A 143450-nucleotide genomic window follows, 5' to 3' on the forward strand; every position below is an offset into this window, starting at 1 on the left:
TGAATGGACATTATTTCGATCGTACAGCTAGCTAACTAACACTTTTAAAGGGTTTCACCCTGACAAAAAGCTATGAAGCTTATAGTCAGGAAAAATAAAAATGAAGATTTGAGGAAAATGTATCAAAGGTTTAAAAAAATATTAGATAATTATTTTTGAATTGCCTGTGATGTCATATGCGAGCTGCTTCCCGTGTATCTTGAATTGAAAACAAAATCAATGAAATATCATTTTCTCAACAAATTGAAAAATGGGTTTTATTAATTGTATTTTCATGATCTTTTAAAAATTCATCGTTCTATTGATATATTATTCCTTTTCAATGGCAATCCCATATACCTCTTGATACAATAATTTCTTCACTAATAAAATGTGCACGTTAACTTTTATTAATCTTTATTTTTATCATTTTTCTTTGATTTATTTTTTTGTTATTTATTCATTCATTCTGTCAAGAAAAACAAAACAAACGAAGCCCTATAGGCCCCGGCCCTAGGCCTGCATCTCGTGTTAACTTCATTCGCTACATTTTGCGTTTCATAGACATAGGAACAGATGGATGGATGATGGATCGATGGAACTTTAACTCGTAAAACAGGCAAAAAACGATTCAGGAATGGATGAGGCATCATTGGAAGCGACAATAGATGCATACAAGACACAGGTATTAATTTCTCATCGCAACTTTTTCATAAGAAAACACAAAATTCCCCTTGCATTCTGAAGTTAGTGAGACAGAGAATAGGTCTGGCGCGGTTGGACTTGGACTTGGAGATAGTCAGCGAAAGCAAATCGCCCCGGCCCCGCTGCACAGTGGGCCAGAATGAGTTGAAAGTGCGCCAAAATTATATTCCGTGTTAGATTTTTACTTTAACATGTTGAGTATGGGTAATTTTGGGCGTAGAATCGACTGAACATAATTTAAAGCCGATATGACGTCACCTTGATACCAAATTTTGATTGGCTACTTAAAACCTATCTGTGAAAAGACAAATTACGCTTAACAATGTGTAGTATATAAACTTTGTGTTATGTACTAGTTTAATATTGACCAGAGTGAATGTTGGTTTATGCTTCACGCATGCCTAAAAAGTGTGTATGAGATGCCGAAAATAATTTTATGGCATCAAAATGATCATTAATTAGATTTATATAAAAAAAAACTTTAAAATCTGAAAAATATTAACCGTGCTTTTATCAATCTGTGTTGACTTGTGTAAAACGCAGAGTATATAACACCACGAATGTATTACTATGAGGAGGGTTTTTGGCTGAAATTATTCTACAAGTAAGTTTTATCTCTGGAAGAGTTGTGGGTATAGCCCTCATTTGCGTTAGCAACCTTTATTTTATTTATATTATGCCCGGAATTTATGTCATTTTCATGGAATGGAAGGGGAGTCGTCCTCGCCGTGCAAAACCGAACGGCAATGTACACCCATACGGTGCGCTACGATGACTGCGCGGTATAAAAATGACCGTTTTTTAGCAGGTTTTGGGGGTGTTGTGTCAAGTAAAATCGGCTCTAACATGAAAACGGGCAAAAACGGGCAGCTAAATTTGGTATCGACTTAAAGCTTAGACATCGGAAAAATGATGCTTATAGAATTTAGACGGAAATCCACGGAAATCCAAACGTTTCTTATGTAAATGCAAAAAAACATGGATTTTCAGCCTATTTCGAGGAATAATCATCCTATAAACCTCCTGAAAGGTGTTTTTTATCTACTTTGAACCCTTTCACACGAAAAAAGAATATATCAGGATTATGTGGGAGCCATTTCAGATTCCTACAAGAAAAACCTTCTGTGAAATGGCCTGTTTTTCAACTAGGTTGTCATATAAGCGACATTTCGCAAAATGTCACATTTTACGATTTGAGGTAGGAAATTAACAACCTTTATGCAAATTCCAGAATGAAATATTTTGCTGAAGTATTCTTCAAAGTGTTATCTTTCAGCTGGGCATGACAAAAATTTAAAATCTGAAATTGCCCAAAATGACTTTTGGCGCACTTTTGTTTCGCCCCGGCCCACTGTGCGCTGGTGTCCCGGGAATTAAAGTGGAGGTCTGGTGGAATCAGGGACAACTCGGACCACGGGACAACTCGGACCGTGGGCCGAGTTGTCCCACCCGTTTCGTGATTTTTTTTCCACAAATTTGCGTCTATTTTTCCGTCATTTCGAAATTTCTTGTAAAGATTTTCTAGAGATATGGTCTGATGTAGACAGCTGGCAGCCGTCTGTTTCGAGGAGTTTTTAAACTTTTTTTTTTTAAATTTCTCCTCGTACACAGACGGCTCGCTAGCGTGTAACCCAGAGAGCTCCCGCCCGCGTAGCGGGCGGGAGCCCAGAAGCTTACCGTGTATTTTACCATTGTCACCGGACTAGGGTGATTTATGGTCTAAATATTTCTCCAAATGAATTGTGAAAACGGAAAGTATACAATTACCACGATTATATGGATGAAGGTCTAACGAGTGGCAGATTCCTGACATCTGGGCACAGTCTGGAACCTCAAAAAAACGAAAAGTTCTCTCCTTCTACCCAGTCTCGATCGGCCATTTTGTTACGATTTTTAACAAAAATGGCCGATCGAGACGGGGTAGAAGGAGAGAACTTTTCGTTTTTTTGAGGTTCCAGACTGTGCCCAGATGTCAGGAATCTGCCACTCGTTAGACCTTCATCCATATAATCATGGTAATTGTATACTTTCTGTTTTCACAATTCATTTGGAGAAATATTTAGACCATAAATCACCCTAGTCCGGTGACAATGGTAAAATACACGGTAAGCTTCTGGGCTCCCGCCCGCACAGCGGGCGGGAGCTCTCTGGGTTAGCTAGCGTGCAGCCACCATTAGGGGACTTGCAATGCAAAATCCCCCCGTCGGGGCTCTTCAATTTTTGTCTTTAATGAATAAAAATTTTGAAAATTAACGCGACCAAAATGCAAATTAATATTCCCTCTTGGCATTAATTGCCAAAAAACGGAGAAAAATCAAGTAAAAAGGAACAAAAACAGTGACTTACCTCGGCTGTCGCGCAAATTCACTTCCCCGTTTTATCCGATCTTAAGTACATAACATATTGCCATTGAGTCCCCTGTACAGATCGCGCTAGAACTTCGGTCTCTGTATTTGGTGAGTGAAGCCAACGGAGTTCAGCTGAACAACCAACATAACAGAGACCGAAGCTTTTGGTCTAGGTCTGATGGTGATGTTCTTCACTTTCTGTTACTTTTTTTTCGCTGAAATAAATAAAAAAGTGTAATTTTAGGCGTTTTTCGACAGCTCGCGATTCCCATAGGCGCGCGTGTATTAACTGTGTAGGTGCTCGGCTCGGCCCCGCTCAACAACTGACTTGATTTTGTGATCATTTCTCCTCAAGTTACCACTTTTATCGCAGAAGATGGACTTTCTTGTATTCCATTAACTCCATTTTCTCATCAAAAGGATAAAATTTGAGTATTTGCACGATTTTCTTAAAGTTTATCACCTTTTCTCTCTGGTCGTAAGAAGCGAACAACAGATGAACGGTCCGCTGCTCTTCATCGCAATTCTACGTAGCTCGGCCGCTAGACCAAAAGCTTCAGTCTCTGTATTTTGGTTGTTCCGCTGAACTGCGTTGGCTCCACTCACCATACATAGACTGAAGCGGAGGGGGCCCCTACCTACAGCCAACGTATAGTGAACTAGCGTTTTATAGATCGCGATTTAAAACTTTTTTTACCGTAAGTAACGGTGTATTAACCGCACCTTTTTCTTGGCGGGATATAAGCAAAAGTCGGGGGTGCGGTTTATCCACGGTGACAGGTCTGAGCCCGCCCGCGTAACCCCTCCCGAACATGTAAGAAGTCTGCCAGTTCACAACACATCGAGTGGCCGGGCGTAGCCGCCCAGGGCAATGTCGTTTAGAGGGGTATGAGCCGCGGATAATGGGAAGCGATTATTACGATCTTAATCAAATAGTGTCCATAACAAATGCACCCACCTTCATGACACTAATTTTGACTTTATTCTCGATTCAAAGCAGCGAAGTTCCCTGGCTAAGTTCAAAGAGACGCCAAGCATTCTCGGTAATAATTGTCACAGCTGAGCAAGTGCCGAGAGCTAGCTTGCGTTGTATTGTGGTTTTAGTGCGACTTAAGCTGGCGCTATTCATTTTAACCCCTCAAAGTCCCGTTTCGCGCCAGCTTATTTTTTCTTTCCTGTTTGCTTTTCATAAGATACCATGTACACCGTGCACCACGTATGAGAGAGACGGCACGAAGCCGTAAAACAACTGGAAAAAATGCCAATTTCTTTCTTTCTTGCTAACATTTGTAGATGAATTGATCAAGAACAGCAGATTTCCGCAAACCAGTAATCTCTTTGAATACTTTGAAATCTTGAGCTTAGTTTTTGTTTCTTCATACCTCAAATATGCATGTAAATGTGAGAAGGATTTTTTTTTTTTTTTTTTTTTTTTTTTTTTTTTTTTTTTTAGTCCAAAGTTGGGGGTGCGGTTAATACACGGGTGCGGTTAATACACCGTTACTTACGGTAGGCAAAATTGACATTTTCATGGTTTCCATTATCAGTGTAATATAGATAACTTAAGCTAATTGCATACCTTGGGCCGGAGTTATTGAAAAAAATCCTCTGGATGATTGAGAAATCTGTCATCTAAGACATTTTCACCTGACCTGACGGTTTTTCTTGCAAGTTGCCATCTTGAATGACGTCATTATCGTTATTAACTTTTTCATGTCTCGATTTATCGCGATTATAACTAGTATCGTTTATCTTCGTGTAGTGTATCGTATCGTATTAGATCAATTAGATTTAGGAGGTGCCGTGGCCGAGTGGTCTAAGGCGCCTGGCTATACATGAAAAAGTCCGGGGTACGATCCCCGGCCGCGGCACCTATGCCCGTCAGCAAAGCATTTAATCTTCAATGCTCTTTTATCCTGCTTTCAAATAAATGTAAATGCTATATGCATTATTGTAACTAGGTGTGCACTTGTTTAAAAAAAAAAAAAAAAAAAAAAAAAAAAAAAAAAAAAGATTGATTGACGATATGATTTACTACACACAACAAAATAATGCACCTGGTTTCTTAATGGCAATAGATTTTGAAAAAGCGTTTGATTTGGTCTCGCACATCTTTTTGCAAAACGTTTTACGTTCTTTTGGCTTCGGGTCCTCATTTTGCAGCTGGATCAAAACATTATACAAAAATGCCCTGAGTTGCGTATTTAATGGGGGTATATCGACAGGATACTTTAGTGTTGAAAGAGGTGTGAGACATGGGGATCCCCTCTCTCCTTATTTGTTTATACTTTGTATCGAGGTCCTTTCTAATACCATTCGTAAAGATAAATCCATCCACGGAATCAGCTTTGGTAATGTAGAAGTCAAACAAGCGCTCTATGCGGATGATATGACACTTTTTGTGAGGGACTCCCAATCTATTGATAGAATCGGAAAAATATTTGGAGATTTTGCTAAGATTTCAGGCTTAAAAATGAATAAAGAAAACACATTTATATTAGCGTTGGGTCCTCTTTCTACAAAAGATATTAAAGTTCCATTTGGTAAATTAGTTGAAACTATCAAAATATTAGGAATAACTTTATCATTAGATGTAGAAATTCAGGAAAATGTTAATTACAAATAGATTCTAAGTAAAATAAAAAAAATTATTTATATGGTGGAAGCAAAGAGACTTTCTGAAAATGGGTTTAGATGGAAATGAAATAGATAAAGTTTATAAAGTTTTTGAAAATATTCCAGCAACATGGAAACACCTATTGAAGAAAAAAGACAATTGTGAAGACACTGGTCTAAATCTAGAATTTATATTTAATGGTAAGATTAACAGTTTACCAAACGTGACATCTAATAAAATATACAAGGCACTTTTAAGTATTAAATTGGAAAAATCGTATGCGTTTGATAATATAAGACATATAATTTATCCGAAAAAGATATATGTGCTATATTTTCAAGACCCAGAAAATGTACTCTAAGCAGTAGGCTTAGAGAGTTTCAATTTAAAATGCTTTATGAGTTAATATACACGAAGAAATATTTACATTTATTCAAAATTTTCTCAGATAGTGAATGTTCATTTTGTGGGAATACTGAAGAAACTTACGAGCATCTGTTTTTCTCATGTGAAAAGACGAGAGACTTATGGATAGATTGCGGTAACTTATTCAATATGTATGAAATAAAAAATGCCAGGTGGGTGGATATACACATTGGTGTTAAGCATGCTAATATAGGGAAGGAACAAATAATTAATCACATTATTCTTTTAATAAAATATCTGATCTTTGTTTACAGCAGGACTAAAAAGACCACCAAGTCCCAACGAAATTAGAGAGAAGATATTAGAAAATGAACGTGAAGAGAAAATTTTAGCAGTAACAAGGGGTAAATTATCAAACCATATAAGGAAATGGGAACATTTCCTTACAAGAGTATAGAGGCGACAGAGCTCACGAGATTATGTTCGTTCATTATGGTGTTTTCTTATTTCAGACGGAACGCGGCATCATATGCAAGGGTGTACGAAAAATGTTTGAGGGTGTGAAGTGTGGGGGTTTGTGAAGGGAAGGGGGGGGGGGGGCAAGGAGGGGGCAGGTGCAACGCATATACTTTTATAAGTTTTTTCTCTGATATTTGTTTGTTAAACTCATCTGGTAGTGGTACGATGCAGTCTGAGAATATTATTTCATGATGTGCATTATGTATACTAGTTTAAGAAATTTATTTGAATTATTATTTACAATTGTTACTTTGTTAACTGCATTGTATGAAATTTGATTTGAGAGAAAAACAATAAAACATCTTTAAAAAAAAGTATATTGCCATGTAGGTGTGCTGATTGCTGGTGGTAATTTTATTTGATTCATTAATTCATTTTAGTAATTATGTCTGACTACTGGTGTTGTAATTGTGACCGTAATTTGACTAATCATCCTAATAAAAGAAGAACTTTGAATGCAAAAATGGATCACCGTGATTACACCACTGCTGACGCTGTCGAATCATTAGGAATTAAAGTGACACCCGATCAAAAATAATAAATCCAAATTAAAGAAAATTAGTAGAATCAATGTTTACTTGGGGAGGAAGGTGAAGGTGACCAGCTATGCTTCGCCATTTCTTCGAAAGAAACGAAGACGACTGACAAGCCCACAAGCACAGACACCCCTTCAAAAAAAAGATGTGACGACACAAACACAGCCAGAAAAACGGCGGGTAAGTTTCTCTTTAAATCACACATTTCGAGACTTGATTGTCCATAGACACATTAAACTACATTTTACCGAGCCCAAAATGAAGAGATAAGACAATAATCTGTCAAATGATAAAAATAGAAAATCAAATTAACCACAAGAAAAAAAAATCAACTTGACCAGTTGGACCAGTAACTTGGAAATTGGAGTATTGGTTTATCGGTCTGGTAATACTGTTCTAGTTACAAATAATACTGCTCCAGTCATTGGTATTGAATAGGCCTATAGTAACTGGGATTTTAAACTGGTCTTAATTATACTGGAGTCTGTTACTGATGTTTTGGCTTAGTGGTTGGTATCCGACTGAGTGAACTCAATTGGTCTTACTGGTAGTCCCTATTGGTCTTATCGGCTGTTCATTTGGTCTTCCTGGCGTAACAGGCGCCGGGGGGGGGGGGGGAGCTGCCCCGGCCCTGGCGGATTTCACCGAGAAAAGGGCGAAAAGAGAAAAAGGTAAAATGAAGAAAAGAAAACGAGGAAAGAGGCCGGGGTGGGAGGAATGGGAAAGGTGAAAAAGCAAAGGAAAATGACAACAATAAAGAAAGAAAGAATTAGAACATGCGAGAAAGTATAGGCCTTAACATGTCTTTAGCAGGAGACTCAGTGGTATGGACAAGAATGGTGGACAATGAGAGAAATCGACAAAAAGAGATACGAAATGAAGGTATATAGAGACAAAGGTTGAATTTGAAAATCAGAATATGAAGAAAAGGAACAAGAAAAAAGTCAATAACACGACAAAGCTGCCGCGGATTGAAAAAAACGAAGGGAAAGAAAGTGTATGAAAGTGAGGTAAAACACGTGCTCAACAGTGGCGTAACTACGGGGGGGCATGGGGGGCACGTGCCCCCCCCCCCCCCCCATCGGCTGGCCAAAAAAAAGAAGGGGGAAAAGTAGAAAAAGAAGGAGAAAAAAAGGAGAGGCGTAGTAGAGGAAGAAGAAACTAGTGCATATTCTATTATATTAAGTTATATATATATATATATATATATATATATATTATATTATAATATATTATATTACATAAATATTTTTTTCATAACTCTAATTATGAAACATATTTTGCTAAGGGCCTATGACATTGTGTTCATAATTCCTGGTGCTCGTAATTTCTGTTTGATGAAATATATAATCATGTTGTACTAAAAAATTCTGTTTTCAAGTCAATATACACCATGTATTTCCTTGCACTTCGAGTTATTGTTTTATGTAGTGACATGCTTCTCACTCATGACTACTTAAAAGAAACTGCCCCTTTTTTAAAGTCTGAATATAAAATATTCCCAGTTAGTGCTTACGTTCGCATCAATGGACTGGTGAGATATGTCTGCTCTTCATGAATTCCTGAAACAGTCCTTAAAATTTTCCCTTTACTGGTCTGAAAACTCTATCAGAAATTTTCAGCTCGCGCTTCGCGCTCGCATAATTTAGTAAGTGAAATACGTATGGCCTTAGTGAATTTTTACAAACAAGCCTAAGAATGCCCCTCTTCAGGTCTGAATTTCAAAAATCTCAGCTCGCGCTTCGCGCTCGCATTATTTAATCAGTGAGATACATATCTGTTTAATGAAACAGTCCTTAAAATGCTTCTATTACGTCAGTACCTGGCAATTGAGCGCGCTTCGCCAGCCCAGTAAATGACTCAAAATTTTTGCTGGTGCCCCCCCCCCCAATGCCGTGACCCACGGTACGCCACTGGTACTCGACATCATCAGAGAATGACTGGAACTGGTCATGACCAATTGGGAATTCAATTTCAAACAAGAAATTTTATCAACCCGACCAGTTTACTATAACATTTATCTGAAAAATATTATTCTTTTATCTCTTAACCATAGTGATAATATATATAATGAAAATAATGACAATGATGATGATGATGATAATAATGAAATAATAATAATCATAATAACGATGATAATGAAATATTACTACTACAAATATTAATACTTACAACGATAATATTTAAAAACCACAATGATTTTAGCGATAATGATAATTATATAATAATAGTAAATAATAGTGATGATAATTTTATCTTTAAAAACCAGCAAGCGCTACGCGCTCGCGTTATATGATTACCGAGGTAGAGTGTACGTATCCTTTTCATGAATTCAAATAAGGAGCAGATCGTATAATATCGAAAGCAATATCGATATCACATTCGTGATTGTTGACGCCCTCTCCGTTCGTTTGTAAATATTTCATAGTTTGGCTGCCATATTGACCTTTTTTATCGTGTTCAACCCAATTAAACATCGGTAAAGTATAATTTTTCATGCCTTTTCATCTATATCGTTTAAAGTATTTTGTTAACAAAATATCCAGTTTTAAAAGTTTGTTGGTTATACATCCTTAGATTGTAAATTCGATGTGTAAAATTACATCAAACTTTGGACTGTGAATTGACAAAAGGGTGGGAATGAGAACACATGCGAGCCCACACGTATACCCTACCGTCGGTTAATGGGGATTATAGTAAAATGTCAGAAATTGTTGAATAAATCCCCAGAAACGACGGTTATTCCTGTCTACTCGGCCGCCTAAACTGGCGGGGTGGGATTCAGCCCGAATCCCTAATGGAAGTGGGCGTGCACAGTCAAAGAGCTGAGCTTGACTGAGACTGAGTGAGAGAGTGAACTACAGCTTGAAGCTTGGCAGTGTCGTATAGGCTCTGCCTTTTTTTGTGTAAATAGATATATATATATTTTTTATTTTTCTATATTGATTTTCCCTGGTGTAGAGCTTTAAGATTGTAATAATTTAATATGCTTTAATTTCTTTGACTGAGTGTGACTGTGGTGTGGATGTTTGAGTCGCACAAAAAATACTTTTACGTGAGTGGGGGCTCGGGGCGATTTCACTCCTGCCCCCGAAATGTGAAAAAATATTCGTGTTGTAAATGTGTTGGCATGCCGGGCTGAGGGTAGCCATCAATAAAAAAAATATATTTTGTGGGCTTGATTTTTTAATCAAATTGATTAATTTTAGGCCTATTTATTTGTTTTACATTTTATTTTTATTTTTATATTGAGTTTCTCTGGTGTAGAGAGCTGAGTTTTAAGTTGCAATAATCAATATGCTTCAATTTCTTTGACTTTGAGTGTGACTGTGGTGTGGATGAATGAGTCGCACAAAAAATACTTTTACGTGGGTGGGGGCTCGGGACGGTTCACTCCTGCCCCCGAAATGTGAAAAATATTTGCGGTGTAGCTGTGTTGGCATGCCGGGCTGAGGGTAACCATCAATAATTTTTTTTTTTGGGGGGGGGGCTTAATTTTTAATCAAATTGATTATTTTTAGGCCTATTAATTTTTTTTTTACATTTTATTTTATATTTTTTATATTGAGTTTCCCTGGTGTAGAGAGCTGATTTTTGGAGATGACGAGAGGGACGAGTAGGTGAGGGATGGTGATAGGGTTGAGGATCTTTGATGAGAGGGGTGCATGGAGATGGTGAGAGGGACGAGGATGTGGATGATCATGGGAGGAAATCCCAGGGGGGACGTGTCCCCCTACCAAAAATAGTAAGGGGGACACAATATCAAATGTCCACCCTACTATTTTTCTTCTTGAATAATGGAGAACAAATACATCATTCACAATCGAAATAATAAATGTATTTAGGACTATATTCCTATACAAAATGCCCTCCGGCCCTGTAGGGAAATTTTGGATCCGCCCTTGATTATATTTCAAATGGGAATAAGACCGAGTGGCCCTAAAACTTGATTGAAAAAAATATTCACAACTGCAGGGCAAGGCTTCAGTCTCCAAGCTCACGACTGTGCAAGTACATCCACTTCCATTGGCAATTCCGGCTGAATTCCACCCTGGCAGCCTGACATCCACCCTTACCAAGAAATTAAATTAAAGAAAGTAAATCAGGGAAAAACAAGGAATGGCACAATGAATTACATCAATTTATTTTAAATCCTGTAAAAAGTAAAAATAAGTAATAATTAATTTAATTAAAAATTAAGCCCCCAAATAAAACATTTTTTTATTGATGGCTACCCTCAGCCTGGCATGCCCACACAGATACACCTAGAACATTTTCACATTTCGGGGGCAGGAGTGAAAATGCTCCGAGCCCCACATAAGTATTTTTTCAGTGACTCAAATTTCCACACCACAAAGTCAAAGAAATTGAAGCAGGAGCATACGCAGGATTTTTTAAAAGGGAGGGGGTTCAAGCTGAATGAAATGTTGATCAACAAAAGAAAAAAAAAGTTCTTTACCACCAATTTTAGGTCGTTTCCTCCCAAAATATTGACAAGCAAACAAACAAACCCCCCCCCCCAAAAAAAAAAAAATTAGGGGGGCCGGGGAATGGGTATAAATTTTTTTTTAGGGTGATTGAACGCCTGTAACCACCCCCTGCATACGCCACCAAATTGAAGCATAATTATTGCAACTTAAATCTCAGCTCTACACCAGCGAAACTCTGTATAAAAAAAAGGATATAAAAAATAGACCTAAAAATAATTAATTTAATAAAAAATTAAGCCCCCAAATGAAAATTTTTTATTGATGGCTACCCTCATCCCAGCATGCCCACACAGCTACACCACGAATATTTTTTCACATTTCGGGGGCAGGAGTGAAATCACCCCGAGCCCCCACCCACGTTAAAGTATATTTTGTGCGACTCAAACATCCATACCACAGTCACACTCAGTGTCAAAGAAATTGAAGCATATTAATTATTGCAACTTAAACTCAATATAAAAAAATTTAAAAAAAATTAAAAGAAAAATATAAAGGCCTAAAAGTAATCAATTTGATTAAAAATTAAGCCCCCCCCCCAAAAAAAAAAATGTTATGGCTACCCTCAGCCCGGCATGCCAACACAGCTACACCACGAATATTTTTTCACATTTCGGGGGCAGGAGTGAAATCGCCCCGAGCCCCCACCCACGTTAAAGTATATTTTGTGCGACTCAAACATCCATACCACAGTCACACTCAGAGTCAAAGAAATTAAAGCATATTAATTATTGTAACTTAAACTCAATATAAAAAAACAAAAATAAAATGTAAAAAAAATAAATAGGCCTAAAATTAATCAATTTGATTAAAAAATTAAGCCCCCAAAATATATTTTTTTTATTGATGGCTACCCTCAGCCCGGCATGCCAACACATTTACAACACGAATATTTTTTCACATTTCGGGGGCAGGAGTGAAATCGCCCCGAGCCCCCACTCACGTAAAAGTATTTTTTGTGCGACTCAAACATTCACACCACAGTCACACTCAGTCAAAGAAATTAAAGCATATTAAATTATTACAATCTTAAAGCTCTACACCAGGGAAAATCAATATAGAAAAATAAAAAATATATATATATCTATTTACACAAAAAAAGGCAGAGCCTATACGACACTGCCAAGCTTCAAGCTGTAGTTCACTCTCTCACTCAGTCTCAGTCAAGCTCAGCTCTTTGACTGTGCACGCCCACTTCCATTGGGGATTCGGGCTGAATCCCACCCCGCCAGTTTAGGCGGCCGAGCTACGTAGAATTGCGATGAAGAGCAGCGGACCGTTCATCGGTTGTTCGCTTCTTACGACCAGAGAGAAAAGGTGAAAAACTTTAAGAAAATCGTGCAAATACTCAAATTTTATCCTTTTGATGAGAAAATGGAGTTAATGGAATACAAGAAAGTCCATCTTCTGCGATAAAAGTGGTAACTTGAGGAGAAATGATCACAAAATCAAGTCAGTTGTTGAGCGGGGCCGAGCCGAGCACCTACACAGTTAATACACGCGCGCCTATGGGAATCGCGAGCTGTCGAAAAATGCCTAAAATTACACTTTTTTATTTATTTCAGCGAAAAAAAAGTAATAGAAAGTGAAGAACATTACCATCAGACCATATCTCTAGAAAATCTTTACAAGAATTTTCGAAATGACGGAAAAATAGACGCAAATTTGTGAGAAAAAAAATATCGTAATGGGTGGGACAACTCGGCCCGCGGTCCGAGATGTCCCGTGGTCCGAGTTGTCCCGACCCCGTCTGGTGGCGGTGTAACCCAGGGAGCCCAGGAGCTTACCGTGTATTTGACCATAGTCACCGGACTTGGGTGATTTATGGTCTAAATATTTCTCCAAATGAATTGTGAAACAGAAAGTATACAAATTACAATTATTACCACGATTATATGGATGAAGGTCTAACGAGTGGCAGTTTCCTGACATCTGGGCATGCTGGGCACAGACTGGAACCTCAAAAAAACGAAAAGTTCTCTCCTTCTACCACTAGTACCATGTCTACCCCCGTTTCGATCGGCCATTTTTGTTAAAAATCGTAACAAAATGGCCGATCGAGACTGGGGTAGAGGAGAGAACTTTTCGTTTTTTTGAGGTTCCAGTCTGTGCCCAGATGTCAGGAAACTGCCACTCGTTAGACCTTCATCTAATGTTGTAAATCGGATCAAAAATCAGATCGAAAATCGGATCGGCAGTTAAGCTTCTAAAATCGAAATCGAATCGAAAATCGAATCGGCGATGTTTAAAAACAAAGGAATACATCAAAATGTTGTTCGCGGTCGCGCGCATCTTCCTGACAAAGTCACAAAGACGAATGCATTGGAATGAAAGTCGCCAACATGCGCGATCGTTTGGAACATGTTTTAAAGCCAGGGGTTTTGAGGTGTTAATTGCTTTAAAATAAACCGAGTGATTTTTATTAGAAAGATAAACGAAAGACGCATCTTCCGAGCAAAGGCGCAAAGGAAAATAAAATGAAAATATTTCTCATAGATCACAGGTTAATGAACGATCGGCGGGACATCTTTTAGAAGTATTTTTAGGTGCTAGCGATTTAGAATTATTGGAATGATCTCTCACGACGCATCATCTTAAAGTCGCAAGTGCAATTAAAATGAAGTAGAAGACGCAAGCACGCACGATGATTTGAAATATGTTATTAAAATGTTTTGGGTAGCTAGCGTTTTCAAATCAATTTGAAGTTCACGGCGGGGTCCGCTATCACCACGAGGTTGAAGAGAAGATGTCTATCATCATAAACGATGTAAGAGAGTAACGCAATAAGCTCCGTCAATAGTACAGTCTTTAAAAGTTTATGGCGGGGTCCGCTATCACCACGAGGTTGAAGAGAAGATTTATATCATTATAAAGGGGGTAAGAGAGTAGCGCAGTGAGCTCCGTCGGTAATACGACCCTTCAAAGTTCACGGCGGCATCCGCTATCACCACGAGGTTGAAAATAAAATGTATATCATCATAAACGATGTAAGAGAGTAACGCAATAAGCTCCGTCAATAGTACAGTCTTTAAAAGTTTATGGCGGGGTCCGCTATCACCACGAGGTTGAAAATAAAATGAATATCATCATAAACGATGTAAGAGAGCAACGCAATAAGCTCCGTCAATAGTACAGTCTTTAAAAGTTTATGGCGGGGTCCGCTATCACCACGAGGTTGAAGAGAAGATTTATATCATTATAAAGGGGGTAAGAGAGTAGCGCAGTGAGCTCCGTCGGTAATACGACCTTTCAAAGTTCACGGCGGCATCCGCTATCACCACGAGGTTGAAAATAAAATGTATATCATCATAAACGATGTAAGAGAGTAACGCAATAAGCTCCGTCAATAGTACAGTCTTTAAAAGTTTATGGCGGGGTCCGCTATCACCACGAGGTTGAAAATAAAATGAATATCATCATAAACGATGTAAGAGAGCAACGCAATAAGCTCCGTCAATAGTACAGTCTTTAAAAGTTTATGGCGGGGTCCGCTATCACCACGAGGTTGAAGAGAAGATTTATATCATTATAAAGGGGGTAAGAGAGTAGCGCAGTGAGCTCCGTCGATAATACGACCTTTCAAAGTTCACGGCGGCATCCGCTATCACCACGAGGTTGAAAATAAAATGAATATCATCATAAACGATGTAAGAGAGCAACGCAATAAGCTCCGTCAATAGTACAGTCTTTAAAAGTTTATGGCGGGGTCCGCTATCACCACGAGGTTGAAGAGAAGATTTATATCATTATAAACGATGTAAGAGAGTAACGCAATGAGCTCCGTCAGTAGCACGATCTTTAAAAGTTCACGGCGGGGTCCGCTATCACCACGAGGTTGAAAATAAAATGTATATCATCATAAACGATGTAAGAGAGTAACGCAATAAGCGCCGTCAATAGTACAGTCTTTAAAAGTTTATGGCGGGGTCCGCTATCACCACGAGTTTGAAGAGAAGATTTATATCATTATAAAGGGGGTAAGAGAGTAGCGCAGTGAGCTCCGTTGGTAATACGACCTTTCAAAGTTCACGGCGGCATCCACTTTCACCACGAGGTTGAAAATAAAATGTATATACATTGTAATCATAAACGATGTAAGAGAGTAACGCAGTGAGCTCCGTCGGTAATACGACCTTTCAAAGTTCACGGTGGCATCCGCTATCACCATGAGTTGGAAGAGAAGATATCTATCCTCTTAAACATCGCCATAGATAATACCGCGTCTTTCTCCCTGAATAATGCGACCTCTAAATAGCTAGCACCTCAAAAACAATCTTGAAATATGTTCTGAGCGATCACGCACTGTAACCAGATCTACGCCGATTTTTTATTTTCGATTTTTTCCTTCAAGGGGCATGATCGAAGATCGGCAAGTGATTGCCGATTGTGGTGAAATCGAATGGAATCGGTTGCCGATTGCAAAATCGGTTACAAGCTTACCTTCATCCATATAATCGTGGTAATTGTATACTTTCTGTTTTCACAATTCATTTGGAGAAATATTTAGACCATAAATCACCCTAGTCCGGTGACTATGGTCAAATACACGGTAAGCTCCTGGGCTCCTGCCCGCACAGCGGAAGAGGAAGATTGCATGAATAATAAGAAAGTTATGAGCATTTGAATATTGAGATCACTAATGCCATGTAGTTCCTCCCATTGGCAATGCGACCAAGATCTGTGATGTCACACACGTACAACTCCCTCATTACTTTAGTACTTATTTCACTTATATTCTCACTTTTATAGAGTCTATCACAAGATGAGGTGTTCTCTTTATGAGAGGACAAGTACAGAGGTTTCACAACATTATATCATTGATGAATCGTTTGTCATATGATTAGAATGAGCAAAAAGAGATGTTTTGGGGTATATTTTCAGTGTCCAAAAGGGGAGAGTTGTTCATCTGTGACATCATAGATCTTGGTCGCATTGCCAATGGGAGGATCTCCATAGCATTAGTGATCTCGACATTCAAATGCTCATAACTCTTCTGTTGCTAGTCCTATTTTACTCAAACTTTTGTTGATCTTATTCTTTGATTTTTCTGCTTTCACAAAAGCTAACTTGCTCCAAGAGTTTCATTCTCCTTTAATCCCAAACAATAAACCTTTCATTCCTCAGTCATTAGATGAGAGAAAACAGGTGTGCTTGTAGATTGCATGGCAATGAAGTTGGAAGAAAAGATTGACAGTTCACTAAAAGTTTGATGAACTTCAGAGTTAAAGGACTTTTCTGAAGAATATCATAAAATAAATGATGAAAGTTGAAGAAGTCTAAAAATGAGCTACTACATATTTATCTGTTTAAATACTTATGTACGTATGTTTATCTATCTATATCTTCTATCAATCTATCCACCTATCTTTTATCTATCCACCCACCCATCTCTCTTTAAATCTATCTATCTAGAATCTATTATATCTTATATCTATCTGTTCAAATATGTATGTTTGTCTGTCTATCGTTTTATCTTTCAATCTAATATCTATCTATTTATCTGTTTAGTATGTTATTCTTCATGTATCTGTCTATCTTTCTATCTGTTTATAAATATATTGATCTATTTTCTATAGACCTGTCTACCTATCTATCTATCCATCAATCTATCTATTTATCTGTCTGTCTCTGTGTGTATGTATATCTGTCTCTGAATGTATGTGTATATCAAATATAATATCATAATCACTGACCGTTATCATCATCATATTTCTCATCAATCATTATGATCATAATTTGTATCATCAATCATCTATCTATTTATCTAATGTCTATCTGATTCAATATGTCTGTTTATCTGTTTATCTAATACCTATTTATCTGTTTATATCTCTAAAATATATCTGTCTGTCTATCTCCACCTATCATTTATCTCTCCATCCATCCATCTATCTACATGTATCTTATATTTATCTGTTTAAATATGTATGTCTATCTGTCTCTTCATCTGTTTAATTAAGTATGTCTGTTAATCTACCTCTCTTTGATAGACCACCTAATCGTCCACATGACAAATTAAAATCTAGTTACTTTTTGTCTCACCTGCAAAGCAGAGTGAGACTACATGTATAGCCGCTTTTCCGACGGCGGCGGCGGCGTCAACACTAAATCTTAACCGAAGGTTAAGTTTTTGAAATCATAGCATAACTTAGAAAGTATAATGTCTTAGTTTATGAAACTTGGCCATAAAAAGGTTACCGGTAATCAACTATTACTGAACATACTGCCTGAGTTTCAGGTCACATGACCAAGGTCAGAGGTCATTTAGGGTCAATGAACTTTGGCCAAGTTGGGGTATCTGTTGAATTACCATCATAACTTTGAAAGTGTATAGATCTGATTCCTGAAACTTGGACATAAGAGTAATCAAGTATCACTGAACATTCTGTGCGAGTTTCAGGTCACATCATCAAGGTCAAAGGTCAATGAACTTTGGCCAAGTTGGGGGTATTTGTTGAATTACCATCATAACTTTGAAAGTTTATTGGTCTAGTTCATAAAACTTGGATATATGAGTAATCAAGTATCACTGAACATCCTGTGCAAATTTCAGGTCACATGACCAAGGTCAATGAACTTTGGCCATGTTGGGGGTATCTGTTGAATTACCATCATAACTTTGAAAGGTTATGGATCTGATTCATGAAAACTTGGACATAAGAGCAATCAAGTATCACTGAACATCCTGTGCGAGTTTCAGGTCACATGACCAAGGTCAATGGACTTTGGCTATGTTGGGGGTATTTGTTGAATAGCCACCATAACTCTGAAAGTGTATGGATCTAGTTCATAAAACTTGGACAAAAGAGTAATCATGTATCACTGAACATCTCATGCCAGTTTCAGGTAACATGACTTAAGTCAAAGGTCATTTAAGGTCATTGAGCTTTGGCCATTTATTTGAGGTAATTATTAGATTGCTGTCATAACTTTCAAAGGTTATAGATATAGACAAATGAATACCCTCTAGCGATTATTTCAATCCGCAATAATGAACCTATTTAGTATTAGTGTTATAGATATAGTGTATAAAATGTGGATATAGGGGTAATCGAGTTTCACTGACAAGTCTTAGGTCGCATGATCAAGGTCAAATGTCATTTATTGTCGATGAATGTAGTATGGTATCATTATATGAATGGTGTTTTATGTGAATAGTTATTTTATAGTAGTTTTCAAAGTCGGCACTGCTGCTATAATGAATTGTGCGATGCAGGTGAGACCGCCAGAGGCGCTCCACTTTTTATATAATATCAATCTTTCTATTATGATTTATATTTTATATATCTATCCTATCTAACTGTCTATCTATCTATCTAAAAAGCTGGCAGTTGACACAACTAAAAGGTGGCAGTTGACACAACTAAAAGGTGCCACATATCAGGATTGATATTTTTTGTAAGAAAGTATAGAGTAGAGTTTTAGCTTTCTCTTGATATAATATTATCTGTGTCCAAAACATAAAAATAGGAAGAAAATTCTGTTTGAGGCACCTTCTCAGGCCTGAAATTCACTTATTTATCAAAATATTTTATTCAAAAGAACTTACATGTACCAATGTAAAAGTGTAACATTTACTCTTTCCTACATGTATGAAAACATTCAATTTTACTTGAGGAGAAAGTGGTTAGATTCTTTGAGAAACAAAGTCTCACAATTCAGAAGATTTTGCAGGGATATGAATTCAGCCATGAGAGGACTTGGATAAATCTTGCTCATTGAGTATAGGGACCTGCAGACTGACTAAGCCTTCTATATTAAGAGCTTCTTTTAGCTTTAGATCTAGACTAGTACTCAACTAGTCACTAGTACTAAGTGACTAGGTAGGACAACAACAGCTTAATTTGTCATAAAAATACATCAAAATAATCTTCAACACCTTACTAAAATGAAACTTATAACTTCTGAAAAAGTAGCAAAATAGATCATGTCATGTGCCTAAAAATACCTAGACGAAATCGGACCTCAGCTGTATGTCACACGCACGTATCATACTCATCTCTTGTGTAAATGTTGCCTCGCGCTAGCGAAAATTCATAATGCAAGCCTATATCTTTGGCTTCAGTATGCATTGTGTGCTGCACTGCGCTGGCTTTTCATGGCCACACAGGTAAACTTTAACAATTCACATTTCGAAAACGATCAATAAATTTGGATGTTATTTATCAAACGTTGAACCCCTAAAATGAGGAAAGAATGTGGCAAAACTTGTAATGAGCTTTCAAAATCAACAGATTTGAGCTCATTTTGACCGGATTACGTTGGATTTCGATGCTTAATTTGGTATCAAAATCGGGCTGAAATCCAGCCAGTTACGATGCCGCTGCATCCACCACACGGGTGCAATCACGGAGGGGGGAATAGAGGATTCTTCCGCCCTGCCATACTGCATCATGGAAGTGATATCGGCAGCAACGCAGAATGGGGCCAACGCACACATATTACATAGCTCTCTCTCTTAAAGCTGATCCCTCCACTATTTTGGAGATTCCTGGAGTCCTAGGAAAAACAGATTCAGTGTGTGTAATCATACAAGTTTAGGGGCATTATCACAGTGGCATACATCGTTGAGAAAGAAGAGGGGTAATAGAAGTAGGCTATTGTGTATTACCTTTGGTAAACAGTAGTGAATTGGTTTAAGGGTAGCCTGGGTATATTGGTGTGGGTAGGCGTTGCCTGGAATCTAGCTCCTTTGCAATTCATAATATTGCATACATGTATGTCCTTCTTTATCATGTGTGCATAAAAACTGAATGTGCTGGTAATAAGTTGCCCCCCCCCCCTGAGTGGCCTTATAATTATTGTTTTCCACCTAAAATTGACTTGCCGTTGATGGCAAAGTTTCTCACAAAGCCCCCTGAAATGATGAAGTAGTTTAGTGAAATGTAAGATCACCTTTTCTTTTTTCTGTCTTTCTGATGTCCAGCTGAAGCAAATAGAAAGTGTCTTGGAAAGTGGACGCAGTGAGGGTGTGGATGCTCTCCGTCAACTCCAGCAAGATTTGAAGGATATCATTGAGCTAACACAAGGTGAATGATTGAGTTGAATCCTCCACTCCAAACAACAAAAATGTAATTGGGTTTTCAGTGTAAAGAGTCAAAATACAAGGGTAGGGGGTCAACATGAAATATCACTATTTTCTATATATATAATAACAGTATAGGTAATTACAGGTGGATTAGTCCCCGGACTTTGAAACAGAGGGTCGTGGGATCGAATCCCAGCCATGGCGTAATTTCCTTCAGCAAGAAACTGATCCACAATGTGCTGCACTCAACCCAGGTGAGGTAAATGGGTACCGGTAGGAAGTAATTCCTTAAGAAGCTGTGTGCGCTCTGAACGCCTAGCTTAGCCGGGTAATATAGGAGCGCCTTGAGCACCTAACAAGGTGGATATGTGCGCAATATAAATACCCTATATTATTATTATTATTATATTATTATACTATCCATCATAAATTCAGAGTCAGATATAGTCCACAATTTATGCTTTTTAGGATTTACAAGTAATGTGCCTGCCCTCATTATAAGCCCCAATACTCTCGGATCTTGGCTCTATTTAAATTTCTGACTTACGAGGCCTTTATTGTGACAGAGGTTCACAATTATGCAAGTCTTGAATTGAAATGTTTCAGTTTGCAATTAAGCTTATTTGTTTTGGGATATGTGAGAATTGTGATATTTTTTAAATGATCAACATTTCACATTTTGCGGTTGTCTGATGCGCTTCAGGAAATTTTATTTGTAGCCTGAATCTTGTTATGACATGTTGTACAGCTTTGTACAAAGTGTGTTATACCTAGTTGGTGTGAGTTTATAAAATTATGTATTTTATCAACACAACTGTTTGTCAAAAAATGAGAACATGCTTTGGGGTTTCCTGTTCATTTTGCATTTATAAATAAAGTTAAAGGGGAATCCAACTCAAATAAAGTCTTGTTTTTGAGGAAAAAGAAAAATCAGTCAACTTAATAGGTGAAAGTTTGAACAAAATCTGACAAACATTAAGAAAGTTATGAATTTTTTAAAGTTGTAAATATTGGTAATCACTATACCCGTGAAGACTTTAAATTGGCCGCATATGTGATGTCATTGTGATGTAAGGCAAGGACTACTCTTCCATGGACTTCAATACATAAAATGGCTAAAATGTCATTTCTATTTTAGAAGTTTTTCTTCACATTATATTTTTCTTTCATGAGGACATAAAACAAACTTCCTGTGTTATATTTGAATTACTGCCCTAGGGGAATGGTTACTTAGGAGCAACCACAAATCCCTGATAATTAAGTACATGGCACATGGGAAAGTTGTCCTTGCCCCTTGTCATAATTTACTTACCCATTTGCCAATTTGAAATCTACCTAATCATAGGGATATCAATTTCAAAGCAGCCATAACTTTGTTATCGCTTGTCAGATTTCTTTCACTCTTTCACCATTCTGTTTTAGTTTTTTTTCTCCTATCCTACACAACATTTTATGACCAAGGCTGGATTCCCCTTAAATCTATCTCCTGTTAAAATAATACCTAAATTATTTCAATCTAGGATAATCACATTTTAAAATTTTTTCCCTAGGGAGTCTCCTTTCTCTGAGGAAGAGCAATCTATTGAGTTATGTTGATGACATCACAGGCCCTCCACAAGCTGAGGAACAGACAAACAATGAGGCTAAAGATGCCGGTCCACTTGACATGGATGAAGAGTTTGCAGCTTTTCAGGTTAAATATTGTTTGAAGAAAATTATTCTAATTTTTTAAATTTTCCTAGAATCAAATATACTATGAACAGGTACATCTTAGATGAGTTTACTTGGTTCAGCATAAAACACACAAAAATGATACACAAGGTTTGCTGGGCCGAGGGTTATTTTTCCTTAGGATTTTTTGTTTTGTTTTTGTCAAGGGAAATATTTTTCCTTAGGATATTTTTTTTTGTTTTTGTTAAGGGAAATAGCCTATTTAAAGGACATATGAGCCAGCAGCTTTAATAGCCCCACCTCAAGTCTTCAACTATTCATATTTGGCCAGGTTTATTACCCATAATTCAGCATTCTGAGCAGTGCAGTAGTGTAGACCAACTTGAATAATGATAATTTACTACCTAATACATTCATACCACAATAGTTATTTTACCAAGTCGTGAAGCAGGTACCTGTCCTCAATAACAATAGTTATCTCAAAAGGTATATATCAAGACTAACCATTGTAACACACAGCCAATGAGAGATAATACTCAGCATTGCTCAGTTCGCTCCCCCTTTAAAGTAAATTTCAACAAGCCCCCAGGATTTTCCAAGTGAGATCAATACAAAGCATATTTGTTAATGAACAGAAGCAGGGAGAAAAAAACTGATGAACCAAAGATATGTGTTCTAATTCAACTAAAAGGGATGCCCAAAGCCTGATTTGCTTGTGAGTGTGCACTTCCACTGTTAGTAAGGTTTATGGTAATGAACATTAGAATTATTGTCCTGTGGATATGGTGTGGAATAGAAATCTTGTGTAAATTCAATTTAAGCATTATATATGTAACATGCAGTCTATAAACTCTATATTATGTAGTACTTCACATTCCTGAAAGTAATTTCCTTTTTCAATCTAGGCAGAAATTGCAGCAACAAGTACCTCATCGTCCAGTTTACCCGTCAGAACTAAGCAGACACCATACGAAGACGATGATGATGAGGGTGGGAATCAGGATATGAATGAGTATGAAGATATCTCGGGAACCACGTGCAGCATTCTGTACAAACCAGACTGGGGTGCGTACCAGAGACACAATGCTGTGGTTCTCTCCGTAGAGCCATCTTCCCCTGGTGATGATGAGGTACATGTATTATTTCAATCGGTTACAGGGTGCTACATAACTTTTTAGAAGCACTTGCCCAGTCGGGCAAGTGAATTTCTAAATAGTTGGGAAATACTTGCCCGAAAATACATTTCACTTGCCCGAAAAAAATCCTTCAAAATAATGTTTTACCGCTTCAAAAAAAATTACTACGATTTTATATACCATTGCCCTCTTTTTAACGTGAACTATTATTGTACCTTGTAATATTTTTTTTCAAAGTTATTTTACCTCCTATGACTGAAATTGGTGTCAATACACCATTTGATTAATTTTCTCTCTCATATATTTTCATGTGCTTTTGTATATATGACCGTGACACAAAATAAAAAAGGAATCACTGAAAATAAGAAATTACTAAAGAAAAAAGGAAAGGAAGGAAGGAAGCAAGGAAGGAAGAAAGAAAGAAAGAAAGAAAGAGGGAAGATGAATGAATGGGTGAAGGAAAGGATGAAGGAGAGAAAGAAAAAAGGAAAGAAAAGAGATGGAGAAGAAAGAAAGAAAGGAAAGAAAAAAGGTTTCCTTCATTCTTTGAAATTAATGAAGAAAAAGGGAAAGAAAAGAAAGGAAGGGAAAATGCATTAATGGGTGAAAGAAAGAATGGAAAGAAATAAAAAAAAAATGGGGAAAAGAAAGTAAAAGGGAAGAAAGAATGAAGAAAAAAGATTTCCTGCATTTTTTTTAAGAAAGAAAGAAAAGAAAACAAAGAAAGAAAGGGGAAAAACAGGAAGGAAGGAAGGAAGGAAATAGCAAAAAAGGAAAGAAAGAATAAGGAAAAAGAGAAGAAAAGAAGAAAATAAAGAATGAAAGAAAGACAGGATGAAACTTTAGTGGAAGGAAAGAATGAAGTGAAGAGAGAATAAAAAAGAAGAAAATAATGGAAGAAGGAAAAGAAAGAAAGAACAAACAGAAAAAGGAGAGGAAGGGAGAAGGAAGCAAAGAAAAATTAGAGGAAGAAAAAATGAAGAAAGAAGGAGTACATGTAAGAAAACAAAGGAAACAAATAAAAATGAACACAGAGAGAGAGAAAAAAAAAGATCAGGAAAGCAAGCTAGGAAAATTTGAAGATAGATGGAACAAAAAAGGCAAGCGGGAAAGATAGAAGGATAGAAAAAAAAGAAAGAAAGGAAGGTAGCAATTAAGTAAGGATTAAGGAAGGAAGACAAAGAAAGAAAGAGGAAGAAAGCTCAAATTTGAAACAAAACAAAAAATGCAATCATTTAACAAAAATCTTGCTATTTGTTTAAAATATATTTTCAAAATTGTTGGAAAAATTAACGTTTTAGAAATAAATAAAATTTCACAGAGAAACATTGACAAACTTAAAAATCAAATGAATCATCGCGGCATCGTGGACTTGCACGCATCTTTCTTCCCACTACACCGATCACAACACTCAAAACAACGGCTGAAACTAGTTATGAAAACTCAATAACTTGCTCCTCCGATCACATCACCAAATCAGTAATCTGAGAATCCATATAAGTATAACAATTTCCCGCCGTTTTTAGGATTATTTTGTTGGAATAACTATTTTTCATGTGAGCTTGTTCACTTTGATTCGAAGTTTGATCGGGGATAGTACCGATGTGCACAGCAGCATGGAGATCCATGCATGCCTGCCACACAGGCTGGAGGCTGGGCGCACCAGCCACATGTATGTATGCTGACTCTGTGTGTGTGTGTTTTTGTGTGTAGATCCCAAAAAATGTCGCAAACTGGCTTGCAATTTGAATTGAGGGAAGTTGTTAACTTTGTTTTGTCTCTTTCTCTTCTGTATTTTTGAGTGTGAAGTATGGGGAAACTTTGTAAAATGTAATTTCACAGTGAGAATTTTGCTTGCCCGATTCGGGCAAGTAGTTTTTGTCTTTACTTCAAAACACTTGCCCGACTCTAACTTTTACTTGCCCCGGGCAATCGGGCAAGCGCTTATGTCGCACCCTGGGTTATTTTGTACCGTGACTGATTCTTTTCCCAAAATAGTATGCATTATAGCCTTGAATATTTCAAAGGACAGAGTAAAATAATAAAACATCTAAACTGGGCTTCCTAGTACAAGGGGATGCAATCAATGTTAATAAAATCGATTGTATCTTTTGCATTTCAGGGCCCCATCGCATAAAGGTTGCCACTATGGTAACTTTGCCATCCAACTACCATGGTAACGCTGATCAACAGCCAATCAAAATCAATGATTCCATGGTAGATATCATTGCATAACAAAGTTACCATAATTGTAATGTTTATGTAACAGGGCCCTGGGCTCTTTATCTGTAATGATACATTGTTTGTAACATATATTTTTATGTCACCTATTCAATGCAGATATTGGAATTGAAAATTGTGTATATTGCCACCTCTGCCGATGAGCACCACATCAGGCTGTCGACAAAAGAAAATTAAAAGAAATTTCAATTTTTACATGCTCCAGAATCTCATCAAGTTACAGTTGCGACATACTCTTGTTGAAATAAACTGTAAGTCTTTGCCATTCTTTCCAGATCAAGTTGCGTGTTCTGTTCTGCAACCCTACAAACGCCTCGATGAAACCCTGTCCGTACTACTTCAAAGGAGAGTGTCGTTTCTCAGAAGAGGATTGCAAGTACGTTGAATGAAGAATCTATTGCTTTACTTTAGATTTTTTATTTACACTTATGTTTGCTATGATTAATCCTTTTCAGAAATTCAAAATGTTCAAATGTTCAAATTCATTTTCTCGACCTTCTAGTAGCGGTTCCATGACATTTGCTCCTGCGACAATTGCCCCGCTGTAAATTCCACTCCCTAATCGAATGACCAACTTGAACCCTGGATTTAACACAATACCCTACCATAACATAAAACCCTATTTCAACCCCAACCCTAATAAAGCCCAGAAGAATGTCTCGTCACCTCAGTACCCTTGCGTCCTTGCTCAGTTTCTCGTACATTTTGGTTTAGAATGCATGTCTATCCCTCACTGTGACAACAAGTATTTTAGATATAATGGTGATGAATTACATTTCTTTGTTTGAAAGGTGAATTTTAGTGTGTCAAGTTGGGATGGGTGTTTGCCATTCTTGTTCATATCGTGTTTTATTTGTTTTCCTGAATATAGGTTTTCTCATGGTTATATTGTCAATGCATCTGAACTTCAAGCATTCCAAGAAATAGATCTCAGGTAGGTATCTCCTAGAACTCATCTTTGTTTTAAATTCTGTCACTCTCCTCCCTTTCATTTGCTTCTCGTCCTTCTGAGATTTCTTTTCCAATCTCATTCTCTCTCTTCTGTCTTCAATTTCTTCCTTTTTATGTTTCCCATGGCATGTCTTCTCCCATCTCATCTCTTCATCATTGACCACTGAGGTTGCCATCTTAATCTCTTGCGTCTTCTTTTTTTTCACTGCGTTTGGGTCATCAATTCTCCACTTTTTTGTTCATAATTGTTTCTCTTTACATGTCGTTAATAAATCTAACCCCAATCAAATTTGTATCTTTCCTTTCAGCCAGCTGTCAATAGAGGGCAGGTGTCTTGCCAAGTACAGTGATGATATTTGGTATCCCGCCAGTATCACTGACATTGACAAGGACACCAAAAATGTCACTGTTTGCTTTGAATCCTATGGAGACTCAATCACAGTCGGGGCTGAAAATGTGTTACCAATTGGTAAGTTAATACATTTGAATACTAAGTTAATACATTTGAATACTAAGTTAATACATTTGAATACTTAATCCACCTAAAGTAAATGCGTTGAGGTTTTACAACATCGAAGTTTATGCCTTTATGCAGTTGATCGCTCCTTTCATGTAGGAAGGCCCAGATCATATTTTAGTGTCTCGAGACACATCTCGTCTCGAGACAGTGTTTCGTCTCGGTCTTGTTGGAAATGTCTCAAATTTGTAGGCCGAGACACGGAAAACAGCTCAGTTTTTGGACAAGTTATTCCTAGATTCTCACTGCTTTCCAACCGATCTATAACATGAAGTATGCATATCTTTCGTGATTTAAACTCAAGATTTTAGTTACAAATAGGTGTAGAAAGAGAAAAGATTTAGAGTTGGGTACCTTGAGATACAGTCTGTAGATTTATCACTTTTTATGAACAAATGCAGTAGAATGTGTGCTGCTTTTGTGTCACCGTCCTCTCAGATTTTTATCAGAATTGACGGCGCAGACTGAGCTGGTTCGTTGGCTACGAGCAGCTGTGTGTGTTAAGGGGAGCTGGGCCTGGGGTGGCTGCCTACCCGTGGCCCTTACCCCCTATTTCAGTCTTCTCACCCCCTTACAATGGGGCACCCCCTTCCCCCAACCCAGCCTTTCCCGGTATGATTACGAAGATGAATATGATGAAGAATGTGATGATGGTGATTATGATGATGATTGATGATTGGAAGTTTAAATCAGTGGTGATTTAAATCCTGATTTAAAAAAAAATTATTTGAATAAAAACAAGACAAGACAGAGACTTGTTTTCAGAATCACTTGTTGATTTATGCAAATGAAGTGCTTTCATAAATAATAGAACGCAGCTGCGGCATTGTGTAGAAATAACTAGCGTCTCGTATACTGTCTCAGCCAGTATTGTCTAAGTCTTGTCTCGGTTTTGAAGGTAATTGTCTCGGTCTTGTCTCGGCTGATTCTGAAAACAAATGTCTCTGTCTCTTCTCGGCTGAAACTGTCTTGGACCCAACACTGGCCCAGATATGTGTTAGATGTCAGTTCTTTGTTAGGCATGCTTGAAGCAATCTCCAGCTAAAGACATTAGCATGACTGAAATCTTTAAAAAGAGAGGTATCTTCCCGTCTTAGTCAGGATTCATATTGGTAGGATTTTACAGGAAATAGAAAGAAACAAATTGATATTTCTTTGTCAGTGGTAAAAGTTTTCTTTCTTTTTTTGTCAGCAGTAAGAGTTAAAGAAAGCCAGATCATTTTGCATTTTTCTTCATGTAAAAATTGATAATTTTATAAAACATGTACTCAGGATATTTTTCATATTAGCAAAATGAAGAATTTCATATGAATTGTAATAGTCATTGAATATCCATTTATTGATTGATATATTCTATTGATTTCTGTCCGGGCAGAAGTCTATTCATATCACGAGAAGCTTCATGAAAGTTTTGAAGATTGATTAAATTTAATATAAGATTTATGTCATGTGATGTGATTGATAATTATTGGAACTTTTCACTGGCAAAGCTTCTGAAGTCTATGATTATATGAAGGAAAATCTAGAAGTTATGCTTGAGAACATTAGCAAAAGTAATATCAGAAACGAATATAAAGTTTGTATACTTACCAGATATGCACTCCCCTCACTTCGGTATATGCTTACTGTTCATGACATTAATGCCACACATCTTAAATCGCTCGATGTAATATTAGATAAGTATCTTAAATTATGGTTCGGAATACCTCATCGCGGTGCAAATATAGCTGTGGTACACGATCCTGATGGACTGAACATACCTACCATTTCCGACCTCTACCGAATATGCCATTGCCTGGCTTATAGCAGATCCAGGATGAAAGGTGATGAGATCGTCAACCACGCCCTCGACCGCAGACTAGAGAGGGAAAGTGAATGGTCAAGGCAAATGTCCTTCACGGTAGATGCACATGAAACTCACCTTAAAGTATCGGACTCGTTGAATTGGAACCAGGCAAAGACTCATATAAAAAAATCAATTAGAGAAGACTGTAGAGAAAAGTGGATAAAGTTGATCGAACCACTTCTGGTACAGGGAGAATTCATGAAGATAGTTCATATGGAAAATACCGATGTGACATGGAAATCGATTATCTATAATGTACCACAGGGTGTTATGAAATTTATGGTTAATGCAGCAATTGATAGTCTCCCTACAAATAAAAATCTGTACCGTTGGGGGAAAAGAATCTCAGACAAATGTAATCTTTGTAACTCTACTGGTACTTTACACCATGTTCTCAACAATTGCGAAAAGATGCTCGACCGATATACCTGGCGCCATAACAACATAATACACATCATACTAAAAAACATAAAACCCACCACAAGCAATACCAACAGAGTTTATGCAGACATCGAAGGGGAAAGTATCAACGGGGGCACCGTACCACCACACATAATACCAACCCAACAAAAACCTGATATTTGCTACATTGACAACAATAATAAAACCATCACCATCATCGAACTTACTGTACCATTCGAAACAAATATTGAAAACGCACATCAACGTAAACAAGACAGATACGCAGGACTCGTACACGACATCACGGCAACAGGTTGGAAGAGCAATCTCATATGCATCGAAATTGGTTCACGTGGTCTAATAACCCCCCAAAATAAATATAGAATGAAAGAAATACTCAATCTCAGTACCCACTCAGAAAGATATCCTGATTTTAGGGACCAAATAGTCAAGACTGTTCTTTTAAATTCTTACGTAATATTTCAAGGCAGGCGTGAGCCAACATGGCAGATTGACCAATACATGAAAGTATAATAGAATTTTTTTTATAAGTTAAAGTTAAATATATATCTACTGTTCCTTAATTTGCCAATCTGATTATATTAACGCATATTTAAATCTGTCATTCAATCCAACATACCATCATGTTCGTATACAAGTTACGGTAGTATTGTTCCATTTTCTACCCCCCCCCTCCCCTTACTTCTACCCAAACCCAGTCTCTCTCTCTCTTTCCCTCCCTCTCTATCTCCCTCCCCTCCCGATTTCTCTTTATGCTACCTCCCCAGTGCCACGTGTTTGAATCTTTATTGTTACGACCATTTGGATCTACATCCACATATTTTTGCCATTTCATGACAATGTTGTATACTGTACTGATCAGTAAATTATGTATTATTTCGATCTCTCTTCTCCTTCCCTTTACCGCTTTTTCTTCTATTTCTTCCACTCCCTCCCCTTCTCCCCCTCTCTCTTCCTCGATCCCATCTATCTAATGCCTTTTTTTGTTTCTTTCTCTCACTCTTCCCCTCTCTTACTTCTTTTCCCCTCTATTTTTCCATATCTCTCACTATCTCTCTATCTTACTGTGTACCATGTGAATGCATTCATCGTTGTTGAATTTATTTGTATTGTATTTTAGATATTTAATGTTATAATCGTTATATTACTGTATCAAACAGTAATAATAATGTATTATGATCGTAATGTATAATGTACTCTGATTTATGTATCATGTAATGATGTAAATTTAACCTGCCGGCCAACCTGATAGGTTGCCGGGCCTGGTTTTTGTTATGCTTGATCTTTAATAAAGACATGATGTACTACTTAGTCCAAATGCTGAAAACAGAAACAAACAGAAAAGGGAGAAATAGAGGTTATTTCAGCAGTACATGCATATGAAAACGTTAATACATGTAGTATTGTGACTTATCATAATTCTTACATAATATACATGTTAGATTGCCCATCAGCACAATTACTAGCGGTAAATTGCCTATTCGTCTACTGCCAACTCATACACTTACTACATGGTCTAATTTCATGTAATCTCATGCCATTCCGTCCAACATTTCCTCTAACAATCATTTGGTCCATTAACCATTTGGTCCAATCACCACTTCGTCTAATCACCATTTCGTCTCATAATCAGTTGGTCTAATATCGATTTCATTTTCATTCATTTTGTACAATTTAACTCAAATTAGACCAAATGGTATATGGACTTAATGGCCATTGGACCAACTGGTTATTAGACGGAATGGGCAATTGAACAAATTGGCAGTACACGATTTGGAAATAAACCATAGTAGTGGTAATGGTTTGATTCTGAACAAGAAGAACAATGGTTAAGCTCTTGTCTTCTAATGCATGTTTATAGGATCGCAGACAACTTACGATGAGGAGGAGGAAGAGGAAGACGACAACCAGAGCATGGACAGCGATGGCGACATGCCATCAACATCAGCGAGTATGAGTCGTCTTGGGGACAATGAGGAGGAGGAGGAGGATGCGGTACCAGACATTCTGTGGAAACCTTCGGGTCCATCTTGTAAGCTTGGAGAATGGGAGACGCATACCAGGGGCATTGCATCAAAGCTCATGGCTATGATGGGCTATGAGATAGGGTAAGTACAGTGGCGTATCTAGGGGAGCAATGGGGGGAGGGCACTTGCCTAATGGTGCACTAAGTAAACAAAAAAGAAAATTGCAAATTTAATCTAAACAACCAAAGAAGTAGTCACCGCCAATACTCGACAGAAGCTTGATTTGATCATATGTCGCCAGTGATAGATATGTTGGAGAGGGATGGTGTAGTTTTGCACTTGCTCCGCCCTAATTTCCTAGATAAGATTTACATTGCATGTGAATTTACCAAAGATGAAAACCTCAAAACTTTGTCAATTATCCAAAGGAAATGTTGATTTTTTTTTGTTTTAATGTAATACAGTTTGCTAAGCAGCTCCTAAATGTATAAAATCAAAAAAGAAATAGATAAATTCAAAATCAAAACTGATCTTTGAACCCTTTTTATACCTATGCAATGGTACATGTAGCTTTCGAAAAGTATTTAAAAGGGTGTTTTTTTACTCTTCATTGTTTTCCCTTTCTTTTGATACACAGGAAAGGTCTTGGCAAGAATGGAGAAGGGAGAACAGAACCAGTTGAAGCTGTGATTGTACCTGCAGGTAATTGTATTTTCAACTAAGAATGTTCTTACCAATTTGTCAAATCAAAATTTCTTTTAATGAAAATTTAAGGGTTTCAGTTAGGTTTTGAAGGGTTTAACCTTTATTAAACTGGGGGGGGGGGTCAATTTGACCCCCCCTCGACAAATTTCGTCACTACGCCGTCGCGCCAAATTTTTTTACCGCACCGCTCGCTGACTTTTTACTCTCAAGTCTTGCGCATCTTTTGAGACCAAATTTACGACGCCCGGGTACGTGGTTCCGAAATTACGCAACATTTTGCAAGTGAATGTCAGACCCGAAATTGCTCAAAAACGTGATTCTGTGTACAAAGTCAATGCAAATTGTGTTTTTTAACCAAAAATCATAAATGTATGATTATTTTCACTTTTGTTGGTTTTAATGGATTTATTTTATGCTTTTTATGATCGCAAAAGGGTCCCTGAAAAAGTTCATCGGAAAAAACAATAAAAAACAAAGGTTTGAAAAAACAAAGAAATACATAAGAATTTAAAAAACAATAAAATACATAAGAAATTAATCATATTTTTGCAATTTTTTTGTAGATATTTGTTAGAAATGTAATAATTGATACTCCCACCAAAAATTAGCATTCTTCTAGCTAGATAAATTGAGTTAAAGGCAAAAACATACACAAAAACCCAAATTTAGGGCAAATTTCATACGCTTATTTGCATAATTAATTAATAAAAAAATATGAACAATTAATATTTTGAAAATTTTTCTATACAGTCTTGTAGTTTACATCCGGCTCTACGCGTGTGCAAATTTTCGCGGCTATCACGCCATTAGCAGCCAAATACCCCCCCCCCCCCCCCCCCCCCCCGTATATACAGGTCCGAAATAGCCCAGTTAAGATAGGGTTACAGGCAGTATCATTTTTCGATGAGGACGAAAGGGAGGCATTATCATTATATGAAAAAAAATTAAAAATGGTAAACCTAATATTGGATAAAGTTGAAAAGGTGATGTACTTTTAAATGATGGTTAAGTATGAACTATCATAATTTTGTAAATTGTGAAACAAAAAATATAATCGTCATATAGCTTGAATGCTAAGCTATGTATATACCAATAATACCATTGTTTTGTGAAATGCATTGAAAGAAATTATACCCAAACCTAAAATTTGATTGATTCTATATTTGTTTTCTCTCTCTAAGGAAAGTCCTTGGACACTTGCATGAAATTGAGAGAGATGAAGAAACTTGGGATTGTGGGTAAAAAGAAGAAGAAGAGAGGCAAAGGAAAGAATAACAAGAAGAAAAATGGTGGCGGTAACAGCAAGTTGACCAAGTTAAAAAAGCCCAAAGATGTCTTTGAGTTTATCAATACACATCTCGGTGCAAAGAAAAGTAAGTAATCTTTTCATACACTAGTGTAAATGCTTTGCAATGGGCATATTATGTTGATAGATGAAGATTAATATAAGTTTTGGTATTGTTTCATAAAGCTGACTGAAGGTCATGTTTAGGTGCCAACGCACTCATGTTATTTACATTCAATTTCAATTTATTTGCTCATAAAAATCCATACAAAAACACTGCATATACAAAGTATCGTATTCACAAAATAGAAAAACAACAACAACAAATAGAAATAAACATTAGATTGAATATGAGAGGGACAGCAAGAAAGGAACAAGCCTTGTGATTAGCTGACCCTATAACATAATAATTGTAAAAACAAAATCACTAAACTACAACGTAAAGGGGGGGTGCCTATATTGCCTGAATGAAACTTATACAAACAACCTTGATGAATAACTACTTAAAATAAATTGCCTTGATTTTGACTTTAAAACATTTAATGAAATTGATTGCTTGATATCTACAGAATCAGAATTCCAGAGTTGTGGTCCATGAAATAAAATTGAGTTTTTAAAAGATGAGAGTCTTGGGTTAGGTAGATGAAAACTTCTTTGCATTTCTTGTGTTGTATCCATTTACCATATAGAAAATCACAATCAGATGGTAATTTTTACATTTTTGTACATGTTTATTGAAAAAAGTTGATCATGGCTCCTGGGTGATCTGATTGAAATACCACACGAAACTGGGAATTACATGCAATTTTAGTCACGCATAAGAAACGCACTTGTAAAACACCCCCATGGGCATTGATTTAAAATGTAAAAAAAAATGCTTCAAAGTAATTTTGATAGGTTAATTATAATGCAACTACAATAAGAGTTTGTTGGGATTTTTTTTTTTGGGGGGTTATACTTTGAATGTTAGGGAATTTTAATTGCATTATTTTTGCATTGGACCTTTTTAACCGTACTATTCTTATGAAACAATATGAAAAGAAGTTGGTACTCACAACATTTGTTTTCACATTTCCTGCAACAAGTATATCTTTCAACAAGTATATACTTTTCAAGTATATCTATTCATGTTCACTTGATTTTGGTGTATTCACAGAACACATCATGCTCGTATCATTATTTTAATTTTTTGAGATGATACAAATGCCATATGTAAATATATCGCCTTTGATTTTATGAGATCCTTTGTTGAAATTACCAAACCTTCATCTTACATGCATTTACATTTCTTCTTGACCTTTTGACCTTTGCAGTAAAGGTCAACGAACTGTTAGCAGACAATACAGTACTGGTGAAGACCAATCGGGTGCACAGAGAAGAGAGTCAAGGAGAGAGGAAAGCTAATACAAGACAATTGAATGTCCAGGTAAGTTTGGGTTTTCAGTTTGTGTGGTAAGAGATAGGCAGTCAGTATCAAAACAAACGTTGGTCCAAATCTTAGCATCCTTATTCGTAGATTCAATAAATTACAGATTTGCCATGGTTTGCCAGACTGCTTCATGAAAAGTAAGTGTAAGCTGATGAAAATTTATACTTAGACTTGCAATTGATTGTATTTTTGTCTCACCTGCATAGCAGTGTGAGACTATAGGCGTCGCTTTTCCGACGGCGGCGGCATCAACACCAAATCTTAACCTAAGGTTAAGTTTTTGAAATGACAGCATAACTTAGAAAATATATGAACCTAGTTCATGAAACTTGGCCATAAGGTTAATCAAGTATTACTGAACATCCTGCCTGAGTTTCATGTCACATGACCAAGGTCAAAGGTCATTTAGGGTAAATGAACTTAGACCATGTTTGGGGAATCAACATCAAAATCTTAACCTAAGGTTAAGTTTTTGAAATGTCATCAGAAAATATATGGACCTAGTTCATGAAACTTGGACATAAGGTTAATCAAGTATCACTGAACATCCTGCATGAGTTTCACGTCACATGACCAATGTCAAAGGTCATTTAGGGTCAATGAACTTTGGCCGAATTGGGGGTATCTGTTCAATTACCATCATAACTTTGAAAGTTTATGGATCTGATTCATGAAACTTGGACATAAGAGTAATCAAGTATCACTGAACATCCTGTGCAAGTTTCAGGTCACATGATTAAGGTCAAAGGTCATTTAGGGTCAATGAACTTTGGCCAAATTGGGGGTATTTGTTGAATTACCATCATAACTTTGAAAGTATATTGGTCTAGTTCATTAAACTTGGACATAAGAGTAATCAAGTATCACTGAACATCCTGTGTGCATTTCAGGTCACATGACCAAGGTCAAAGGTCAATGAACTTTGGCCGAATTGGGGGTATCTGTTGAATTACCATCATAACTTTGAAAGGTTATGGATCTGATTCATGAAACTTGGACATACATGTAAGAGTAATCAAGTATCACTGAACATCCTGTGCGAGTTTCAGGTCACATGATCAAGCTCAAAGGTCATGTAAGGTCAATGAACTTTGGCCATGTTGGGGGTATTTGTTGAATTACCATCATATCTCTGTAAGTGTATTGGTCTAGTTCATAAAACATGGACATAAGAGTAACCAAGTATCACTGAACATCTTGTGCGAGTTATAGTAGTTTTCAAAGTCAGCACTGCTGCTATATTGAATCGCGTGATGCAGGTGAGACCGCCAGAGGCATTCCACTTGTTCTTTCTTGTTCTTCATAATTATGGTTTGTTTATAATTTGTTTTGTTTGATCAAATTTTTTGTAAGTTACGAGTGACTTTATAAACAATTAATGGGCCACCAGTCGTTTGTAAAGTTGCTTGTAACTTACAAACAGCGTATGAAACACCCACCAGATCAATCACAACTCTTTGTGAGGTGGGGCCCATAACTGTGTTCACACTGTGGCACTTCATATGCCAGTCATTTGTAATTTTTTATTCATTTATTTAAAACGGTTTAATTCAACAAGTGTGTCTATAGCGGCTGAAAAGCCGAATTGCATTACCCTTTACAATTATTTACATAAAAATTCAATCAATATCAAACAAAAAACAACTCAATTTACACAAATTCTACATCATAAATACACTTATAATATCACGATATAAATTAAATGATAAATTGATACTGATAGTACATGCATTTGTTGTAAAATGTTGTTTAAAAAAATTCTAACAGATTAATTATAAATTCACATCTGAATGGCAAGATTCGTTTTTTCTTTCCCGTGCCTTTTGTGATTCCCCCTAGATATTTGGTATTAGACATATTGACTACCGCTTCTCTCCTTTGCTTCCTGTGTGTTTTTGCTTCATATAGCTTCTAAAAACGCAAGAAGAAACAAGAGCGACAGAGAAGAGACTCACCCAGCTTAGACAGTCATTAGTGAGAAATCAAAGGTATTTAGAAATAGTTTAATTAAGATGATCATCTTTTTTATGTTTTGTCACCTTCTCTTTGATTGATCTTAAAGGTTAATTTGACCCTAACAATGATTTTTGTCTCGCCCACCAGAGGTGAAGGCGAGACTTAGGGATCCAAATGTCGTCCGTCGTCCGTCCGTCACAAACCTGTAATGACACATAACTCCACAACCGTAAGTCGCTTTTCAACCAAACTTGGATGGTAGATGGACTTGGGAGACCTGCGTGTTATGCTGCAGTCTGAGGTCACATGGTAAGGTCAAAGGTCATTTTCAGGTCAACGTTAATTGGATGGTAGATAGACTTGGGGGACGTGCATCTTATGCTGCAGTCAGAGGTCACATGGTTAGGTCAAAGGTCATTTCAGGTCAACGTTAAAGTTTACATGCAAGACTCTCTTATGACACCTAACTCCGCAACAGTAAGTCACTTTTCAACCAAAATTGGATGGTAGATAGACTTGGGGGACGTGCATTTTATGCTGCAGTCAGAGGTCACATGGTTAGGTCAAAGGTCATTTCAGGTCAACGTTAAAGTTTACATGCAAGACTCTCTTATGACACCTAACTCCACAACCCTAAGTCGCTTTTTAGCCAAACTTGGATGGTAGATGGACTTGGGGGACCTGCATTTTATGCTGCAGTCTGAGGTCACATGGTAAGGTCAAAGGTCATTTTCAGGTCAACGTTAAAGTTTACATGCAAGACTCTCTTATGACACCTAACTCCGCAACCGTAAGTCGCTTTTCAACCAAACTTCGATGGTAGATGGACTTGCGGTACCTGCATGTTATGCTGCAGTCTGAGGTCACATGGTAAGGTCAAATGTCATTTTCAGGTCAACGTTAAAGTGTACATGCAAGACTCTCTTATGACACCTAACTCCGCAACCGTGAGTCGCTTTTCAACCAAACTTGGATGGTAGATGGACTTGGGGGATCTGCATGTTATGCTGCAGTTGGAGGTCACATGGTAAGGTCAAAGGTCATTTTCAGGTAAACGTTAAAGTTTACCTGCAAGACTCTCTTATGATGCCTAACTCCGCAACCGTAAGTCGCATTTCCACCAAACTTGGATGGTAGATGGACTTGGGGGACCTGCATGTTATGCTGCAGTCGGAGGTCACATGGTAAGGTCAAAGGTCGTTTTCAGGTCAATGTTAAAGTTTACATGCAAGACTCTCTTATGACACCTAACTCCGCAACAGTAAGTCACTTTTCAACCAAACTTGGATGGTAGATAGACTTGGGGGACGTGCATGATATGCTGCAGTCAGAGGTCACATGGTTAGGTCAAAGGTCATTTCAGGTCAACATTAAAGTTTACATGCAAGACTCTCTTATGACACCTAACTCCACAAGCGTAAGTCACTTTTCAATCAAACTTGGATGGTAGATGGACTTGGGGGACCTGCATGTTATGCTGCAGTTGGAGGTCACATGGTTAGGTCAAAGGTCATTTTGAGGTCAACGTTAAAGTTTACATGCAAGACTCTCTTATGACACCTAAGTCCGCAACCGTAAGTTACTTTTCAACAAAACTTGGATGGTAGATGTACTTAGGCGACCTGCATGTTATGGTGTCACATGGTAAGGTCAAAGGTCATTTTCAGGTCAAAATTTACGTGCAAGGCTTCTTATGACAAGTGTTATTCCATCCCAGTCATTTCACAATGAAGTTTCGATATAATTCTCTTCCGTGCCCTCGCAAATCACGATATTTCTGGTTATTTTCATAAGTGGGCGAGACACAAAATTGCTTTTGCCTTGTGTATAAATAAGAGATGAAAAATTTGAGTAAAATATTGGTGAAGGTTTGATGAACATCAGTCTAAAAATAACGGAGGTACAAATTTTGGAAATTTGTATTTTGTGACTTCACGAATGAGCAGTTTTTCTATTAAAAAAAAGGGAATTAATTTTGTGTGTGGGAGATACATCTCTTTGTATGAAAAAAAATAAATTTCTCTTTAATATAATGTTCCATTGAAACAATTGGATTTATGGAATTTATTACATGATATATGGGGGAACTGCTCACATATGACGTCACATGTTTAATAAAATAATTAACAATAATATTTTCTGTTTAATGGCCTCATCTTGCCAACGAAAGGAACCATCCTTATCATAATCTCTTATCACCACATTCCCATGGATCTGCAATCATTTTCACCTTCTATTTCTTTGTATGTTCAGGGATAAGACATTTTTTAATGTTTTATTTCTTTGTATGTTCAGGGATAAGACATTTCTTTCTGTTTATTTCTTTGTTCAAGGATAAGAATTTGTTTATGTTTTAATATTTCATTGTATGATCAGGGATAAGACATCATGTGCGGCTATACAGCTCAAGATCCAAAGAGCGGAGGACTATCTTGCCACCTTGAAATCATCGCAAAGAAAACTAGAAAGACAGAAAACTAGCCGGGATGATCACAAAAAGTTAACAATATTTTGACCAATGCTTCGATGCTGGACAACAATGTACTGCCATCCCCTTTCTAGTGTTTGACTTGAGGAATTTCATCGATCTTGCCACCTTGAAATCATCGCAAAGAAAACTAGAAAGGCAGAAAACCAGCCGGGATGATCACAAAAAGTTAACAATATTTTGACCCATGCATCACTACTGGACAACAATATACCCCTTTCTAGTCTGTTTGACTTGAGGAATTTCATTCATTCGCCTGACCATCAGTGCAGCATGCGTAATGCACATAGAGATGTTGTGGATCAGTGGATATTTCCATGGGCTTTGAACTATAAGGTCAGAGGTTCAAATCTCAGCTTCCTAGTGCAAGACATTAATCTGGATTTACTACTATCCTCCATGGTGCTGTAGGAGTACCCGAAATGATGCAAAACTCATTGTACTTTGCCCAGGATTGTGAGTGCCTCACTTTACAGCTGGCCTGGAATGATTGGTGTACTCACAAAGACTGTTTGAATCTGATGACCGGAATAGATGCACCTTGTATGGATAGGCTATTTATAAGTAAATGGATCATTATTATTGCTATTATGATAAACTTAGCAACTAGGAAACTTACAGCTCTCTGGTCCTCTCTCCGAAGGACTTGATTATTTTCAATATTAAATTATGAGATCATGCTATTTTATATTTGTCTTTACTGAAAATGTTATTTGTTGATGTATTGCATCTTCTTGTTTAACTAGTCATTCATCAATCCAAATAATTATATTTTCATTTATTCATCCGTCCAACCATCCGTCAATCCAGCCTATCATCAGCCATCCATCCTTCAATCCATTCATCCACAATTCATCTTTCTATCCATACATCCATTTATCCTTCCATCCATCCACCTATCCATCTTTATACCATCCATCCAATCATCCATCTTTATACTTTAAATCGTTTTAAACAACTTCCAAGAATGTTCTGTAATCTGATTGGTCCAAATCAGATCACATGATATTTAGCGTATTGCACTATTGCATCAAAAATGCACTATCATGCACTCTTACGTCATACCAAATGTACTATCCTGCACTCTGACGTCAGAGTGCAGGATAGTCCGAGGTCTGGAATTATCTAGAATTTAGATCAAATATAGCATTCGGGGCAACTCAGTAACATGGGGGAGGGGGGGTTGTATTAAACAAACAATGCACGCATTCTTGTGCATAGAGAACCTGAATAATGAACTCTGCTTGATTCGCCAAATGGATATATCGCACTCGGTGCGGTATATCCATTGGATCTTCTCTCACATCGTTCATTATTTGGCCCTGCATGCACGCGCTTACGTGCATTATTTGTATACTATCCGTCCATTTCATATACATTTTAGAAGTGTCTTGTAGACCTATGTAGCATGTGAAGAAAGAGGGTAAAGCAAGTTTAGTGTGGTGTGAGAAAAGTAGAAATTGGATCCACGGGGGATGAAGAGGGTGACACGCTAGTCAAAGATATTTTGTGTGTAAAGATGCTCGAAAAAAATTGGAAGGATGGTAGATCAGGAGGTAAAGTGTGCTGGGGTCGGATGGAATTGGATAAGGAGTTGCTCATACCAGAAAGACAGGATAAGTGTGGGTGATGGATGAGATGTACATAGCTTTGATGGTAGGGCAATGCTGGGTGGATAAAGTTTAGGGAATGTGAATAGCTGTAACACAGGTGAAATTTATTTCAAGATGGAAGGAATGGTATATTAGACTTGTGTGAGATGCTAGATCAGGACAAGACGTGGTATTTGAGAGAAAACACGGTAGGGAATTTAAGAGATAGTACAGTGAGAGTGAAAGCAATGTGTGGTGAAATTTGATAGGAAGTAGATAAATGACTTTATGCAGATGTTCAGTTTAGAAGATGCATTGGACAATTGGAGGAAAGTTGGTATGTGCATGTGCGGAGGTAAGAAGGCTGGCATGCTTTTAATAAGGGTGGCTTTTGACTTTGTGATTGTTGTTTCAGGGAGGAGGGGACGGCCAAAGAAGATATGGAAGAAGTGCAAGAGAAGAGGAGGTTTGGTATGAGGGAATATTTTAAGAAGGGCTTTTGAGTTTGTGATGGTTGCTTTGAAAAGATAAAGTTCAAAAGAAGAGGAGGGTTGCTATGAGAGGATGCACCTGATCCATCAAGTCCCTCCTCACCTCCCCCTGTCTCATATCAGGTTAAGTATAACTGAAAGTCAAATAACTGCCCAATTCAAAACAATCTTTAGACCAAATTATGCAAACATTATGTTCCTCTTCTGATTCTAATTTCTATTTTTTCTGAAATCAAACAGATTTCTGGGGGCACCAAGAAATTAGACTCAGAAAAAATTACCTGTACTCACCAAAGTTTTCAGTTTCAAAAACTTATAAAAAAGGTAACAACTGGCAGAACTTCTTTTTCATTTATATTCAATTGGCTTGAATTTACAAGCTGTTGCAATTTATTTAAATACAAGTATCCAAAGTAAGGCATATTGCCTAAACTTTTACATTCTTTATTGTTAACTTGCAGCAGCAAAATGAACTAATTTATATCCTGGAAGTGGTACAAAAGAATTAAGGCTTGCCAAAATATATTGGCAAGATATAACCTTTCTGCATCTAATATCAATTTTCTGATTTTTTTTTGCAACTATATCCTGCAGCAACAGTCATTTCTCCCTTCCGAATGGTATTTCTTAGATTGTAAGTTAAATCTTACCAAAAATACATTTTCATACAGGTGAGCAAAGCAACCTTATTATTGCTACATCAATCTATACATACCCCTTGTGACCTATAACCATTCAAACTTAATATCCCATAATTCTGTTCAGTTTTAAACTAATGAAAATTCAATAAGATTACGAAGGCTAACAATTTACCAAATTACTTTCAATAACATGGATCAGAAAAATAAATCTATTAGATATTTCAAGAGTACCTTCAAAATTTAAATCAAATACAAGTATCTGCAAATGAGATGTAATAATTACATCAAAATTGCCCTTTGAGCAATATATCAGATTTATACTCAGAAATGTTGCTGCAAGTAAATCAGCAATAAATGCAATCATACAAGCACAGTGCGATAATATACTTGAGATGCTAATTTCATAAGGGCACAAACATTGCCCAGCATAAACTAAAAAGGCATTTCATGTATCGTAAAAACAAGCAATGAGGTTCAAATGAAATTACTTGAAAATTAAAAAGAGATTGATAAGAAGAATTGTGACATCACAATAATGTATGCATTGAGCCCTATTAATGCTTCCCCCTGTTTGTTTTTAGTTTCCATTGACACTCTTTATTTTTTAAGTGTTTTGCCCTAGGATACAAAGAGGAAGTATTATTACCCCGGCTTTAGCCCAAGCTACCATTTATTCAGCAGCGCTCAGAGCAATGAAATAATAATTCAATAATTAATCATGCTTACTTATATAGTGCGTAATACTTCTTTATAAGAGTTAAGTTTCTCTGCAAAAAATGTAGCATAATTACCCTGGCTTTAGCAGAGCTACTGTTACACGCTCAGTGTTTCAATGAATGAATTCCTGCCAGGTACCCATTTACATGCACCTCACCTGGGTTTCGTGCAACAATGTGGATCAATTTCTTTCCGAAGAAAATAACGCCATGGGTGGGATTTGAACTCCCTACTCTCTCTTTTACAGTCCTGATAGTAATCCACTGGGCCACAATGCTCCATTTATCCGTCTGGGGACCGACCTTTAACGTCACATTCAGAAAGATGAGCCCCAGGACTAGGCTCATATCATGGAATTCTGACTCAGTTTGTAATTTCCACAGCATTTTTGTGGCAAAGGTTACAGGCACATGCCACAACAAAAAATCCTTAGCTTGCTTTTCCCTTGCACATAATTCAGTAACAACAAACAGCATTCGATTTTGCATTGAAATTGACCTACCCATGAAGATCAGGGCCCCGTCTTACAAAGAGTTGCGACTGATCCGATCAACCACAACTATGGAAAGCCAGCAACATCAACCTCTAAAATGCATATTTGTTCAAAATATTTTCCAGATATGATGTAGATTTATACATTCATTGTTTTCTTGAAAATTCAGTGTGCTTCTTTCTATTTACAAAGGATATTGTGCAAATTTCCTGTAGTAGAAATTATGACATTGATGGATTTCCATATAGCTGAATGAGGTTGATTGGATCAATCGAAACTATTTGTAAGACGGGGCCCATATCTCTTGTGATACAATATGTTAAGTTGATAAACTATTACACTTGTATACTTTTGTTACTGAAATGTGTCCCAAATAAAATGAAATCAATTAAAATCAAATCAAGAAGAATAGTGTTATAACAAAAATAAACTAAATTAAATTTGATTGAATTGATACGAATACATGGTTTTATATGCCATTTTACATGCATACCACATGTTATTATCCAACCCATACTTTCCAACTTCATAATAAACATCTTATTAATAAAGGTTAACATTTTCACAAAGTTGCCCTTTTGCTTGCAAGATTATAATAAGATTATTCAATAAAAAAAACTGATACCCTTTGTTCTCATTACATGTATACCCTTCACTGTTATATGTATTAGGGTTGTATTAAAGATATTAAATATATGTTTGTATTTATAAATTTTCATGCATAATCTTATACTTTGCAACTTTATTGTAAAAAGTAAGGACGAAAATTGATACTTTGTAAAATATAAAATAAGTCAAGACGATGTATACTGTAAAGTGTATGATGCATATTGAAAAGGGCTAAAGTAGTTAATAAAAATAAATGTTTCATTGACCAGGTCTTTCCTTCTCCAATCTAACTACTGATCACCGTCTAGATGACTCGGCTGGCAATTGAACCCACATCATCTCCTTCATGAGGCGGGCACTCAACACAAAGCCATCATTCCAGTCAATAATAATAACAATAAACACACAAATGCAGAACTTTAGTTCTCACATTAAATTGAGAAAAAAGGGCTACTTCGTGAAACTGAAAACGGTGTAAGAAAAGATCACGTTCCATTCTTAACAATTTCTTAATCTACATGTAAATTAGAAGTACGGTATAGCGAGGATATTAATATAATTTATTTATACTATTTACAGGAATGTTCCAATTTACAGTGAGTTTTAAGATGATTATTGTCCATACATGTGAAATAAAAAGTAATCAAAATCACCACCAGAAGTATAGTGCAAGGGAAACAAGGAATATGATGACTAAGATGGCAGCTATTTTGGCATTCCTTGATCTGAGGTTGAGTGCTTTGGCATCTTGTCTGTATTTCTTGGATATCGTAGAAAGATTGCTAGCCTTGTTGTCCAGCTCTGTAGGAAAAAGTCAAATTATTCTCTCATTACAAACATAATCTCACTCATAACACTGACTCAAATTGAAAATAATACTTTGTGTTTTAATTCAATGCTACGAATTTCGTTATGTCTAGTTTTCACTGTATGAGGTACAATTTTGTTAATTGCACTGAATATAAATCTCTTTTCTACAACCTTCCGTGACTGTGACTCCATTGTTGCCTTTTCATCATCTCTTCTCTTCAGGACCCCCTCCCTCCCTCCTCCCCCCAACCTCACTCTCTCGTGCATGCATGCTAACTTCCTCTGTTGTTAATAATAGGACAGGCAAGTTTTCACGAAGCAGAAAAAGGGAGTGTGGGAGGACACATAATTTTTTGAAATGCACATATTGGGGCAATATCAATTAAGACAAATAGTTTATTAAAAGTAAAACAAGTAATAATAATAAAAGAAAACAAACGTGTACCAATGAATAATTCATATATCAGTAAGCTAAGGAATCTGGCATTTCATAGTATTTAGCATGTTTGGAAAGGTCAAATGCATCATGTATACAATATACAATAATTTGTTTTGAACATTTCAAAAGAGCATGGAATTTGTGGTTGTGAATTTGTGTGTGTTCACAACCACAAATATAAGTACCCCATGACTTCTGACCTCTACTCTCTATACTGACCTTCGAGACCAACGCCCCTCTTCATGACATCATCAATATTCTGTACCATGATCTTCTGTACATCTTGTAGTTCTGTGTTGATATTTGCAAGGTTCCGTCTAGTCCGTGTATCCGTGTATGACTTCTTTGTCTTCTGTATAAACGTGTCTGCAGATCAAACAACAACAAAAATTGGAAATGCAGGGCTTAAAGATAAATGACAGTAGTTGCAGTAAACAATTATTCCATGAGAAAGTCTATAAAACAAAGGTAAATTGTCACTAGATCACCATAGATTTGGTTAACATAAACTAAACTTTGTGAAATCAATGTAAGCTGAAAAAAAATCACATTGAAGACCTCAAACACAGATAAATCAGGCAGGACAGTATATCATTATTGATCAGAAAAAAGGCACGACATATGGCTCAAATGCCATGTTTATTTTGCTTATTTTTCAGTAACCACACAATTTCTTCCAAATCCTTTGACATATATTTCTTATTCATATACAGAGACACTTTTATGGTTATTGTATTATCACAAATGACATTCATCTCTAAATCAAAGACCATCAAGGCTGTGCTTGGGATGGCCTTTACCATAGTACAGAAGATTTTGCTTTCTGTTGTGTAATTCTTAATGAACAAGCCTGTTGATTGGCCCCAATGTCCCTATAATGGGCTTACGAGATTTTTTGTGCCAAGTATATTTTTCTTAATTGTGCAGTAATATGAAAGTGTGGCCTTGACCTAAGACATTGAAATTCAAGGCCTGAAAAGGGAGTGTAGATTTTTTAAATACTAGGCTTTGTAACACACACAGATTAGCGATCAATTGCTAAATGGACTGACCAATCGAGATCAATGTTACACGCACATTTAGTTCAAAATACCAACCAGGAACCAATCAGTAGTGTTCTTTCATATTTGCTATTCATCGCTAAGCTTTGTGTTACGGGGTCGAGATAATGTCTATTTCCAAAGAAAAGGTGGTGCTAACATACAGTAGTCATTACTATATTGACTCACATAATTGGCAACTCAAGATTCAAATTGTGGACTTCCAATAAAGTTCACCATTCTATTTTTTCATTTTCAAATACCAGGGGCCCATAACACAAAGCTTAGCAATGATTGTAGAACATTTTTCTATGACTGATTCCATCGACTACAATGTACAATCAATCGTAAAAATCAAGCGTACGATTAATCGCTAACCTTTGTGTTACGGGACCCAGGTGTCTATCCCTGTGAAAAGGTAATGCTAGAGTCTGTAGTCATTACTATATTGACTCACATAATCAGCAATTCTAGACAAAGTTCACCATTCCATTTTTCTATGTTTTTCACACAGATCAATCCATTACCACTGTTAAAATCCACTTCAATCCTGCTACTTACCAAATTCAATGAATGAGTAAGGTCTGGTAATTGTGGCTACTCTCTTGCCGTGCTGTGAATAAAACTCCTGATGAAGCTCTTCTAAATAGTTGAATGCAAGCTTCTTGGAGAAAGATTTCTCACAGAGAGTCAAGTAGCAGATCCCAGTCTGGATCAAATAGCTTTTAAAGAAAATTATTATGTTTTTTTAATTACCAGTATGGTTAAATTTGCAATTATTCAAATTATAAATGTCAAGGTTCATGCACATAGCACTATAAGGATGTGTGATATGCTTCTGGTAAATAGGAAAATTATGAAAATATGTACATGTAATCAAAGGAGAAGCCCCCCCCCCCCCCCCCCCCCGACGTCCATTTGCCAACTGTCTAGCAGAGAAATTAAGAATAGCATAGTAAAGGATTTTTTTTTCAAAGTTGTGATGTCTCATGCAAGCACCTTTTCTGCTTCCCCCATCACTAAATCACCTACAGTGGAGTTCAAAACTTAGTGAACCCCACCAAATAATGAACATATTTAAAGTGTTCAAGTTCTGCCATGTTTTAGATATTTAATTGTGAAGTCAGGTGATAAAATATTACAGTAAATAAAGTTTGCTTGTCTGGGCTTGCTGGACAATGTAGTGTTATCTACATTCATCACTCAGCATGACGGAGTGCATTTTGTGGTGGGGTTCAATAAATTTTTAGCACAACTGTAAAATCACAATATTTCAATGGTTCATGATACTTTAAATTGAATTACAAATTTGAAAAACAATCCAAATGTTATTCTTTAATGAATTTTCATCAAATCTTGGTTTATCATCATTATGCTTCTCCTTTTTTTCTGCTCATACCCACCTAATCCACCCCCCCCCCCTTAAAAAAAAAGAAAGTAATATGTCAGGGCGGACTTTGTCTAAATTCTTGGTTTCTTCCTTTTGGCAATGGAAGGTAGAATTATTTTCTTGTATTTTTTAGAATGATGATTAGATGATTACACTTACTGGAAGAACATGGGTCCTGATTCAATGGTAAACCTTGTTGGGGATGACTCATTGAGCTTGAGATTTCTGAAAAGCATCTTGGCTTGGGTTTGGTACTCCTGCAAACTCCGGCCTGCCTGTATTGAGGTCAAAGGAACATTTCAAATGAAACTACATGCAACAATCACTTTTCACATCTTGCAGATTTCCTACTATGTAGGCCTACTATTGTTCAACTTCAATGCCTCGAAGATGAAGACGCTTAAAAATATTAGTTTTACTCATTAATGTGAGGTTGTTACACAAATTGGCTCATTGGAATTCATAGCCCCCCCCCTCCCCCCATCTTCACAACCAGAGCAAAAAGTTAAATTGACAAATGGAAAATTAGTTCAAAGCTGTGTCATCAATTTAAGCATGCACGAAAATCTTTCAGTTTCAATGTGATAGAAATTAAGAAAATAAAATTCTGAAAAGCAACAAAAAGAATGATCCAGTTTCTCAGTGTACCAATAATCACAACAAAGTTATTTTTTTCAAACAAAGCCCTATAAGTGGAGCTATGCTCAAACACAATACTCAGCAGACAAGTGGTGAAAATCCGTGTTCAATGGTTGTGTTTAAATAGTGAATTTGTACTCTTATCTGGTTTGTCAATTTCACTTTTGGGTCTAGCCAGGGTCTTTAATGTTTTTTTCAATTTCTTTCTTCCTCTCTTTATTTTTAGGTGGTCTGTCGATGACAGATCACCTCTTGATTTCGCCAAAATTTTCTTTCTTTATTTATTTCTTTATTTATTTTTATTTCTTCCGTACACTTTTTTGTACACACGTTCACTCGAAATCGACATGGTCAATTTCCTTCAAATTTCTGTCAGTCATCAAGCCCTATGATTTCAAGCTAAATCAACTTTTTCAAGGTCATTATGTCATCGTGACGTCATCCAGGCGCCATTTTGTAACAAGTGGAACGCCTCTGGCAGTCTCGCCTGCATTACGCAATTTAACATAGCAGCAGTGCTAACTTTGAAAACTACTATAAAATAATCATTCACAAAAACACCATTCATATAATGATATAATACCACGTTCATTGACCATAGATGACATTTGAACGGTGACTTAAGACTTGTCAACTACACCCATGTCCACATTTCATTCATTCTCTATCCATAAACTTTCAAAGTTATGATGGCACTTCAACAATTACCCCAACATGGCCTAAGTTTATTGACCTTAACTGACCTTTGACTTGGTTTTGTGACCTGAAACTCACAGGGGATGTTCAGTGAAGCTTGATTACTCTTATATCCCAAGTTTTATGAACTACATGTAGATCCATAAACTTTCAGAGTTAGGATGGTAATTCAACAAATACCCCCAACACGGCCAAAGTTCATTGACCTTTAATGACCTTTGACCATGGTCATGTGACCTGAAACTCGTACAGGATGTTCAGTGATACTTGATTACTCTTATGTCCAAGTTTTATGAACTAGATCCATAAACTTTCAGAGTCAGGATGGTAATTTAACATATACGCCCAACACGGCCAAAGTTCATTGACCTTAAATGACCATTGACCATGGTCATGTGACCTGAAACTCACACAGGATATTCAGTGGTACTTGATTAACCTAATGTCCAAGTTTCATGAACTAAATCCATAAATTTTCAAAGTTATGATGGTATTCAACAAATATCCCCAACTTGGTCAAAGTTCATTGACCCTAAATGACCTTTGACCTTGGTCATGTGACCTGAAACTCAGGCAGGATGTTCACTAATACTTGATTAACCTTATGTCCAAGTTTCATGGACTAGATCCATAAATTTTCAAAGTTATGATAGTAATTCAACAAATGCCCCCAACTTGACCAAAGTTCATTGACCCTAAATGACCTTTGACCTTGGTCACGTGACCTGAAACTCGAGCAGGATGTTCACTAATACTTGATTAACCTTATGCCCAAGTTTCATGAACTAGGTCCATATACTTTTTAAGTTATGATGTCATTTCAAAAACTTAACCTTCAGTTAAGATTTTGAAAATAATTTTCCCAACATGGTCTAAGTTCATTGACCCTAAATGACCTTTGACCTTGGTCATGTGACCTGAAACTCAGGCAGGATGTTCAGTAATACTTGATTAACCTTATGTCCAAGTTTCATGAACTAGGTCCATATACTTTCTAAGTTATGATGTCATTTCAAAAACTTAACCTTAGGTTAAGATTTGATGTTGACGCCGCCGCCGCCGTCGCCGTCGGAAAAGCGGCGCCTATAGTCTCGCTCTGCTATGCAGGCGAGACAAAAATCAGGTCATTATCATATCTCGATAACGAGTCATCAAAAATCAACTATATTTGGTATACATCAACTTCAGGTCAACGGTCAACTAAAAATTTCATCAAATTCCGCGCGCGCACCTCGACGCGCACGTACGCGCGCATTAAAATTTTAAAATGCTCAAATTCGTTCCAAATTAATTTTCCATACGTTTCAGGCCATTTTAAGCATTTTGCAAAAAAACGCGCGCACGCACATGCGCACGCGTTTTCGCGCATAATTGCATCTTCCAACATAGAATCGCCAAATTTTTTTATATCAATGCACCGATAATATAATTCTGAACAATTTGATACCTTGATCAACCTTCTACGACAAGTAATAACGAAATTATCACCCGTTAAACTTTGCAGCACGTGTGCGCGCGAGCTCTCACTACAGGCCATATATGGGCAAAAACATGTCTATTGAAAATTCACTGTAGCTCTTTAAATAGTCCGTTGACCCCAATTTTTTTTTTCATATATCGATAGAGTATGAGTTGTAGATTTGATTTCATGTCACCATTGTCCCTCAATTTGATCATGACGTCATCAAAATTGCGCCTAAACTGAAAATTTCATTTTTTCAAAAATGACGTCATCAAATTTATGCAAATTTGATCATAACTCCGTGAATATTGATCATTTTTCGCCCAGATTTCGATATGTTGTAGTTTAGAATGTACTCTTTCTCGTCAGTTACCATGAATTTTCATTTTGAAAAACGCATCATGGTGTAAAATTACGATGAAAAGAGGCATGTCATTTTTCCTCATTTTGCGTGTAATCTCTATGGGACATGACTTTTTCTCAAAACTAGATTCAACATTCCTCTATTTCGTGAGCTATATCTCCATTTTCTTTTATCAGTTATCTCTGAGCTTTGAATATGTTGTAGCTGAGATTCTCAGCTTTCGGAAGTGTGCCCTCCATTTTTTTATCAGATGCCGGGATCATGCCCGTTTTTCGCTTGCAAAATTGGATTTGCAATTCTCAAATTTGCTTACGTGTAATCTCTATGGGAACGTGTAATCTCTATGGGGAATATCGTGGCTCAATGGATAACGCACTTGACTTGCGTTCTCGGGGCGCAGGTTCGAGTCCTGGGGTGAACAACATGATTTTTTTTTTCTTTTTACCACCTCGTACATGATCCTTTTTGGTATTTAAAAGGTATGAAAGTTAAAATTTAGCAAGATTAAACAGATTATAATTACTTTTTTCATATCACATGTATTTTCATATATCAAAGAGACCCTTTTCACAGTGCTTTATCATCTCCCGTCTTTCACAAGTATTCCATCCATAATGAACATTCCGTTGTCATCATGAAGATCATATTGATCTGCTTGAACATGGTAGTAGTGATCATGATGGCGAGAATAAGGACAGACCACCTAATTCGTCCGCATGACGAATTAAAATCTAGTTTTTTATTGTTTCTTTCTCCCTCGTCTTCCATCCTTTCTCCCTTTCCTTAATTTCTTTATCATTCTAGTTTTCCTTCTTTCTGTTTCATTCTTATTCTTTCTTTTCTTCCTTTTTTCTTCCTTCCTTTCTGTATCCACTGATCAATTGTGTTCAAGCCAAGTCAAGATTCCATTATTTCTACCCCCTCTTCCCCATAGATTCAACAAAGAAATAGATTCAACAAAGAAATTATTCTGTTTTGGGGGAAAAAAAAGAAATCAAATTTACAAGGTAGGCAGGACAACAAGAATTTCAAAATGTGTTTGTTGTCGAGAGAATGATATCAAAATATTCCTTAATATCTAATTTATCATGTGAAACCACTTAAAACTTACGTAAAATTCATTTAAACTGTAAAAAAAAGGAAATTCATAGCACCAACATGGTCCGAAAAAGCCATAGACATCGCGGTACCTTTTTAATACACTGTACGTACTATCGATAGTTAAAACGATCACGATGTGCTCGCTAAATGCGCGCGCCCATCGGCGTCTGCTAGCCGTCATCTGCTGTGACTCTCCAATAGCCCCGCATGTGCAATTTTTTGTAAGATCGTCCCATATGCTGTTTTTCATGTTAGTACATACATGCGTGCACGTTATTTGCGGACGCAGATCATGTACGCATCTCCGTCGTCTGCTACGGCTCTCTTTATCAGTCCCAAGTGTGAAATATGTGTACATGGTGTATGTTCATTTGGTCTACATGCAGTTTGCCCACTTGTCATTTAGTCTAATTGCCATTTGGTCTACACTACACTTGGTCTAATTCTCATTTAGCGAAATGTCCAGTTGGTCTAATTTCATCATAACCTACATAATTACAAATACAATTTTTTTACTTTGTCAAATACCGGTACATAAAATTGGCTTTATATCATGCAGTTCCACAGTGTGAAATATGTATATATTCGTTTGGTCTACATGCAGTTTGCCCACTTCTCATTTAGTCTAATGCCAAATGGGCTAAACCCATTTGGTCTACACTTGGTCTAATCCTCATTTTGCGAAATGTCCAGTTGGTCTAATTTTTTTAAATTGCCATTTGGTCTACACTTTGTGTAATTTACATTTGGTCTACACTACACTTGATCTAATTTTGAGTCCAGTCCAGGGTCTAATTTCAACATGACCTACATCATTATGATGTTATACTTTGTGAATTTTTTTTTCTTTATATAATTTCATTTCACCTTATAGTCTTAGCATTGGTTTCAAATAAATAATACTTGAACAGTGGCAAAGTCATGATAATGGAGCCAAAAGTTTTGAAAGGTGTATCAGGTAAAGTTATAAAGTTGTAAGCAGGAGAAGCAAACAACAAAAAATGTTGAAGCGGGGGGGGGGGGGTGTTCATTAATTTCCTTTTATTTTCCAATGCCAGATCAATCTTTGTTTTTGCTTGTCATTTTTTTAAAATGATATGTTCTGTTCACTCTACAATTTTTACTAATGATCTTTTTTTTTTGGCTTATCGTTTTTTTCAGACACATTCGCACCCGAACCGACTCTACAATTAAGGGAAGAGAAGGAATTATTGAACCTCTTGAGAGAATATACTGGTCAAGGGCTGTAATAGTATACAGGGGCACTTCCTGAGAGAAAGTTAATTTTATTTTAATTATGTGTTTTCAGGATATCTAATAGTACTATTGAAATGGCGGTGAAAATTATTGCCCCTGCTGATGAGATTTTTCAGCTGCACCCCTCCTTTATTTTAGTGAATAAGGTGTGGCACTGCCCTATATGATTCATTTTGAATTTTAATGGGCTCCAAAATGCAGTAATTTATAAATTATAGCATAATCTTATTTCGATAAAGCCTTTGACATAAACAAAGCATATTTAAAACAGATTTAGTTATTGCATATCAGAATGTTATGTTTGCCTGATGTTTTCTCAATAACTCTAAGCTGTTATTAATGAATTCTTTCTAGAAACAAAAATAAGCAATTTATTCAAACATGTCAGTTTCATTTTGTAGACATATGCATTGAATTTACCAATTCAGTATAAGGTACGTATGCCATCTTTCACATATGTTGATTTTTATCACTGGTGGATCTGGGGGAGGGCACATCTGGCTCACCCCCCCCCCCCTTAGAGAGCCTCAGTCGAGATTTGTAATGAAAATATGCCATTTTCACCAAAGTATGCCCCCCCCCCCCCCGGAAAGCAAGGTCCTTTTTTTGCTTGACAAATTTTCATCATGAAAATGTGCCCCCCCCCCCAGGATAAATCCTGGATCCACCCCTGGTTTTTATTAAGTTTACATGTATTTTCATTTTGAAAAAAAAGGTTTCCTAGAGATTTGTAAACAGCATGATTTACACTGAGCGTGTCATACACTTCTGTGCAGAAGAATATTATCTTGAGAAATTTGGTTATTAAATTATGGAAAATATCTTTTGCAAATGAAATTACTTGATTGCAATTATTTCTTACATTGTATTGTCATTTTACTTGATAGAAATTCATTATTTTTTATAACCATGACAGTGTTCTAATTTCATATTTGCTAAATTGTAATAATTCTTTTGATCTTCCTTCATCTTCATGAAAGTATGAATTCTAGTCATCTGCTTCAAAGTCTGCCCAATACAATGGTTACAAAGGGCCTAAGCATCACTTGTCATTTTTTAATAAGTAGTTAAGTCAGTAGTCAAGTAAGGGGTCAGACAGTTTGGCTGTATTATATTTGTTTAATTATCTTACTAGTGTCAATTTACTAAACTTTTGCTGTTTGTGATTGAACCCCCAAATTGCTCGATAGTACCATTATGTTGGACAGACGTTAATATTGACTAGAGGACTATTATTACTTTCCAAACCAACCTGAAGATAATATGATACTTCACGTAGTACAGGGGTATATTGTCTCCCTTCCATTGTTGTGATGTATGGGCTGGGTAATATCATCTAACTTGTCCTGGAATAATCATTCTCTGCAACAAGTTCCACTTCAGCGACTCTCAGTTGAACATCATCATTCCTGGCATTGGCGGCGGAAGCCAAAAATTTTAGGGGGGAACCGCCAAAACTTTTTGACAAAAAAAAAAAAAAAAATAGTGACCAAAAATCTTAGGGGGGGGGGGACACAGGAAACAAAAGTGAAAATTGACAAGCCAAAAAAAAAAAAAAAAAAAAGGTTATCAACAAAAAATTGAGGGGGGGGGGGTCGTCCCCTCCCCACCTAAAATTTAGTGGGATACGTCCCCCCCCCCCCACTTCCACCGCCTATGATTCCAGGTGCTTGGAGATCTTCGAAAGGCATGCTATAACATCCACTTAAGTTCCAGTTCCTTTCATGTTTTTTCCTCATCTTAGTGAGCATCTCCAAGTGTTCATATTTTTAGTGTCCTTTTTTAGATTTACCAAACTCAGTTTTATTACCTGATAAATGAAATTACAAAATTCTATCCCAAAAATTGAACACTTTGATCAAGTTTGGTTACTTAAACTTAATGTTAAATAAACTGAAAATATGTAATAAAAGGCAAAATAATAATAATGATGAAAAAAATACCGGTAATAAAAACAAAAGTTACTCAAATTCACTCAAAACCATACACTTATCTACTCTCCTCAAAAATCAGTTCTCACTTTTAGGTATTGATCATTCATTCAGTCAATGAAATAATAAAAAGAGACAGGAGATCCTCATCAAAATAAACACAAACAGTGTCTCACACACACACTACACATTAATAGTAAAATCAGTTTGTATCTTTCGTGGGATTTGTTTTTATGTAAATCTGGATTCTTCTTGGTAGTAGGGCCTTAGGTCGCTCTGACTTGAACTTAAAACTTCCAATCTCAAGAAGGCAAGATATATCTCGGGAGATAGTCATCATCAAGATGTTTAGGAGTTCAACCTGGTGGTGAGGTTATTCATGATGGCATCTGGTATTCTGGCAGAAAGAATCAGAAATATAAAATGCATAAATACAATTGTTTATTTTTTTCAATACAAATTAAATTACCTGAGTCATTCAAGATAGTGGGTATTTTTTTTTAGGGGGGGGTGATGGCATGACAAGTTTTTAGTCAAAATTATTTTTATCTTCATTTATCTTTTTTTTCCCACTTTGTATTACCATTTATTCAAAAATTGCAATAAACATATCAATAAATGAGTTTTTAATCTACCGGTAGTTGGCAAAAGTAAAGCCAGTATTGGCAGTAAAACACTGACACCACGGCACTGACACTGACAGTGAATGTTCATTTTCCAGTGCATGCACATCACTGCCCCATCATCTTCACTCGTTTTCAGAAAATATTTAGTTATTTCTCAAATATGACCATGATTATCTTATTCATGTCATTACTCTGGTGTTTATTCATGATTTTAAATTCAGGAAATCATTCAGCAAACGAAGAAAACAAAGCATTTCTTGACTGTGATTCCGTGTGATTCAAGTTCAATTTCATTTCTGTGTGTATCACATGTACGCACGTACGTGACGTAATCTTAATCTCTATTATGATGTAAATTTATCATCCCGCGCGCGATTAAAATGGCTCGAAATTCGACCAAATTCAAGGACAGCTCAGCTTGCAAACCTCACTGAGAAGGGCTTCCCCAGCCCTTGCGATTCCCCGCGCTGCAATTTCACTGCAATACACAGAAAGGAAATCAACTCAAGTTTCACAATCAACGGAAAATCCGGAACCCTTCGAGACCCATTTTACAAGAAATACAACTAAATAAGGTAAGAATTGAAAGCAACTCAAGACATTTTCGACTTACCGACACTTTCATGTTTATTTTCGGAAGATTTCATGGAATTTGGGGCACGAAAATGGTATCGGTAGCTCGCGAAAGTCCTGTGCAATACGATGACATATTTTTCATCGCACGGGAGGACAATCACAAAGAGAAAATATCATACACATCCGCGCTAACAGGGGCTTAATTTTGACGATATCGCATCGCTATGCGATTGCAATGATTGACATGCGAACGAAGCTTGCGTACAAATTTTGAGCACTTCCGCGACAGCGCCATCTAGTGACTACGGCCGTGCCTATACAAGGCATGGCAACAAATAGTCAAAACTGACTAGTTTGCATATTCAAAATAACATTAACACCCCCCCCCCCTCACACACACACAGACACAAACAAAAGAGGGGGAGACTGACGGACACTGCACTGGCTCGTTTTGACTTACCGGTACTTTTATTATTATTTTTTTTTACTTATGCAATTTGTTTGGTTTTCTTTCTCTAATGAGTATTCTAGATAAACTTACTTGTTCATCCTCCTGCATCGAGGCTGCTAAGGGCAGCCCGTCAGCGACACGGGCTATCATCGTCATCAAAACCATCTTGAGAAATTGTTTATGATGAAAAAGAGAAAGGAATGGATGGATGGACTGGTCAACAAGACAACTGCAAGTGCAACTGTTCCTCAGGTTTGCCTACAGCAAAATCAATACGTGGAGCTAGTGATGCTGAACTAGGTTATACAGAGATCTTCTAAGCTCTCAGCACGTCGATTCCCGATGAGCGTGGATAGCTCTTCTCTTACTGCTTCGTTAAAACCTTGAGAAATGTGTCGAATATAGCAAGATAACCAAATGGTATACCTGAAATTCAATTGAAATCGAAATTCCAGGGTGGTATAGGATCTAAAAAGAGATTCATACGTGTACCACAAAATTAGCCTTATCTCAAAACGCACAGCAGAAACTTTGAAGATGAATTATCAATTTCGAATGCATAAATTGCATTTCTCAAAGATTTAATTTAGAGAACGCAACTATTTTGGAAGATCTTCAATTAAAAAATAAATAATACAATCATAGACGAAGTAAAACACTTATAACGTGCAGTTTTATTGAATTTTATAATACTATGACGTCTGGTATTGACCATGAAATCCGAAGAGGAAAAAGGTAAGAGAGAGTGGTAATGAATAAAATATCAATTTAAGAATCGTATTTCCAAGTATTAAAAATAAAATACGGGTCAATGATTTTTTTTATTTTTATCAAAAAAAATAGTTTAAAAATAATATTTTTAGACTTTTAAGTTTCAAATTAAAAAGAATTGAATTTATTTAATATATTTGAACCCCAAACATATTGTTGAAATTCTTTAATTGCAAAATAAACGAACAGTCAACTTTGTAGTGGCTATCTTCAACTACTTTGACCGACGAACTTCGAACGTGAGGAGCTTTCTTATATTTCGTATTACGTATTTCCCCCCTATTGATTGATAATGTACGTATTAAAATGAATATTTCACTGTTTTTTTATGTTAAATTTTCATTTTTATTCAATCAATTGAATAATGTCAAGTATATAATAAGTCTTGCCGTGGATGTGTGGTGTACCTGACTCAGCTCTGAATTGCGTAATGTATGTCCCACGTATTTAAAATTGCGTGGTAAAAAAGTTCAATTGAAGAAGGTGAAAATGGCAGAATGCATCTGATCTGGCAGGGCCGGGGCGGTATCACTCACACTAATACGTAACCCAGAGAGCTCCCGCCCGCGCAGCGGGCGGGAGCCCAGAAGCTTACCGTGTATTTTACCATTGTCACCGGACTAGGGTGATTTATGGTCTAAATATTTCTCAAAATGAATTGTGAAAACAGAAAGTATACAATCAATTACCACGATTATATGGATGAAGGTCTAACGAGTGGCAGTTTCCTGACATCTGGGCACAGACTGGAACCTCAAATAAACGAAAAGTTCTCTCCTCTACCCCAGTCTCGATCGGCCATTTTGTTACAATTTTTAACAAAAATGGCCGATCGAAACGGGGGTAGAAGGAGAGAACTTTTCGTTTTTTTGAGGTTCCAGTCTGTGCCCAGATGTCAGGAAACTGCCACTCGTTAGACCTTCATCCATATAATCGTGGTAATTGTATACTTTCTGTTTTCACAATTCATTTTGAGAAATATTTAGACCATAAATCACCCTAGTCCGGTGACAATGGTAAAATACACGGTAAGCTTCTGGGCTCCCGCCCGCTGCGCGGGCGGGAGCTCTCTGGGTTAACTAATACGAGGTTCGTATATATTATACGAACCTCGTACACCGGACCGTGTTTGACCGTAGATTTCGAACTAGTCGGCAAACATTGCTTCATTGCTGAAGTAATATTTGCCGAAACTCCTTCTCGCTACGCACCGGGGCTCTTTCCGGTAAGTAGCAATACATAACAAAATTATACATATGATATTTAACTCATTTCATTTAAAAAGAGCAAATTTCGCTTACCTCGGCCTAGCAAGTGACTTCGTTTGTCTCTTCTACGGAAATACAAGGAAGCCCGTTGGTGGCGCTAATAAATTTCACAACCTTGATTCAGCTCCTCGGTAATTTTATAACTGTGTCTAAATTCTTTGAATGCGCAATTCTTATGATTAATTTACTAATTATGGGCACCAATAAATAAAATAGGGTAACGCGCCCGGTATTCGGTCACCTCCCAGAATTCGGTCAGACAGCTGTTTCAACAGCTGTTGAAAAAAAAAAAATAATGCATGAGCCAGAAAACTTTGGCATATCATGCAAGAAACCAGCACTTCCAGCCCACCTCAAAAAAAATGTCGATTAAGACAAGCACACAGCCAAAAACTAACCTTAAAATTGACCGCGTCGGGGGGGTTTTGTTTACTTCCGGGTTTCTTAGCTATTGAGTTAAGCGGACGCAGCCTCATGTAAACTCTTGTGACGTCATGACTTCGTGTGTAGGTGTAGTGAATTTGGTACGAGTGTGAAGGGGAAGACTTGTGTGTTCACCCAGTCGCAGCGAATATGCAACTAGCAGTGAAACTGATGAGTAGCGAGGGCTTATACATTGCCCCTATAGTGAGAGGGCGCTCGACCAGAATTCGGTCGCGCAACATTGAGTGTTTTGCCGGTGTGTTTGTAAGGAGGGAAGAGCGTGCAGATACGTTGCTCCTCGCAAGTGAAACACTTCTCTTAATCCATTTTTTGTTCTGTTAGGCCTAAATAAGTTTAGAATATATCTAAAATTATTTTTCATGAATAAAAATCTTAAATCAAAGATGTTTATTGCCTATGAAAATGCAATTTGAGCAGGTGAATGACGATGGTGACGAAGTTGGTAAATTTGACCAAGGCTCATTTTGATTGCCTTTGCGTGATTGAGTTGAAGTCTACATCTTTCTCAAATGATAGGGCAAATGATATGCCTACGTTAGGCCTAAATAAGTTAAGAATATACCTACAATTATTTTTATTAATAAAAATCTTAAAACAAAGATGTTTATTGCCTGTGAAAATGCAATATGAGCGGGTGAATGACGATGGTGACGAAGTTGGCGAATTTGACCAGGGCTCATTTTGATATTGCCTTTAACGTGATTGAGATTAATTCTTAGTGATTTCCTTTTTGGCCTCAATAGTTAAACTGTGTTATTTTTTTAATGTTATCATAGTTATTTTCAATATTATTATTAATTTGAATAATACATCCGGTTCCAGGGATGATGGACCCCCCAAGAAAAAAAAATTAAAAAGGCTCTTCCACGAGTGTTATTTTAAAAGACGTCATTGCTAGATCAAAGGCTGGAAAATTGCCCCTCAATTTTGCCTGTCCCTCACATATCAGAGGTCTGCAGCTAATTTTTTTGGTCGTTTTAATTTAAAACAAGGGGCCTTTTAATATTGTCATCATTGCTAATAACATCAATCGAAAGTGGATGACAATGTTGACGAATTCGGTTAGAATTATCAGTTACTGTTGTGAATTCAATTGGAATTCAGTTGCCCGAGTTAGGCCTAAAGTGATTTATAGAATTAATAAAATGTTCCTTTCGTCTAATATTAATTTTAAATTCTTTGAGTTCATACTTTCAATGACTTTTCAAACAGATATCAAATCTTTACTAACAGTATATCAAACAGCAGGTTGACAACTCAGTATTGGATGGTAGACAAGATGTCAAAAAGGAGGGCGTCTGAGGTATATGGGATACCTAAATCAACGCATAGGGATAAAGTAGGTCTACATATTTTTATTTACTTAACCATACTCTGAACTTAAACTATTATATCAATCGGTAATTTCCATCATGCTGTGTAATTCAAATGTTCTAAAAAATTTTCCTTACCAGTTTCTCCACAGATCGATGGGAAGACACCAGTAAAATCGCGGCATGGTTCCAGCCCTTACCTGTCCGTTTCTATAAAAGCAAATTTGGCGGCATGGGAACAGCGGATGGCAAAATTCGGGGTGAAGAGACTAGAGTTTCAGCAGATGATTCAAAATTAATTGTCGGTCTCGTCGTTATTTTGTCTTTCTTTCCCTTTTAATTTTTCTCGTTCATTTTTGGGGGATTTAAAGGACCATTGATGTAGTAAAGGAAATGACAATAGCGAGGGCAGTAGTTTTGTGTTTTAATATGGAACCAGTAAATGATGATATTGAAGGAAGTTGCAATAAAACAATGAGCATAATTATGAAAAGGATAGTGTAAGAATGATAGATTAAGGCCATTATGATGAAATTAATTTATGTACATTATCTTCATTCAAATTATTTCATCAAGAAGGCGTACCACACTTGTATTCAAGAAAGATTTAGCATTGAGTGAATTAAAGATAGTCTTCAATGACCTCTTATATCACTATGTTCCCTAAAACTTTGTTTGATTTATCAAAGGAATGATATGAAATCCTTATTTCCTCTTCGTTTTCCCTATATCGGAGGCCGACGTAGATCTTATAAGTATCATTGAGCCATTAATTTTATTGTAAAAAATAAACTAATATAAAATCCAAGAAATTACAAAGAAAATATATATTCTACGCAGTTGTTAGCCCTGGTACTAATTATTTTGCAGTACAAGAATTATTTTTACATTCTATTGTTTGTATTCATATCATTCTTAATTTTATATCAATTTTATGTATTGTACGTAGTCGTAGATGGCCAAACAGTAAATTTTGTTACAAAGTATTTGATTTATTGATTTCTTTCCATTTATGAAAGACAAGAGTATGAAACTTATTTGCCATTTGTATTAATTCTACATTCACCTTGCCATTCATTTCATAGACTGAAAAAAAATAAACAACATCTTGACTGCAAAGACGTGAAGTTTCAATAACATGTTGCCCATTTGACTCTTTGTCTGTAATGAAATTGACTGAAACGATGATGCTGCGCCATTTTCTGGTTGATTCCGTTTTGGATTGTTGTATTAAAAATTCTGAGTGATTGAAAATTTATATAATCTTAACGAGAGGGGATTGATATGGTCAGCAGAGCAGAGGATTAATATTCATTGGGGACCTCTATTGTTGCATCCACCCCCTAAAAAATACAAAAGATAATCCTCTTCTCCGATGCCCATAGTTTGAATGAGCTAGTGTTGATCTACTATTTGACATAGGTCGTGTGGCTGATTATCTTTTGGTGATTGACTGGAGCGACTAAAAACAAAAACCAAATTATTTGATAGATTTTCATGAATGACTATCAGGACTATCGGGATGGCAGATTAAAAATATGATTTTAGAAAATTATGAACATTAAGTAAAATCTCCAAAATAATAAATTCTACTCAGTAGCGGATCCAGGGATGAGCCCCCTTAATTTGACACTTTTATCATGTAAAAAGAAACGGGAATTACGGGTACACGGACCTTGCTCCCCGCTTGGATTCCCCACTGTACTGAATTACCAAATAAGCAACAAAAAAAAAAATAATAATAATAATAATAAACAGACCAAAATGATTAAAGACTCCCTCAAACAAAAACAGAACAACCCCAAACAAGCGAGCATGCATCTGAAAATGAAAACGGCAAACGGGTATGAAACCATGCAAGTTGGAATGTTACCAAAACAAAACACAAAAACAACATAAACATAACATCGAAAAGCAAAACAAGTGATTGAAAGTAGGAAATCGAAATTCATAAACAAAATATAAGAACACAAAACCCCCAAACAAACGAGCATGCATCCGGGGCATGCATAGGAATATGAAAACGGCAAACAGGTAAGAAACCATGCAAGTTGGGATTATGTAAATACCAAAACAAAACAGAAAAAAAATAACATGAAATGTAACGTCGCAAAGCAAAACAAGTGATTGAAAGTAGGAAATTATAAATCATAAACAAAGTAAAATAATACAAAAGGAGTTTTGCCTGTAAAAGAGGGAAGAAAAAATACAAAAGTTAATTATTAAACATGTATTTTCATAGAATGAATAATGAAACATATATATTCAGTTTACGCCATCACATGGCGAAATTTCAAACAATACCGTTCAGTCTCAATTCTTCCACCTGTTCTGTTATTTCTAGTGGACTAATTAGGTTTTATTGTTGCTTTTATTAAAAAATAAACACTAGAAATGTATAATTAAGATGTTGAGATCACATAAAAGGAATAAAAAACAGTAAGCATAAGATAAATTCGAATAGTTAACATCAGATAAATCGCGCGTTTTCGCGCGACCGAATTCTGGGCGGCGTGACCGAATACTGGGCGGAAAACACCACCTCGGTCTATCGGCAATATTTTCTTCAACAATATTCAATATTCTAAATGAGTTCAATAATCTGAAAGAGGACAATTTTTTCTTTCTCCTGGTCGGTGGATTTACAAATAAATGAGGTAGGTATTTATTTTACCGGCGATTTCCCCTTAAGTGACCGAATACCGGGCGCGTTACCCTACCTTCAAAAACATAATTCAGGATTACTATTGGCGATGATAACACTTTTGTTGCAATTAATTTAAAACGATGACTAATATAATTTTTTTTTTTTTAAATACACATGCCTGGAACGAAACCAGCAGTACAAGCAGTATTAACGAACGTCACGGTATACCAAAGTCTATACAATGAAAAGATTGGACACTTCACGGACTTCGCGTAATGCCTTGCGTCGATTTGCGTGTAGAATAGTGTAGGTTCCTAATCTTTCCCTTGTCGTGTCTTTGATATGAATATAAATCGCGCGCCCTCTTTAGGCGAAAATTTATATCTACGCTGACCAAATTTTATCTCCGTGAAATCTTCACTAAAGATCAAGAAAATATACATATTTTTAAGAAAAAACTTCAAGGAGAAGTCACGGAAGGATCTAAATGATTCGGTAAGTGTCATAGCAGAATGTGAAATACCAGATTATTGGTGATATTTTATGTGGGCAAAAGCCCACTATCTTTTTGACTTGTCGTGTGTGTCGCGTGCATATGACTGATATTCCTTCGCACGCGAGATGATATGAACCCATGGGTGGGGCTGTATATAGATCTAACGTTAGTCTAAAAGTGTCGAGATAAGACATTATTCAAGATGCATCAGGATATATCCTGGACAATGTCTTATCTCGACATTTTATATTTTCTCACAGAGAATGGACATGATTGATGGAGATATTAAATAATAGGGATTAATAATATTAAATTGGTATTCTCGAGGAGGTAACTTTTTTTTCAAAAGTAAATTGATTATTTATTATTGTCATGAACTGTACCTACCAATCATACTCATAGCCTATTAGTATTAGCTATCACAGCCGCTTTGAGTTTAAGACATTATCCGTCCCCGTGTTAAATTGGTGAGATCAATATTAATTTCTACAAACACTCAAACTTTTTTGAAATAAAAATAGATAAAATTTACATCGTGTACTTTGAGGTCCATAATAATCCATTTTACAGAGGCGACCTTGTCACTCGTACATCCCCGAAAAAGTCGCCACCTTGAAAATATCGAGTTTCGCGAGATCTGACTTGCAGGTTTTATTTTCTCATATCATTGCTATTCAATGAAACATCAATTTTCTTTCTTTTCGAGTTCGAAAAAGTATTTTGATGCTGAAAATACAATACGGGTGAGCAAAATTGTGTTTTAAATGTGATTTTTTGTTTGCATAATTCATGAATATTATCAATTATTGTTCGGTCTTTATCTTTTTTTCTCAGGCGGCATTTTCTTGACGCCGATGTATGAATTGAAGGTTTTTTCTTCGGGCGATGGTCATTTTCTGACTTTACAAATGTGTCACATATCGCCCTCAAAGCTTAAACACAAGGCGATGTCGGACTAATGAGTCATAATTTTTTTAGAGTTTGAGCGAGGATGAGCTGGCATTAATATTGACCCTTTTTTTTTTTTTAAATATAAATAACACTACATACCTTAATTTAATAAATAACAATTGTCGCATTCAACTTCTGCTGTGACATGAAATGAATGGGTAGACCGGATCGAGCTCTGTGTGTCTCTAGGTGCAGTGGTCACTGGTAGAACATGTATAAGAGCTGGAGAATCTGCACGTGGCATGTGTGTGTGCATGGTGTGCATGTATACAATTGCAAGTCATGTGCAATCATCAACTTTGAAGCCAAAGGAGACAAAGGGGGTTGTTGTTGTTATGTTCTTGTTATTTTGAATAGGCAAACTACTGTAGTCAGTTTTGACTATTGTTGCCTTGTAAATTTGCTTTCCTTTTTTTTTTTTTAACAGAATAATTTCTTTGTTGAATCTATATCAGTTAGAAAAATAAAGGAAAGAGAGAAAAGAAAAGTTCTTAGGAAATCATGCAAGACCACCTCTCCTGCCCTGTACAGCACGTTATCCTGACAAGCCCGCTCGAGGTGCATTTCGAGGGCGTCTCAGGAGTACAAAAAATTGTATGTTAGCCCCCTGTTCAAATATTTGTTTTACAGCAAATGGATAATATCAGGGATGGAATGGGTATGTCTCTTTTCAAATATAGAATCTTGACACCAGGGGCGGATCCAGGATTTTTCAAAAATTTGACAAGCAAAAAAAAAGAAAAGGGTTTTCAACCAAAAATGAAGTAGGCATTTCGTCCACAAAAAATTTGACAGGCAAAAAAAAAAGTCCTCACTTTCAAAAGGGGGGAAGGCACACTTGTGTTTTAACGGCATTTTTAAATTACAAATTTCAATTGTGCTTCTCAAAGGGGGGCATGGGCATGCTGCGATTTTCCTGTGCACAGTGGCATATAATGCACCCATGGGTGGATAATTCCTAGGCCTAACTTATAGTCTAATGTACATGAATGTAATGATAAATTAAACTTAGTTTAAATTAAAGAGCTAGGCGACTAGGAGTAACGCACCCAGAATTCAGTATATGCCCTCATTTGACATGGATAGAAGTTGAAAATAAACATTGCAATAAAAAATAGACATATATATTAAATGAACATTGATGCAAATTTCATTTTGCAGTTTTGGAAAAGAGATTTTATAACAAAAAATATTGCAGAAAAGCTAAACATTTCAAATTTCAGGCAGGTTACTCTAACTTCACCTGCCCAGGATTCTGGTACTTTTGTCATGTTAAGGCTTAAGCTTTAATTTTTTGTGCAAGATTTTTGGTTTTAAAAAAAATTTCACAAAATTATTTCATAAAATCTTGAAATGTATCACCATGTAAAATGAAAAAACAGAGTTTGACTCACCAATGTAGAAAAGGGCAAGTATATCTATATTCTTCTTCATCTTTCCCTTCAGTTTTCAACTCAGCAGATTGCAATTTTTTATTGCAATCTGCTGTTTAGTCAGCTTTGCGCACATAAAATCCTTTGGCATGCGATAATTGGCATGAACTTACCGCCCTCTTGTGTGGAAAAGAAGTGAGCGACTTTGCTAGACTCTTCCTCACCGAAGTTATAGTGTTTTCTCTCTCTTATTGCGTGCAATAATACCTGTAACACCAACATCATAATCAATTGAATTCAATATTCAAATAATGATGGAATTAACCTAATGATGAATTAATTTTTATGATTATTCCATTGTTTATATTTTAAATGAAATGTAAAGTCCTTTAAAATTTCTGTTTAATGATTGATACGGTCATTCAAGATCATAATAATAATAGCTGGATTTATAAAGCACTTTTTGCCTGAGGATACAAAGCGCTGCTAAGCCTGCTATTATTACCCCGGCTTTAGCTCGAGCTACCATCACCGGCGCTCAGTGCATTCAAGGAAATAATCCTGCCGGGTACCCATTCACCTCACCTGGTTCGAGTGCAGCACAGTGTGGATAAATTTCTTGCTGAAGGAAAACACGCCATGGCTAGGATTCGAACCCACGACCCTCTGATTGAAAGGCAAGAGTCAGAACCACTAGACCATGACGCGCCCACGATGCAAGTCTACATTGAATAATTTGTATTTCTTTTAAATCATAATATTATCAGTGAACCGTAGGTCTAGGAAGCCGATCCAAGATGTCTGAGGAGGATGGAGGACCTGCCTTGAAGAAACCAAGGGTCCACTATGGTTCCCTGGAGGAGCATCTCAAGAAACCTGATGCCTCTGATGCTATCAACATGGGTCTCGAGGCAGGCAATATTAACCTCTCCAGTGGTGAGTTATGACTGTACGCAGAATACATTCACTTGCAGTGAGCTTGGCTTAGATTGAAGAAGTGGGAGAAACATATGAAAAAAAGTTCCTATTGATCAAATTGACCTAAAGCCTGGGTTTTTGTCTCACCTGCATAGCAGAGTGAGACTATAGGCGCCGCTTTTCCGACGGCGGCGGCGACGGCGGCGGCGGCGTCAACACCAAATCTTAACCTGAGGTTAAGTTTTTGAAATGACAGCATAACTTAGAAAGTATATGGACCTAGTTCATGAAACTTGGCCATAAGGTTAATCAAGTATTACTGAACATCCTGCCTGAGTTTCATGTCACATGACCAAGGTCAAAGGTCATTTAGGGTCAATGAACTTAGACCATGTTGGGGGAATCAACATCAAAATCTTAACCTAAGGTTAAGTTTTTGAAATGTCATCATAACTTAGAAAATATATGGACCTAGTTCATGAAACTTATACATAATGTTAATCAAGTATCACTGAACATCCTGCATGAGTTTCACATCACATGACTAAGGTCAAAGGTCATTTAGGGTCAATGAACTTTGGCCGAATTGGGGTATTTGTTGAATTACAGCCATAAATTTGAAAGTGTGTTGGTCTAGTTCATAAAACTTGGACATAAGGTTAATCAAGTATCACTGAACATCCTGTGCAAGTTTCAGGTCACATGATCAAGGTCAAAGGTCATTTAGGGTCAATGAACTTTGGCCAAATTGGGGTATTTGTTGAATTACAGCCATAAATTTGAAAGTGTGTTGGTCTAGTTCATAAAACTTGGACATAATAGTAATCAAGTATCACTGAACATCCTGTGCGAGTTTCAGGTCACATGATCAAGGTCAAAGGTCATGTAAGGTCAAAGAACTTTGGCCACGTTGGGGGTATTTGTTGAATTGCCATCATATCTCTATAAGTGTATTGGTCTAGTTCATAAAACGTGGAAATAAGAGTAACCAAGTATCACTGAACATCTTGTGCGAGTTATAGTAGTTTTCAAAATCAGCACTGCTGCTATATTGAATCGCGTGATGCAGGTGAGACGGCCAGAGGCATTCCACTTGTTAAACATTTCATTTTATCTTGAACAAATAGCAATGCATTATTGATAATATGATAGCAATCAAACTGTCTTGTTGTTTTTATTTGCAGGTGAAACATTTGATATGGAAGAACACATCAGTGAAAGAAGAAAAGAATTATTGGCAGAATTTGAAAGAAGGAGAAAGGTTTGTGTATTCTACTTTATGTTATTCAAATTTTAACTAATTATATTAATATTCTAAAATGTAGGAACTGCTTTTTTCAAACTGTACCTGCATTCCCAAAATGTATTTCTTCAGACTTTTACATTTTGCGGTGGGTGGTCACTTAGAAGTTTGTTTCTTTTGTAAAGAGATTTTTTTAAATCTTGATTTATTCTGATTTCATTCTTCAATTCAGGCAAGACAAATCACAGTTTCAACAGATGATTCTGAAGTAAAGGCACAACTGAGGAAATATGGAGAACCTATTTGTAAGTAACTTTTATCTGAATAATAACTTGTGTGAGTAAACTTGATATGCTTATGCTTTACTTTGTTTGGAGTACAACTATTGTATATGAATTTGATTTTGAGATTATGATGTTAATCGAATTGCTGTTTGCAAATATTTTGAATGATATTTTGGAACTTCTATGGCCTCTGAATAATACATGTGCCATGATGTATATTTTGAACAAAAAAGTTGCATTCTTTGTTACAGGACAAGTCCACCCCAACAAAAAGTTGATTTGAATAAAAAGCGAAAAATCCAACAATCATAACACTGAAAATTTCATCAAAATTGGATGTTAAATATTTTAAAGTTTCGCTTAATTTCACATAACAGTTGTATATGCACATCCTGGTAGGTATGCAAATGGGGAGACTGATGATGTCACCCACTCACTATTTCTTTTGTATTTTATTATATAAAATATATAAAATATTCGAGTTTATAAAACAAAATAAAAAAACTTTAAAATGTCATGACTTTCTTATTTTACATCCGATTTTAGTTATATTTTCAGCGTTAAGCTAGTTTGATTTTTCTCTATTTATTCAAATCAACATTTTTCTGGGGTGGACTTGACCTTAAAGAAGTGCTCCTAATTGTAAAACAATTTCATTTCTTAATGAGATGTATTTATTTGCATGTGTGGGCTTGTGTATTTTTATTAGGTATATTTGGGGAAGGCCCGGCTGAGAGACGAGAGAGGCTTCGTCATCTCCTTGCTGCTCTCGGGGAGATGGCCGACCAAGACAAACAAGCCAAGAAAGCCAGCAAAGAGAAGGCCAAAGCTGATCAAGCGGTAAGAAGTGTGAGGTTTTGTTTAATTTAAATGGGATTCAATGCCTTTCAAATTTGAAACTCTTGGGCTAAATTCTTGGCTTTGTATTGGCATGGCATTCATCTGAGGCCTTTGGATTATGTTTCATATCACACTTGTTGTGGAACTTTGAAAATATGTACAATGTTACAATGTCCTCAATGATCTCTCTATTATTTTACTTTGCATTGTCAGTCTCATGCTTTTGTTTTTTCCTTATTGATTCAAATCCGCTTGATCCTAGGGTGGACTTGACCTTTAAAAATCTTCAGTTAAGTCTTTTTCCCACTTTGAATTAACACATTCGAAGTATAAGAAATATGAGCTTTATCATTCATACATTTTGTGGCATCTCTCTCAATCTTATCTAGACAATTCCATGTGGTTTTTTATGACCAACCTATTCCAATACTGATGTGCTCTTTTTTAATCTTATATTGTATGTATGATATTTAATCTTTAATTGCTCAAGTTTAATTAAGTGTTCATGCGATTGTATGATAGATGTTATGTTTTATTGGAATTAAATAAGAGAATCAACTTGAATTGAACTACATTAAAGGTCAAGTCCACCCCAGAAAATTGTTGATTTGAATCGATAGAGAAAAATCAAAGAAACATAACGCTACAAATTTCGTCGAAATCACATGTAAAATAAGAAAGTTATTACATTTTTAAGTTTCGCTTATTTTTCACAAAACAGTTCAATGCGCAACTCAGCGATATGCAAATGAGAGAGTCGATGATGTCCATCACTCACTATTTCTTTTGTTTTTTATTGTTTGAATAATTAATACAATATTTCAAATTTTACAGATTTTGCAATAAGGACCAACTTAACTTAACCATAAACTGTTAAAATAATGGTAATTGCACATGTTCAGGGAGAAATAAAACTTTGTTGCACTTGGCAAGGAGGAGAAAATTAGAATATTTCATATAATAAAATACAAAAGAAATATTGAGTGGGTGACGTCATCAGTCTGCCAATTTGCACACCGACCAGGGTGTGCATATAACTGTTTTGTGAAATTAAGCGAAACTTTAAAATGTCATAACTTTCTTATTTTACATCCGATTTTGATGAAATTTTCAGTTTTTTGCTTGTTGGATTTTTCTCCCTTTTTTCAAATCAATTTTTTTTTGGGGTGGACTTGTCCTTTAACTGTAAATAATTTTTCATTTTTATAGGAAAAGCAAACTACGTGGTATCATGAGGGTCCTGCGAGTCTGAAAAATGCCAGACTGTGGATTGCTGAGTATTCTTTACCAAGGTGAATAAACTTCATTTGTCTTCATTTGAATAATATTCTCAAATATTATTCCAGGGTTCCCAGCCCATCAGGGAAATCAGGGAAAATTGTTTTACTTTTTTCCAGTCTGGAAAAAATCAGGGAATTTGATAAAAGAAAATCAGGGGAAAATGCCTCAAATGAGAGAAAACTCAGGGAATGTTTATCAGCCCAAAAGTTGAAAGCACGGTTGTCAGTCAGACTCGGTTATATTTTTGTTTGCATATCAAAACAATATCCATTGAATGACTGGTTATGGTGGTACTAATTAGTTTTACACTATTGTTTTTATAATGAAAATACATGTAATTCACTGCAACAACTTAGAAAACATGCGAAACTGGGAATTGGTTCAAATAATTATCAGGGAATTTTAAAACTTCATCAGGGAAAAATCAGGCAATTTTGTTTTCTTGAAAAGCTGGGAACCCTACTTATATATATACACAGCACATGTATATTTACAAAGTAACACTGTGTTTCATATGCGTTCTATCTCACTACCATTATCTAAGATGCATAAACTTAATTTGATCACTGGAGGGTTTTATTTATTAATGATATTATTTGTTTGTTTTTTCTGGAAAGTCATGGAAAATGATTAATCCAAGAATTTTCTAGTGATGGAAAATTTCTGCTTGGAACAGCCATGCTTCTATGGTACCCGAGCATTTTTTTTTCTCTTTATGAAATAAAAGTCATAATTATCAGTGTATTTGCCTATTCAGTGCCTAAAACTTACTTTGTCAGCAGTCTATAATAATTCTACCACAATGCAGCATTTTTTATCTAGGAAATAGCAGGGTTATTACCTGCTCTTCTATTCAAAGAATAATTCACGTCAAAGATACTACAAGGGGAAGATCGGACACTTTGGCGATTTTTTTGAAACGCTTGATAAATCTTAATGGGGAAGGGCACCCACTAGCGCTAAGTAAGCAAACCTTCACACATCAGTGCGCTGCTGTGTATAAAACATATGGGGGAAAATGAGAGGGGATTTCGGAGAGGGCACAAGGGCGGCGCATGAGAATAATTCTGTCTTTTATTACCCAGAAACCTCTGAAATATATTCATCTCTAATTTAAGGGAAAACAATTTCTCTCACATGTTTTGTACACAACCATATCGCGATATGCAAAGGTAAAAAGAGGTTACTTACTCAACGCTGTAGGGCGCTCTTCCCGAGCGTTTCATTGAGCGGTCTATGTACTGTCCGATCTTCCCCTTTTAGAAGTATATTTGTTCATGTCAGATCCCCATTTACCTAAATACCTGGCTTAAATGCAGCAATTTTATTCAGAGAATTTTAAAGACAAGTGAGTTAATGAACCCCTGTCTATATTGTTTTCGTTTTAAAAAATAAGGTTTACCATTTTAAATTGGTTTGAGGTCCTTCTCACTGTATATAATTATCCCCATGGTTGCAATCAAACAAATTGTAAGTTTTTTTTTTTATGATATTTACCATACTTCTCATAAATATCTTTTCAGAATTTATGCATTATTGAAGTTTTGTATTCCTTGAAATTGTTTTGTATTTGAAGCATAATGTTCATGATTGTTGGTTGTTTTTCATGATCTGTTATCATGCCGATGTATTTCACATTTAAGGGGTACAAATTTCTATTTGATGGACAATAAATAAATATATGTACTGAAAAAAAAATCATGTTTTTATTCCTCTGGGACAGAGCTGATAAGAGGTTACAGGAAGCAGCAGAAACCATGAGGATTCCGGAATCTCAGTCAAACGCAAGGAGACAAGAATTACACAGAAAAGCCAGAGTAAGTACTACAAAATGATTCTAAATAACATATTTCTGTTTTCCTTTGAACTTCCTCAGAATATGAATTTTCTGTTACTGTTGAAGACTCTTCCAGAACTTGGCAGAGTAGCTTTCCGCCACATATCAACGCCGAGCTTGTATAAAACCAATCACATCGGAAACTTTTAGAATTTAATTATTAAAAGTTAATTAAGCATAGTGGCTGACCTTGTAGATGACATTAATTACTGTCAGGTAGTCTACTCTCAGGCCTTTGTGAGGGGGGGGGGGGTTAAAGTAGAGATAATGGCTAAGCAGCAATTCAAACCCATAATCTCAAATCATGAATCAATGCTCTAACCACTAGACCACATGACCTTTTAATGATCCATTGTGCATTTTTTTTTGTATTGAAGTGGATTCACATGTGCTGTGTATAATACTTTCTCGTCATCTAATATATATTTTCATTTCCTTTTAATGATGTTTTCTTTGTCTTGATAGAGTCTAACAGCAATAGGTAGTCAGGTTGGAGACCAAAGGCCTATCTCTTATTGTCGGTTCAGCCCTGACTCCAGATTACTTGCCACAGCTTCATGGTAAGTTTTCTGTTCTTTTTTTTTGTTTTTTTACTTAGCTCTCTCTCTTTTCCTTTATTCCCTCTTTTTATTATTCATTTCATGTTATGCTTTCGCTCTTAAAGCAATGATTAAATATTTTACAAATTGGCTCCACTGTGCCATGTCAATAACAATCAAAATTTCTGGATGTAAATTTCCACAGAAAGCATTAACGTTGTCATCAGGATTGATGGGGGTGGGGGTTAAAGTGATGTATAGACCCCCCCCCCTGATATGATGTAGATATAACAAGTATATAGCAAAAATGAAATGAAAACAAAATCAAGGTAAATAGCATTTCTTTACTCGGTATAGACCTGCTTTCTCCCGTACACAGTGCTTTCTTTTGTGTCGACAGGTCTGGTAGATATCAGTCACAGAATTTATAGAAATATAATGTCTATTTCTTCTTGGTCATTTGTAGGAGTGGTCTGATCAAGCTGTGGACTTCACCAGACTTCAATCTGTTCAAGACACTGAGAGGCCACAATGCCCATGTGGGCTGTGTGGTGTTCCACCCTCAAGCTACCCTCTCGCTCTCCCCCAACGCCTGCTGCATGGCTTCTTGCTCGGCAGACGGTGCGGTCAAACTCTGGAACTTTGAAAGGTAGTTTCATCAAATGAATACATACAGATTATTAAATGTAATTTGAAGATGTGATGATCATTGGTGGTGGTGATAGTGCTGCTGCTGCTGAAGGAAATGATGGAGATTAGTATGATGATGAAGAAGAGGAAGAGGAGGAGAACGATGATGATGTTGGTGATGGAGATGACGATGATGAGGATGATGATGAGGATGATGATGATTATGATGATGATGAGATGATGAGGGTGATGGTGATGATGATGGTGATGATGATCATCATGATGATGATGATGATGATAGTGATGAAAATGATGATGGTGAGGAGGGGGAGGATGACGGTGATAGTTGATTTTGATATTAGGATGATAATCATATTTTTGTCAAGATTCATTTTCAGATTTTGAAATTATGCATTGATAAAATCATCATAATTTCACACACAGAGTATTTTGTATTTAATCTAAAAAATCATTTGATTGGTTCCATTGATGACAGTGTAGGTAATAACCAACTGTTGATTCTTTTCTTGAAACACAGTGATGAACCCATTGCAAACATAGAAGGTCATGAAGCAAGGGTGAGCAAAATAGAGTACCACCCATCAGGAAGATTCCTTGGTACTGCTTGGTAAGATCAGAATTACTCTGCCTCCTCTTATATTTATTAAGCAATAATGATCCATAATACCTTTTTCTGTTTTACAATGGAATACACGTACGTTAATCTTATCTAATAGAGGATCTAATAATTTGAAAGAACAAAACTTTCCCAGGGTCATGGAAAACTTTTCCAGGGGCTGGGGATAAACTCCTTCCTCATCTCTCATGCTTTCTTTTCTTTCTCTCCCACCCCATCCCTCCTTTCTTTCCCTTCTCTATCTCTCTGACTAAAACAAATCATAAGCTTCATAATGATATACTATTTCGAAATGTATCAACTTAGTTGAATATTGAAGGATTTGAGAGACAGATTCAGAATCAAAGAACGTTGTTCAGGTTCACTGGAGCATGAGATGTACCATCCATAGAAACTCTCAGGACCGGCAGTCCAACATCTGCTCTCAGCAAAGACTCGATGCAAATTAAATTATTGTAATTCTTGTTTATTTGAGCTTCATTTATTCATGTTTTAACCACAGATGGGGAAGGGTTATTTTTTTATATAAGCTAATTTTCTTAATTTAGGGTTTTAACATTTACTATTTGGCTTATTAAGAGTTTGGAGCTTGATGGTCACAGGTCATGTATCAAGGGCCTCCTCCCATTCCCCTTGAATAATTGCCTCAGTGACCTGTACTGTGTATACAGAGTCTTTTATATCTTGTTGTTTCTACCAACCAACTTGTGCAATTCCGCTTCTCTTCTCCAGCTTTGACTCCTCCTGGAGACTGTGGGATCTTGAGGTACAGGAGGAGATTCTCCACCAGGAGGGCCACAGTAAAGCAGTCTACTCCATCGACTTTCAGAAGGATGGTGCTGTATGTGCAACAGGGTATGTATCACAGCTTAGGACTTGGTGTCTCATAACGATTGATGATGATGATGAGGAGCAGGAGGAGGATGAGGATGATGATGAAAATCGCTGGATTTGTGCCAGGGGATACTAACACAACTATTATTACCCCGTTTTTGGCTACCACTTTATCAGTGGTACTCTCAAGTTCTGGAACTTTGAATGGTAGTTTCTTCTATTGAATACAGACTATTAAGCAATGGTCATTTGTGGTGGTGATAATGGTGGTGATTGGTATGATGATGATGATGATGATAATGATGTTAATGATGGTGATGGTCGTGATGATGATGATGACAATGATGGTGATAGGGATGATGATGATGATGGTGACGATGATGATGGTGATGGTGATGGTGATGATGATGATGATGATGATGATGATGATGATGATGATGATGATGGTGATGGTCGTGATGATGACGATGATGATGGTGATGATGATGACGATGATGATGGTGATGGTAATGATGGTGATGGTGACGATGATGATGGTGATGATGATGATGGTGATGATGAAGATGATATGTTTATAAACTTCAACTATTTATTGAAACAGACGGGTTTGATACATGAAGGGTATGGGATCTGAGGACACAACATTTGTAATGTGTGTATCTAACCATTTTCTTTTTAGTGGAATGGATGCCTTTGGTAGGTTATGGGACCTGAGGACAGGACGATGTATCATGTTCTTGGAGGGTCATCTCAAGTCAGTACTAGCGGTCAACTTCTCACCAAACTGGTAAGTGACCATCGCAATATTCCACAACATGGCCACGAAGGATTTTTCTTTCATTATAGCTACTTGGTGTAGAAATTAGGCCTGACTTGAAATGGATATTTCAATATTCGGATACCCGACACTGAAAACCGGACGGCGTACAGGTATCCGAAATTTTACCCTGAAATATAAAAAATAATATCCATTTGCACTTATTTGAGTTATATTTAAGATTTTCAGTTATATTTGAGTTTTGAACCTATCCGATGATGGCGAGAGTCAGCGTGCGCTAATTAAAATATTTCTGAAAACCACGAAATTACGAGAAGCTGAATATTTTGGGTTGAATCTGTTTTGCAATCCGATTTGACTAATGTGAGTTAGCGTGAGGCTACGGCTACAAATGTAGATCGTATGACTGTGTAAGCTATTAGTAAATGACTATTATATGAGTTATACAAGTCGGGCCTAGTTACGATCCCATTTAATGGTTGCGAGAGTATGTGTGTTTATTTTTAAGTTCCGATCGGATGAAATAAGATGCAATGAATTTGACCGCGAGGCGAGTGTAAGTGTGAGTCTACTATTACTAAAAGTCTAAAACCAGACAGGCCTACATCATTCAGCTCACGCACGTGCTGTCCTGTCTGGACGTGTCTGGAGTGAATCGTCCGATATATATTTGGTCACATTACACTCGCTACACCTTCAAATGGGATCGTACTTGGAATATTTTCATTTTCATGTCCGGTTTCTCCCCATTCCCCAAATTATAGCCAAGCTTCTCATTTCTCAACTTCTGAAACATAATCACACTTCTAACAAAGATTCAAGACAAGATTTAATCACAGTAACAGTAACTAATCACTTACATTCATCACCAGTAAGTTTTACTGCAAAACACGTCGATTCACAACCGACCACATACTCGGCGGGCACACATCATAAACCTTTCTGGCACGATACCGCCTTTGAAGTATTGTTGTTTACGTGATGATGGATATCAAAATTTATAGTGGATATGCCATTTAAACTGAAATAAAAGAAAATGTGTGTTTTGTAATTTATATATTAAATAATTTGTCAACAACAAGAGAGGAGATAATACTTCTCTGGGGACTTATTTAAAGCCGATAGGAATTAAATCTAATGAGTGCCACGCGAGCATCCCAATGGGTATAATTCTTTTCAAACAACTATCCTAAAAGAAAGTTTCTATAGTCAGATAATGCCTGACGCTGGAGAGAAACCAGTTATATACACAAATTCAATACATATACGAGCATCTTTATTTATAAACATACCTATAATTAGAAATTTAGGTGATAAGAAGAATATCAGGCATACTGCTAGCGAGCAATATTTCTACCAGAATAAAATATGAAGTTTTGATCCTGATATAAGTTTCTACGAACAAGTTATCAAAATATAAACATACGTGAACAATTTAAAATTTGCAATAACACAAATACAATTGACATCTAGATAATGGACAGTTTCATTCTAATTAATCATTTCTTGAACTGTCATTAATCATTATTAATGACAGTTCAAGAAAGAAAAGGGATGATTCATTATTTCGGATTTGATAAATAAATCAAAAGAAACAAAATAAAACAGCCAATCAACATGTATTTGACGTTTACATGATTTCAAAATTATCTTCATTCTTCATTCATATCGAAAGTTGATGTGAGAAAAAAGTACTGAAAATGAATATGTCGTTACGCATTTCAATTTAAATAAATTACAAAAAACAACATGACACATGCAGCCAACATTCATTCGACGTTTTCATAGTTTCAAAAATAATCATCTTCATTTGTAACAAAAGTTGCCGTGAGAAAAAGTAGAATTCATTTTGTATATGATGAATAAATCACAAAAACAACATGACACACGCAATCAACATTTATTCGACGTTTTCAACTTTTCATAGTTTCAAAAATAATAATCTTCATTTGTAACCAAAGTTGCTGTGAGAAAAAGTAGAATTCATTTTGCATTTGATGAATAAATTACAAGAAACAACATGACACACGCAATCAACATTCATTCGACGTTTTCAACTTTTCATAGTTTCAAAAATAATCATCTTCATTGGTAACCAAAGTTGCTGTGAGAAAAAGTAGAATTCATTTTGCATTTGATGAATAAATAACAAGAAACAACATGACACACCCGAGTAACCCGATCAACATTTATTTGACGCTTAAATGGTTTCAAATTATCTTCATTCTTCACTCGCATTGAAAGTCGAGGTAAGAAAATATACGATGAGTTACGCATTTGAAATCATCAAAACATAAGACGGGAAAGAAAAACGATCTTAAGCGACACCATAGTAAAATCGCCATTGTTGTCAGAATGGAACTTTACTCCATTCACGGACGGTCATGCTCCAAAACTTATATAAGGTCATGTTTCAAAACTGATATAAAAACGATGGTTTTCGGCGGGAATATATTACCGAAGAAGATTAATTGATATTGGTGATTATATTGGCGACTAAAACTTATAAATTTTATTGGTGAGTCTTACTAAATTTAATGAGTTTTTGTGACAGGAAAGTGGTGAATCAGTGTCCACGGATACCCGAACCCGAAAAATGAAAACCGTTATCCGTCCATGCGGGCGGAAACCGTTCGGATATCCGTTTGGTGGCAGCACTAGTAGAAATATAAGCATATCGACTGGTCTTATTGTATACTACCAATTTTCTCAAGTCATTATGATATTGTGTACTTATCTTCTTTTTGATGTTCTATTAATTATCATCATTACAGACCAGTCCTGTTTACATGTAGCTTGGTCGGGGAGGGAGACCCTCAGGTCACAGTTATCAAGTTAGCTTTTGTCAAACCAGGCAGCTAAGCTATATGTTCCTACCCACAGTTCTGTTTTTATTAATATATTGTTAAATCATTATTGTATATATATTGTAATTGCCGAATTGATAATAAATAAATAAATAGATAAATAAAGCAAAGTAGGATTGGACTATGTGGCAATTCAACTGATTTTATCCATCTTGGACATTATGCCATGGGTGGTATTTATAACCATGGTTTATAGTTAATCCTGGTTTAAATTAGACCACAAGTTTATGGAGTGCCAGGTGTCAACCCATTAACCAATTAAATTTTATTCTTATCCTGATGCAAAAAAAATGCAATGTTAGAAAATTAATAATTCATGAAATGGGAAGAATAGGAATATCAAAAAAGAACTTAAAGGTCAAGTCCACCCCAGGAAAATGCTGACTTGAATAAATAGAGAAAAATCAAACTAGCATAGTGCTGAAAATTTCATAAAAATCGGATGTAAAATAAGAAAGTTATGACATTTTAAAGTTTTGCTTATTTTTCACAAAACAGTGATATGCACTACTAGGTGAGTCAGTCGATGATGTCCATCACTCACTATTTCTTTTGTGTTTATTGTTTGCATTATACAATATTTCATTTTTTATAGATTTGACAATAAGGACCAACTTGACTGAACCATATAGTATTAAACAATGCTAATTCCACATGTTCAGGGAGGAATTAATCGTTGTATCACTTGAAAATGAGGAGAAAATTAGAATATTTAATGTAATAAAATACAAAAGAAATAGTGAGTGTATGACGTCTTAGTCTCCTCATTTGCATACCAGCCAGGATGTGCATATAACTGTTTTGTGAAATTAAGCGAAACTTTGAAATGTCATAACTTTCTTACATCCGATTTTGGATGAAATTTTCAATGTTATGCTTGTTGGATTTTTATCTTTTTATCCAAATCAATTTTTTGTTGGGGTGGACTTGTCCTTTAATAATTTAATTGCTGTATTATAATTGCCATGGATATGGAACAAGTATTATGAGCCCAGCATTCCATAGAAGTGTTGTTTAACCCTAAAAAGACTGGGGGGGGGGGCTGATTCAGCCCCCCCTCAACAATTTTCGCGATAAATTCGCCGCGCAAATTTTTTTGACCGCGTCACTCGCTGACTGTTTACTCTCAAGTCTCATGCAACTTTTGAGACCAAAATTGCAACCCTAGGGTATGTGGTTCCGAAATTAGGCAACATTTCATAAGTGCATGCAGATCCAAAATTGCTCAAAAATTTGAATTTGTGTACAAATCCAATGCAAATAGTTTTTTTTGCCAAAATTCATAAATGTACATTATTTTTCATTTTACTGATTAAAATCAATTAATTTCAATTCTGGTCAATATAAGGTCCCGACAATTTCCATTAAAAAATAAAAAAAAATAAAAGTAAAAAAAACTTTGTATTCGTGTAATTGCACAAGATTGGGTTTGGTATTACCAGAAAATAAAAATTGTCAATTAGTTCTCAGATGACAAGACCTGGTTCTTCGTAACACAAATTTGGGGAAAATCACATTTTTGTTTTCATGACTACAGAATCCAAGTGGTATCCTGTCAAAATTTCAGCTCTCTGTTTTGTAACGTAAAGCCACTGCACCTAGTGAAAGAGCAAACTCTCTAAAGTATTATAGCACTAAGCAGCCATTTTTTGTCATCTCATTCACCTGTGGAATGTTTTTCATTCTTTACAAAGTATTTTTTGCTTCAGCAGTAATATCATTTTCTCAGATATTCTCAGTAGATATATTTTATGGAATGACATTTAATGAGAGCTAATGACAGTTAACTTCAAATATTAGTTAAGTTTGTAGAGTCACACAGTTTTAGAGAATCACACAATGCGTATTTGGTAGTTGTTTTTGTGGTGAGTGGTCATTGGTCACAAATATGATCTATCTATCTATATATCTTATATTCTTTCAGCTATCAGCTTGCTACTGGTAGCGAAGATAACACAGCTAAGATTTGGGACATGAGACAGAGGAAAGTACTTTACACCATTCCAGCTCATCAAAATATCATAACAGGACTCAAATTCCAAGGTAATTTAGGAATCACTTTAAGTGAACTGAATCTACTAGAAAGCTGTTTTTTTATGTGTGTCTGTAGAATTATTGAATGTGTATACATTTTCATAATTACAATAGATATCCCGATGAAGTGCTGATATGGCCAGATGCTGAAGTTATGTAGAAGTTCATGTAGTTTTTGCTGCCACATTTCCATAGTACATGTGAATTCAGCATCAAGAATATATAAAATAGTGGCCTAAGAAAATTTAGGTACTGTGAGAAACATTTTCTTTTTCCAAATTCAATTCAGACTGGCAGATAACTTTGTATGTTATTTTGAAACTATTTTTCAGGAACTTCTGGGGATTATCTCATCACCTGTTCATATGATGGCACAGCAAAGGTAAGATTGTACACTGAATCTTGTAATAGATCACTTGTGTATATTGGCACACAACTTGATAAATTTTGATCATGTGCTAAAGGTACTTTTATCCATCAATCATCCCCCAAATAAGTTTGCTGTCATTGTCAAAGCTATCTTGTTTGTTTAGTAGATTGATGGGAGGCGAAGGGGGCATTTGGTCGGTGTGCCGCATTAGGGGAACAAATGGTATAGACAGACAGAGCATTTTCAGGGTTTTATTTTGGAAGGAATGTAATGTTAGTGCTTGCCCCAGCACAATGTTTTCTCAGATAATAACAACAATAGTGATAGCTGGATTTTTAAAGCGCTTTTTGCCAGAGGATACAAACCCCAACTTATATTACCCGCTGTAGTTTGAGCTACCACTTCATCAGCGGCGCTCGGTGCATTCAAGGAAGCAATCCTGCCGGGTACCCATTTACCTCACCTGGGTCAAGTGCAGCAGTGTGATCAATTTCTTGCTGAAGGAAATTATGCCATGGCCGAGATTTGAAACCACGTCCCTCTTTTTAAGTCCAGAAACTAATCCATTGGACCATAACTCTCTACAGATATGTCACTGAGTTCTAAAGGATATTTCAGGGACAATTTTGATATGCCTCTTGACTTTCTTGGGATGCTTGTACATTCATATTGAAAAACACTTTATTGTTCTCCAACTTCTCCCATATTCACAGGTTTGGGCACATCCAGGATGGTCGCCTCTCAACACTCTGGCAGGGCATGATGGGAAGGTCATGTCCGTTGACCTGTCACCTAATGAGAAATACATTGCCACATCGTCGTTTGACAGGACATTCAAGTTGTGGGCTCCCGAGTGAATGAAATAAAGTGGGATTTTTCTTTTCTTATTTCTACTTTCACACTGGACACTGGAGACAAATTTATATAAAAACATGCTCACAAGGACCCAAAAGGTGAAAAATTTTCCCTTTCTTCAAATCATGGATATTTGATGTGGTCCTTTTTTGTAACGGAGAGGTTTTGAGACACTTGTCAAATACGATTACTCCTTCGCACTGGAAATTTACGTAAATATTAATCGCTCACTACAATTAAGACAAAGACCAGGAGCCTGTTTCATAAAGGACTGTTGTAACTTTGCCATTATTGGCAACTACATATACCATGGTAACAGGGCTCATCAGCCATTCAGAATCAAGGTTACCATGGTAGTTGCCATAATGGCAAAGTTACATCAGTTGTAAGCCCTTTATGAAACGGGCCCCAGGGCTGAATTATGAAATTGTCTCATCTCCTATTTATGTTTTAATTGCCTTAGCAACTACAAGTAAATTTACAATAATTTGATGGCTGTTGTATTTCAATGTTGAGTGCAACTTTTATTGGTCAACAAGAAGTATTTATTGCTGGATTTCGGAAGAACATCCTGTTTTACAAGAGGAGACATTCCAAAGATATTACAAAGATAGATTTGCAGATTTTTTACCAATTTAATGATCGCATTAAAGATGAATTGTTTTGGAGATGCCCCAGGAAGAATCTCCATGTTATGTCGGCATAGAAGCGTAAAAATCATAAGCGTCAAGGGGGCAAAAGAAATTAAGCCTACAGTCAATAATGCGCTACATGTTTTTTTTACAGGAGAGGCACTTCTCTATTGGTAGATCGGTTCATGTAGAATAAGTGTTTGGTGGACAAAATGTTATCTTGCGGAGATCACAGAAAATACAAGACAAGACAATTTGCAGAATACCACCCCAAAAGTCTGTTTAAATGACGACATCAACGTCAAAGCTAAAATATGCTTGTTTCAGATGTCTGCTGTGGCCAAAATTCAGGCAGTAAGACTTTAAAAAAACTTTGTTGAAATTCATGTGGACTTCAAAAGTTCCCAAAACAGAATGTTGAATTCCATCCTCATGTAGATCCATGCTTATTATATTCTCTCAAGAATACAATTTCTTGTATTCTTATCTTGACCTGTTTTTAGACAAACTCATCTCTCTCAAACCAAGTCAAAACAGGAAGATACAATAATCCTAAGCATTCAGTAAAATGTAAATTTTATTCTCTTTTGTACAAAGATGTGATTTTTTTACATAATAAAAGAAAGAGCTAGTGCTTCGTAGAGTACTGGTGAGATTCAAAACCTAGTCTCCTCTGTGTATTTGTAATTTACCATCGTGAGAAATACTCCAAACATTAAACTGTGTCGTTGGTGTCAGTGAGGTATTATAAACATGGATGGAATGAAGTAATAAGGTGGATGAAATTTACAACTGCAATTAACACAAAGCACAGGGAATCCTGTATAGAGTCTGCCCAATGGAGACAAGAAAAGTGGATTTTATGAACAAGTCAAGGGGATTTCACAATCGCTTGTGCGATTCTTTGCGATGATTTGATCACAATATTTGTTGCACAGAATCGCAACGGCTGTAAGCAGTCGCAACCAACGTTCTCGCTACTACGCCTCACGGTTGGCGGGCGCCGACAACCCTGAAAATTTTCAGGGCAAATCCGCCAACCGTGAACTTCCCCGACAACCGTGGCCGACAACTGTAAAACAGGCCTAGATCTACACAAAAACTGAATACTATATTTAAAAAAACAATCTGCTTTTCAGATTCTAAAAATAAACTTGTCGATTATTTCGCCCACGATTTCTTCCCGGGATTTCTTTGACTCACTCACTACTACGCTATATATGATACGACCTCGACTCGAGGCCCAAATGCAACATGCCAATCTCTTTTGTGGGAAGCGCGAAGATGTTTACCTCGCATTTGCGTATCGCATTGCTCACATTATTTACGTCTTTAAAATGGTAGTAAACAGGTGAGGGGAGAGGGGTATCGTGGGTTACTGGGTTGGGCAATGTAATTTAGATGTTACGAATTTCAGTTGATATTGTCACTTATTTTGTCAAAAATAATATCAAAATTCGATCGAAATTTAATTTAATCTCGTCTAAAGTCGGAACAATCTTTGGATTTTGTAAGGGCGTGACGCGGCGCAAGCTCAAAGGGCTACGCATGCGGTCCGTAGATGCATAGTCTGAGTCGGTCATTGACATAAGAAACAACACGCATTCACAAAATTAAACGCACTTTCTAAGGATGTAGCGATCTAAACATTGGAAATTATGGAGTTAATTTATCGATGTGAATAAATCTATAAACTGTAAGTATAAAATGAGATTGACTTCGAATCATTTCCTATTTGACCTTTTTAAGTTATCAGTAATTGCCTTTCTGCTTCAATCGCAATTCGCGCAACCGTTACGGCTGTGTGGCCGGAGAAGCATTAAATAGACATAAAATGTGGTGCATTTAGCAGTAATCTAAGCTCGTCGATATGGATATTTTCGATAGCTACCGCGCTTCGCGTGGGAGGGGGGGACACCCCCCTCCCGAACCCTCCCCCCACGCACCGAGGCCGCTGCGCGGCTTGCGTCGCTTCGCGCCGCCAAGCGTCAGAGTGAACCTGGCGAGAACGTTGGTCGCACCACCAATTGTGAAAGGGGCTTAACACATGTTTCTATAGGAAAAAACTAGTTAACGAAAACTAAGCTTTTTGTCTCTATAGACAGGTGGTCCCAAAAAGGTGGTAAAGGTTTAACTTTAATTATCCATATAAGAAACATGGAATAAAAGTAGATATAACAACATTTCAACAATTGAAGCTTTCCATCGTTATAAATCTTGAGACTTGTATAACCATCTACATATATAGTAATTATCAATATCACTTCACAATGGGATAATGACCCTTTTTTCACTAGCTACAATAAATCTTATTTATAAAAATACATGTATAACACTTTCAAACTGAAATTCACTTATCATTCAATTATGCTCTTCATGACTAGGGCAAATCTGGAAAGAACAATAAAATAAATAATTTCACATGCAAAATAAATTCACAAAATAATATGTGAGTTAGACTACTGGGGATGTATTCTGAATGTGTTGATAATTCTAATGAATAATGAAATTCCATTTTTTTTATTACCATGTTTATTTACCACTCATTGATCACATGATTGAAAACATACCATCTCTTTGATCAAATATCAAAAGATAAATACTTTGGTAACAAATATAAATTAATAAGTAGAAATGCTGGACGAGTGATAAAAGCAATGCACATGCTATTGTTACTTGTAAAAGCTAGCTGGAAGTAAAATTTGGCGGAAACATTTGTTCAAGTATGTTCTAGGTTTCTATTTATCAAAATATTTGATTAGTTGCTTCTAAAATTAGGTGCAAAGAGTGAGATAACATAGTGCAGAGATTTTTTTGTTCAGCTAAAACTGATAAGCATTAGTTGCACAACTGCAGAGTGATTATTCAGAATGGTAAATTTGATCAAACATGCCATTTTGTAATTATTACGCTAGGTCTAGGCAATTTCTTGCACAAAAACATGTGATAATAGCCAGAGTATAAATGTATCAACAAAACACAATGTGTAACATCACTTGAGGCTCAAGATGCTATATAAGTACATCTAATTACTCCAGAATATGCCATACATGCATAAAACATGAGCTTCTTGTGAATTTATTAGCAAATATTACCAGAAGCAAAACCTCAAACAACTGAGGCTCTACAATTGCATACATTCTTGAAAATTCTTCAAAACATCCCGTTTTATTGGTGTTCTCCCATCTGCCCGACCTCTTAGAAATCATTAGAAATCAGCAGGAATATACAACGCTTTACATCCTCCATTCGTGCATTAAAGTTATTTTTTCAAAAAGGGAAATCCTAACCTTTCGTAAATAATGTCAGATGTTATCACAAAAGGTTGGGTTATACTGCATGATGACTCATTTACCTGATCGGTCGAGTGAGCCAAATATTAATCATACTGAACCTTTAAAGGCCACTAGATATTTTCGAGTTTTCGGGTAGGATACTTTCTTATTGTTCAACTTTCATGACTAATCTTCAAGAACTAAATATTCAAATTTCAGTATTCATAAATTACATATAAATTCCAAACACATTTCAATCAACACACATTAATATTTCAAATTGAAATGAATGAAACCATAAAAGATATGAAATAAATTAAAGAATATATACAACCATATCCAAATATTGAAAAAATGTATCAACGTTACCTTGTACATGTATGCATTAAAGAAATACATTGAGGTGGCTTGAACAGTATCATACTGACTCAAAGCAAATAACTATCAAAGTAATTCAGAATTGGAGAAATAAAAAATGCAGTTAAAACAAGATATGAACACAGAATAATCAACTTTAAAGAGTGCTTCCTGACTATTGTAATCAATACAACGAGCAAGTTAATTTTAGGTCCATAAGGAAAACAATACAACCAATCAATCCACATTGAATCAAGAACATAATGTGGGTTATTGTTGACAACTTTCATTACCCTTAACAGCTTAGGAGCTGCTCTTTCAAACTCTATTCTCCTAATTCTCGTGATCTTCGTTCAATCACTGACACATGCAGACTTTGCATTTCCTTGTCAAAACTCTACTCTGCCGAAAAACGTTTTGCTGTAGCAGCTGCCAAGACTTGGAATGCTATCCCTCTTTCAATAAGAAATGCTTCCAGTGTTTTTGGCTTAAAATCTTCCCTTAAGACATACCTTTTTCCTCAATAATTAATTTCCCTTTTTATCTTGAATATTGTAGTTGTTAAATTATTATTCATACATTGTACGCGCTATGGTACTTTTTGTTTTTAGCGCCTCTAAATATCCATTATTATTATTATTATGTAAGTCATTGTGGCAAACACATGGGCCTGTTTTCTGAAGTCGGGTTTAACTTAGACCATGGTCTAACTCTGCTGAAATTATGGGAAGCCAAATGTTTCAAAATTTTGTTTATAGTGAATGCTTCTCATGCTTACTGTGCTCTTTACTAATTCTTTAATGGTGAAGACAACTGTCCTACTTATCCTTCCCAGGCAGTTAATAATGTTTTGGGAGTCAAATTAGCTGATACATTGAACCTCTACTGTTAAAGATTTATGTAACAAATGGCTTTTCATAGTTAAACCACAATTTAAAACCAGAGTTTAAATTAAAGAATAGGGGCCATGGGATCTGAGATCGGCAGTCATATTCGGTCCAAGATTGTTCCCATGTCAGACAGAGGTTTTTGCACAGATGGTGTCCACAAACTTCTTTAGAGAATAATGACAATTCATGAACACAGGATTCTCATCAATTAAAAACAAGTGGAACGTCTCTGGCAGTCTCGCCTGCATTAAGCAATTCAATATAGCAGCAGTGCCGGCTTTAATGGTTAACGTTCGTTCATTTACCCTAAATGACCTTATACCTTGATCATGTGACCTGACACTGATGCAAGATAATCAGCAATACTTGTTTAACCTTTTGTTCAAGTTTCATGAAAAGGCCTTTATACAAGTTATGATGACATTTAAAAAAAATCTTAACCACAGTCCAAGTTCATTGACCCTAAATGACCTTTGACCTTCATCATGTGATCTGGAAACTCATGCAGGATGATCAGTAATACCTGGTTACCCTTATGTCTAAGTTTCATGAACTAGGTCCATGTACTTCCTAAGTTATGATGAACATTAATATTTTTTTTAATGAGTATATTCTAAGTTCATTGACCCTAAATGACCTTTGACCTTGATCATTTGACCTGGAAACTCATGCAGGACGATCAGTGATACTTGGTTACCCTTCTGTCTAAGTTTCATGAACTAGGTCTATAAACTTCCTAAGTTATGATGAACATTTTAAAAAAACTTGAGAATATTCTAAGTTCATTGGCCCTAAATGACCTTTGACCTTGATCATGTGACCTGAAAACTCATGCAGGACAATCAGTGATACATGATTACCCTTATGTCCACGTTTCATGAACTAGGTCCATATCCTTCTGAAGTTATGATGATATTTCAAAAACTTAACCTTGGTTAAGATTTCAATGCTAATGCCCCAAACATGGCCAAAGTTCATTGACCCTAAATGACCTTGATCATGAGACATGAAACTCATGCAGGATTATCAGTGATAGTTGGTTACCCTTATGTCCCAGTTTCATGAACTAGGTCTATATACTTCCTAATTTATGATGACATTTCAAAAACTTAACCTTGGTGAAGATTTCATTGTTGACGCCGCCGCCGCCGTCGGAAAAGCGGCGCCTATAGTCTCGCTCTGCTATGCAGGCGAGACAAAAACCTTACTGGTGTTCACTAGTATCAAATTTCCTTAATATTTTCCTATTGCCTTGCCATATCTCTAATAGACGACAATGAAATGGGAACCGATGAGTTGCCATGCGGTAATATCATACTTTCATGGAAAGTGAATTATTATTTGACAACCCCAGATTTCGTTAAAAGTAGTAAGCAATACCAGTAATATACTTTCAACGTTATGGCTCGGCCAATAATGTTGTTCCACTAAACAATCCTTGGCCTGCTATGGGCACTATCAGGTGAAGGAATGCAGATAATGGTTTTAGAATACAATGCTTAGCGACGAATGTACACAGCATTACATAACCTCCATTGGTCATATAAGGAGATTCTACTCCGGGTGACAGACGACACCTGCTACCTGGTTAACACTCACTATTGATGTCAAATTCCCCATGAAAGATGAGATTTCAGAGCATCTACCAGTAAAAATACTCTGGGGATCATCTGGAATGTAACAAGACTACAGAACATACATGTACATTTTCAATTAGATTTGAACAAGGGTATATACCATCTTAAAATGCCGAGAAACCCGCTCACATCCCTCAAGCCACTCAGTAAAACTTATCTTCCAGATTGACGAACCTCCGATGATCAACGTGATTGATCTTCTCATATGAGGCGCCCCTCCAGGGAGCCTTGTCCAACGTTATCTCACCGTTAATGTGAAGCTTGTCTGCGCGGCCATTGAGAGTCCGTCTGTAGAAGAGCGTGTTCTCGTCGTGACCTTTCGGCATCTTGGTGAAGGAGAGCTTGAGCATGCGTTTCGTCAGGTCCTTGGTGTCGGTGCTCTTTTCGCAGTTTTCGCGGGCGCTCCTTGTACCGATGGCTGTCTTTGCTCTTGATGGGGCTTGGGCTGTTAAAAAAAAATCAGTGGGTGTTGATCATTAAGGCTAAACCCAAGGAGTTAGGGTGAGCAATAATTCAGTCCGTCTTTAAAATCATGATGGATAATTATATATCATCACAGATATATAACTAATTTTGAGTTAATGGACAATTACAATATGCATGTACATGTATCATCACAGATGTAACACTAATTTTGAGTTAAATTCTAATCTGGACAATTATAATATCCATGTATCATCACAGATCTAAAACTAATGTCGAGTTAAATTCCAATATGGACAATTATAATATGCATGGATCATCACAGATCTACAACTAATTTTGAGTTATAAAGTCTTTAGGGATAATTATATTATCACAGATCTAAAACAAATAAGCAAGGAAAAATGCTGTGAAATAACAGACAAATGACAATTAAGTATGCTGAAATTCTGTGAAATGGGGTACATGAAATAATATAGCTTGGAAAATAAAACAATGTTTGCAGAGAGAATTCAGTGCTTTTTTTTATAAGCAATTACTCATTGTCTCCCAGAATCATTTAGCACAATATTTATATTCAGACATACAAACGGGATACATTTTGTTGGAGTTAGGGGAAATTAAATTAGTGATCCTAACAACGAATTGGATAATACTTTCAATGTCTACTCATTCATGATATGGTGTAAACACCTATGAAATCTAGGTCAACACATAACTTGGTACATATACCCTCTCACGTCCCTGCATATACAAAGAAATATCTTGATGCTTACTTTCAGTTTTAGATCGTTGATGCCTTGCACTCTGTATACTCCTCGGCCTCTGTGTCTGTGGCGGCCATGTTTCTTGCAGCTCTTTCCCACTCTCTTTGATGATGCTGTATATTTTGAGTAAGTTGTCAAACACTAGAGGGACTATACTGACGCAGCCTCCATAGAGGACACGGGCCTCTGAGCAGCTTAAATGGTTCACCTAGGTATAGATAGAAATGTCATACTTGATTACAGATAAACCATGGCAAAGTACATGTACTTATCCCACTGCTGCCACCAGGTTTATCGCAGGGAACATTGGCCCATATCCACAAAGTGCATGATTTTCAGGAATGCAAAAAATTTAGGGAAATTCATTTTAACAATGCAATATTACTCCATTAAAGGCCTACTGAATTATATGCAAACATGAAAAATTGTATAAAAGAACATGGTCAGTTGTCCACACAAACCTGCCATTTCTTAAAAACTGTTGATATACTTGTATGACCTTCAAAACACATTTCAAAGTCAGTTGATTGACAAGACCAAATCACAGCTCAAAATGTCTCAATCATAGAGGCCTTAAGTAATTAAAAAAAAATACACCTAAACAAGCTTCAATGGTATTACTAGGCAAAATCAAACTTTAATTCTTACTTTAGATCATAATAATAATAATAATAATAGAACACAGCATTTATTATGCACCATATATCTAGTAAACTATTCTGAGGCGTATTGGGGGGAATTACTAATAACAATAATAATAATAATAATAATAATAAAGATTGATTCATTAAGCACATAGTAGAAAGCTCTCTCTCTCTGTTTGCTTGTGAGGGTGTATGGACAGATCAAATTACCTTAAAAACATTCAACAAAAGTAAGAAAGCAGATAGGATCTTGAATGCCTTTTAAATGCTTTAAGCAATTCTGCTGATCGGATCCTCAGTGGAAGAGCATTCCAGAGAGATGGAGATGAATTTGTTCTCTGTGCATTTAGCTGTTTGTAAGTGGAGGAGTGGAGATTTCTTGCGGGAGTGTATTCTGAGACGAGGTCTTGAAGGTATTTAGGGGACTGACCATGCAATGCTTTCCATGTGTGGAGTAAGATTTTGAATTCTATTCTTTTAGATACCGGTAACCAGTGAAGACTTTTGAGAATTAGAAAGATATGGGTGAAACAAGATGTTCCATTGAGGACCGGAGCAGCAGATTTTGAGCATATTTGATAATACATTTATGAATTGTGAATCACAGATGCTGCATATAATCAACCAACCTCCTGATGAGGGTATCCCGCTCGTAGAGATGAAAATTCATTGCTTGGGTTGAGTAACGTCCTGCATCGGGCAATGGCCTGACAGGCTGGACCTTCCTTGATTGCATCAGGATTCACATTGGAGATACGCATGACGATATTTGTCAGCTCTCCTACCAAGTCTAGCCATTGCTTCATGGCTCGGCGGTCAGTAGCGTTGCGGCTACGCTCAAAAAGTTCTTTGACCTGTTATTGAGATCAAATTTTTTAAATAAAGAATATTAAATTCATATGACCAATTTTAATAAGTGAATGTTTAAAATAATAATAGCACTTGTCAGATACCACAAATCAGGAGAATTCCCTTTTAATTGGTCAGTAAAATGATAATAGCAATTCCTGGTTGCTGGTTACATATGTTTTCCTCATACAGACTGATGTTCCTATTGTTTCCTCTTGAAAGTATAAATATTTCCATTTCATGATTTATGACAGACATTTCTATATGATTTGTTTTAAAATATATCTATTAGATAAAAGATACATGCTGTAACAGCCTTTGTTCACTCTTAAATTTCTCAACCAAGTATCTGTCATTTAAATTTGTTAAATGATACACTTTGACCTATTGATTGGGCATGGAAACAGACTTTTCCTTTTTCCAGAGGAACAGATTCTTCTTTGTAACTTCCAAACTGAAGATGTGAGCCTATCCTTTCCCTGAAAAACATTTTAGACACAAGTAAAAGCAATGCTCCTTTTCTTCTGGAATTCCATTCTTTTAGCTGGAGTGGGGGGGGGGGTGAAAAGTTGGTTGGTACAAATCTTTATAACTAACATGATTGATGGATCTGACTGGTTTGGTTTTCTCATATGCACCTGTCCTGGTGTTGGCCATGGCATTGATGAATGTAAACTGCTGCTGCTGGAGGACCTTATAACGATCCTTCTCCTTGGCAACATCTCTGCGTATAGCATCCATGTCTGTTTGATCTGTGTGAATCAAAAATATACATGTACATGTATGTAGCCTACTCATTAATATTATTGGAGGAGTTGATTGAGCTACAGAAAGAGTGGGATAAGAAGGAAAGGAAATGACGGAGAGAAAAATGGAGGAAAAGGAAATGAAGAAAGAGGAGATCGGAGGAGGAGGAAAAGGGAAGGAGAAGGAGGAGAAGAAGGAGGAAGAGGAAAAGAAGAACGAGACGAGGAAAAAAAAGTAAGAGGAGGAAAGGAGAAGAAGAAAAGAAAAAGGAGAGGAGGGAAAGGAAGAGGAAAAAGGAGAGGAGATTAAAAGTGGACAAAAAGAACATTGAATAAAATTTAAGTGAAATAAGATTTAAAATTGTGACTAGAATATCATTAACAAAGTATGCATGTGGACACTTAAACTAAAATAAGAACTGCAATCAATTGTGATATTAATAAAGGTTACTTACTCATATAAATTGCAAAATAACCCAAAATAAGTATTACATTTTATCCTCTGCAACACTTATTTTCAGTATAAGTGACGTTTTTTTAGAATTTACAAAACTAAATTCAAAACATGTAAGAACACTCCTGCTTATATAGGCAATCAACACTCATTACTTCTTGAAACACAGATTGTAACTGCCCAGATAATGACACAATATTGCAAAATATACTTCTGCTGTCCATGCCATAACCATGGCAACCGTTTGCTAATAGTGTTTGTTTTATTCACCTTTTTGTGAGACAGCACACCCATGCACAAAATATTGATGAGCAAAGGCATTATGATATTGCTCCCATTAGAATCAATTGTTACCATGACAACCAATTGATAAACAAGAGCAGATTGCTGTCTTGACGCTATACCAGCCGTCTTGCGGAACTGGAAGTCAATATAACTTGGATTTCGGTTCAGTGATTGATCGATTTTTATGATGCACACATGGAATTGGCAGATGGAAGATCAGGCATGGGAAAAAATTAACTTCCTTTTTCCAAGCATGACTGGTGTTTGTGGCATAGAAAGGAATGAATGAAGATAGAGAAATTAAGATTTCAGTGGTGATTCCCTTTATATCACAGCATTCAATTTATGTGTACTATGCAAGAACTTTTATATATACATTTATATGAATAACAAGTAATTCCCATATATTTTCTTAAAATTAGTGCTCATGCACTGGCTATAATCATGGACCTATGAAGAGATGGACTATCAACGCGAGCATTTCTTTGGTCCAATGATAGTCACCGTCGCTTGGTTATGCACATCTTAATGAGAACATACAGGTGTTGTAACAATAGCAATTACCATGACTACCAAGGCGTATCTGATTACCAAAAGACGGAACAGTTACCCGGTCTTGATTTTTGTTGGCTGATACCCTGTTTTAGCATGAGCCTTTCAGTCAACATGCTTCATATTTGGAGCGGCAAACTTGAGAAGCAGACGATCTTTATGATATAAAATATGATATCATAGATCCGCTAACTACCGCTCACACATAAGGACCTCAATAACATTGAGAGATACACGATCTATATATGTTATGTACCACGTATATCTGGAATATTATGGAGAAACTTGGGAAAATTAAATTTCAAATGGTGAACAATCAATCACAATATTGCCTCTATATTAAAATATGCAGACATTTCTCCCAAATAAAACATATGGAACTAAGATTACCAAAGGTAAAAAAGAACTGCACATCGATTTTCCATGATTTAAGTGATTTGTTGTCTATTGCGCATATAATTTGTGAAATATAAATGTCCAGTCACGAACTGCTTCCGTCCCTTCTCACGGTGACGATCATTGAACCAAAGAAGACTAGTACGAAGAGAATGTTATTCAGAGGACAATTACAGTCACCTGTTAGTGAATTCATTAGGTAAGCGATGAATGTCCATCTCTTCATAGGTCCATGCTATAATCAAGTAAATGAAGTTGAAACACTACATGTATCAAATATCCCAAAACTACAATATAGATGATAGGTTTAGATCACATCAGGGGCAGATCCAGGATTTTCCAAAGGGCCGGGGCAAATTTTTCTGAGGAAAACTTTGACAAGCAAAAAAAAAAGTCTTCACTTTCAAAAGGAGGGGGGGGGGGGCACACTTCTGTTTTGATGGCATTTTTACGTTACAAATTATATTTCAAGACTAAAATGTTGCTTTACTCTTACTTGTATTCACAATAATGATCCTCTACATATGTACATGTATTTGTATCATTGGTTTTTCATCCAAAAAACAGATTTGAAGTTTGATTGTAAAATGGAAAGAATAAACAATTTAAGTCTACCACTTCATACCTTTCAACCTTAATGCTTGCTTCATTGCTTTTTTACTATTTCACATTTGCCTCTTTCCCTGGTCTAAGAAACCAGGGTTCCCATATATATATAAATATATAGGCTGAATTTGTGAACTGATTTTTATTGGAATTCAGAATTCCATTCATTTTGTATTTCACTTTGAATAGCTAAATAATAACAGTAAAATCTACGCTACTACTACTACCAGTACTATATTAACAATATAATAACATAATAATAAATAATAATATTAAAATAATAATATTAATAATGAAAATACATAGCTCTTCACACTTTTTTGCATAAAATGCAAACCTTCATATATCTTCATGAATTGAATAATATATTATTCGCTACCTATTTGTATTTTACTATTTCAGTCATCCAATTCATTTATTTAAAGACATTAAAATAGCTTAGAGCAATAGAGATCAATAAATATAATTTTTAACAGCTGGTGCATATTGTGGATTTTGAAAATATACAAAGCTTTTAAAGAATTTGTAGTCATTTTAGCCAATAACATGCAGATAAGATGCTGAAATAAAAAATCTGAAGTTTTGGGGGAAGATAAAATGTACCCTTACTAAATTCCAAATGTTTTCTTAGCCTCCAAACATGAAAATCCTTGAATTACACTTATATTCAGTGTTACATCTAGATAGCTGAATATTTGAGATAGAACAAAACTCTAGTAATACCTTCAGAAGCATGCGATCGACCCGAGATACGGGCATACGGCCGGTACCTCGAGTCGTGCATCCGCCCCGATGCCGCGGACCGATCGAGGAGTAGCCGTAACCCAGATCGAAGGTGCTGCTTGTGTGGTCGCCTGACGTTGCTAAGGAAAACTCATCGACGTTCACCAGGCTTTGATTAGCTTATACGTGTAATATTTCACAATAAAATGTCTATAAATGAAAACTATATACTTCTAAGAAAATGTAACGTACATCAATGTCTAATTAATCTGATGCTTTTGGTGTAAATATATCAAAATTTTCGTTGCTAAGGAAATAGGATTGACAGGTGACTCGCGCGTAAATTTTGTTGCAAAACATAATCGCATGATCCTTAATTTCTCCGAGATAATTGTCTTTGAAAGGCAAAATAATGTGATAAAATGTATCATATCTTACTTACCTAGGTTGCTCTTGTGTAAAAATCCGTGAAAAACATGTATTTTCACCGAGATTTCACCCTCGAATTGCTCGCAGAAGACTTGCAGACTACACGTTTTGCCAACTGAGCTGAGAGTTTGTTGTGATGATCAACAACGCGTGACCCAGCAGTGCACTTGTGCTGGGCAATTATCCCCACAGGAATGATAGGCGGTAAGCAAGAACAAAGAAAACCTTTGTGTTGGTGGTTAGCTATTAACATGGTTCGGAACACCTTTTGTTGTTATTAAGGGGTATGTCAACAGCGGTTCAATAATCAAGTTACATAGAGTAGAAAGTTGTCACAGATCAGCTTGAAACATTTTATGTCTCATATTCAATGCACTTTTTGCAAGTCTGTAAATTATGCAATATACTACATTTTGGATTTCAATAGGCATATAGGTGAATTGGGAAATGTATTTTCGTAGATCTGACACAGATAAAAAGTGGGTTAGCTATCCGATCTACTTCAGATACAAAAACTATTTTGATAAAAATTTTCAAAATTTATCATATTTGGCATCATGCAATTTCTAGCTGCATGCATATACGCCCCAGGCAACAATTTTTCAATTGCATGGGGGTGCTAGTTTTATTTAATTTGAAAAAAAATTGACAGGCAAAAATAAAAAGAAAGAAAGAAAGGAAGGAAAGAAGGAAGGAAGGAAGAAAGAAAGAAAGAAAGAAACGTTTTCACTTTAAAGCGAAGGTCATGATTTCGGTAACATTTCTTTATACTCTTTAGCATAGCTGCGGTGAAACTTTACCATCAAGAAAGATGAAAATGCTGGGATGTTTATCATTTATTTATTCATCTATTCATTCATTTATTTATTTATCTATCTCTTTATTTATTTATTATTTACTTATTAACTAATTAATTCATTTATTTATTTATTTTATTTAATCAATTAATTTGTTTATTTATTTATTTCATAGTATAGATATATGGCAAAGACCTATTTAGCCTATATATTCCTTTTTGGGGGTGGTCGATCTTGTCACTTCCACGTAGAGATGCCCCTTACTATGGCAATGGAAACTAAGAAATGAAGATGGATTCGAACTTCTGACAGTATCTACCAGTGGTGATCGAGGGTATACATACTCAAGGGCTCGGATCGATCGGGGGGGGGGCGGGTAAATCCGACAAATCATTTTCAAAGCAAAGCAATTCTTAAAGAAATTTATTTAATTATAATTATGGATAGTTTACAAATCTTCTCCTTAAGCACCACTGTCACTAGGAAAAATCACAACAAGTGTTTTCAGACATATCGTCCAAGAGGCAATATTGACAAATTTGCCTTTGCCCAACGATCTGTACCTGAATGGAATAAACTCCCTTTCCAAATAGTTAATGCAGTCTCGCTTGACAGCTTTCAAAAGCTTCTGCAAAATCAGCTTGAAAATATTCCTCACTCCTCCTCATAACGTGCGTCCAAGTTTCAGTTCATCTTCGTGATAGGCTGCAGAGCCCTTTGAAGATTACAGCAGATGATGATGATGATGAAACTGGGAATTTAGGTAAGGTTTCCTTTAAAGGGATGAAGTAGAATTCTCTGAGCAAAATGCCGAAAATTTCATCAAAATCGGATAACAAATAAGAAAGTTATTGAAGTTTGAAGTTATATAAGCAATATTTTGCTAAAACAGTCGTCATGAATATTCATTAGGTCGGCTGATGATGTCACATCTCCACTTTCCGTTTTCTTATGTTGTGACATAAAATCATAATATTTTCATTATTTCATACTTGTGTGAATAATATGTCTCCCTTATAATGAAATAAGTTGCAGCAATAAATATCTAATGCAGTAAATCAGTTGTCAATCCAATTTTTCTAGTTCTTGGAGGAAAAAAATTGAATGAACCTAATTTCATATAATAAAATACAAAAGAACAAGTGGGGATGTGACATCATCAGCCCACCTAATGAATATTCATGACGACTGTTTTCACAAAATATTGCTAAACTTTAAAATTCAGTAACTTTGTTATTTGTTATCCGATTTTGATGAAATTTTCGGCATTTTGCTTAGTGAATTCTACTATATTTATTAAGCTATAAATACTTTCAGCCCGGACTATCCCTTTCAATATGAAATAGCTTTGATTTTGCTGGCTTTGTTCCTGTATAGTTTCCGGGAAAACCCCGTGATACAGATGGCTTATTTCTTTTAAAAAAAGGTCGTGGTAGGGCCCCCACGCTACGTTTCTGAAGGGGATTTTTTTTCTGCGGTAATATTATGTAGGTGAAATCCATCCCCGGTGCGGCCTGGATGGGGGATATTATCCCCCTCCCTCACTATTTATGACGGAAACGTATTTTTGAACACCGATTAATACTACCGTTAATGCGTGGATTAATCTTTAAATGCAGTAAAAGTACTGAAAGTAGCCTATAATTTTGCATTCTAAAAACGCACAATATATTTATCTCGATGTCGCGATCAGCTCCCGCGCTTTTAAGAATTTGGAGGGGAATTCGGCCATGACAAATTCCTGTTTGGCTTTATTTCAAAGTTAAGTTATATATCTGCTGCACCGTTATGGCTAGCAAAACAATGACTTTTTAAAAATATGGTTATAATAATTGACGTGTGTGTGGATTGAGGGAGAGGTCCCGGGAGAGGTATATATATAAATCTAAATCCCGTGGATATATGTCCTGGTATCTTTGTGGAACTTGGAAATGATAGGTATATACCTGTACCTACCTACCCCGCTACTTCAAGTTAAGTGATGAGTTGCTCAGTATTGAAACACTTTAGGCACTGAGGTTGACAGCAGTAGGCATATTTCCCAAATACCTTTTCATTTTTATAGGAGACTTAAAATTCAAATCACGTTAATAAACACAATATGAAAATATCGGACTTAAAAAAAAAAAAACGAACAAGGAACTTACAAAGTCATGACTTTTTTTAGATTGGCATTACTTGGGAGAAACAGTTTCTATGCATGATGATGTGACATCAATATCCACATATTCTATATATGCATTTACATTTTATTGTCCCCAAGAATATAATAAAATGGATTTACTCACGATTTAATGTGTAGGATAATCACAGCTGCAATTTGTTTGTGTGTTCCAATTAACTCTTAATGTGCCATTCACAGTAATCAGCAAGTGCCATTTTTTTCAGAGAGTCTATATTTAATTGTTTTATTAATAAAGAAATAGGGAATCACTCTGAGACAATAATGTTAAAAGTCTTGACCATAAGCTCAACTGAACAATGGAATCACTCATGCATGCAATGCATTCCTCAAAATACAATAGGCATAACAATTAATAGCTGTATGACCATTGCACGAAAATGTGTTTGTGGCACTCCAGTGGATGCACAAATATGTGTTCATGGCACGTTGAGTGTTAAAGGGATGGTCCGGGCTGAAGATAATTATATCTTCATACATAGAGTAGAATTCATTGAGCAATATGCCGAAAATTTCATCAAAATCGGATAACAAATAATAAAGTGTTAAAGTTTAGCAATATTTTGTGAAAACAGTCGTCATGAATATTCATTAGATGGGCTGATGATGTCACATCTCCACTTTTCGTTTTCTTATGTTATCACATAAAATCATATTTTTTTCATTATTTCATACTTGTGTGAATAAAATGTCTCCCTTATGATGAAATAAGTTGCAGGAATAAATATTTAATACACTAAATCAGTTGTCAATTCAATTTTTCTAGTTCTTGGAGGAAATTTTTTGAATAAACCTAATTTCATATAATAAAATACAAAAGAACAAGTGGAGATGTGACATCATGCATCAGCCCACCTAATGAATATTCATGACGACTGTTTTCGCAAAATATTGCTAAACTTTAAAATTCAATAACTTTGCTATTTGTTATCCGATTTTGATGAAATTTTCGGCATTTTGCTCAGTGACTTCTACTCTATTTATTAAGCTATAAATACTTTCAGCCTGGACCATCCCTTTAAGGCCTGGGACTGGAGACATAATCGTTCACACATATCTGAAATCTTGTAGGCCTAAAAACAAAAAATTGGAGATAATCAGCCCATCGATATGCATGAGGTTGTGCATATAACGGTTTTTTTTAATAAAACATTGCCAAACTTTGAAATTCCATAAATTTGTTGTTTTTTCTAAAATTTTAATGAAATTTTCAGCGTTCCCCTTTGTCTGTGAATTTTACTCTGATCTAATTTTTTCTTTAGTGTATAATGGTCCGGAGTACCCCCTATTTTGACCTTTTTCCGTTTACTCCCTCTACGTTTGTCGATTTCATTGCAGTGATCTGAAACCAAAACATGTAAGTTTTTGGCATAGTTTTTCCCAATGTTATAAGGTAACCGTTGATCATTTAATTTTGTTTTGCATAAGTTTAACTTTGAATTTTACACGAATTGATGAAATCTTGTTTAGAACATTCACACGGCTTGGAACAGATTCGGCGCGGTGTGACGACTGACGGTGTCGGTGTGTACGGAACAGCTTGTTTGTGTTTTGCGGGACCATACCAGCGGCGGGTGCGGCCTATGCGGTCATTGGCGGTGGCATCGGCCGCCACGCACGCCGTGTTAATGGTGAAGACAGTATTTTGCAGCAAACCATTAATTATTTCATGAGAAAGTCTTAAAATCAAGGTTAATTGTCAAAATACTATCATACATCTAGATCTGATCATTAGATTAATGTCAACAACATCATCATAACTTGCACAGATTCGACAGCTTAATCATGTTGTTAATCATCAGATCATGATTAATATTAATATTTTATTTTTAACGTTAACGCAATAACGCCAACGGTTAAGCTTTTCTGCATATATTTTTAATTGTTCTTTTCACAGAATGATATTTGCACCAATGTTATTTGTCTATTTTTAAATGCAATGGTCATTTTCAAATTCCATCTCAAAGATTCACAAAATCTTGAAATGTATCGCCATGTTTCACGGCCGAGATTCAACATCCCCTGCCCTTCCTTCGACATAGCACATCGCGCGTTCAAAAGTCAATGCGTGCAAGAGCCGCTGAATTGCGCCGCACCACATGTGATGTGCAACCCGAAAGTTGTAGCGGTCATTCGCTATTACATTGCGATCGGGGCCCCTGTCGAATGAAGGCGACCTGCAAGCATGCCGTGACTTGACTTGAATTCAATGCCGTTGAATTTTTCTTTCTTTTTCTTGTTTGATTGGAAATTTTGAAGATACATGTATGATCTGTACTTTGCGAGAAAGTTTTCGTACTCGGAACAGAACCAAGGATTTCATTTTTGGCGCATTTTTCAGCGACCTTGCTTCTTATAAAGGGATGCTTCAGGCTGAGAATAATATGATTTAAACAGATTAAGAAAAATCAGAAAAACACTGAAAAATTGAGGGAAAAAATCGGACTAGGACTAACAAAGTTATGGCATTTTAAAGATTTGCATTATTCTGGTGAAGCAGTTTCAGGCATGTCTTTTCTTGTCTTGGGTTAAGTCGGCATATGCAGACTTGCTGTACTCCGCCAACTTTATTGATGTGTGTGAGGTCACCAAGTAAGCAGGTCACTTGCTAGGTTTTTGATTGAGTTTGGATTTGAAAGAGTCCAATGAGTTTATCAATATTGTGTCCATGTTTAACTCGTTCCAATCTTTGGTAGTTCGAGGGAAGAAGCTGTATGTATGAGCATCCCTTTTGACTAGCAGACGCTGGAGCTTGATACTATTTCCTCTAGTCTGCCGGGTGTTTTGCTGGATGAAGTTTTTGGGGTTGATGGCAACAAGACCTTTGGGTGTAATCTCTTTCTGTAGGAATCTGTACTGCCTTGGATGGTATTTTCATGATGACACATTTGGCTGGATTGAAAGACATGGCCCATTTATTCTGCCACTCTTCTAGTTTTGACAGATCGTCTTCATGAGAAGCAACTTTCTTTTTTTATGATGTCATATCCCCACTTGTTCTTTTGTATTTTATTATATGAAGTTATGTTTATTGAAATATTTTTCTATCAAGAACACTTGCTCACTAGGCCTATTGCTCATTGCAACCATCCTGCCTCTGGGGAACCTACAGTTAGGACTATGGTATGCCAATGCAGTACACAGCACACACTTAAAAAAAAACATTAAAATATCACTTTTGTGACCTAAATACTAATTTCCGTACAGTTGCAATTTATTTTTCATTAGTATTTTGGGAATTATTTCTGTATTCACCAGAGCGCTCAAAATCTTGAATTTTGGGCATATTTTTGCGTACGCCCTCTATTGGTGGAAAGTAATATGGCAAGAAAATCGTCATTTTTCAATCTCTGTTTTTAATTTAGAAGAAATAATTAAAAGAATAGAATTTACTTAGGAGCCAAGTTACATGATGAATGGCTGTAATGAAAACTGACAGTGACAATGTCAAAAAATCAAACATTTGTCCCAAAGAAAAAAAGAAAATAAGCCAAACGTTGCCAACCTTATTTTGCCACACATGGAGTAGTAGCAGAGAACAAGGTTATATCATATAACCTTGTTCATTGAATGAGTGACCAAGAACTGAAAAAAATATAATAATAATAACGGCATATTTACCCAGGGTACAGTGTAGCCACTTCAGTTCCGAAAACTGTTATTAACTAATTTAGGACTTTCTGGTGGTACATGTAAGTGATAGTGCCTACATACATGTATACATATAACAAGTGGAAAGCCTCTGGATGTCTCACCTGCACTACGCGATGCAATATAGCAGCAGTGCTGACTTTGAAAACAGCTATTGGATAATGATTCACAAAAGAAAACACTCATATGATAATAAAATACTATGTCCATTGACCCAACATGACCTTTGACTATGATCATGTGACCTAAAGGCTAAGTTGTGTGCAAAACAATCATTCATGCTTGATTACCCTTATATCTATGTTTCATGAACTACATGTGTAGATCCATAAACTTTATGTTCTGATGCCAATTTAACAAATACCCCAACACAGCCAAAGTTCATTGACGTTAAATGACTTTTGATCTTGGTCATGAAACACGCACAGGATATTCAGGGATACCTGGTTACTCTTTTGTCCAAGTTTCATGAACTATATAAACTTTTAAAGTTATGACAAATCCACAAATACCCCCAACATTATCAAAGTTTGTTGACCCTAAATGACCTTTGACCTTGGTCATGTGACAGGCAAAAATAAAAAGAAAGAAAGAAAGGAAGGAAAGAAGGAAGGAAGGAAGAAAGAAAGAAAGAAAGAAACGTTTTCACTTTAAAGCGAAGGTCATGATTTCGGTAACATTTCTTTATACTCTTTAGCATAGCTGCGGTGAAACTTTACCATCAAGAAAGATGAAAATGCTGGGATGTTTATCATTTATTTATTCATCTATTCATTCATTTATTTATTTATCTATCTCTTTATTTATTTATTATTTACTTATTAACTAATTAATTCATTTATTTATTTATTTTATTTAATCAATTAATTTGTTTATTTATTTATTTCATAGTATAGATATATGGCAAAGACCTATTTAGCCTATATATTCCTTTTTGGGGGTGGTCGATCTTGTCACTTCCACGTAGAGATGCCCCAAGTGGGGATGTGACATCATCAGCCCACCTAATGAATATTCATGACGACTGTTTTCACAAAATATTGCTAAACTTTAAAATTCAGTAACTTTGTTATTTGTTATCCGATTTTGATGAAATTTTCGGCATTTTGCTTAGTGAATTCTACTATATTTATTAAGCTATAAATACTTTCAGCCCGGACTATCCCTTTCAATATGAAATAGCTTTGATTTTGCTGGCTTTGTTCCTGTATAGTTTCCGGGAAAACCCCGTGATACAGATGGCTTATTTCTTTTAAAAAAAGGTCGTGGTAGGGCCCCCACGCTACGTTTCTGAAGGGGATTTTTTTTCTGCGGTAATATTATGTAGGTGAAATCCATCCCCGGTGCGGCCTGGATGGGGGATATTATCCCCCTCCCTCACTATTTATGACGGAAACGTATTTTTGAACACCGATTAATACTACCGTTAATGCGTGGATTAATCTTTAAATGCAGTAAAAGTACTGAAAGTAGCCTATAATTTTGCATTCTAAAAACGCACAATATATTTATCTCGATGTCGCGATCAGCTCCCGCGCTTTTAAGAATTTGGAGGGGAATTCGGCCATGACAAATTCCTGTTTGGCTTTATTTCAAAGTTAAGTTATATATCTGCTGCACCGTTATGGCTAGCAAAACAATGACTTTTTAAAAATATGGTTATAATAATTGACGTGTGTGTGGATTGAGGGAGAGGTCCCGGGAGAGGTATATATATAAATCTAAATCCCGTGGATATATGTCCTGGTATCTTTGTGGAACTTGGAAATGATAGGTATATACCTGTACCTACCTACCCCGCTACTTCAAGTTAAGTGATGAGTTGCTCAGTATTGAAACACTTTAGGCACTGAGGTTGACAGCAGTAGGCATATTTCCCAAATACCTTTTCATTTTTATAGGAGACTTAAAATTCAAATCACGTTAATAAACACAATATGAAAATATCGGACTTAAAAAAAAAAAAACGAACAAGGAACTTACAAAGTCATGACTTTTTTTAGATTGGCATTACTTGGGAGAAACAGTTTCTATGCATGATGATGTGACATCAATATCCACATATTCTATATATGCATTTACATTTTATTGTCCCCAAGAATATAATAAAATGGATTTACTCACGATTTAATGTGTAGGATAATCACAGCTGCAATTTGTTTGTGTGTTCCAATTAACTCTTAATGTGCCATTCACAGTAATCAGCAAGTGCCATTTTTTTCAGAGAGTCTATATTTAATTGTTTTATTAATAAAGAAATAGGGAATCACTCTGAGACAATAATGTTAAAAGTCTTGACCATAAGCTCAACTGAACAATGGAATCACTCATGCATGCAATGCATTCCTCAAAATACAATAGGCATAACAATTAATAGCTGTATGACCATTGCACGAAAATGTGTTTGTGGCACTCCAGTGGATGCACAAATATGTGTTCATGGCACGTTGAGTGTTAAAGGGATGGTCCGGGCTGAAGATAATTATATCTTCATACATAGAGTAGAATTCATTGAGCAATATGCCGAAAATTTCATCAAAATCGGATAACAAATAATAAAGTGTTAAAGTTTAGCAATATTTTGTGAAAACAGTCGTCATGAATATTCATTAGATGGGCTGATGATGTCACATCTCCACTTTTCGTTTTCTTATGTTATCACATAAAATCATATTTTTTTCATTATTTCATACTTGTGTGAATAAAATGTCTCCCTTATGATGAAATAAGTTGCAGGAATAAATATTTAATACACTAAATCAGTTGTCAATTCAATTTTTCTAGTTCTTGGAGGAAATTTTTTGAATAAACCTAATTTCATATAATAAAATACAAAAGAACAAGTGGAGATGTGACATCATGCATCAGCCCACCTAATGAATATTCATGACGACTGTTTTCGCAAAATATTGCTAAACTTTAAAATTCAATAACTTTGCTATTTGTTATCCGATTTTGATGAAATTTTCGGCATTTTGCTCAGTGACTTCTACTCTATTTATTAAGCTATAAATACTTTCAGCCTGGACCATCCCTTTAAGGCCTGGGACTGGAGACATAATCGTTCACACATATCTGAAATCTTGTAGGCCTAAAAACAAAAAATTGGAGATAATCAGCCCATCGATATGCATGAGGTTGTGCATATAACGGTTTTTTTTAATAAAACATTGCCAAACTTTGAAATTCCATAAATTTGTTGTTTTTTCTAAAATTTTAATGAAATTTTCAGCGTTCCCCTTTGTCTGTGAATTTTACTCTGATCTAATTTTTTCTTTAGTGTATAATGGTCCGGAGTACCCCCTATTTTGACCTTTTTCCGTTTACTCCCTCTACGTTTGTCGATTTCATTGCAGTGATCTGAAACCAAAACATGTAAGTTTTTGGCATAGTTTTTCCCAATGTTATAAGGTAACCGTTGATCATTTAATTTTGTTTTGCATAAGTTTAACTTTGAATTTTACACGAATTGATGAAATCTTGTTTAGAACATTCACACGGCTTGGAACAGATTCGGCGCGGTGTGACGACTGACGGTGTCGGTGTGTACGGAACAGCTTGTTTGTGTTTTGCGGGACCATACCAGCGGCGGGTGCGGCCTATGCGGTCATTGGCGGTGGCATCGGCCGCCACGCACGCCGTGTTAATGGTGAAGACAGTATTTTGCAGCAAACCATTAATTATTTCATGAGAAAGTCTTAAAATCAAGGTTAATTGTCAAAATACTATCATACATCTAGATCTGATCATTAGATTAATGTCAACAACATCATCATAACTTGCACAGATTCGACAGCTTAATCATGTTGTTAATCATCAGATCATGATTAATATTAATATTTTATTTTTAACGTTAACGCAATAACGCCAACGGTTAAGCTTTTCTGCATATATTTTTAATTGTTCTTTTCACAGAATGATATTTGCACCAATGTTATTTGTCTATTTTTAAATGCAATGGTCATTTTCAAATTCCATCTCAAAGATTCACAAAATCTTGAAATGTATCGCCATGTTTCACGGCCGAGATTCAACATCCCCTGCCCTTCCTTCGACATAGCACATCGCGCGTTCAAAAGTCAATGCGTGCAAGAGCCGCTGAATTGCGCCGCACCACATGTGATGTGCAACCCGAAAGTTGTAGCGGTCATTCGCTATTACATTGCGATCGGGGCCCCTGTCGAATGAAGGCGACCTGCAAGCATGCCGTGACTTGACTTGAATTCAATGCCGTTGAATTTTTCTTTCTTTTTCTTGTTTGATTGGAAATTTTGAAGATACATGTATGATCTGTACTTTGCGAGAAAGTTTTCGTACTCGGAACAGAACCAAGGATTTCATTTTTGGCGCATTTTTCAGCGACCTTGCTTCTTATAAAGGGATGCTTCAGGCTGAGAATAATATGATTTAAACAGATTAAGAAAAATCAGAAAAACACTGAAAAATTGAGGGAAAAAATCGGACTAGGACTAACAAAGTTATGGCATTTTAAAGATTTGCATTATTCTGGTGAAGCAGTTTCAGGCATGTCTTTTCTTGTCTTGGGTTAAGTCGGCATATGCAGACTTGCTGTACTCCGCCAACTTTATTGATGTGTGTGAGGTCACCAAGTAAGCAGGTCACTTGCTAGGTTTTTGATTGAGTTTGGATTTGAAAGAGTCCAATGAGTTTATCAATATTGTGTCCATGTTTAACTCGTTCCAATCTTTGGTAGTTCGAGGGAAGAAGCTGTATGTATGAGCATCCCTTTTGACTAGCAGACGCTGGAGCTTGATACTATTTCCTCTAGTCTGCCGGGTGTTTTGCTGGATGAAGTTTTTGGGGTTGATGGCAACAAGACCTTTGGGTGTAATCTCTTTCTGTAGGAATCTGTACTGCCTTGGATGGTATTTTCATGATGACACATTTGGCTGGATTGAAAGACATGGCCCATTTATTCTGCCACTCTTCTAGTTTTGACAGATCGTCTTCATGAGAAGCAACTTTCTTTTTTTATGATGTCATATCCCCACTTGTTCTTTTGTATTTTATTATATGAAGTTATGTTTATTGAAATATTTTTCTATCAAGAACACTTGCTCACTAGGCCTATTGCTCATTGCAACCATCCTGCCTCTGGGGAACCTACAGTTAGGACTATGGTATGCCAATGCAGTACACAGCACACACTTAAAAAAAAACATTAAAATATCACTTTTGTGACCTAAATACTAATTTCCGTACAGTTGCAATTTATTTTTCATTAGTATTTTGGGAATTATTTCTGTATTCACCAGAGCGCTCAAAATCTTGAATTTTGGGCATATTTTTGCGTACGCCCTCTATTGGTGGAAAGTAATATGGCAAGAAAATCGTCATTTTTCAATCTCTGTTTTTAATTTAGAAGAAATAATTAAAAGAATAGAATTTACTTAGGAGCCAAGTTACATGATGAATGGCTGTAATGAAAACTGACAGTGACAATGTCAAAAAATCAAACATTTGTCCCAAAGAAAAAAAGAAAATAAGCCAAACGTTGCCAACCTTATTTTGCCACACATGGAGTAGTAGCAGAGAACAAGGTTATATCATATAACCTTGTTCATTGAATGAGTGACCAAGAACTGAAAAAAATATAATAATAATAACGGCATATTTACCCAGGGTACAGTGTAGCCACTTCAGTTCCGAAAACTGTTATTAACTAATTTAGGACTTTCTGGTGGTACATGTAAGTGATAGTGCCTACATACATGTATACATATAACAAGTGGAAAGCCTCTGGATGTCTCACCTGCACTACGCGATGCAATATAGCAGCAGTGCTGACTTTGAAAACAGCTATTGGATAATGATTCACAAAAGAAAACACTCATATGATAATAAAATACTATGTCCATTGACCCAACATGACCTTTGACTATGATCATGTGACCTAAAGGCTAAGTTGTGTGCAAAACAATCATTCATGCTTGATTACCCTTATATCTATGTTTCATGAACTACATGTGTAGATCCATAAACTTTATGTTCTGATGCCAATTTAACAAATACCCCAACACAGCCAAAGTTCATTGACGTTAAATGACTTTTGATCTTGGTCATGAAACACGCACAGGATATTCAGGGATACCTGGTTACTCTTTTGTCCAAGTTTCATGAACTATATAAACTTTTAAAGTTATGACAAATCCACAAATACCCCCAACATTATCAAAGTTTGTTGACCCTAAATGACCTTTGACCTTGGTCATGTGACCTGAAACTGCACAGGATGTTCAGGGATACTTAATTGCTATTATAAAAAATGTCTAAGTTTCATGAACTAGATCCATAAAATTCCAAATTTATGATGACCATTCCACAAATACCCCTAATATGTTCAAAGGGCGTTGACCTCAAGTGACCTTTGACCTTGATTGGGACAAGTCAGAATATTTCATTTAATACAAGAGGAATATGCCGTAAAATTAATGGCAGATGGGAGGTTCTTTAACAAAGGGTGCAAATGAGCATTGATATGAAAAATTCTTTCATTTGCTTCAGGTGGCTGAGCTTACATCATATAGACCTGGTGAATGCAGTGAAAATTTGCTTGGTAACCGCCTGGGGGGGGGGCACTTTGATTTGGAAAGGGTAGGGGTATGCGACCCCAAAATTTGAAACCATACCATTAAGAACTGAAGTTGAGCTATGAAATGAGGGGCTTGAGGACTAGATGCCTCTCTGAAAATGGGGGTGCTTGGAAACTGGAATTTAACATGACATGGGGGGGTCTTTGGCTTAGGAACAGGGGAAAACGGGTTGGGCAATGAAAAAGAGTGAAAATGATATCCTTAGGAACTGCTGAAATCAACGCAATGTACTTGAAATCATCCATTGTATGACTGGCCTTGTATTACATAACCGAACACGGGCATATTTGAAATGAGAGGCTTAGGAACAGGGAAAAATGGGTAGGGCAATGAAAAAGGGTGAAAATGATAACATTGGGAACTGCTGGCATTCTGGCAAGGCATGAAAAGGGGTCCTTAAGGGCCTCACACATACCCGGACCGCCATTACACGTGAATGAGTGATGGGGGGTTAACCATCTCTCATTTCTCAGAATATTTCTTAGTGAAGTGAAAGTTCATACTTGTTTGCCCTACATGTACATGTACATGGATGATCCTTAACTCTAACATGGGTTGAATAGAAATAGAAGTAAAAAAACTAAAAAAAAACACCCTATTCAGGATTATTTTTGCCCTTAAACCGTATAATTTCCCTTCTCTGTATTTTATTCATAGTGCTTCATGATCATCCTGAATACTGAAAGAAAAATTAACGCAAAGTCATCACTACTTGATGTCCTACTTGATGTAGGTAACTACATGTAGACAAAGGGTCTTTCCCTCCTGGAATTGCATCGAGAAAGAAGTAGTTAATGTACACCATCTCCTGAGGAGAGTGAGATGGGGAGGAGTAAGAAAGAGCTGTCCAGGTTAGCCTCTGGCATCTTCATCCGCTTCTTTCACACCGCCCTCACAGTCGGTATCTTCTGTGTGCTGATCTTCAATGATACAGGTCAGTACCAGTCCATCACAATTAAATGATTATGATGTTGTTAACAATTTCTTGTTGTTTTTTCTTACTACTTTTGTTTATATTAAAAGCATGCAATGGACATTTTTTATTGCATTTATTGGGTGGTTTTTCTCGCCTTGCATGAACGCTGTAAAGAATGATGTTGAGGTGTGTCTGGGCCCTGTTTCACAAAGACTTGATAACAATAACACAATGTACAATGTTTTGTGTCATTTCTTTCAGAGTTACGGAATGCATTAACTGGGAAGAACATTATTTATGGGGTAGCCTTCATATGCTTACTTCTTGCGACCAGTGTACTCTACTTTATAGCCAGCTTGATGAACCCAGGCTATGTCATTCTCGACGTAGAAATGGTGAGTTTAGTCAGAGTGTATCATTACTGTGGAGCGTCGTGGCCCAGTGGATTAGTCACCGGACTTTGAAACAGAGGATCGTGGGTTCAAATCCCAGCCATGGCATAGTTTCCTGCAGCAAGGAATTCATCCTTAGTGTGCTGCACTCGACCCAGATGAGGTAAATGGGTACCGGCAGGATGTAATTCCTCAAAAAGCTGTGTGCGCCTTAATAGGTAGCCTAGCTTAGCCGGGGTAATAATATTAGCAGGGCCCACTGGGAGAACAGTTTTCAGAACTGAAGTGGCTACCCTGGGTAAATATACCGTTATTATTATTATTATTATTATTAAAAAAAGAGTTAAGTGTGACTTAGAGTCATGCTTAAATGCTGACACACGCATGATATGTAACATGCAATATTATTGATTAATATGCAGTAGCATGTGTTTTCTCAGCATAGTTTGACCAAGGCAGCGATGCCTTTTATAGCGCACGCAACTTGGAATTTAAGTGGGACACCCCCCTGGTGTTGTAAATTGTGTATAGAGACTGCACAAATTGTTCCAAAATTTCAGAACTCTTTAAAGGGATAGTTCATCCTGACATCAATTTGTTTTAATATTTGAAAGCTAAACAATTTAGAAAAGCACTTTATAGAAGGGATGATGATAATCCGATCAAAGAAAAACAGGCTTAAAATGTTTTGATTCTATGACATGTTCCATGCTTCATGTTCCCTTTTTTTAATATGATTCCATTAATTTCCATTCATTAGTGTTTCATTATGACTGAAAATATTTTTTTTCATAGGATCATGTATGAAATAATGTGTTTGACGATTTAATGAATGAATTCAAAGATAAACTGCTCCTAAAGTTCAGATAAAATGGTATTTGTTGCAATATTACACATATATATGAAATACAGGGTACCTGCCCCCATTTGACTTCACATTATTGATCCACAATTCTGTTATTCTTTGATCGATTTTTGTCAAATCATCTTTTTTGTTCTGCTTTTATTGACATCCACTTGACACCATGGTGAGATTCCCCTTTGATTTAATACCTGTATTATGTTGTGGTTAATCTAAACATTTCTCATTTTGGATTCTTAGTCATAAAAAAATAAATATTGAAAATTTGCAAGTATACCCAATTCTGGCCTATGAGACACTAAAAACAATCCTGACTTGACCCAACCCCTCTATTGTAGTTGTTATTTCATATCTTGAGATTACTAAAAACTCTCAAAATTTGTTAGAATATCCAGTCACGTAGATGGATAAAGCACAGACTTTCATATCAATACTGCGTATTCTATTTGATTGTAAAGTCATTAATTTACAAATAAAACCCCCTTTTTTTAATGAAATGCCCAAGAATGAATTGCATGAATGAATGAAATCGTATCGTTTTATGTGACATTCCTAGAATGGGTGGAGTCAAGTGGATTCCAGTGACGAAGAAACGGCGGAGGAATCAGAAGGGGACGGCAACGACGAAAGACAGAAAATGGTCAAAGATAAAAAGGCAAAGGATAAATCACAAAGAAAGTGCAGTTACTGTAATATTAAGGTAAGTACCAAATGGATATTTTGAATTACATTATGTAATATTCTGGTTGATGTTATTGCTAAAATTGATGATCAATTTGTCTGTCCTTAGATTTATTATTGTTAATTCAGTGCATAGCGATTAATCGTATGCTTGATTATCATGATTGATGGTACATTGTAGTCATTGGAATCAATGGTAGAAAAATGTTCTACGATCATTGCTAAGCTTTGTGTTACGGGCCCCAGGTGTATGGATTTCAGTAATTATTAGTGATCACTACTTACAAAAAAAAAATGAATAGAATGCTGCCAAGCTGCTTCCGACTATCCACATGTTGATTGGTTGATTGGTGGGGATTTTTTTCCTGATTGCTAAGAAAGCATGAATGCTTGTAAGCAAGCAACCAGAGGACCGACGGCTTAAGGTCCTCTCCGTAGGACCTGGTAATGAGGATTAATGCCTTACCAATGGGCACTAGCGCACCAAGTGGGAATCGATCCCGGGTCACCGGAATACGAATCCCCCGCTCTACCGACTGAGTTATCGCGCCTCCTCGATTGGTTGTTTCTCATAACCATCTCATTTGAAACTTCCTAGACCACCTGGAGAATATTGTATTGGTGATATAACACACATGTTAATAGGATGTCCACAAACTACCTTTAAAGTAAACATTTTTTTGTCAGTACTATTAAATGTAAAGGAAAATACACATTTTCAGCCCCTGTCGTACCATATACCCCACTTTCTTAGGTTCCAGGTGGGTGTTTCATAAAGCTGTTCGTAAGTTAAGAGCGACGTTAAGAACGACTGGTGATCCTTTCTTACGCGCTAAATAATCACCACCATATAATGGTGAACATCATTTACTACAAGAAAGGATCACCAGTCGTTCTTAAAGTCGCTCTTAACTTACGGACAGCGTTATGAAACGGGCCCCAGGTTTGGCAGGTATGTGTAAAGCATGATATTGAACTCTTTAGAAACAATGGCCTGTATCTTGAGGTCGAGTTTAACTTAGACCATGGTCTAACTCTGTGCTAAATTATGGGAAGCCAAACATGTTAAAATTTTGTTTACATTGTATGCTTCTTATGTTTACTGTGCTCTTTCCTAATTCTTTCATAGTGAAGACAAGTATCTTATTTATCCTTCCCAGGCAGATGATAATGATTTGAGAGTCAAATGAGCTGATTCATTGAACCTGTACTGTTAGGATTTATGTCACAATTGGCTATCAATAGTTAAACCACAACTTTAGACCAGAGTTTAAATTAAACCTGACTTTTGGGGGGTATATTGCCAATTTTTCTACTGTCAACTCGTCCACTCACCACATGGACTACTTTCAAATTTGCATTAAACGAATTGGAAATGAACCTATTTTTTCTCTTGCTCAACAGCAACCGGCGAGAACAAAACACTGCGAGGACTGCGGGAGATGCGTACGACGGTTCGATCACCATTGTCCATGGCTAGAGAATTGTGTAGGAGAACGTAATCATAGGTTCTTCTGGCTCTTTCTTCTATGTCAAGCAGCTATCATTATCTGGGCTATTAGAATTACTTGGTAGGTGGGCTACTCATATTTATCTTTGTTTTCATTGCAGGCAAGATTTACTTGTAGGGAATTTAACCCTAAAAAATTATAGACTGGGCTATTTCTACACCTAAGAAGAGGGGGGGGGGGCTGATTCAGCCCCCCTTATGATCTCGGCTGTCGATCGCTACAAAAATTGGCGCATGCGTTACCCATGGCATAATCTACAAAACTATAAGATCAAATTCTGTGAAAAATCTCATTGCTGATTAATTATGCTAATTTATGTGTGAAATCAATGTTTGCTCTAATTAACTCAATAATGCCCCGAAAAGGCTCTTTTTGGTTCACAGGCTCTATATAAGAATCAGATCAAATGTTCTTTTAACAAATTTCAACATAATATTTATTTTCTTATGTATTGTTTTCTAAATGTATTTCTTTGTTTTCTACTTTTGTTTTTATTGTTTTTTTTTATTGACTTTATTTTGACCATAAACAAGATGAAATTAATTTATTTCAATCAGTAAAAGGAAAAATAATGATACTGAAATTTTTGGCTGAAAACACTATTTGCATTGGATTTGTACATGAATCCAAGTTTTTGAGCAATTTTGGGTCTGCATGCACTTACAAAATGTTGCATGATTTTGGAAAGTTGCGTGAGAAGTAAAAAGTCAGCGAACAACGCGGTCAAACAAATGTGCGCGGCGTATTTATCACAAAAAATGTTGAAGGTGGTTGATTGCATCATAAGATTGGTTTGGAAGTCATTTTTGTATCTATTAAAGGAGTGTGGAACATGTGATGCACTGCGACAAATCAACAACAAAAAATGGCCAAGGATTTTGGGGAAAATGTAAAATTTTGATTTGATGAAAAAAAGAAGTGAGTGGCATCGGCAGAGTTAGACCATGGCCTATAAAGTTAAACCAAACTTCACAATACTGGCCATTATCATCTATTGATTGAAGCTCCAATGTCATGGTATTGCAATATTATTGTCATATCATGAAGCCTACATGTTTCTCACCCCTTGTAAGATATTATCTTGTTCCTTTCAGGGGTGGATTCTACTGGCATCCAACCATTCAGGATTGGTTACGCGCTAACGCACTCTACCTGATCTGCATGCTTGTACTGAGCCTCGGTGCAGCGGCCGTCATCTCGTTACTCTGCTGCCATACTTTCATGCTCTTCACAAACCAAACCACCTGGGAATTCATGTCTCGGCATCGCATCACGTACCTGCGAAACCTGGACGAGTCGGTGAACCCGTTCGACGAGGGATACTGTCGCAATGGACTCAAGTTCTTCTGCTACTGCCCGTACCGCAGTTGGGATGTCATGTTGGTGAAGTATAGCGATCTTAAGAATGCCTCATAAGACATGACCACTACGACGTTTCCTTTCCCGCAGTTGCTGTGCCATTAGTTCATTTAAAGCCTCCGAAAACATGACAATGTACATTATGGTATGTACTTATGGGAAATATATGTGCAGTTTTGTAGTTGTAAGTCACCAAGAGTTAATGAATCATGCAGCACTAAGTCAAATAATAAAATAAGCTGTAATTGTTTTTGTATCTATTTATTTTTTGAACTTCATGAGACCAACATTACGAACAAATTTTGCTTTTACATTCATTGTTGTAAAGCCATTTCTTAAAATTGCTGTATAGTGAAAACATCTGTAGATATCCAAAACTTTTAGATTGTACATTCCACAAGATATCAGTCAACCACCTTTGAGCGACATGATATTTATGTCTTACACATGGTATGAAAACTGAATTTGACATTCAAGTTGGAAATGCAGAAAACTAGTATTTCTGCTTTAGCGTCTGATGAGCTGTTGATTTGGCAATCTTGCAGATTCTCGCGATAAACATAAAGCAATGCCAAATCTGGCAACATCCAAATATGAACTAGGCTGTGCCCAGCTTAACAACATAACTTACATTAGGCACGCTTTCTGTAATTCCTAACATGTGCAATACGATCATTACATATGTACATTTATGTTTGAGATATCAGCACAAAACTTTAACACTTAAAAATTTTACATACAAAACTCTAACGAAAACAAAACGCAAACATACGCTTACTGATTACAGGAAAAGATATTTGCTGGTAATATATCCATCTAATTATTAGATAAAACAAACACTATACATATTCACATAATAATCTTATTAAAAATGATTTTCATACTTGCTTATAAAGTACTTAACACTTACTTTTAATACTTTATTCAAAGTTCTAAAAGTTAATGGAACATGTTTCAAGCTCAGAACCGTTATCATCACACTTATCTAGAATTTTTTAAGTAAGCTAGTCGGAATGGGTTACTACTGAGGGTCTCAGAGCTGATGAATAGGTTGATTTCATATGATTGATTTGATTTATTTTATTTCAACACAGTAAAATGGCCCTCGATCAGCCATTTGATGTTCTTTAGAAAGGCTTTGCATGTAATATGAAAAACAAATAATCAAATCATAACAATGATAAAACAAAGCCAAAACTTATATACAAAACCAAAAGAAAGAAACAAATATAATGAACAAAAACGAAAACAGCAAACAAAATAAGGTAAAAAATGATAATCAAGATTACAAGACCTTTTCAACTTTAGATTGTGCCTTTTATGTTCTGCCAATGAAATGAACTCAAGGACTGGAAGATAAGGTTACTATTTTGAGCAAAGTCTGTTTTTGGAGCTTGTAAGCAAATTATGTTTTTGGAGTTACAAAGTGTGTGGGAGGAACATTGTTTAATAGTAATCATATTACATAATAAGACGTTGAGAGTGTCTCTTTTTTTCCTCTACTTCATCAATGAGTATTTCCATTGTTGGCAGAGAATTTTACTTTGTGTTTCCCTTTGCAATGTTGGCCTCAATGATGAACTTGAGAGGAAATAGCCAATAACATGCATTTTTTGCACTGCCAGAACAACCTCGCTAAAATGATGACATTCTTTCATTTCCTCTCACTTCCGGCTGCCTCACCATTGAAAAAGCCTTGAAAACCATAATTTAGGACTTTTGCATATGATTAATGCTTCATGTATATTATCCCTGCATTCTTTGCGTTCCTCTTCTTGTCGTCTTTTTTTTTTCATTGAGTCTTTCAGCTCAAATATCTCTTCTTTTTGCTGTCAATGGTGAGAATGTAGTCCTCTGGCGTGCACGTGGTTCCCTTCAGCTCTCCAGGTCCTTGGAAGAGATCAGCATACTGTTCTACTATATCAGGAGAGGCAGATGCAATGGCATAAGTTTTGGCAATCATGTGAAGTGCGATAGCTGTCATGAAGCTGAGAAGTTTATCACTGTCTCCTTCAGTGACATGAAAAAGTGCAGGAATTGCATTCATCCTTGAATTGACTATGGTCTCACATGTGCCAAGTGTTGACAGAGCTTCATTGCTGCCTTACGCATAGATCTTCACTCTGTGCTGCGCTCAGAGATCGAGTCCCCTCAACATACACTTTGGTGACAAACTCTTCATACTGTGTCTTTCCAGTCTCTTCCCACCTTTGCACTGTATTCACAACTGAGTCATCTGCACATATTTGTTTGCCAAGCATGATAAGGTCATCAAATTTGTCCAGAAACAGATTTCCCATGTTTTGATCATGTTTGTCAGGTTGGTGACGTGTTTGTGGTTTGTCTTGTTAGCTGAGGGACTTTGTTCATGTTGCTTGTGGCCGTTTGGTTGATCATCTCCTTCTGGTGCGTAACCTTCTTGAAACTCCATGATCATCCTTGCCAGCTCTGGGGTCTGATTGCAACTCTTTCTGCAACGGGCCCTGGTCCTGAAGACATCCATCTCCTCAAGGCTGCAGGGTTTTTGAAGATCCCTACTGCCCCGCCTGAACCTTTCACAGTTTTGTTTTCCTGCTCATGAGCCTTGTCAAATTGAATTGACAATAAAGCTTCTTGGATGTTTTTGGAAAGAACCCCGTTACTGGCATTCTTGAACTCCTCCTTGATTCCATCTGGCAGTAATTTCAAGTCTTGTATGTGTACTGGTGTCCATCTGACGTAATGATGTGGTCAAAGGTAAACAAGAATGGATTGAGTTCTTCAAAATATCTGACATACATTTCTCTGTGTGCCTAGATGAAGATGTGAATGGGCATTTCATATCTCCTTATTTGCTCCCAGTACTTGAATGTAGGACTTTGCTTCATCCTTTGATCTTTCCAACTGCAAATGGGGTGTCATCATTTCAGCCTGATCTGAGCTGAAAAGCCTCCTCTTGCAACTTGATTTAGAGTGACTTGATGTGCATATCTTGTACGCATGAGATGTGAAGCTTTTTTATTTTGTGTGGAAAAATGAACTTGTATTAAACACAGATATTTGAGTATGATTTACAATTTACATCGATCGCACATCATGATCAATGCAATCCATTATGAACATTTTCCCTGAGATCCATTATGGAGCTTTGTGTTAAGAGCCTTCTTTGGACTTTGTCAGGCTTTTTCCATAGTAGGAATATTACCAGACACAACAACATTTTACAGAATGTGAAATTGTAACATAATTTTTGTTACCACCTATTTCTATGGAATCTATGAAGACATGTTTACATGCTAAAACAAGGATCACATGCGTGAGACGGATTTGAGGGGATGAGAAAGAGTCCCGAATGCGGGAGTCTTGCACATAATGCATGAGACTTGTTGTGTCTGAATCGATTATTAGATTTAGCCTTCAGCCTCTCACCTTTACAAATAGTCTTGTGTCTGATATACGTGTATACAGAACATGTACATGTATTCACTTACAATCTTACATATATATTTTATTAATTGTAGGTCTTTATTATAAAGTGATTCATGTAAATCGTAAGCTTGTTGTATGCTCTATTTTTCAACAAGGTATATCTGGAGCCTGTCTTACAAACAGTTACCCTTCAACCTCAACTATATGGAAATCCATCATTGTCATAATTTTTTCTACAGGAAATTTGCACAATGTCCTATGCACAAAGAGAGCGCACCGAATCATCCAGAAAAAGATGAGTAGATGAGTAAACATCATATCTAGAATGCATTTGAACACACATGTGCATTTTATATTATGTTGACGTTGCTGGCTTTCCATAGTTATGGTTGATCGGATCAATCGCAACTCTTTGTAAGACGGGCCCTGTTCTTTTATCTCCTCTGTCATCCTGCACATTGTACACATATAGTATGGTGTTCGCTTCACTGCTCTTCTTAATCTAGAATTTGAAATGACAAGAAAGAAAATTATAATCATTAATGCAAAACATGTCATTACTACTGTATACTAGGAGTGGGATCCATAGATAGGAAATCTAATGAAGAAATGTTTCTCTCATTCTAATGTAGATTTTGCTGTAATTTGTATATATTTGTACTCATCAGATTATATATACAGTAGTGTACATCACAGTGCAATCATGGTCTCTTTATTGCATCTAGCATTCCAGTATCTTTCTACGCATTCTTCTAATTTATGTTGAATGTTCTTGATATTTCTATGCAACGCAGGAATACGGATCAGTTAAAATATAATTTGTATTTCTTTATCATGCCTTTGCTCTGGAAGTGCTTACTGAACGTATAGTTGGATTAAATCTTTAGATGTTTGAAGCTAAATTTGATACTTATTAAAAAAGCATAAGCATATGAGTTGACATTGTATTAAAAATATGAAAGTTTTGTATCGCCATATCCAAGGGGAAATAAATTTGAAAGTGGAAATATTAGCAAAGTTTTTATTACCATGAAAAGTTGTTGGCAATTTTCTTTGTAAGATCATTTTGATCAAACTAGTAAAATATATATAAATAAGGGTTTGGCCAAACAGGGATGCTACTTTTCAGATTGGTCTGAGGTCAGACTTTATCAACTAATTTTCAGCCATGTGACGTCACATGATGGGAGCATTGGCCTCATTTACCATGTTTTACAAGTTCCATAAACTTTCATTTTGTTATGGTTTTCATGTAAAAGCGTGGTTTGAATTGATGTATGACGGTTGAAATGACAGGTAATTGCATTGCATTTTAAGGTGTGTTTTTTTAAAGGTATTTTATGGGAGTTTTATCTCAGGAGAATAGGAAAATGGGGGAAGTTGCTCCCATAAGTTGCTACAAATGACATAAATAAAGCTTGAAAAAGTAGCTCCTTGATATTTGATGGAATTTTGACTAACCTTCACTAATATGTTTCTTGTATTTCACTTTCTTTTTGGTGAAGTAACCTGGGTCCCATAACACAAAAGTAAGTCATTGATTGTATGCTTGTGTTTCACAAAAATGCTCTTTAATGATGAGAACTTGTTCAGGTATCAAATACCAACACATAATGAATAACTTAATAAATATTCTGCTTTTTCCCCCTGCATGAACCAGGTATAGTTTATCCAGGTCAGATAGCAGTCGAAAATATATAATTGACACCAGGCTTTTTTTTTCACACCCACCTTTTCACAAAAATACCCTTTAATTGCTGAACTTGTTCAGGACTCAAATACTGCCAAATATTTTCTGCGTTTTATTAATTTCTTGACCAGATGATGTGAAAGCTTTTTGTCATTATGACGTTGTAAAACAAGACTTACTTTTATATTAATTGATGCATATAGTTCTAATCAATTGTGTTTGTAATACGCTGATTATATGTGCATCCATGATTTATTTGCAATAAAATTCTGTACTACTGTTTAATTTATTAAAATACTATGTCTATAATAACAGTATTGAGCATCATCTCCCTGTATTTGATATTACTATGAGACTTTTGTTTATCCTTTTCAACTCGGGTGTTCTGATACTTTTTATTTATTTATTTATTTACTTATTTACTTTACATGAAGCACATTTGATGAAGAAATATGACACATCTCAGATGAACAAGTTTATTTTTATCCTTGCTCACTATTTCCAACATCCTTGTTCGTTGTATTTCATGCAAAAACGTCCCTTCGTATGAATGCAACAAGACCTATTATCAAATCTATAGGCAGTTCCTCCCATTTCTCCAAGTCGCGCATGAAAAAAGAAAGAGAGAGAAAAGTAAAGGAGAATTAGAAAAGGGGAAAGGGGAGAATAAACAAATAGAAATAGGTTCTAGATGAAAAATCCACTTGCATTGCCCACTGACTGAGATAGGTATATCGTTCATGAGGATTACATCACGTTTAAAGTTCCCCTTTTCAAGTCAATGTACAAAACGTATTTCAGCTCGCGATTTTGTGTTATTTTGTTTAATGAAAAAAAAAATCGCTCGCGCTTCATTCGCACATTATTGCCTTGACTGAGATAGTAATCTACTCAAGAGTATAACTCGCTCGCAATTTGAGTTTCATTATTTTGTTTCAGCGAGATATGCATCCCGTCTACGATAACAGAAAAGTGCTGAATGTGATAAAAACGCTCTTTGAAAAGCTTCCAAGAACCTTGAAATGTCCCATTTTCAGGTCAGTAGGCCTATGTCGAATATTTTCAGTGCTACAATCGCATTAATTGTTGAGTAAGATATTCATCCTGTTCATGATTAAAACATGTGATAACAATGTCCTGTTTGTAGGTCTAAATCGCCCACAAACATTTAGCTCGAGCTTCACACTCTCATCATTTACAGTAACATCAATATCCTTTTCTACATCTCTTTCGTGTCAGTTCGTCGAAATTTCAACTCGTGCTTCACGCTCGCATTACTTTTAGTCCGGGAGCAAAATCTCATAGGGGCCCTATTTAAGGAGTTCGTACAACCCACACCACAGAAAAGGTTTGACACCATAAGGGGGTAGTATGGACCCTCTAGATTACTGCTAGGTAGGTAGTAGTCTCAAATTGTGGTATCACTTTTTTTTTCTACAGTCGACTTTAAAGAGCGATGTAAAATAGCAAAATGAAAAAATCAATAACCTTTAAGGGTAAAGTGAAATGTAAAGTTGCCATATCTCCGCTTTTATATGCCATGAATACGTCATTCATGTATCAAAATGTTGCTGGGTGACAGCTCTAACGTTATAGTAACATTTAAAAGTGAAATTCAGATATCAAACCTTCAAAATAAGAATACACTCATGGCCAATAACCAAACCATCTTCAGTAGATATGAAAAAATTGATACGATAAAATGATTTTGTGTTGTTTGAGGCGCTCTATGTAACTACAGTGGGACTTAATATGCGTTATTCATAACAAAATGAAGATTTTGGCAATATTTTGAAACATTTCAGATATGTTTTAACTACCATATATGGGCTACTTTTGACAATCTTGTAGTGCCGATAGTTTGAGATACAACGCTGCATGAATTAATTAGCATTTCTTGTTCACTGGGGATATAATCTGATCCCAACCATATTCCATTTTCTTTCTTCAATTCATATTTTTGTAATTTCTTTAAATTGTAAATTCCTTTATAGGGTTCATTGGCCAAAAGGCCTCCCCCAGGGGGGGGGGGGGGCTGCCAAAGTCACCCGGCCCATCCTTTTCCAAAGTTTGTCTATTGGAAAATTTGCCATTTTGAAGTCCCTATTGAGGCAGATAGCATTTCTACTATGTAGTAAACCCTCCTTTATTCATTTGAACCCACTTTAAGACAAAGGAGTAATCTTTTATCTATCAGTTATATAAAAAGAGGTGCTGGCAACGTTCTCGCTCAGGGGGGCTGCCAAAGTCACCCAGCCATTTTCAGTATTTTGTCAATTTATGTAAAAATCTGCCATTTTGAGGCCCAATTGAGGCAAAAAGAACATTTCTGCTATGTAGTAAAGCCACTTTTATTGTCATGAATTCACTTGGGGGAAAATAGTAGGCTTTTCTCTATCAGCTACATATACAGAAGTGCTGGGACATCGAAGCCTCTACCACACAGGGGCTGCCGAAGTTACACACCCCTTTTCCGTACTTTGCCTATTTATTGGAAAATCTGCCGTTTCGGAGACCCTATTGAGGCAAAAAGCTGTTTCCGCTATAAAGCAAACCTCCGAAATCGTCTTAAAACTACTTGGAGATAAAAGAGTACCTCTTTCTCTATCAGCTGCATATAAAGAAATGCTAGGAAATCGAAGCCTATCCCCTCAGGGGCCTGCCAAAGTTACCCACCCCTTTTTTTTTGTATTTTGCCCATTTACAGGAAAATCTGCCATTTTGAAGCCCCCCATTGAGGCAAAAAACTTCTTCCGCTGTTTGCTCCAATGGTGATGCCAAAAGACGATATTTCCAAAAACATGTCAAGTACGAAAAAGGGTGAGGTAACTTTTAACAGGTTCCTGTAAAATAGGCTTTAATATGCCAGGATAATATTTTTAACAAATATCTCCTTAATAATTTGCAGGAGATCAATAAAAATAAAAAGCTGCTTTCTGGGTTTTTACGCATTCTTCCATGTACAATTTATACACTGTATTTTACATTCATTGTTCTTTACTATATTAATTATATTATTGATGTGTGTATTGTACATGAAAATTGATTAAATGTCAATTGGAATAAAAAAAGATGTTTAATTGAATTGAAATGAAATAATACAAAAGAAAAACATTACTTTATTCATTTCAAATGAATGGGAATACTGAGTATATAGTAACAATCGTCTGAGAATTGAACTTGATCATCAGAATTTGCAATAAACTTCATTTGAAAATTATCACGAAATAGAGATTTTCACTTCGAAATGTTTGTCGTATCACTGGGCCTATCATCCAGTATCATTTTGATACTTGTTATTTAGGTGGCGGAGATCATCATACTTTTTTTTTTTTGGGGGGGGGGGGAATCGATAAAAACAAAGACTATGAGGGGGAAAACGACTGGGAAATATTTACATTTTATCATGTTCAGTAATGAATACTGCTGTAAAAATGAGGTTCTTGCATTGGGGCCGTTAACCCCTAAACAATTTTCACGATAAAAAAATGAAGTTAGAAGTAAGATAAGGAAAGGAAGAGGGGGAAGTATTATATTTTCTGAATTATATGTCATAATCTGTCAAAAAAACATATTAGTGTATTAAAAACAATTTTTGGCTCAATCGCTTCGGTCGCGCACAGTTCCTTAGACATTTCGCCCCATACTCCATGTCTGGCCCCATCATTTACATTTTTGAGGGCTGGGTCATACGCCAGTGGTAATGAATTTGGTTTGGATCAGATTATATCGCCAGTAAAAAGTAATTCTAATTGATTTATGCAGCGTTGGATCCCAAACTAACGGCGCTACAAGATTGTAAATAGTAGCCCGCAGGCTAGTCAAGAACATAACTGAAAATGTTTAAAATCTTCATTTTGTTATGAATAACGCATACTCAATCCAAGTATAGTTTTATAGAGCGCCACGTATTTAAACACAAAAATCTATTTATCGTCTCATTATTTTCATATCTACTTGAGATTGAAATGGACACGATATCTCAATTTCACTTTTGAATGTTTCTGTAACGTTAGAGCTGTCACCCAGCAACACATGAATGACGTATTTATGACATATGCAAGCGGAGATATAGCAAGTTACAGTTCACCTTCCCCTTAAAAGTTATTGATTTTGTTTTATTTTTTGCTATTTTACATTGCTCTTTAAATTCAACGGTAGCAAAAAAAGTGATACCACAATTTGAGACTACTACCTACCTAGCAGTGATCTAGAGGGTCCATACTGTGGGTTGTACGAACTCATTTTTCACAGGTCCTTGCTCCCGGACTGTAAAGTTCTGCTCCTACAGAGTCTGAGCTGAGGTCATTGGTGCTAGAAAGCTTCTGAAAGGGACGAAAATGAGTATCCAAGAAGACTTGACGCAATCTATCACAGGGTCCTCAAATCGAGAAAAACTTCCAAGATCTTATCTTGTTGGAGCACTGATGGTAAAGTATTTGTGTCACTACCCTCCACTAATGGGAAGACTGTGAAGAAACTCATCACATGTGAACAAGATCTCTTGAATCTCTAGGAGGACTGGAGTGTACATAACGAACATATTGATCTTTCATTTTCCAATGTCTTGAGAGTATGTCGGGTATTTTTATTTTACCCACTTGTAGTGTTAATCTTTCTCTTTTTTACTGTTTAATTGTTGTGATTGTTATAATTGTTTGTGTTGCCCATGTTAATGTTATACACTTGCCCTATCTGCAAAAATAATGTGAATGACATATAACTGACACTGTATTTCTACGATGATTTAGACATTTACACATGGTATTCCATATGTCTCAAAATTCGCATCAAATTTTACAACATTGTAGGCCCTATTTCCAAAACGAAGTCGCGGACCAGTTGTAAGATGTATATACGGCGGCCTTTAGGCATATTTGGCTTAAAATTCCGCTGCTACTGAAAGCATTTACAATTCGATAGATATACATGGCATTCTATAATACCAATATAGTTCAATTTAATTCAATTTCAATTTATTTCATTCAAAATCAAAAACAATTACAAGGTAAAAATATGTATACAATAAAGTAGAATGTGGAGTCAGCTTGGAACAACATTGAAGCCTTATGAAATACTGCCACCAATGATACAAACAATTAAAACCAAGTAATATACAAAAACAAATGAAAAGAGGGCATATTTCAAAATGAATAACAAGGTGATACATATAAAATAAATTAAGCGATTAACAAAACCTTACAAACCCTAAACAGACATAACAAATGATATACAAAGATAAAAATGAGCCTGATAATTTACATGTAATTTTGTATAAGTAGTTTCTTTTAATTATTTTTAAAAACATTTAATGAAGGACTTGATTTCATTTCATCTGACAGAGCATTCCCAATTTTCGGTCCTGGTTTCGCATGTCATAAGATGTTATTTCAGAAATCAGAGTGAACTTATGCATGAGACATATTATAGGTACAACATTTTTAGATATTAAATACATTAAAATAGCTGTGTTGAAAATATTCAAATCGTATATATTCAACAATTTTAACTCATAAAATATAGGTGATGTATGGGCAGGAAAACTGGCATGAAAGACAATGCGAACTGTTTTTTTTCTGCAAACGAAATAATCTTAACATTGAGTAATTGGTGGAAGATGCCCAAGCAACATTGCAATAATTTAGGTGCGGAGTAACAATAGCATTATATATCATGAATAAAATGTTTCTAGGAAAAAATCTTAATTCATATGAAACGCCTAAACATTTTGAAACTTTATTGCAGACCTCACTAATAATGTTCATGCCAATTTAATTTGGAATCAATAAGAACACCAAGGAATTTTAGAGATTGTACAACTTTTATATTTTCATCTTAATATTTAAATCGTTATAATCATTTTTTTGTTAGTAAAAAATCATACACTGTGTTTTCTTTACATTTAAAATCAATTTATTAAAAATTAGCAATTTACTATAGTCAGCTATTCTCTACACTTCAATATTTACAATCTGATGAATAATGTGAACTCATAGGCGTCGACGGCCGTCCTTTAGATAGGCATAAGATATCCGTAAGATAAATCAAATACAAATTTATCACATGGCATTTACATTCAAATTTTACATAATCTGTTGTTCAATCTTTAATTGGCCGGTCAGTAAGAATCACGAAACAAATAAAGGAAAAATCTTGAAGGAGGAGAGAAATAAAGTTATTGCCCAGACGAACTCAATTGATTTTGTTTTGCTGTATTCTCAGTCCGCTGCTTCATGCATCTTAAAATGACCATCATAATGAATATGCATGTTTCGACAACCAACAGGTAGATAAAAGATGCGTTGAAGTCAGCAAATATAGAAGCAAGATATCCTGTAAAGACACAATAATGAAGAAAAGTAAATACAAGAATATATAAGTTTTAGAACTTTATCATAACTACTGATATCAGGTAAGTTGGTTACATCGTTTTACAACCATTGACAAATGATACCTCATTCAAGATCATCAGTGATACTTTATTACCCTTATCTCTAAGTTTCACGAACTAGATGCATACACTTTCTAAGTTATGAAGACATTAAAAAAAATAACTTTAGTTAAGATTTAAGTCTAGATGTTGACGCCGCCGTGGGAATTTTGACTAATAAAAATTATGCTCTGAAGTCTCCTCCTAAAAAAAATCATCCTCTAGCGAAACTTGACCACTTTTTGTCTATGGTGTCGTGTGCCAAGATGAAATAAATTTATTGGTACAATCAAAGTAGCAGGCTCGAATACCTCCTAACCGATTGCAATTTGCTTAGCTCTATGGTTATTTTGTATTTATGTGTAAATTTCGTGTAATATTTCAACTTATATGCGGGACTGGTGATTGGCATTTGTAATAGATATTGTTTTCAAAGTGAGAACTCGACTAGAGATTTTTCTCAAAGTTCACCAAACTTAGATCAACATGACAGGCATTCAGACAAGCAGAACAGCATAACACTCAGTCGGTTAATATGACTGAACGAGTGAAAATGAAACATTGAAAATCATAAATATGAAACGATCATGATTCCACCATGATCATAAATGAATAAAAATGGCAGATAATGTGATTGGAAGTGTAATCATTTCAGACTGCCGCTATCATTCTACTCATCTCCTATGTAATGATCAGTTTATGTACTGGAACGTGTTGACACATTGTACGTTCGTTTCCTACATTTAGGTCGGCGCAGCGCTATAATTCCCGCTATAATTGTGTGAGGTTGTGTGTGTGTGCGGGTGTGTGTGTGTGTGTGCGGGGATTCCCAATGGTAAGTGGGTGTGAAGGTGGTGGATATGAGCATGGAGTAGGTCCATGATATAAGGGTGTATCACAAATTTAATTTAAAAACCTATTCACCACTCTACTTTAAACCTTACTTGATCGTTTACATATACCTGCGATTGATGTGCCTAACAGCTGTGATGTTCCAAAAATGATTTCTGCAATTGCTAAGGCGACAGGAAAGGCATCAGGTGGACATCTTACTTGACATAAGGTGACTTTCAAAATGCCTAGTTCAGCGATGGTCATTGCTGAAATAAAAGATGTCACTATCATGAGGTTGAAATTCAAGACGAGGACGTCGACCAGAATAGATGAGAAATTTAACAAGAGCAATGAAATAAACCATTCAAGCTGACCAAAGTACTGAGTATTAGGGAGAACACCACTAATAAAACGGCCAATAAAACAACCGGCTCCTGCGGAGTACGCAAATGTAAGTGCCTTTGAGGTTGGTATACCTCTACCCATGGCGCGGGGAATCAAAAATGCATGCCATGCACCATCTATCACTCCGAAGAGACCCAAAGTAACAATCAAGGCAGTGAGCCAGGGGTCTTGGTAAAAGATAGATTCTGTAATAGCATTTACATTCTTTACCCAAATAGCATGACATCGCGCGAGCACTTGCATATCATTGATCTCAGAGTCCGATGAATATTGTAGTTCTTTATCTTTGGTACTTCCCATATCACTTATAGATAGATGGCATTCGTCTCCAGACTCATCAGATCTAGAAATCTGGCAGTTTGTAGATTGCGTAGAGTAATGCCCGCCATCTTTGTGTTTTATGGAATGCTTATCTTCGTTCCTCGCTAAACTAGTATCGACTAACATCGTGAACGGTATGAGATGAGACATGAATCCTCCTAAAAGCATAAGTGATCCTCGCCAACCATATATTTCCATGAGATAGTTGGTGATGAGAGGCACTACGGCCATTCCCAAAGCGTAACCAGATTTGCCAATACCGTAGAAAATTTTGAAATCATTTCTAGATTGTGAGTCGAGTGTGATAACAATTGCGGTACGGAGAATGTTGCTACCAGCACCTGAAAATAAGAAAAGATGAAATTGCATGAAATATGATTTTTGATTTTTTTTAAATCAAGACACCTACTTACTCGGATCTCATTTATCATACAATTTATTAGTTCAAAGAACACTATACGTAGCAGACCATGAGGAGTATTAAACTTTATTCATTCCTTCATGCAAACCATCATTTCTTAACAAAATTGAGGCATTTTCAGTAATGATATCACGCAACATAAAACAAAGAATATAATTCTAGATCCCATCCTTGTATCCTTAAGGCCCGAATTATCCCACCAAAAAAATGCGTCATCTGTGACTTCTCAGAGAATCTAACACAAACAGGATAAATGTTTCTTAGGTCCCCTTCGGTCTCACAGCATGTAACATCCCCAGCAAATGTCCGACAGAGAAAATGCTTTTACAAGACCGTAACACACGTCGCTCAGACGTCTCTCAAATGTCGCAAAGGCGTCTTCATGGTTAGACAAATGAAGCATTTATGTTGGGGATGTCTCCGAGACGTCACACGTCTCCATTAATGCGAAAGGACCTTAGTATATGTCTCCATTACGTGCTCCTCGTGTTCTGAACTCTTTACTGATCCAACTTCGTGATTAGGGAGTTTTCGCAGGAGGACGGGAATGGACCATTACGACGGTAGTTGATTTGGAAGAGACTTGTGGGACCGTCGAGTACGGTCAAATTTGCGAGTCAGGTTATAAAAAGACTAAAATGCTTTATAAAGGGTGTACTTAATTGTCCCAACACTTTGTGCTTATGGTCAGATTTGAACGAGGTGTGGGACATAATTATTGGTGATCGAGTTGGCGCCTTTGAATGTTTTTAACAGACAAATGGCGCTATACAAATGCTGTTCGTCATTATCATCATCATCTTCAGTCTGTCCTGGTTTCTGCGACGTCTCTAGAAGATCTCTGAGAACTCCACGACATCGCGGAGACGACTCAGCAGCGGCGGGATGTAAATAGTCTCCGCGATCGACGTATCTGCAACTGATAGATGTCTCGGAGACGTACGGGAGACATCGCGAAGACTGGAAAAGGACATGGCCCTGCATGGGAGGCGGGGGTGCACTGCTGAAGCACCCCCAAGATTTTCCTTGGGGGGCACTGCGTGTGTTTTTCTCTATAGGCAGCACCCCCTGTAACTCTGTTATGTGTGGCAAAATTGACAAAACATAACCAAAATTGACCGACAATTTGTAGTGAAACCCCTTTTTGTGCTTTAAAAAAAATTCACGCGACCAAAATATGTTTCATTTTGTAGTGAACCCCGTCTTTTCTTTTTTTGCTTGTCAAATTATATCAGCATCCCCTGTGAAAACAATCGTCACCAGGCCCTTGAAAAAGTATTTTAAAAACGAGCATAATAGATTTTCTCTGACAGAGAATCCATAATTTTTAGGAGACGTCTCTGCAACTAGCCAAATCTGAAGTAAAAAATCGGTTTATTTTCAATTCGTCAAATTGCCAACTCGTCTACTATCATTTGGTCTACCATCAGTTCGTCCACTCACCACATGGTCTACTTTCCTTTAGTCTAAAACCATTCCATCTAATAACCAGTTGGTCCAATAGCCATTTAGTCCATATCCCATTTGGTCTAATTGGACTGTGTTAATTGTGCAAAATGAATGAAAATGAAATAATAATAATGATATATAACTTCCATTGACGAGTGGGTACGAGGCGCGACTATGGGGTTTCGAAGATGACCATAAACAAGTCTTTTCCACATAATGAAAATGCATCCCCTAACAAGTATTCGCTTGTGAAACCCTACCCTTCACAAATATTTGACCGTAAACACGTAGCTTTCGTAACGAAATGTATACAATTTTTCAGTATTTTAAATAGTGTTTTTGACCCCTTTTTACGCGTGGTCGCGCTTGCTGTCCAATCGTCAATGGAAGTGGCCTCCGGGCGGCTACCTCAAGCTCTACGATAAACAAAATGTGGCTCTGGAAACTCGTTCTAAATCGGATATGTCGCTGTTACCCTATATAGTGGCAACCAGTGTATTTTGGAACCAGATATGAATAAAATATGTTGCGTTTGGTGAGCTGAAAGGGGGCTATTATAGTATGTGTAGGGTATAGAATTTGTGGCGCACATGGGGTGGGGTGATGGTTTTGAACATGTCCAAATCCTTTATGCGTGGATATCTTATCAATCATAAAAGATGTCAATGGATACACAGGCTTTTTGGTTTTGTTTTGTGTTCAAATTGTGCTTATTTCATGGATTGTATTGTGGTTGATAATGGGCGTTTTTTAGAGAGAGGTAGTGGTTTGAAGCTATGTTAGGATGCTGAGGATAAGACCCGGGATAAGATCAGGTTTCGCTGCCCATGTTAATCATTAATTAAAGAGCAGAGAACGTTTGGCTGGAAAAAGGACAGTTGTTGATCAAAAAATTTGGGTGGTGAAAGGATGCATTGCCCATACAGGGAATACATCCTCTCACCTTGTGTTTTTTTTAGATTGGAAGTGAATGTTGGGGTAGTTAGTGTACTCACTTTAGTTGGAGATGTTTATGTGTGGATGTGTCCGAAGTCCTACCCTGCCTGCTAAGTGCTAAGTTAGTGGTGGGCGCATGGTCGATGATCGGCCGAGGCAGGTGCGCGCGCCTGCCCAATCGCCTAGCCCTAGCTTAAACAAATTCCAATCTTATCAACTAGAAACTTTCACTGCAGGATAATTTTTGACCGCTTTTTCTGGTAGTGATATCAGATTTTCACGATATTAAGTACTTTCTGAGATATACGACCGTCCACGAAATATGGTCACGCGCGAAGTAAAGTCACACGACCATACTTTTCACTTACCCATCACCCTGAATAATACGGCGAACAATGTCAATGATGACCCACATATGCGATATGCAGTGTGCACATATGTGATGCACTAAATATAGCTGCGTTTTCTTTTCCGAATATTTCCGAATAAAAAACGTGTACGATGATAAAAACGAACAAGATAATTCTCAAATCGGAAAGTACCCGAGAGCAACAAAACCTTTGTGCCCGGGGGACGTTGTTTACACTATGAGAAAACCTACTAAAAACAACAACGCCTGAGTATTCATTGAAAATAAAGAATAATAAATTAGTTGCTATTGATACCCATTCTTTTGTACGCACAGGTATCACCCGACGATGAAACTTAAACCGGCTTTACGAGTTTTCTTGGACAATCATGTTGTGCATCTTTGAAAGGAAGTGGCTCCCCCCGAACGTATTATGATACAGGGGTAAAAAAAAAACGTCATCAATCACGTGACATATAATAAAAAAACGTATTTTCTTTGTAGTCAGTTTCAACTTTTTTAATTTCAAGTCAGTGATATGTAAGTTAAACCATTAAGTGTTGTATCCATGTATTTCCCCCAAAAATGAAAAATGCCAACATAAAAAACGAGCGTTATTTAGTGACGACAAAGATTCTGGTAACGAAAGTATATGAAATGTTCCGAAAAAGCTTCAGATGTGAAGAGCGCCGCATACGGCGTTCCAGAAACAGGGCGTCCAGAATTTTGCTCACGATCTGCAGATTGAATGTTTCCGTTGTGGGTACGAACTAGGTACAAATTCTCATGTCACACAACTTGCAGTGCAGGACAGTCTTTTACGATGGGCCCAAAAGTCTCTTCCAAAATCAGCTACCGTCGTACAGGTCCCTTCGCGTCGTGCAGCGAAAGGTCCGGGTTACATTCCGGGTGGATACCATGCGCGACCATGGGGCCTCGAAAAGCACCCTAAACAAGTATTTTCCGTATTCTGAAAAAGCAACACTTAATAAGTATTGGCGTGTGAAACCCTACCCTTAACAAGTATTGGAAACAAAATATAATATGGCCAGTCCCCATGCAGAATTGTCAAAAAGCAACCGCATGTACATAGATTAAATAATAGAATTGCATGTAGGCATTTCATCATATCATTATGTCTTCATCGGCCTAACAATGCTATTTACGAATTCGTTGGAGGTGTATCAAACGACAGATATCTTTTCATTCAATTTATCAGAAGCAAAATGAAACTGCACTATATTCTCATTCATCATTTTATAACATTCCCTTTGTCTGGCTGTTTTTTTTTTTTATCTAAAGCTTTGCCAGGATTACCGATGAATAAAAGAGGAAGAGTAGCCATGGGAGAGGTGGAGAGACAGAGAGGGTTTGGGGGCAAGGGGAAAACATAGAGAACATAGCGGGGAAAGCTTCGATTGTTGTTAAATATTTTGTCCTTATTTGTAATGTCGTCTGTACTATTCTTGTTAAATATTTGAAGGACAATAATCATGCATTCCCAGGCTTGGCACTGAATATGTAACTGATTATGAAAATAAATAATAATCTTGTTTTGACTGGTAAACCAATTTGGGGTCGATCGAGGGGGGCCGTCTGGTTCAGATTCTTTGCATAAAAGAATACCCTGGACCTTTACCACTGCATCCAATATGATATTGAATATTAACACCTTGATGATCATAACCCTTGGAAGCGGAAGTGCTGTTGGGTATTTTGTACACCATAAGCAGTATCCTCTTGGTAATTATGTTGGTATGCTAAAATGTAGAGATTTGACACAAATCTCTGTTATTTTTTAACAGAAGAAAAAAACTTTGTTTATTATCTAATTATTATTTTTGTTGTAATTCTTTTTCTGATCTAAATTAACTTCCTTTAGTAGGAATAAATCTATTTTGGGGTCATTTTCCCCCATAACCAAACCCCATTTAATTTTGGAGTGAAAAATTTTTTGTCGGCTTTTTAACAAACCAGCACCCCATATCTCTTTGATTTTCAACTCCGCCATTTTTACACTGTTAGAAAATTTATACTTTAAAGATAAAAAATTCCTGCAGCAGAGTCTGGAGAACACCTGTAATCTTACTGCACTCTGTAATCTTATGCAATTGTGTAAAATTACAGAAAATTTGTATTTTGTGCGTGTAACTTTACAAATTTATTGTAATACAACTTTTCCCCTTTTTAAAAAATACCTGTTCTGTAAAATTGTAGAAAATCCTCCTGTTATAACTATTTACAGAATGATTTGGGTTTTTTTTCTGTAAAACCTGTTTTTTATTTTCTTCTATAAAATAGACTGGTTTTTTTTAACAGTGTACCTCTGCCATTATCACATCTTCCGTTTTTTTTTATGCCTCTGCTATTTTTATCTCTGCCATTTTCACCTCTGCCAATATTACCTCTGCCATTTTTATCTCTGCCATTTTCACCTCTGCAAATATTACCTCTGCCATTTTACCTTTGTCATTTTTACCTCTGCCATTTTTACTTTTGCCATTTTTACTTTTGCCATTTTTAACTTTGCCATTTTTACCTCTGCCATTTTTACCTGGCACCGTTCATTTAATATCCACCTGTAAGAAATAATCTTGGTGCCTACATTTAAATGCATGGGGATAAATCATATTGTTTCATGAGTTGGTAACAGCAACCATTTTGATGAATTTTTAGAATCCACGATGGATTTTTTGACAAAATGGAATACTAACCATCCTTGTTACTTGTCCGAATGTATTATTTGAACCTTTATACCACAATTTAGACACCAACATTATTTCTTACAGATAGATATTGTAGAACTCTGACCATTATTGAGTGATATGAGTCGTTTTAGGTGCCATTTTTGAAAACCCTCCTGGAATTTTAGGCGAACTTGACAACTGCATATCAATGTAATCAGTCCAAACGTATTATTATAACCATGAAATCATAGTGTGAACACCGAAATCATATCTCCTTGGTGGATTTTAAATGAACTATGTCCATTTTTGAAGTAACAGCAGTCATTTTAGAATCCGATTTTCGGAAGCCATCTTGGAATTTCGACATACTGGACCACTGACTGCCCTTGTAACTAATTTTCTGACTTTTAAAACAATGTTATAGACATCAAAATCATATGCCCTTGACGGATATTACATGAACTATGTCCATTTATAAATACCAGCGGCTAAATTATACTATTTTTAAGCCACCATGGAATTTTGGACATTGACCACCCATCGTCCTTGAAAGTTATTCCACTAAAATGTACTATTTGACCCATTTAACCATGGTATAGGCACACAAATCATATTCCCGGATATTGAACAAACTATGTTTGGGTTTTTTAAGTAGCAACAGCATTTTTTAATTCCATTTTTGGAAGCCATTATGAATTTTTGAACATACCGGACCACTGACTGTCCTTGTAACTTGTCCCGATGTGCTACTTCACCATTAAAATCATATCTTCCAGGTGGATATGATTATGATCTATGTCCATTTTAAGTATTAAAAGCCATTTTAAACTCAATTTTTTGAAGCCATCTTGGATTTTTGGACACACCAGACCACTGGCCGTCCTTGTAACTTGTCCCGATGTACTACTTCACCATTAAAACCATTGAAATAGAAACCAAATCAAAGCCACTTAAGTAATAGATGAATTGTGGATTTTTAGCCTACGGCCGCCATCTTGGATTTTTCTGGTATCCTGGAGTGCTAATATTCACTCTAACTTGTATCAATAAATTCGTTTACCCAGCACTGGACCATTGTATATGAACCGAAATAGGCTTCTAGGGTGGATAATGAGTGAGTTATATCCATTTTCAGTGAATGGCGGCCATCTTGGACGCCCTCTTGAAAATAACTACTTTCCCGAATGCGGATTTTGGTAGATTTTTAGTATGTTATTCCTGAGGTCAAATACTGCCAGAAACAGTTGAAAAATCATTTGTTGCAATTTGTTCCGGGTCAAACCTTATATTGACCCGTCTGTTATGTCACGGACGTCGGCCGTCGGTTTTACCTTTACCTGCATCATTGGGTATACGGCCCCGTACAGGGGGGGGGGCTTGGGGACATGAACCGCCCCCATAAAAAAATCACGACCAAGGAAAAAAAGAGAAAATGAAATGAAAGAGGATGAAAAATAGAATGGTGAAATTTTATATCTTGTCCTGAATAAATGTATTTGATTTACTTGAGGAATGTTATTCCGCTTATCGGCTTACATCCAAAAACAATTATTTCTTCTTTATGAAGTTTTAAACCACTAATTTGCTTAGTATCTTCAAGTAGGTTTTAGACATTTCTTCACTGTCAAATAAAAAATAATAATTTATACTCAAATCTATTTCAAGTCCTCGTGGTCGAGAGTATCGAATGCTTTTTATCAGTCCGGGGTTCGATCCAGGCCGCAGCACTTATGCCCGTGAGCAAGGCATTTAATCTTCAATGCTCTTTTATCCTGCTTTCAAATAAATGGAAATGCTATATGCATTAATGGTAATTAGGTGTGCACTCGTTTAAAAAAGTCCATGAATACTCCTACATTTTTGTCGTTGCGATTTTATCGTATATAAGCTTTGTTAGTTTAAGGTCTTTTCTTGAATCCAAATTGCCTTTGATTTTAAAAATGAAAAATATCTAGGAACCTATAAGCTGGAGTAAAGAATCCTCTTTTATTCTTTGGATATGTGAGGAAAAATAGAAATAGTTTGAAATTGTTTATCTCGATCGTGCGGATCATCTTTAAAAAAATGAGTTAATTTTGCAATATCTATAGACTCGCCGGTGCTAATACCCTGATCGACAGGTTATAGATATGACACAAAGGAGAGATGATATATTGTATGGCCTGTTAAGAAGGAAAGTACTGATAGCATACCCCTGTGATTTGCCTGATTTGAGATTGTTTGCTATTTCAATTAGTTCCTAAACATTTTGTTGGTTTAAAGAATAGGGAAGAATTTGTCGATGGAGGAAGAAATTTAGCAAAATTTTGATTTGGTCCGTTAAGTTTGTTTGCCAAATAGGGTCCCATGTTTACAAAATTGAATTGAAGGTATTAGCAACATCTTCTTTATTAATTGCAACGGTATGAACTGTGAAATTATCTTCAGGTAATATTTACAGTATCTTGCCAATCAAATCATTCAGGATCTCCCTTGTGGAAGTTGTGGCTTTCATTTTTTGTGTGTGTTCAGCCTCTCGGAATTAAAAAAAAATTATGTTTTGCGAGCAGCTCGAATTACTAGTACATTAGTTAGTCTATTTCTATAAGTTTTATATATATTTTTTTAATAGAAACATTATTTAAAATGCCTTATTTAGTTTACTTCTGGTATGTATGGATCAAAGAATTGCTTAGTAATCTATGACATGTTTGCTTTTCTTTCTTTTGACAGATGATAAATGAGACATTTTTTTCTCGTAATATGTTTGAAATAGTTTTGTTAACTTTGTTTATGCAACATTTGAATCTGTCTCATGAAATACATGCAGACCAGCCACTTTTCAATTACAAGATCATTTTTTAACGATTCAATTAGCTTTCTATACATTATTGATTTAGGTGTCTTTTCTTTTGAAATAATTATCGCATAATAGAAAAAAAACAGTAAATGATAAACTATCAATTTACTGTGCTAGTAACTCTGTAAAAAGTTTCGATAAGTGTTGATAAATGACTATCAATTCTGGGGCCCGTTGCAGAAAGAGTTGCAATTAATCGCAACTCTAAAAATCATGCGTAACTTGATTTTCAACCAATCAGCAGCGCGCATTTGGGACTTGCGATTGATTTTTTGACTTGCGTTTAAACGCAACTCTTTCTGCAACGGGCCCCAGGTCGGTAATGTGGGGATAACATCCAAACGAATGCATAGTGTGAATAATAAATCTTGTTCATTATTTTTGGATAACAAGTCAATGTTAATAATCTCCAATTAAAAATGTTTGCTTCTCTTCTATCATGTCTTTTGTGAAGAGTGTTTGAAGGTCTGCACAAAATAAATTTGCTTTACAAAATAATTATGGCCAGAAACCCAGGAAAATTCCTGGCGGATCAAACTATTCCCTCAGTTTTTATCCAGTGCCCATGAAAGTTGGCACAAATATTGATCTTGGAGTAAAGGCATGCAAGATTTATTTTCCAAATGTATTGGAAACTACAATACCACGGTAACGGGCTAACGGCATAGGTCAGGGGTATTAATCAACTTCAGTGATATTTCTAGTTTCATTCAGAAAATTGGTTTTTGAGCATTAATTGCTTCATGGTTTCGAGCATGGTAACAACATTGCATGTTGTTGTCTATAACCCACTCTTATATTGATATCATCCTGACTCTTCACTCAATAATCAATTAGGCCCCCATTCTACAGAGGGGAGACCTTTGAAGGACCTTTCAAAGACCAAAAATTGGCAAGGTCTTACAGCAGTCTCCAAAATCACTGAAATTTGTCATCTATGTGGAATGGCTCAGAAAGACCCCTCAAAGAACTCTGAAAGACTGATGGATATTTATATCTTACTGGTCTTAGACTTGTCCTATATAGATCTTTCAATGGTCTTTCAGATATATTTTATGCAGCAAGTGATCTTTCACAATTTTTTCTATGGACTTTGCCTGGTCTTTCAATGATCTTTGAATGGTCTTTCAATGAGCTCACATGAGTCTTACAGTGATCTCCGCAAAAATCATTAGAGACTGCCGAAAGATAATGGAAAGACTAATAAGAACTTTGAAAGTTTCTTGAAAGACCACTGAAAGACTGTTAAAAGACCGTCAAAAGACAAGTTTCCTGTAAGACTGCTGAAATACTGTTTTGAACCGTTTCAAAAAGTTTTGGGACTCAACGAGGACCACGAAGACCAGGAATCGTGAAAGACCTTGGAGATCTTTGAAAGTTCGTTGAAAGGCCCTTGAAAGATCAAGCAAGTTTCATGGTCTTACAGCAGTCTTTCAGAGTTCTTGCTCTCTGTGGAATGGGGGTTTTACTAAACATCTTAGTTCCATATTTGTATCATCATCTAAAGTTGTGAACTGAACAAGCCATCCTCGCTTTGAATATTTGTTGATGGCAATAACAATGAGTAATGGATGGGTGTTCCTGATGATTATTTACTACATTATCTCGTCACATTCATGAATGTTGTTTATTTTTGTACATGTGTATCATTTCATTACATGTATGACTCCAAAGACTAACTATATATGGCCATAGTGCATGTAATAATGATCACAAACCAATGAATACATCCTTTATACACTGGCGTGGAGGGGGGTGGTCCTCTCCTGGCTGGGAAGAGGGGGAATAGTTCGTACAAGTAAAGGCCTACCCGATACCAAATGAATTAATAATAATATAGTGATGTCACTGGTGTACAGATGGGGGGTAGTTTGGGGAAGGACCGGGAAGTACCCCCCAAAAAAATGTCACGACAAAGGAAAAAGGAGAATACGAATGGAAACTAAAGGGAAAATGTCGAAATATGATATCAATTTTTGAATATTTTGTTTAACTGTCAATACGTACCAGATAATGTGAGGTAGAAAGCAAGTTGAGCATTGTTAGAAATAGTAGATGACATGAGCAGTCCACCAGAAGCAAGTATAGCACCACAAACCAGAAGAAAATGACGAAATCTGCATTCTCCTTTACAATAGACGTAAATTGAGATAGGACCTATATAGAGCAAACATAATAATACAGTTGAATTATTTAGGCCTACGTATAGTCGGGTAGATATGATCAATATTTGGGCTTGACCGTCATGTTGGGTATATATGATTTTTTTTTGCTCAAAGTGGTAGTAAAGGATGTCTTCTTCTTCAAGAATCCGAAGGGTGTCACCTGGGCACCATTGGGCATTTTTTTTTATATTGACGTCGTAAGCTACGCCCACTTTTTTACATTCCTCTAAATTATGATTCTTGAAGAAAATCCATCCATTTTCCTTTGGGGCTGCGCCCCTCAGGAAAATAGTCGCATTCCAGCGTCACTTCGGGAACCATAGCTTCAACCACCTCCTCTGGCGGCCGTACATATTTGTTCAATATATGGAGCTACAAGAAAACTAAACGGAGCTATTTGCAGTTATGTGTTTTCCTATTGAAATTATACTTTGTCACATGATCACGAATTGACCAATCGTTTATCTATAGAATACTCATGAATATTCATAAGAGGGATATAATAACAAAATGCGTTTTCAAGCCTTTATACAATTCTATCCTTGAGCTTGGATACGAAGTGGATTTATAGCAGATAGTAGGTACATCATTTAAAAAATATATATATACCAAGAAATGAAAGACTCAACAAATAGTCACACAATTATTGTTCTAGAATTTCCAGAAACTCTTTCATTTTATATGTCGAAGAATTCAAACTTTGAAATCACTGGTATACAGATGGAAGGCTTGGGGCCATGTACCCCGTACAAAAGAAATATCATGACCCCCAACCCCACCCCATTACCCAAAAATAAATAATAGGGAAAAGGAGAAAACAAAGAAATTGAAAAAGTGTAAAACATGATACTTTTTCTGAATATTATGTCAAAATCTATCAGAAAATCGGTTTTTATTGAAAAAGTCAATTTATTTACTCGACCGCATTTTTTTTTGATTTTTCGTTCCATACATGTCTGCCCCCTCAAATTGTTTGCCTCATACCGCTGCTGTTTGTAACTGAATAATATTAATATAACTTAATCCGGTTTCTAAGTTTTATCATTGAACATTATTTTGAACAATAAATAAACATCGTTAGGAAACGGGTCCGATCTGTCAAAATCCCGATTTAATGAGTTTTTCAAAAACTTCGGCTCGCAATTTGCGCTCGCATTAATTGGTAAAAAAACATATTGACTCATGCATCATATTCATAATTACGAAAGTGCTCGAAATGTCCAGTTTTCTGGCGAAATATTAACAGATTTTGCGCTCTCATTAGGTTTATTAGAATAATAAATAAGATATTGATTTAATTATTGAATTTTCACTTTTTTCAGAATGAAATATCGACAAGTTTCATCTCGCGCTTAGGAAGAGGAATAGGAAGATATTAATCATTTTCAAATGATGACAAATGTCCTTTGAATGTCCCGGTTCTATGTCAAAACTCAAAGTAATAATGATGACAAATATCAGCTCTTTGTTAAGTGCGATCCATATACACCTCAACTTAATCCGGCTTTAGTTTTATCATGGAACATTATTTTGAATAATAAATATACATCGTTAGGAAACGGGCCCGATCTGTCAAAGACTGGAGAATAATTCAGTAAACTGTCGATATTGGCAAAATAAATACAATCATTTAAATGTTTTCTTCAGTAAAATTTTATGGGACATGCAGCATTTCCCGCAAACCAATGTTTGTCATAATTATGGTGAAGTGCTTTTAAAACTTAGATGCCAAAAGTTAAAGTATTTGTGTTTTATACCGAATAAATAAATACATACATACATAAATAGATAGATAATTACATAAATAAATAAGTCAAAGGTGGTGATCCGGAGGAATGGGGGAAACATGTCCAATCTATTTTTTTTTACTTGGGGGCCGCCCTCGCCCTAATTGATTTTAAAGTTTTTTTCTGTTTTCTAAGCATTTTTTATAAATTGCCAACCTCGCCAAATTATAAATGTAATGAAGACAAGCTGAAATTCTATTATTCTACTTCTACTAAAGACATTTCTGACCTGTAAATCACCGACCACAAGGTCTGATTCGTGTCCTTCCCGCCCCCTATATATGAAATCGCCGCCAAGTTGTGTTGACGAGCGCGTATATAGTTGGCTCCTTGCGCGTGTAAAGTTTGATCAAATAAAATGCCTTTGCGTCAGTGATGGAAATGCGAACATATATACAATTATACTGTGCTACAATTTCAAGGACAACATTAATGAAGCCATCATTATTAAGTTTGTTAAAAAAAGTATTAACAATGACTGATACGTACTCATACCAAAACTGAAGGCCTGGAACAAACCGAGACTGATGCCAATATCAGCTGGTGTCAAACCTAAGTTTGATTTTAGTTCTGGAAGAAAGACGCCAAACGTTTTGATGACACCGAGTTGGAACACAGTTTGAAGGAAGAAAGCAGGAAGGAGCTTCAGAGCATTTATTGTTGACGTTTTCATGATGTTACATTTCGTTTGCTTAAATTGCTTCGCCCCAGTACAATGATGTGTACTCCTCCGGGTACATCGGTACTATTGACAACTGTGACCCGACACTGTGACGAGATAAACATTATTATGTCCTACATAAAATAAATCCTGTATGCTGATTGGTTTAAATAGCATCATGTGACCAAACATATTCTCACTATTTTGCGATGATGTCAAAAATGAACGCCCACGGAAGAAAAAAATGCTATTCCGTGACGTCAATGGTGGAATAGTCGACTATTCCATCATTGACGTCACAGATCATTGACACAGCTATGCAATCTCTCGCGCGCACCGGTCAGCGAGTTGACTCTACCGGGAAAGTCCCGTGAGGGACGGCGCAGGCACAAATCAGCGTTCCGCTGAGCGCGTGGCTTCGGGAAAAGTAGATCAGTCTGCGCAGCGCGTTATGTATATTTAAGTTCAGGTTAAGAAAAGATGAACTACGTGTACAAGAGTAGATAGACTATTGTTCTTTCTTATTGAATGTAGGATATAAAACAAATATACCAGGCCTTTATTTCGAAAGTATAGAGGGAATTATTTATCCTCGGTTGAACTGGCCAAATTACTATTTTATATAGTAATTTTATAAATAGTAATGCCAGTCCAACTTCTGAAAATAATTCCCGCTATACTTACTCAAAGCCTGGTATATTTGCATATTATGATATAACCGTCTTTGTTTGTGTGAGGGTACAGTGAAGGCTTGTTACAACCGATAATGTCGCACCAACGCATAATGTCGCAGATTGCGACATTATGCCAAGAGCGTCCGACGCATAATCTCGCATTCAACGCATAATGTCGTAGTTTTTCTAACGCATAACGTCACATGTCGCAACGCATAATGTCGCAGCAAATTGTCAACGCATAACGTCACATGTCGCAACGCATTAAGTCACATCGGTATTTTCTTCAGGACTCGAGCTACAGATAAGATATAAGATATGCTTTCACTAAGTATTTTGAGACACAAGAAAGAGAACTTAGTGATTTGGAAATCAGGATTACTCTTTGTATGGATATCTATCGGTTTATTGCTATTTCGTCTGCTGCCTTTTCCCCACTATCGCATGGTCTGATATCATTTCGTTTACCATTAGTTAGTCAGCTATCAACATAGTCCAAAGACCATTTCGTCTAATTACCATCTCGTCTAATAGCCAGTTGGTCTAATAGCCGTTTTGTTTATTATCATTTAGTCTCATTGTATTTTTTTCCAATTGGTCCAATATCCACTTTGTCCAATATCATTACGTCTATTACCTTTTGGCCTAAAAGCCAATTGGTCTAATAACCACTTGGTCTACTCTCATTTCGTCCATGTTACATTTGGTCTAACTTCAGTTGGTTCGCTATCACTTTGTCAACACCTATTTCGGCTAACAATCATTTGGTATCGTTGCCATGGGTCCAATCACCAATAGGTCCAATCACCTGTATTTTCTTCAGGACTTCAGTTACATAACTAAACAATTGACAGCAGCGCGAGCCGAAAAATAGATTTTTGGATCTAAGAACAGGACACTCATTTCATGTTTTGTAAATCGTAAAATGGATGGGTAACAAGGTATCTTCCTACATTAAAGGACAAGTCCACCCTAACAAAAAGTTGATTTGAATAAAAAGAGAAAAATCTAACAAGCATAACACTGAAAATTTTATCAAAATCGGATATAAAATAAGAAAGTTATGACATTTTAAAATTTTGCTTAATTTCACAAAACAGTTATACGCACATCCTGGTCGGTATGCAAATGAGGAGACTGATGACATCATCCACTCACTATTTCTTTTGTATTTTTTTATATGAAATCTGAAATATTCTAATTTTCTCCTCATTGTCAAGTGAAACAGCGATTAATTCCTCCCTGAACATGTGGAATTAGCATTGTTTAATACTATATGGTTCAGTCAAGTTGGTCCTTATTGTCAAATCTGTAAAAAATGAAATATTGTATAATTCAAACAATAAAAAACAAAAGAAATAGTGAGTGATGGACATCATCGACTGACTCATTTGCATGTCAATGAGTTGTGTATATCACTATTTTGTGAAAAATAAGCGTAACTTTAAAATGCCATAACTTTCTTATTTTACATCCGATTTTGATGAAATTTTCAGCTTATGCTGGTATAATTTTTCTCTATCTTTTCAAATCAACATTTTTCTGGGATGGACTTGACCTTTAATGTTAATAATGCGAGCATAAGTTTTTCTTTATTCTGATCTGAAACTGGATAATTTCAAGCACGTTATAAATATCGAGAACAAGCTGAGTATCTCAATAAACTTGAGTGCGCGTTTTTTTTTAGATTTAGACATAGAATTTAGGCATTTTGAATACATGTTTTAATCATTTCATTTTATTTACTGTTTTCCGTTTCACAATGTTGTATATAATAAACATATCATAAAAATAAAGAATATAACAAAACATAGCGATAGCTCAGTCGGTAGAGCGGTTTCGGATTCCGGTGACCAGGCTTCGATTCCCAAGTGGTGCGCTAGTGCCCTTTGGTAAGGCATTATCCTCATTACCAGGTCCCTCGGAGAGGACCTTAAGCCGTTGGTCCCCTGGTTGCTTGCTCACAGGCATTCGTGCTTTCTTAGTAGTCAGGTAAAACCTCGGTATAACATAACATCTTATAAAACAT

General features: G+C 36.3%; 5 protein-coding genes and 1 long non-coding RNA gene across 9 annotated transcripts; 3 read left to right on the forward strand and 3 right to left on the reverse strand.

Moving 5' to 3' along the window:
* Positions 1-18767: 18767 nt before the first annotated feature.
* LOC129277865 (zinc finger CCCH-type with G patch domain-containing protein-like) lies at positions 18768-39888 on the forward strand. The gene is made up of 13 exons (XM_064110026.1): positions 18768-18773; positions 20484-20586; positions 22136-22278; positions 23162-23386; positions 25909-26009; positions 26505-26567; positions 26893-27053; positions 31232-31478; positions 31975-32039; positions 33224-33415; positions 34641-34753; positions 36665-36744; positions 39089-39888. The coding sequence occupies exons 1-13, from the start codon at positions 18768-18770 to the stop codon at positions 39225-39227; spliced, it is 1638 nt and encodes a 545-aa protein (XP_063966096.1). The 3' UTR covers positions 39228-39888.
* Positions 39889-41627: 1739 nt separating this feature from the next.
* Positions 41628-57267, reverse strand: LOC129277412 (vesicle-trafficking protein SEC22b-like). Its single transcript, XM_064109974.1, has 5 exons — positions 56616-57267; positions 47582-47697; positions 46594-46754; positions 45212-45358; positions 41628-44544 (listed from the first exon to the last, which is right to left on the reverse strand). Exons 1-5 carry the CDS (start codon positions 56688-56690, stop codon positions 44393-44395), a joined length of 651 nt encoding a protein of 216 aa, XP_063966044.1. The 5' UTR covers positions 56691-57267; the 3' UTR covers positions 41628-44392.
* Positions 54194-56308, reverse strand: LOC135156756 (uncharacterized). Its single transcript, XR_010295784.1, has 3 exons — positions 56112-56308; positions 54962-55269; positions 54194-54398 (listed from the first exon to the last, which is right to left on the reverse strand). It is a non-coding gene; the product is annotated as an uncharacterized LOC135156756 (long non-coding RNA).
* Positions 57268-57446: 179 nt separating the features above from the next.
* On the forward strand, positions 57447-83029 carry LOC129277868 (U4/U6 small nuclear ribonucleoprotein Prp4-like). 2 transcript variants are annotated; one of them, XM_064109975.1, is made up of 15 exons: positions 57447-57535; positions 66556-66724; positions 67891-67967; positions 68182-68254; positions 68943-69073; positions 70283-70365; positions 72078-72171; positions 72657-72751; positions 73197-73379; positions 73899-73988; positions 74730-74852; positions 75511-75618; positions 80401-80519; positions 80843-80892; positions 81594-83029. In XM_064109975.1, exons 2-15 carry the CDS (start codon positions 66586-66588, stop codon positions 81735-81737), a joined length of 1509 nt encoding a protein of 502 aa, XP_063966045.1. In that variant the 5' UTR covers positions 57447-57535; positions 66556-66585; the 3' UTR covers positions 81738-83029. The 2 variants fall into 2 exon arrangements, with proteins under 2 accessions (XP_063966045.1, XP_063966046.1); XM_064109976.1 differs by having other exon boundaries at positions 57469-57590.
* A 3597-nt stretch (positions 83030-86626) lies between these two features.
* On the reverse strand, positions 86627-95536 carry LOC129277867 (sperm acrosome-associated protein 9-like). Its single transcript, XM_064109977.1, has 6 exons — positions 95414-95536; positions 91807-91961; positions 90990-91214; positions 89726-89924; positions 87623-88971; positions 86627-87459 (listed from the first exon to the last, which is right to left on the reverse strand). Exons 2-5 carry the CDS (start codon positions 91948-91950, stop codon positions 88670-88672), a joined length of 870 nt encoding a protein of 289 aa, XP_063966047.1. The 5' UTR covers positions 91951-91961; positions 95414-95536; the 3' UTR covers positions 86627-87459; positions 87623-88669.
* Positions 95537-105340: 9804 nt separating this feature from the next.
* LOC129277872 (palmitoyltransferase ZDHHC12-A-like) lies at positions 105341-119758 on the forward strand. Of its 3 annotated transcripts, none has more exons than XM_064110084.1 (6): positions 105341-105405; positions 109302-109578; positions 109822-109955; positions 111371-111514; positions 112900-113066; positions 114101-119758. In XM_064110084.1, the coding sequence occupies exons 2-6, from the start codon at positions 109467-109469 to the stop codon at positions 114420-114422; spliced, it is 879 nt and encodes a 292-aa protein (XP_063966154.1). In that variant the 5' UTR covers positions 105341-105405; positions 109302-109466; the 3' UTR covers positions 114423-119758. The 3 variants fall into 3 exon arrangements, with proteins under 3 accessions (XP_063966154.1, XP_063966156.1, XP_063966155.1); XM_064110086.1 differs by having other exon boundaries at positions 105356-105405; positions 109378-109578; XM_064110085.1 differs by having other exon boundaries at positions 105371-105441.
* Positions 119759-143450: the final 23692 nt, after the last annotated feature.

Source organism: Lytechinus pictus, chromosome 15, assembly GCF_037042905.1.
Source record: "Lytechinus pictus isolate F3 Inbred chromosome 15, Lp3.0, whole genome shotgun sequence".
Taxonomy (NCBI): Eukaryota; Metazoa; Echinodermata; class Echinoidea; order Temnopleuroida; family Toxopneustidae; genus Lytechinus; species Lytechinus pictus.

Coding starts and splice junctions, on each gene's coding strand:
- LOC129277865 (XM_064110026.1), top strand. Junction 22,279..23,161: donor AAGAGTTTGCAGCTTTTCAG/GTTAAATATTGT, acceptor TTTTCAATCTAG/GCAGAAATTGCAGCAACAAG. Junction 27,054..31,231: donor TGAAAATGTGTTACCAATTG/GTAAGTTAATAC, acceptor GCATGTTTATAG/GATCGCAGACAACTTACGAT.
- LOC129277872 (XM_064110084.1), top strand. CDS start 109,467: ATGGGGAGGAGTAAGAAAGAGCTGTCCAGGTTAGCCTCTGGCATCTTC. Junction 109,579..109,821: donor GCTGATCTTCAATGATACAG/GTCAGTACCAGT, acceptor CATTTCTTTCAG/AGTTACGGAATGCATTAACT. Junction 109,956..111,370: donor TCATTCTCGACGTAGAAATG/GTGAGTTTAGTC, acceptor TGACATTCCTAG/AATGGGTGGAGTCAAGTGGA.
- LOC129277412 (XM_064109974.1), bottom strand. CDS start 56,690: ATGGTTTTGATGACGATGATAGCCCGTGTCGCTGACGGGCTGCCCTTA. Junction 47,698..56,615: donor CGATGCAGGAGGATGAACAA/GTAAGTTTATCT, acceptor ACCTCAATACAG/GCAGGCCGGAGTTTGCAGGA. Junction 45,359..46,593: donor TTACTCATTCATTGAATTTG/GTAAGTAGCAGG, acceptor TTTGATCTGCAG/ACACGTTTATACAGAAGACA.
- LOC129277867 (XM_064109977.1), bottom strand. CDS start 91,950: ATGGATGCTATACGCAGAGATGTTGCCAAGGAGAAGGATCGTTATAAG. Junction 91,215..91,806: donor CAGTCAGATCCATCAATCAT/GTTAGTTATAAA, acceptor TCTCAATAACAG/GTCAAAGAACTTTTTGAGCG. Junction 89,925..90,989: donor CGGGATACCCTCATCAGGAG/GTTGGTTGATTA, acceptor ATCTATACCTAG/GTGAACCATTTAAGCTGCTC.
- LOC129277868 (XM_064109975.1), top strand. CDS start 66,586: ATGTCTGAGGAGGATGGAGGACCTGCCTTGAAGAAACCAAGGGTCCAC. Junction 75,619..80,400: donor GTCAACTTCTCACCAAACTG/GTAAGTGACCAT, acceptor ATATTCTTTCAG/CTATCAGCTTGCTACTGGTA. Junction 80,520..80,842: donor AACAGGACTCAAATTCCAAG/GTAATTTAGGAA, acceptor ACTATTTTTCAG/GAACTTCTGGGGATTATCTC.